The sequence below is a fragment of the Haliotis rubra genome, unplaced genomic scaffold (genome assembly GCF_003918875.1).
Source record: "Haliotis rubra isolate DU_JTF1 unplaced genomic scaffold, ASM391887v1 Scf25, whole genome shotgun sequence".
Lineage (NCBI taxonomy): Eukaryota > Metazoa > Mollusca > Gastropoda > Lepetellida > Haliotidae > Haliotis > Haliotis rubra.
The window spans coordinates 55,492-177,387 of record NW_025766558.1 but is presented as its reverse complement, the minus strand read 5'-3'; the positions used below and the strand labels follow the sequence as shown (position 1 = coordinate 177,387).

Here is a 121,896-nt window from a genome sequence, read left to right as displayed (position 1 = left end):
CTGTACAGGGAGGGAAGATGTGGAGATGGGACCTGGAGGTGATGACTGCTGTACAGGGAGGGAAGATGTGGAGATGGGACCTGGAGGTGATGACTGCTGTACAGGGAAGGAAGATGTGGAGATGGGACCTGGAGGTGATGACTGCTGTACAGGAGAAGTAAGATGTGGAGATGGGACCTGGAGGTGATGACTGCTGTACAGGGAAGGGAAGATGTGGAGATGGGACCTGGAGGTGATGACTGCTGTACAGGGAGGGAAGATGTGGAGATGGGACCTGGAGGTGATGACTGCTGTACAGGGAGGGAAGATGTGGAGATGGGACCTGGAGGTGTTGACGTGGAGATGGGACCTGGAGGTGATGACTGCTGTACAGGGAGGGAAGATGTGGAGATGGGACCTAGAGGTGATGACTGCTGTACAGGAAGGGAAGATGTGGAGATGGGACCTGGAGGTGATGACTGCTGTACAGGGAGGGAAGATGTGGAGATGGGACCTGGAGGTGATGACTGCTGTACAGGGAGGGAAGATGTGGAGATGGGACCTGGAGGTGATGACTGCTGTACAGGGAGGGATGGGATGGGACCTGGAGGTGATGACTGCTGTACAGGGAGGGAAGATGTGGAGATGGGACCTGGAGGTGATGACTGCTGTACAGGAGGGAAGATGTGGAGATGGGACCTGGAGGTGATGACTGCTGTACAGGGGGAGAAGATGTGGAGATGGGACCTGGAGGTGATGACTGCTGTACAGGAGGGAAGGAAGATGTGGAGATGGGACCCAGAGGAGGTGCTGTACAGGGAGGGAAGATGGAGAGATGGGACCTGGAGGTGATGACTGCTGTACAGGGAGGGAAGATGTGGAGATGGGACCTGGAGGTGATGACTGCTGTACAGGGAGGGAAGATGTGGAGATGGGACCTGGAGGTGATTGCTGCTGTACAGGGAAGGAAGATGTGGAGATGGGACCTGGAGGTGATGACTGCTGTACAGGGAGGGAAGATGTGGAGATGGGACCTGGAGGTGATGACTGCTGTACAGGGTAGATGTGTAGTGACTTAATGAATCTCCTTTTTGGAACGCGAAGTCAATACATAGAGAAACATAATGATGAGTATTCACCTCACAATGACTTTCTGCAAATGGATCAATACTGAATTTAACGAGCTGATACCTTTTGAACATCTAGAATATCTTACCATTGTGTGTGTTTGTCCTTCTTGCTGCCTTAGTTCAGTGCCAGTCACATACAATAGGTCAAGTTCCCCCCATCTGAATGTGTGTGGATGTACTCTCAAGGCAACACTACACTGTACAACACTGGGTCCACACCTCACCACACATCCCACCCAACACCTATTATCCACAGCTAGCACTTCTTAAATACTATTTCAATAGCATTTCAATATCCATAAAGCCATATAATGATTCTTTCAATAGTCTGTGCCTAAGTGGTGTTTAATACCTGTATTCATGCTATATATTGATTATCTGATTGTTGTGTTTTCATTAATCCTGTGCACACACAATCCAAGAGGAGGAAACTGCATGTGCGTTGTCCCCCATCTCACACAGAACTGAATACCCAAGCATTAATATCACGTTCTGCCAATTGGTTTGAAACAGTTTATCTTGACTGCACACAGCCAGGCAACGACAGACTAATTATTGACCTGTAAGTTCTCTGAAAGATTTGCCACTATTTCGTGTTGACTGCAGACTGGCAACAACACAGTAATGACTGTGTCAAAACACCTAGATGTCATGTTGTTCACAGCGAGACTGACAGGTCATGTCATCAGTGATGTTTTGGTTGCCTGGTGGATGTCCGGCTTTTGTCACAATGGAGAGCCACCTAGACATACTATGACAACCAGGTCCACAACGTCTGCTTCAATACATATAAGGCTGTTTTCTCAAAGAGGTTGCTTTCCAAATTTGAAAACATTTTGACAAATACTTTTCAAGTAATTGATTAAACAAACTTTTCCAAAGAGTTTCAAAGAGAGAATATATCAACTCTCCCAACAGACAGATGGAACTGAAATACTTCCCAGTGTAAGCAAACCCAACTCCTCACCCCAACAGTTGAGGAAGTGGTTCCTGTAATGTGATGACTGCTGCTGGCATGTCATGGAGGTACAGTCACACATGTACCTCAACACACGTCAGACACAAGCCCATCACAGGTCTTAGGCACCATCCTTACGCTCTACTCAAGGACATCCTTACACTCTACTCCAGGACATCCTTACACTCTACTCCAGGACATCCTTACACTCTACTCCAGGACATCACCAAAATGTCACACAGACAAAGTTTTAAAGTACATCTTTTCATCAAGTTGCATACGTTAACATTACAACAAACATAATCTGCAGGATACAACTTCCATATTTTGTCTTCTAAATTTTAAATACTTTTTCTGGTTTCAGCTCTACCCCATGTTAACATATACCACTGGTTATATATTATTGAAGGGGGAGGTAACTGTATTACTAGACCAGACTTTACAAACATGTGACAAAATAACCAGGACTGAATCATAGAGGCCCATGGACAAATACCCGAACAAAATATTTTATAAGTTTTGTTAACTTATGCCAATATTCGGAGATATTTCAATTTGGACAGTAGGATTCAACCTCTTTCATGAAAATTAGAAATAGGATGATTTGTTGAAAGACCCCTGGGACAGGAAGATACATGGTGATTGTAGGGTGGCATGTTACGTGTATAAACACCCTCCCTGTAAAGCTGTACAGGACGATATGTGGTGAGGTGATAGCTGAGTTGGCCGTAGCTGTTACTAACTATATCTCCTGGCAGAGCACACCTCACACACTTGTCTAATTCTCTCTCTGAGTAGGGGTTACTGTTTATCAGTACAAACTTACTGATGTGCCTGAGGAAAATGCTGGCAAAAGTTGAGGTAAGTAATCAACTTCAGGGACATCAAAATTGTCTCAAACTATCAGAATAGTGTTACTAAAATGTCTTGAAGTTGGTTGTCCTCTCCATGCAGTTTCTTGCATAGTGGAGGAAGGCATATTCATGTATTTTCTTCTTATTGTCCAACAAGTCTTACAGCCTTGCTGTGGGCCACCTTCATGGTGCATCTCTTCTGAGATACTAGATTCAAATGGCATAAAGATCACTCCACAATATTCTGTTACCATGGCTACTATACACCTATGTTGACATGCACACAATGCTTCCATGCAGAAACAGAAGAAACACAAGGTTTGATATTCAGCATTTATTTGGGATAAAATACCCCACACGGGCACTGTGTAGATGTATAATAATACTTGGTGGTACAGTGCAGCCCCCGCACAGATACAATCGGTACAAGAAATATACCAGGTTCACAACAAGCACATAATTAACAATGGAAATAAATAAATATTATCACAGACTTTTTGACTTGCTCCCCTATCACAAGATACATGAGGACGGAAAGGATTGTCACTTGATTACTGGTGACAGGCACAGAGCATCAGCACTTACATCACAACTCATTTATCTGGACGGGATATGATAAAAAAGATAATATAAAGTTATGTGTAAAAAATACTTGATAAATAGAGACTGCGTGAATGTTCGATGATTCAATGTGACATAGTTTAAGTGAGCAGAAGCAGTCACATAACTTGAGCAGAAATGTTAAAGTTACAGTTATTCCCATCCTTCAGAACAATGTTCTACACCAGCTTCCAGGGCTGGAGACTCTACACTTCAGGCATGAACCTACACTGAGTAATAACGTAGACTAGCAGTTAAATATCTATTGACACTAAGGGCAACTACACCCTGCCATCCTCTACACTATGCATATGTCAACACTAGCAAGTGGCACGAGGCCAGCCCTGCAGACCCCAGTGACAACCAGGGACCAGGCCTGGCCGACAGCTAGACACAGACTTGCACTTCACACAGTAAAGCAGAAAAAACACACTATTAAGGAGCAAAGCAAACCATTAATAAAATCGAAACTTTACATATGGTGAGTAATGTGACATGTTTGCCATCTGCAAAATAAAATAAACAAAAATTTATGAAAAATATACCTTGAATGTAAATGGAGAAATTTTGATGAAAAAAAATATGATACAATGATAGTTTTTGAATCCCAACTTGAATATTCCTCTGAAATGCAAGACCATGTCTCTCTGTCTTGAAACACTACCATTAAATCTCGGCACAGTAACATGCGTGACACGTTACCATGACTTTGGTAACATGCAAGGCCCAGACACCGGCTGCATCACCTCGGCAGTCTGGGTCGCCATGACATTGTCACCATGATACTGGTCATTATGACCTAGGTCAACATGTCCTAGACCAGATGACATGCACAAGTTCCTTCTCCTCTACCCTCAACACATGTTAGGCGATGTTAGTCAGTATATATTTGGGTATATATGTAGGAATTCACATCAGGCATTCAACACATCTCAGGCATGCTTGGCACATAGTCCACTTGAAACACAACAATACTGTTCCCATGGCGATTGTACTACTTCTGGCAAGCAAGAAGAGGCCGGTTGAATGCGGCCCGGAGAGAAGTGATGAAGGGACATAACTCTAGTACCAGTACAGGTCTATGTGATCCAGGATCATCTGCGAGGGACAAAAAGCATCAGTGAGGAGAGCAGCAGCATGCAGCACACGCACATCACGGCTTAGATTCTCAACATTTCCTTCCTAAATTTTCTACTTTCAAAATTTCTTTGTAAAAGCCCAAATTGATGCCAAATTGTGATGCCAAATGGCGATGCCAAAAGCCCAATGTGCCGTCCTTTGTCTTGTGAAAGTTTAGTTGTCCCCAATAGAACTGTTTGCTTGATATTCATTCCCGCCCCCGCCATCTCCCCGATAACTCCACACTGCTGTATGGGCCAGCGGGTGGCTGTCGCCATGGTTACTGTGCTCTAGACATAAAAGAGTCCCAAATGACAAGTTACATCAAACAACACATAGGCTCCCCTCCCATCAGACTGTTCTGACCCTACTGTCATCTAGTCCATGATCACCAGCTACACTGGCAAGTATTTCCTTGCCCCACATGTCACACCTTTTCCAGCACAACCCAACTACACTCTCATCCCATAATACCATCCCCATTCAAATGTTATAATGCATAGAAGCTCCCATACTGTTATCTCCATTCAAATGTTATAATGCATAGAATCTCCCATACTGCTATCCCCATTCAAATGTTATAATGCATAGACTCTCCCATACTGCTATCCCCATTCAAATGTTTTAATGCACTTACTATCCTATAATGCCATCAAGAACTGCCATGACACAAGCATTCCCCAACAATCCTACTCCTAATCCCAATGACACAAATTCCCCAATAATCCTTATTGAATTCCCACAAAATGCTGCTCCATCCTCACATTATGCTGCCAATGTGGCTTTGAGCTGTATAACATGTCTCGAGACATAATGAATATTGTGACCTTGACTGATGACACAGGAAATCCCGCTCCTCTCATTAGTTGGTGATCTTACTTCAGTAAACCCTCTCCTCAAACATGGCTTGTTATAGCTTGTCATTGGGCTACCGAGTGGTGAACAGTGTTCAAGATACTGGAGTTAGTGTGCACTCAGGAGACGAACAGACAGGAAGGTTGAAGACTTTCAAGAAGTGAAAACCAGGCAGCAAGCTTATAGCAGACAGAGAACAAGCATTGCACAGCAATCTCACAGCACAGAGAAGATCTCACAGCACAGAGAAGATGTCACAGCACACAGAGAAGATCTCACAGCACACACAAGTTCTCGCAGCACACAGAGAAGATCTCACAGCACACACAAGATCTCACAGCACACACGAGATCTCGCAGCCAACTAAAGTAACTGTGTTAGCCAATCACTGCAACCTGCAACACCGGTTAGCAGACCAAACACACAAACATGAGATGTAAATGATTATAAACAGCATGCAAATCATGTCACAGACAGCCATGGCAACAGAAATGTGGAGTCATCCCTATACCTATCATCCATACATGGCACCATGGGCCGGCATCGCTATCAGAATGTGATCCACAGATGTGACCACCCGGACATGACCTCCCGTTTAGGCATGCGGTTCTTAGAGATATGACCACCCATTTAGCCAAATTGGCAACACTTACCTTGATCTGCTGGGCAGTGGACTGCAGGTTGATGTAGCTCTCCTCCAGGTTCTGGAGCTGGGACTGAACCTGCTGGGCCAGTCGTGGTTGGCGTGGTGCGGTCACCACCAGTTGCTGCCCCTTCCGGCTCACAGAGTCCAAGGTCATGCGATAGTCCTCAATCTCGCGGATCAGGGCCTGCAGGAAGGGGAGTAAATAGTGCACCAGTCTTATGGATCACTGCTCACTTGTTCCTCGAACAACTCCTGATTTTCACCACAAAGTATTTGCTGACATAAGGCACTATATGACATGCTCCCAGTGATCCAGTGATTGTAACCCAAGATGCCCAAAGATGCTACTTTTGAGTGAATTTGTGTACTGTCAGTTGTACAGCCTACAGTGCTGTCAAGCATATATCACCTAGAGAACTAGAGTGTATTGCCAAGAGTACTTCAAAGAGCACTGACAAATGTGAGGTGAGGTGAGGTGAGGTGAAATTGGGTTTTACATCGTGCTTGAAAATATTTCGCTCATATGACGACGTGCATGCGTGTGTATGTGTATGTGTGGCTGCTTGTACTAGCCCAGACTTAAGCTGGTTTTATAGTGCTAGCCCACTGAGATACCATACTGCAGTGAAGCATGAATACCCCACTCAGACACATTATACTGTCTCCGAGCCGACCAGTCCTTGTTGTACCCATTAATGCCGAGCGCCAGGCAGGGACCAACAAGTACCATATTTTAACGTCTTTTGGTATGATGCGGTCGGGGATCGAACCCGCGACCTTCCGCTCTCTGGGTGGACGCTCTAACCACTACACCACGGAGGCGGTCACTGACACCACATTGTGTGTACTGTAAAGCATATTGCTGAGTGTACTGCCAAGTATATCACCAAGTACACTGCCAAGTAACTGTGTACTCCTCTGTTGAATGTATTGGAGTGTACTGCCAGGTGTACTTGCAAGAGTGAACTGCCAGGTGTACTAATGAGTGTACTGCCAGGTGTACTAACGAGTCTACGGCCAGGTGTACTACCGAGTCTACTGCCAGGTGTACTACCGAGTCTACTGCCAGGAGTACTACCAAGTGTACTGCCAGGAGTACTACTGAGAGTACTGCCAGGTGTACTACGGAGTCTACTTCCAGGTGTACTAATGAGTCTACTGCCAAGAGTACTACCAAGCATGGCAGTATACTACCGAGTGTACTGCAAGGTGTACCACCGAGTCTACGTCCAGGTGTACTACTGAGTCTACTGCCAGGAGTACTACAAAGTCTGGCAGTATACTACCGAGTCTACTGCCAGGTGTACTACCGAGTCTACTGCCAGGAGTACTACCGAGTGTATCGCACAGAACTATCAAGTGTATTACTGAATGTACTCACCCTATGTTTGTCAATCTGTCTCTGAGTGAGTTCAAGGGAGCTGACATTGAGAGAGTTGTGAGACATGAGTCGATATGATGTCTGCAGCAGCCACTTCTCACAATCCTGCTGTGCTTCATGGAAGCCAAAGTGGTCATCATAGATCGCCTGAAGTTCCGACACCAACACCTGCCAACACAAACCAACTGTTTCAGTCACAGGTGGTAACCTTGATTACAACCAGAATCAATAAATTTCCAAATTCATGGTAGAACTGTATGTAAGATAACATGTTTTCATTTAGAAACCAAATTTTGAAGTCTTCCAGTCCACAAGGCAAGTTAAAGGGTGACATGCCAGTTCTGGAGACATACCCCGGCCCTGTTGCGGACACCATCATAGCGAGCCTGGACATCGCTGAGGGAATCGGCAACGTCGGGGTTGTTGCACAGTGCCTCCAGGTTAGCCACACGGTCAGCAAGCTCATTCACAAGTCGCTGACGATTGTCAATGTCAGTCAGGATCATCTGCAGAAGCAGCAACAACACAGGCATTATTACTTCACTGACATCAAAGACTTCACAACTCATGAATAGTTCACTTCAAATCTAAAATGTTTTGTGTTTGAACATTTGACACTTTGTAAAGGTATTCACATTATATTTTGAAATATATTCAAATTAAATACAATTAAATCTCATTCAAAACTATTACTCTGATGCCACCTGTTACCACTACCAGCGGGTTCACAAAAGTGTGTCCACACTTTTCAAAGTTACTCCTCAGTTTATTAGTGTTATTTCTGATTTTCACTACTGACATTGCACTTCTCCAGGATCAAATCAAATGCAATACTGTTATATCTGCCCTGACAAGCCTGGCTACTGACCTTGTACTTGTCTAGAATGGTCTTCTTCTCTGCCAGCTGCGCCCGCGGCTCAGGATCCAGCTCCAGCTGACTCTCGACCTCTGCCAGCCACTTGACGATCATACCATAGTACTCCTCATACTCATGCCACCGCTGCTGGACCCCCTCCAACATGGTCGTGCAGTCATTGATGGATGCATTTAGTTTTTCCCACTCATTGGTCATCTGGGTCACCTGACTTTCAATTGTCCTCTTGCCATCTGTGGAGGTGACTGGTAGAATTTTCTCAGCCATATCACAGACATAGTTGACCTTCTGTAGACCTCGTCCATACTGGCAGTCACATCCTGTACAGAAACAAGAACACTATCTTACTGAATTTGCCTGTTCTTTCTCAAACTAGATATTACAAACTTCTAAATAATTGAACTGGAGCCTCATTTATGATATGAAGCTCTATTAAGTTCTTTTTCCAGACACAGTATTTCAAATTAACCTGATCTTACTCAGAACAAAATTGGGGCAATAGTGAACCAAACATTCGGATAATCTCAACAACATATGAGAGTTTATTTTTGTCACCTTGATGTCTGCGATCCTGTCCTGTATGGCCGTCCAGTCCCCGGCGGTGTCACTACACGCCTGCACACGCTCACACATCATGGCCAGCCACTTGTTGGCAGACTCCAGGGCATCGTCGTACACACGGTGGTCATGGACGTTGTCCTTCAGCTTCTGTAGTGTGCTCTGTCAAAGAAGAGGCAGACTGATAGTAACATATGGAGAAGGTTTGGTTTATGTTGAGACTGATAGTGTGCTATCTTTATCAGGGCCAGGTCTATCACCTGTGTATACAGTGGCATTTGTACCTACCCTGGCAAGCGAACAGAGAGCCTGGAACTTGGTGGACAGCTGCATCATGCTGTTAGAGAGTCGAGGGTCACTGCTCCGCTGGGCAATTGTCTCCCCTTTCTCTCGAATCTTGTCCAGAGCCGCCTTCTTTCCTCCAATCTCATCATGCACATCCTGGATAACAACTCCAAACTATCATACACATCCTGGATAACAACTCCAAACTATCATGCAAGTACAAAATAACATTGCAGAAAGGCTGACTAACATAGTTATCCTTGATGTCAGATTTACTTCCCTTTCTTGTCACAAGAAATGTAAGACAGCTCTCCCCTTCTTTACACTGGTGCTATGAGACTTACCTCCCCTTCTTGGTACTGGTGCTGTTTGCGGCTGAGGTTGGGTTTGGGCTCCATCAGTCCTCGAACGCGGGCATCCATTTTGTCTATCCAGTTCATTATGGTGACATGGTCATCGTCCAGCTCTACCCAGTTGGCGATACAGGACTCCAGGTTTGTCTCCACATCAGAGACTGCCATGGAGAAGACAGACCAGTCCTCGCGCAGGCCTTCCATTTCACGCTGGATTACAGACCGACCTTGAGGTGAGGTGCTCTCACAAACACGCTCTCCCAGGGCTGCAGCCCGGTTCACCATCTCCTGCCCTTGGCGCAAGTCGGCCTTGAACTCCTTCAGCTGCTGCAGTCTGTCCTGTAGTGTGCGCTTGTCGCCGCTGTAGTCGCTCATTCTCTGCAGCCGATGTTTGGTGTTAGCCAGCCAGTCCAGACAAGCAATGTATGCTTTTCGATAGTCCTCATGACCTTTGACCTGCTCCTCAGCCTTGACAAAGGCATCCTGGTGGAAGAATTGACATGGTTTTACCAAAAGGGGATTCAAAACTGAATGTGAATTTTCAGTGTGAGTGTGTGTGCCACTGGACAATCCACCACACTGGAGCAGTACAACACACAATGGGGCAAGCCACACAGATGGTCCAGTAACCTCAATCATACCAACCACCACACTGGAGCAGTACACCACACAATGGGGCAAGCCACATAGATGGTCCAGTAACCTCGATCATACCGACCACCACACTGGAGCAGTACACCACACAATGGGGCAAGCCACACAGATGGTCCAGTAACCTCAATCATACCACGACCACCACACTGGAGCAGTACACCACACAATGGGGCAGTAGCCACATAGATGGTCCAGTAACCTCGATCATACCGACCACCACACTGGAGCAGTACAACACACAATGGGGCAAGCCACACAGATGGTCCAGTAACCTCGATCATACCGACCACCACACTGGAGCAGTACAACACACAATGGGGGGGCAAGCCACATAGATGGTCCAGTAACCTCAATCATACCGACCACCACACTGGAGCAGTACATCATACACACAAATGGGGCAAGCCACACAGATGGTCCAGTAACCTCAATCATACCGACCACCACACTGGAGCAGTACACCACACAATGGGGCAAGCCACATAGATGGTCCAGTAACCTCAATCATACCGACCACCACACTGGAGCAGTACAACACACAATGGGGCAAGCCACATAGATGGTCCAGTAACCTCGATCATACCGACCACCACACTGGAGCAGTACAACACACAATGGGGCAAGCCACACAGATGGTCCAGTAACCTCGATCATACCGACCACCACACTGGAGCAGTACAACACACAATGGGGCAAGCCACATAGATGGTCCAGTAACCTCAATCATACCGACCACCACACTGGAGCAGTACAACACACAATGGGGCAAGCCACATAGATGGTCCAGTAACCTCAATCATACCGACCACCACACTGGAGCAGTACAACACACAATGGGGCAAGCCACACAGATGGTCCAGTAACCTCGAATCATACCCACCACCACTGGAGCAGTACCACACAATGGGGCAAGCACATAGATGGTCCAGTAACCTCACACCACCACACTGGAGCAGTACAAGCCACAATGGGGGCAAGCCACAGATGGTCCAGTAACCTCGATCATACCGACCACCACTACACCACATAGATGGTAGTAACACCACACTGGAGCAGTACAACACACAATGGGGCAAGCCACATAGATGGTCCAGTAACCTCAATCATACCGACCACCACACTGGAGCAGTACAACACACAATGGGGCAAGCCACATAGATGGTCCAGTAACCTCAATCATACCGACCACCACACTGGAGCAGTACAACACACAATGGGGCAAGCCACACACTGATGGTCCAGTAACCTCAATCATACCGACCACCACACTGGAGCAGTACAACACACAATGGGGCAAGCCACACAGATGGTCCAGTAACCTCGATCATACCGACCACCACACTGGAGCAGTACAACACACAATGGGGCAAGCCACATAGATGGTCCAGTAACCTCGATCATACCGACCACCACACTGGAGCAGTACAACACACAATGGGGCAAGCCACATAGATGGTCCAGTAACCTCAATCATACCGACCACCACACTGGAGCAGTACACACACACAATGGGGCAAGCCACATAGATGGTCCAGTAACCTCAATCATACCGACCACCACCACACTGGAGCAGTACAACACACAATGGGGCAAAGCCACATAGATGGTCCAGTAACCTCGATCATACCATACCACCACCACACTGGAGCAGTACAACACACAATGGGGCAAGCCACATAGATGGTCCAGTAACCTCAATCATACCACCACACTGGAGCAGTACAGCACACAATGGGGCAAGCCACATAGATGGTCCAGTAACCTCAATCATACCGGAGCAGTACAACCACCACACTCAATCATACCGACCACAGTAATACACACACAATGGGGCAAGCCACATAGATGGTCCAGTAACCTCAATCATACCCGACCACCACACTGGAGCAGTACAACACACAATGGGGCAAGCCACACAGATGGTCCAGTAACCTCAATCATACCGACCACCACACTGGAGTAGTACAACACACAATGGGGCAAGCCACATAGATGGTCCAGTAACCTCAATCATACCGACCACCACACTGGAGCAGTACAACACACAATGGGGCAAGCCACATAGATGGTCCAGTAACCTCAATCATACCGACTGTGCTGACCAGCATGCAGCATTGGAACTCAGATTTTGATTTATTAAATCTACCACTTTTGACCTGACAACAGGTCTGGGCTCTAAGATGTTGTGAAGCACATCATCCACTTACCCTGCTCTCTGTGATGACAGCCTGGTACCTGGCCGTGAGTCCGGACACATGACCCCGGGGACCAGAGTCCTTCACCTGTCCTGCCTTCTGCTCCAGCTTAGCCAGCATGTCCTTGTGGGCAGCAATGTCTGCCTGGAGGGCCTGGGGAGAACATGCACAATATTTAATGAGCTGTTTCTAGAAATACAGTAAAATGCAAATCACTGTTAATCTAAGAGGTTGTATCACCTTGAATTTCTCCATGTTTGACCTTTTTTCAGGGAGGTCAGTCTTGTACTCTGAGTCTGACCTAAGCTTGTTCTCCACATCAGTGAGCCAAATGTTCAGCTGCTCATACAGCCGATCAAAGTCTCCCCACTGGGACAAGGCTGTCTCCAGACTGCGCTTGGCCTGGGACATTTCTGTCAGCAGGTTCTCGTACTCTGTCTTGGCGGTCTCGGTGTCCTGCCGCAGTGTCTGGCAGCCCTTGTTGCTGGTAGACGGCAGAGTCTTCTCACAGCTGTCCAGTAGACACCGCAGCAAGCTGTGTCCTTGATCCATGGCACCCTGGATCTCCTACAGCAACAAACAGCAGCACTTTATTGGGGAAGGAGGACATGTCAATGAAATGTGTACTATTCAGACTGAGGTGTAAAATTGATGCCCATCAATAAATCAGATAATTGACAAAATACTATTCAGATGATGACATATTTAAATCCCATCAGCGGTATTCCTTTTTGAAAGTGGATAATATGTATTATTAGGTTCAGATAACAGTGAGTGAGTGAGCATGGTTGAACTTTACTTTGGACAGTATTCCATTCATGTCATGTCTGCTTAATGTGGGAGGCAAGTCCATGATCTTATATGTTTCCCACGATGGTGAATTCAACACACATAAGTATGGTGCTGACAAACCTAAAAACATAGTCCTGGGGATCTGGGATTGAAACCTACTGACAGCTTCCTGTGGTGTCCAAGGGGAGTTAACCCTGTACAGTGAACACCAGTGGGTGACAAGCACCTGCCAAGGACAGGGCCACCAGTGGAAGAGGTGAGAGGATCAGTGGACTTTGAAGGAGTCGTGAAGCTGTCCTCCTTGGACAGTGCATTATAATGATACATGATTCTACATTTAGAAGAAGTTTATGTTGAACAAGTTAAGACAGCTGCATGACATGCACCTGACTGCTGTCCACAGTGTAACCAGACATCCCTTGCTGCAGAGCTATGTCTACAGACAACAGACAACATGCCCAGACGAGGAGCTATGTCTACACACAACAGACAACAACAGACAACATGCTCAGACGAGGAGCTATGTCTACAGACAACAGACAACATGCCCAGACGAGGAGCTATGTCTACACACAACAGACAACAACAGACAACATGCCCAGACGAGGAGCTATGTCTACACACAACAGACAACAAACAGACAACATGCTCAGACAAGGAGCTATGTCTTCACAAAACGAACAACATGCCTAGATGAGAAACAAAGTTTACAGGAAAACTATCAGGTGAAACTATCAGGTGCAGACTGGCATGCACATGTAAACTAGAGATACAGGACATGAAGACATTCAGATGAAGTGTGGCAAGAGAGAACACTATTTAACAACTGGTTTCTTTTTCTGTTGCATATTTAACAATTGTTCACTGCTTCTTCTGATCGTAATTAGTGACCGTTTACTGTTTCTGTGACCGTGTTAAGTTTTCTCATCCCTGTTTACAGTTTTTATTGCCTTTTTACTGTGCCAACTGATTGTCACTTTTCCTGTTGATTGTTCACCGTTCCTATTAATTGTTCACTGTTCCTATAGGCAGCCTACACATATAAGTTGATTTCATCCAGCAGTGTTTTCTGAAGTGATTAGAGTGAGTGAGTGAGCATGGTTTTAAGCCACTTGTAGCAATATTCCAGCTTTCACCTGACTAGAAGCTTTCACCTGACTAGAAGCTTTCACCTAACAACCTGCTTTCACCTGACAACATACTTTCACCTGACAACATACTTTCACCTAACAAGCTGCTTTCACCTGACAACCTGCTTTCATCTGACAACATGCTTTCACCTGACAACATACTTTCACCTGACATGCTTTCACCTTACAACCTGCTTTCACCTGACAACATGCTTTTTCACCTGACAACAAGCTTTCACCTGACAACCTGTGTTCACCTGACAACCTGCTTTCACCTGACAACAACATGTCCGAATAAGAGCATGCTACAACACCACTACATGATAAGACATCAAGAGGCTAGAGGTAGGACAAGCATGCTCACCAGATAAAAGTTGCCCTGCAATACAACAGTAACATTATGATTATATGCCAGATATGCTGTGGTGGAATACATGATGAATGATTGTCACAGGGTGATTAGTGTGGTCCATAAGGCTGCACTGTTACACAGGTAAACATGCCAGTATGAACAACACCATACCACAGTGCTGCTCCACGTCACATGCAGACTCACCTCGGCATGTTCCAGTCGGGCCGTGACTTTGTCCCGTGACCCCTGGTCATCCTCCAGGGACCGAATCCGTTGTCGTGTTTCCCTCAGCCACGCTTGAAACTGCTGTAGGCTCTGTTTGTAATCCATGTGGTTGGTGAAGTAGAACTCCAAGTTACAGACAATGTCCTGTGAACAAACAGACATTTGAGACATCCAAGGAGCTGTCATATTCTATATTTTCTCTGACAAATATACATTTCTTTAATGCTGAATACATAACAGTAGCTCTGTCCTGCCACAGTGCTGTGTACACACCTTGCAGTGGGCGATGACAGACTGGTATCGGGTGGTGATTTGCGTAATGGCGTGCGATGTCTTGGCATCAGCGTTGGTCTGCAGCAAGGCCTGAGCCCTCTCACTGACACGGTCCAGAGCTGACTGGTGGGAGATGATCTCTTCCAGGTGGCGCTGCAAAATGGGAGAGTAATCGATAAAGACTGGTGCTAAAAACATATACAGTATGACAGTACAATGAATGATCGCTATGCATATAGCCTGACAAGTCAATCCATCTCACCTGGTACAACTCCCACTGTAGTTTCTTTTCTTCCACGGTCGTCTTCAAGTCCAGCTCAGACCGCACCTGATTCTCAGTCTCCTTAAGCCACTGACCGAATGTCTGGAAGCTCTCCTCAAACTCCTCCCACCGAGTGAGACACACTTCTAGGTCGGACTGCGCCTGCACCAGCTGACCCCGGAACTCCTCAAAGTCTTTGTGCATGGCCTGCAGCTCCTGGCGCATCCTTGTCTGCCCCTGTGGTGATGTGCTGGGCAGAGTAGCTTCCCCTGCCTTGGTTGCATGAGACAGTCTCTGGGTGCCCTCCGAGAGGTTGTGCAGCAGTGACTGGAAAAAGAAAACACTGGGGTTACAACATTGATTTCAGTTCATAGATAACTTATTACCGATATCACTTGAACATGACTAACAGCAGGCATTCCACAGGTTCTTGCCTTCATCACAGTGGATAAGGAGTAGGGCCCTATCTCCAGGGACATGGCAATAAGCCTAGCACTAATGGGATCCAGATCTGGAACATTGGAGTTCAGTCCATTGGAACAAATCTCATCCTGTGCATAGCTGCCTGGACAGGAGTCATATGTCACAATAATGTCAGAAGTCAGATGTGAAGATGTTCCAGACCTGTCCAAGGACCAAGTATGTGTTCTAGAACATCCATATGTTTGGGAGACAGTTGTCTGGGTGACCTCCTCCTCCCCACCCTCTTCCCCAGCCACGACCACAGTGTCAATACCCAAGGTCATGTCGTGGGTACTGTGGTGCACCTCCTTCATTGCAAGTCACTGGTACTAGTAGTACTCCTGTTTAATGAGACGTTTCATCTGTCCTCCACTGAGGCTTCACACCATCTCACACCATGTTGGCCTGGAGAGTGTGGCCAGGCTGTATGCTGACGTTGACATGATTCAACTGCTCCAATGTTTCAAGACACAAGAGCTCATTTCCACATGGATAATCCCAGTCCAGAATGTGTCAACTCTGACATCCAGCTGTGTTAATCCTCACTGCAATACCCCAAGCAGAATATAATCCTATAATCAACCAGTAATCTGCATGCATGACTGCCAGTCAATACAGGCCTTGGCTCAGGCTCAACAAACACCACTGTTTCATTGGACTGCCATGTCCTTGGGCAACCCCTATGTGATCCTTGTCTAAGCGAGTCTACTTGCAAGACATTAAATCCTCACACCCTCTTTAGAGGGGTATGAGAAGGTCATAGGTCACTACAACAAGTTGTGCAAGACAGAATTAATCTAAGCATGTGGAGAATCATGTGGCCAACTTGTGGAGAAATGTAGACTGAATGAGACAAACCAGCCATTGATGGAGTGGGCAATGCTACATGACACTGTGTTAGTGAAACATTGTAACCAGAAGAGATTAGTCTGGCTGATGATGGTGTTTACTCATATTTTTATTGTTGCACGATCAGCAACCAGAGACAACGGAGGTAGAGGATCAAACATTTATTTCAACTGGTCACATCAAGCCACTGTTGATGTTTACCAGTAACTCTGAACATGTCAGAATCACTGTTCCAACAACTATGAGCTAATTTGACATATAATCTTCCATTTGCAGACAATTCCTCGTTCATACTAAACACATTCTGCATAATTGCAGACAGGTTCCTATTACAATTTAGGGATTTTGTATGCTTACATGATGTGCTTTGTTTAGGGTTGTGTTATGGACAGGGCATATAAACTAGCACTAGTACAGTAGGTTACATGGGACCTAATCTGACCCATCATCCAAGGGGGCAATAAGTTGCAGCTCTGTACCAAAACACAAGATGATGACACCTGTACATTACTGACCTGCACTCTCTCTATTTTCCCCTCGATGACAGATCTCTCGCCAAATGTGTCTGAGCATGTTGCCAGCTTCTCAATGGCAGTGCGCAGCCAGGATACGAAGTTGCTACATGCGTCGATGTAGTCCTGGTGGTTGGCTACATACTGCTCATTGCGGGCGAGCAGGTCCTGAGCCTGTTCCTTCACAGTGGCATAGCGTGATGCAATCTGTGAGGTGTCGGTGGATGACTGACTAGCTGAACTCTTCTCAGCCAAACCATGGGCCTTACTGGACACAGATTCCACCATCTGCTCGTAGGAGACGATGTCCTGGTACAGCACCTGCAACAACGATACACAGCATGAGCAAAGCAACTTCACCAAGTGTGCAGACAGACATCATAATAACAAGGAACATCTGAACATTTAACAAATTCCAGTCCAGTTCTGACATTCACAAAATATTCACAAGCACTTACAATAAAGTCTTCCTTCCCGAAGGGTGATCAGCATCACTGAACACTTCCTGATGCATCAAACTGATAGTAAAGTTTTCACACATCAGATACTCCACAGTCTCACCTTGACTCTCTGAAGCTCAGCTCGCTTTTCACCAATGTCAGCTTTGGGTTGTGCTTCCCTTAGTTTCTTCTCCATGTCCTTCAGCCAGCGCAGCACCTGGTCATTGCTGTCACTGAACTCCGTCCAGCGTAGCAGACATGCCTCCAGCAGCACCTTCGTGTCAGACACCTCACTCAGCAGGTTGGCCCAGTCGGTCTGCAGTTGACCAAGGTCTTGCCGGATCATCTCCCGCCCAGTCACCGATGTGTTGGCCATGGTCTTCTCCCCCCAGGTGTGTGCTGTATGCAGCAAGGCCTGACCCTCCTCCTTCAGCACCGTGAACTCCTACAACATCCACACATCATCAAACTACCCACCTGAACTATCCCCAGGTTCATCTCAAACATCCACACATCATCAAACTGCCCATCTGATCTATCCCCAGGTTCATCTCAAACATCCACACATCATCAAACTGCCCATCTGATCTATCCCCAGGTTCATCTCAAACATCCACACATCATCAAACTGCCCATCTGATCTATCCCCAGGTTCATCTCAAACATCCACACATCATCAAACTGCCCATCTGATCTATCCCCAGGTTCATCTCAAACATCCACACATCATCAAACTGCCCATCTGATCTATCCCCAGGTTCATCTCAAACATCCACACATCATCAAACTGCCCATCTGATCTATCCCCAGGTTCATCTCAAACATCCACACACATCATCAAACTGCCCATCTGATCTATCCCTAGGTTCATCTCAAACATCCACACATCATCAAACTACCCACCTGAACTATCCCCAGGTTCATCTCAAACATCCACACATCATCAAACTGCCCATCTGATCTATCCCCAGGTTCATCTCAAACATCCACACATCATCAAACTGCCCATCTGATCTATCCCCAGGTTCATCTCAAACATCCACACATCATCAAACTGCCCATCTGATCTATCCCCAGGTTCATCTCAAACATCCACACATCATCAAACTGCCCATCTGATCTATCCCCAGGTTCATCTCAAACATCCACACATCATCAAACTGCCCATCTGATCTATCCCCAGGTTCATCTCAAACATCCACACATCATCAAACTGCCCATCTGAACTATCCCTAGGTTCATCTCAAACATCCACACATCATCAAACTGCCCATCTGATCTATCCCTAGGTTCATCTCAAACATCCACACATCATCAAACTGCCCATCTGAACTATCCCTAGGTTCATCTCAAACATCCACACATCATCCAACTACCTTCATGAATTTCTGAGGCTGATTACAATCTTTGCAATATTATCACCGGAAGCCTGAACAAAAGAAATGAGTAAATCTTTCGTCTGGACACTAGCATGTCAACTGTTTACAGCCCAGCTGTCCAGATTATTGAGTCGGTTGCCTAGGTACCCTTGTAAACTACTGAGGGTGGAGTCCTGATCCATGTCCTGATTCCTCACCTGCAGTTTCTCCAGCTGGGCCTGTATGGTGTATCGGTCACCTGAAGTGTCGGCACACACTGAGAGTCTGTCCCGTGTTGACTGGAGCCAGGAGATGGCATCATTGTAAACATCTGCATACTGCTCATGGTCCTGAACGTGCTGCTCATAGCGCTTCATCAGGTCCTTGGAGAGTGTAATGAGTGCGGAGTACCTGGAGCTCATCTGCGTGAGCTGGGTGGACACACGGCTGTCCTTGGAGGACTGCATGAGGATCTGGGCCTGCTCTGCCAGACCATCAAACGCAGTCTGATGGTGGAGGATCTCCTCATGCACAGCCTGCAGCAAGTAACACTTTATTGTGAAATCATATATATACGTCAAGCTGAACAAACTGTCATAGAGACAGACACCATCAGTTCAAAACTTGACAAGCACCTAACTGCTCCACATTTCTACTACTCTAGACTGGCAGTGATATGTACCAATTAAGCAGTTTACACAATCCGAGCCAGCATGAATTTTCCCTGCTTTATCTCCCCTTGATGACCATACATCCTTCTTATATACCTTCTGTTTGTCCATCTGGATACCCTTATCCTCCAGTGTGGCCTTCTGTTCTGAGTCGGCTTTCATGTCAGCCTCTGTGTCTTTGATCCAGTGACTTAAGTCATCGTAGTATTCCTCGTAACGGTGCCACTGGTCTCGCAGGTTCTCTGAAGAAAACAACAGCAGTGACAAAAGTCAAATACTTGGATAAATCAAACTTTTGCAACAATAACCTGTAATAATATAATGGGTTCTGTTCCAGTGTTATTTCTGTGGAACAGGGCTAGCACACCTTGTATAAGCCTGCCCAGTGTATTCCAAGACTCACCCAGGAGGTTGAGGAGGTCCTGCAGGTCCGTGTCCAGCACCTTGAACTCCCCAGACAACATGTCCAGCTCCTGTTTGACCAGCTCCTGCCCCTGCATGGATGTCTCTGGCAGCACCTTGTTGCCCTTCTCCAAGACGGCGCTCAGCTTCTTGTGTCCAGCCTCCACTGAGTTGCAGATCTCCTGCACTTTGTGGAGCTGGGCCTCGATGGCATGGCGGTCTCCGCGCACATCACTGCACAGGTTCAGGCGGTCCTTGGTGGCACTCAGCCAGTCAGTGGCCTCCATGTAGGAGTCCCGGTACAGCTGGTGGTCTCGAAGGTTGGTCTCACACTTCTGTAGAAGGTCCTGTTTGACAAAATAACAGTGTCAGTTTCCTTCAATCAAACTGTGTCTGGGTGATTGAACATTCAATGAACACATATATGTAGTAATATTACAGCACATTACCTTGGCTTTAATCTTCAGTGTTTCATAACGAGCCACAATTTGGTGGATCTGGTTGCTGAGATTCACGTCCTTGCTGGTTTGTCTCAGTGTGTTGGCCTTGTCGTTCATGTTGTCTATAGTGCTCTGTTGGGAACTGATGTTCAGCTGTAACACCTGTACACAACATAACAGTAAACTCAGTACATTGTTTCACACACTTAAAAAGCTAAATCTCTGCTAACAGTTAACCAGATATCTATATTTAATCAAAGTGACTGACCTTGACCCTATCCAGCTGTAGTTTCTTCTCCTGCAGCGTGTTCTGCAGCTGGGAATCTGCCTCCACCTGGTTCTCAAGGTCGCAAAGCCACCGTTGCAGTTGGTCAAAACTGTCATCGTACACAGTCCACTGAGCTAGACATCCCTCCAAGTTGGTCCTTGTTTCGTTCAGGTCACCAGCAACGGAGTCAAACTCCTGCTGTAGGGACTGCATGTCCCTTCGCATGTTGTCCCGGCCGGTCACGGACGTGTTTGGCAGCACAACCTGCAGGTTGTCCAGAGCTATCTGCAGCATGTGCAGACCTTCTTCTTTCTCAGAGATCAGATTCTGAAGAAAAGCATCACACTCATGACAACAAATACAACCTCTGCTGGAAGACTGGAGTTAAAAATGGTCTTCAAAAATGGCAAGTATAGGATTTGCTTCACTGATTTGATTGATGAAAGTCATTGTATCCCATCTACACAGATTGATTCTCTTGATGCCAGTCACTAGATTCAACTTATTTGGTATACAGATATAATATTACATGGGGTTGAAATAAACTTTGCACACCAAAAACAGGACCACAAGATACTTAATATTTTTAAAAATCTCTCTAGTATACAAAGAGACTTCCAACATGTTGGTTTGCATCCCATGTGAGTAAATATTCTCATAGACTTGTATTGCATGTGTGCAATTAATGTGTTAAACAGCATGGTGTCCCAACCTGGATGTCCTTGATCTTGTCCTGCACGGTCATCTTGTCACCTGTCACGTCGCCAGCACCGGCAACCTTCACCTTCATCTGACCTATCCAGTTCTTGCACTGCTGGAAGGACTGGGTGTAAGCCTGATGGTCCACGACATACTGTTCCCAGCGCCGACACAGTTCCTGTAACACGCCAACCTCGTGTTCATGTGCTGCTTTCAGATACACAGATTTCTGCTACACATATATAAGAATGAGTTACTTCCCTACCTTTCATATGATAGTTATGGATACACATTCAACTATAAGCATCTACCTGTAGCATTTCTAAATAGAAATCCATGGAATGCATTATGGTTTCAAAGTATCAAAGTATCATCTGTATCACTTGGAAGGATCTGGTGTATTCTCACCTTGACGTTGACAGTGAGTGAGTGGTACTTGGTGGCCAGCTGAGAGGCCTGGGACACAACTCGGGTGTCGGAGCTCAGTCTCACCAGGTCCTGGGCAGAGTCACTGAGAGAGTCCAGGTCCGACTGGTGCTCGGCAACGTCTGCCTGAAGAGCCTGTAGCACAAACGGAAGATCAGTTTTCCTCAGTGGGGATTTGTGTATGACAGAAATGCATGGGATGCAAAGTAATGGATAACATGAGACACATATGATGACATTTATAGTCTGACCTTGAGTTTCTCCAGCTGAGCCTGTTTGTCTTGAAGTGTGGCCTTGAGGTCAGCATCACGGAGTCGGCTCTCAGAGTCTTTGATCCAGGTTGCACAGCGATCATGCCAATTCTCAAACTCTTTCCATTGGTCCATGCAAGTCTCCAGGTCAGTCTTGGTCTGTGGGATACAACACAGTGGGTATAGGCATATCAGCATGGGCTATGCTGGAATCCCTTACTATCAAACCTAATATTGACATTCCTGATATCCTTCCTTCATTTGGGCCCTATTATTTAGAAACTAGGATTTGCATGTACAGTCAGTGTCACTCACAGTCAAACACTTTCCATCCCAATGTAACACAATATGGATCCCTGTATCACGATATATTGCAACACAATTTATTTGCCAATGGAAAGCCGTAGCTATGATACAGCAAGTGCCACAGTTAGTCGATAAAACTGACATGATCAATAACAGACACATAAAGAATAGATCTGCATGATACTAAACCTGGATGAAGTCATAATAATGCTACTTCTTAATCCAGTTATCTCTCAGTGAATATAACATTGTCTTGTGGTGTTCCATAAGTCTGTGCCTTGAACTCAGACGTTAGACCAGTCCGTACCTTGGCAAGGGCTGTGATGAATGCCTCCCAGTCGTCCTTCAAGGCCTCTGTCTCCCTGCGGATGATGTCCTTTCCCTGTGGGGCTGTGTTTGGCAGCACCTTCTCGGCAAGCTGAGTCACATTCTTCACACGGGGCTCTCCCTCCATCTTGGTGGCCAGTATGTCCTAACAGACAAGAAGACAAGTTGAAGCTCACACAGTGAACCCAGTCTACTGCCCCTTGGATACAGTGGAAACATACACTTAATTCATGCTCTTTAACCACTTTACAAGCTTGTCAATATATTCATTAGTGAAGCTGGTTGCATTTAATGTTTGATATTGTAAACATGCAGTTTGATAAATATTCCCTCCACACAACCTTCAAATACCCTCTAGGCAGATCTAAAGTCAAACAAGCATGGGGGCAATCTGAGAAGGCCAAAGCAGCCACACACAAAGCAAACATGACTAGCAGTTACCTCATGGCTATGTCTGCTAGACACTACTTGTTAGTAACTTGTACCCAACGCAGAGACTTGTGAAGGGCTGCATCAAGCATGAGGCACACTGCTACAGTGCATCACTCATAGCATAACAGACAGCTGATGTTGAAACTAATCACTTGGAGGCTTGATGCAGCCCAGACCATAAACCATGCAGTTACAGTCAGTATCTTATTAGTTCTCATGCATGTTATTGTTGGATATAATATACATAGCTAGTTATTAGTTGGCATGCATCAGACTGTTTCTACATGCATATGGGAAGTGTTTCATGCATGCTGCTCACTTTTAGAGCTATCTTTGCACCTGCAGTGTTTTGAGGTATGAATGTGAGCTGGGAAATACTATACTATCACAGTTTTGTCACTGGCCCCTAGTTAGTTGTCTTTGATGACAAGCATGGAGTCCGTTGGTCTGAAACGTTCACACCAGCAGTACAAGCTAGCAACTGCCTGCCATTTAGGTCCACACAACAACCAGCAGCAGCAACAGGACAAGCATGGAGTCCGCTGCTCTGGGAGTCCACACCAGCAACAGGACAAGCATAAGGTCCACTGCTCTGGAGAGTCCACACCAGCAACAGGACAAGCATAAGGTCCACTGCTCTGGAGAGTCCACACCAGCAACAGGACAAGCATGGGGTCCACTGCTCTGGAGAGTCCACACCAGCAACAGGACAAGCATAAGGTCCACTGCTCTGGAGAGTCCACACCAGCAACAGGACAAGCATGGAGTCCACTGCTCTGGAGAGTCCACACCAGCAACAGGACAAGCATAAGGTCCACTGCTCTGGAGAGTCCACTGCTCTGGACAAGATAAGGTCCCCTGCTCTGGAGAGTCCACAGCAGCAACAGGACAAGCATGAGGTCCACTGCTCTGGAGAGTCCACACCAGCAGCAGGACAAGCATGGAGTCCGCTGCTCTGGAGAGTCCACACCAGCAACAGGACAAGCATGGAGTCCGCTGCTCTGGAGAGTCCACACCAGCAACAGGACAAGCATAAGGTCCCCTGCTCTGGAGAGTCCACAGCAGCAACAGGACAAGCATGAGGTCCACTGCTCTGGAGAGTCCACACCAGCAACAGGACAAGCATGGAGTCCTGCTCTGGAGAGTCCACACCAGCAACAGGACAAGCATGGAGTCCGCTGCTCTGGAGAGTCCACACCAGCAACAGGACAAGCATAAGGTCCCCTGCTCTGGAGAGTCCACAGCAGCAACAGGACAAGCATGAGGTCCACTGCTCTGGAGAGTCCACACCAGCAACAGGACAAGCACGAGGTCCACTGCTCTGGAGAGTCCACACCAGCAACAGGACAAGCATGGAGTCAACTGCCCTGGAGAGTCCACACCAGCAACAGGACAAGCATAAGGTCCACTGCTCTGGAGAGTCCACACCAGCAACAGGACAAGCATGAGGTCCACTGCTCTGGAGAGTCCACACCAGCAACAGGACAAGCATAAGGTCCACTGCTCTGGAGAGTCTGTACAACCACCAGCAACAGGACAAGCATGGAGTCAACTGCTCTGGAGAGTCCACACCAGCAACAGGACAAGCATGGAGTCAACTGCTCTGGAGAGTCTGTACAACCACCAGCAACAGGACAAGCATGGAGTCCGCTGCTCTGGAGAGTCTGTACAACCACCAGCAACAGGACAAGCATGAGGTCCACTGCTCTGGAGAGTCTGTACAACCACCAGCAACAGGACAAGCATGGAGTCTGCTGCTCTGGAGAGTCTGTACAACCACCAGCAACAGGACAAGCAAGAGGTTCACTGCTCTGGAGAGTCTGTACAACCACCAGCAACAGGACAAGCAAGAGGTCCACTGCTCTGGAGAGTCTGTACAACCACCACCACCACCACCAGCAGCAGCAGAATATGAGGTGTGGAGAAAGAGGTTTGAATGTCGTGTCCAAGATGACACCTGCACACAGATGTGCCTGAACATATGTATGTGTGGCTGCTTGTCTGCAGTAGTAATGACAGTTTTATAGTGTTTGCACACTGAATACCTTGTCCCAGTTTAACATGTGTACCCCACTCAGACACAATACACTGACTGAGCCGACCAGTCCTTGTTTCATCCCCTACATGCTGGAAGACAGGCAGGGTAACAACATGCTCCATCGTTTAACATCTCAGCTCAGCTGGGGATTGAACACCAACATTCTGGTCACTGGGCAGCAGCTCTATCCACCCAACCACCAGAGGCCATGCCCCCTCCAGCAAAATGTGGGACAACACCCATACAGCCTTGAAACTCCCACAAGGAAATGGCAGATATGTCATTTACCAAAGTCATTTACTGTGTGATATCCCTGTGTTTACATTTCTTATTGCACAAATACAGCTGTGACACTGTGTTTAAACTATAAGTATTATTCAATCCAGGTATATTCATTATGTCTAAGTTAGTTTCTGACATCTAGAACTAGAACTACAAAATTGCGTAGCTCACCAGGGGAGGTAACTGCTACACAGTGGTATGGACATCTTGAGGCAAGTGCATGAGCCAGAGAATGAATCAGATATATAATGCTAGCAAACTTAGGATGTATCACAGCTTTATGTCTGAATTTCAGGACAAAAATGACTGTAGATGGAAATGATAAGTGTTTCAAATATACCATAAGTGATTCAAAGCATTTGATTGGTTGGCCAAACAATTTGTATGGCATTATTCTTTTCCTCCATACATATATAAATGCAAAACATACTGATGTCCAGTTGTAAAGTCATGTGTTCCGTGTGATGCTGTAAGTGATGCAGCATGAGGTCATTAAACTTTCAGAAATAGTCTAGCCATTACACCATAGGCAACACCCAATACAGGCCTTGTTTCCACAGCGTCCACTGAATCTCAAGTGACAAGGCGGTCTGTAGTCTACAGATTTAGTTCTGTGACAGCCTATCCTTCTAGGTTACGAGGACTACCTCCTCAGTTAGCAGAAATAATCTAAAGAATCTCAACTATGTTGCATTCCTGGATTTCATTAGATGAGGGCCGCGATGACGTTAATGCTGGGGTACAATGAGATGATGGGTGGCGATAAGATGCTGCCTAGCCAAGAAACTAGAGAGAAAACCACGCAGTTAACCACTTACACATCGTCTCTGTCGGGAGAGAGAGGAATCATGGGATAGATTAGTCAAACTGCCAACAAGTCACACGCAAACATCAACACAAAGTACAAGATTAACACCCAGATGGAAGCAGTTGGTCAGCACCAGTTAATGTTTAATTCAGCAGCTCAAAAGTAATAATGAGGACAGTGTGTCTGAGGCAACAAATAGTCTTACTGGCATCTCCCAGTATAGCCCTAAGTGTCCCGATGAAGGCTATCAACAAAATAGACATACGCAGCTTTCATCTCTCTCAGTAGCATAAGAAACAAAACATATTTGTTTGTAAAGTAACAACTATTTCATGTTGACAATAATTCCTCTCTTCAAACATAGTAATAAATATATTTCACTTATGTACTACATCTTTCAACATCTTCTAACATTTTCTACATCTTCCAACATTTTCTACATCTTCCAACATCTATGTCATCTTTCCAAATCTATGAGATCTTTCAATGGTATTTCCCCCCTGGTATCTGTGGGACCTACCTGTATCTTGTCCAGTCTGCTCTGGATGGCATGGCGATCCCCGGACACATCTGAGCACACGGACAGTTTCTCTCGGATACTGTTGAGCCACTCCACACAGGCATTGTAGGCGTCGTTGTACAGCTGGTGGTCAGTCACAAAGGTGTCGTACTGCTGCACACGTTCCTGCAACCAAGGCAACAGTCTCATAGCAGCTCAAATAAACAATGCCAACATGAGATCATAGGGTGGAACATTTGGCATGTCTTGGAGTATTTTCTGTCTGATTACCTTGGCGGCAGTGCAGAGTTTCTTGTAGCGAGTGCTGGTCTGAGAGATGAATGCCGCCAGCTGGGGATCACTGCTGCTCTGTGCTAGAGACTGCGCCTTGTCTGTGATGCTATCCATCACACGCTGGTAGGACAGCACATCCTGGTGGAGGGCCTGAAACACAAGCAGAGATGACTGTGTAACAAGGGGAAAATACCTGTAACACGAAGAAGGTCAATCTGTAACATGGGGAAGTAACTATGTTATAGTAATTTGACAATATCTGACGACACACCCACCCGCATAGGAGGAATATAAGCCAGAAGATGGACCAGACATGTTGCTTTAAGAAATCATCTACATCAAGAAAATTCACCAAAGCCCCAGGTTCCCCAACACACCTTGTAGTTGAGCAGCTGTGACTTCTTCTCCTCCAGCGTGGCCCGGAAGACAATAGGCCCCTCCAGCTGCAGCTCCATTTCGCGCAGCCAGTTGCCCACCTGGCTGTAGCTGTCATCAAAGGACGTCCACTGCACCAAGGCTACCTCCAGTTTGCGCTGAACGGCAGAGAGGTCATCAAACAGAGACTCCCAGTCCATCTTGAGTCGCCTCAGGTCCTGTCGGATGCTCTCTCTGCCGTCCGGCGCAGTCGTGGGGTACAGCCTCTCACCACATTCGATCACTGCACTCAGCTTGCCAAAACCAGCATCCCGCTCTCGCAACAGGTCCTACAACAAAACACAACTTTAGAACATATTCAGCATTCAGCATGTATTTTCAATACTTGCATCTACAAAGACATCATTCATTCCACTTTCCATACAAAGACTCCATTCCTCACCTGAGCTCTCTCAAGCCTTGTCTCCAGCTCAGCTCGGGACCCGCCCGAGTCGGAACACTCGGCAAACTTGGCCTTTGCTTTGGCAAGCCACTGAGCACAGTCTGTGTACTTGTCCCGGAACTGTTTGTGGTCGTCCACATTCTGGCCCGGACTTCTTGATCAGGTCCTGTAAACAAGCAGGCATACCAGGGCTTCATACTTTGCTTAGTCATCCAAAATTACTTTCAGAATCTGTTTTAATGTCGAGGCAGTTAATGACTGAGTCTCAGTCGGCTTGTCATAGGATTAATAGACGACTGATGACTACAAACTGAAACATGCATAAGGTGTCACTACATATCAGACATGCAGCCTTCATTACCTTTGTGTTTGTGAGCAGAGTCTGGTATCTGTTTGACAGCTGCGACACAAAGTTCCCGACGCGTGTCTCCCCGGTTAGCTGCTGAAGAGTCTGTGCGTCATCTGAGAACTTGTCGATGTCACGCTGCTTACCTCTGATCTCTTGCATTAGCTCCTGGTAATGCCATAAAAAATGATAGTATTATAAACAGACAATAAATATAATCCAATAAAGTTACATGTGATGGTGTCAACGCTCCTTTAGAAATATGTAGGTCACGTCATACAACTTTTATGAACAACACAAATGAAGGCAGAAAACACTTAAATTTCTCAAGAGTAAAGCTTTATCTATTGGTAGACAAATGAACCCGAAGAGGCCGGAATATGGAACATGCAAATTCATGCTGTGAGCTGCTTCAGTTGGACAGGAAGTCAGCAATGTCCTTCCAGTGGCCAAAATATCACCTGTGAGATCACTGTGTATGATGGAGAACAGTTGTGAGATTGAGAGCAGAAAGGTTGATGTTTAGGATGATAAAATGAAACGTTCGTTGTCCTTATGAACTGTAAATAAGCACATGTGAGTGATAGCAGAATTTACTGACCATGAACTGTATACAAACATGGCTCAATCTTCACACATGATACTGATGCTATGATGATTAGTTGATGGTGATTAGTAAAACAGTTTTGATGCGGACTTGATATATTACTTGTTATGCCACTGCTCTACACTGTTCCATGCCACCTTGACATAGGACTACTCCTCTCCTGGTCCCCCAGAGGAGGCTACCAGCTTCTACACTACGGCTAGCACATGACAGATGACAAACAGAGCAGCCGCAGCAGACGTTAGCATGAGATAAAGCAGTGTCTGTTCCGGAGGACAGAAGAATGAAGTAAAATTTGTTATGAGCCATGTATGAATAACTCAAGCCTCTCCATCCATGCTTTAGAAGATGAGAACCATCTGCATCATAAACAACCTTGTAATCATGCACAAATATAGAGTAACTTGATAAAGCATCCAGCACTGCCAATCTGGTGCTGATAGCCATGCATACTGAAACCCACAGCCTTGACTCCTTGGGTTGTTGGAACCAAATGATGGGGACCTAGAAGGAAAGTGAAGGACAGGCAGGTGTGAGGACCAAATGATGGGGACAGGTACAGGCAGGTGAGGACCAAATGATGGGGACCTAGAAGGAAAGGGGAGTACAGGCAGGTGTGAGGACCAAATGATGGGGACCTAGAAGGAAAGGGGAGTACAGGCAGGTGTGAGGACAGGTGTACAGGTGTGAGGACCAAATGATGGGGACCTAGAAGGAAAGGGGAGTACAGGCAGGTGTGAGGACCAAATGATGGGGACCTAGAAGGAAAGGGGAGTACAGGCAGGTGTGAGGACCAAATGATGGGGACCTAGAAGGAAAGGGGAGTACAGGCAGGTGTGAGGACCAAATGATGGGGACCTAGAAGGAAAGGGGAGTACAGGCAGGTGAAGGAAAGGGGAGTACAGAGGACCAAATGATGGGGACCTAGGGGAAAGGGAGTACAGGCAGGTGCGAGGACAGGGGACCTAGAAGGAAAGGGGAGATACAGAAGGAGGTCACAGGTGCTTGACAAAATGAGGACCAAATGATGGGGAACCCTAGAAGGAAAGGGGAGTACAGGCAGGTGCGAGGACCAAATGATGGGGACCTAGAAGGAAAGGGGAGTACAGACAGGTGCGAGGACCAATGGTCTGGCAATGAGGATGAGTATGGGGACCAGTGGTTTGAGTGAGTGAGTTTTATGCTGCTTTAAGCAATCTTCCAGCAATATCACAGTGGGGGACACCAGAAATGGGCTTCACACATTGCACCTATGTTGGGAATCGAACCTGGGTCTTCTGCATAGCGAGCGAATGCTTTAGCCACTGGGCTACCCCACTGCCCCAGTGACTAGAGGATGGCACTTGGAGACTGATATGGGTTGCAGAGGATGGGTATAGGTACATGAGAATGGGACGGAATATGGGCGAGGGAGCTGAAGGATGGGATGGAATATGGGCGAGGGAGCTGAAGGATGGGATGGAATATGGGCGAGGGAGCTGAAGGATGGGATGGAATATGGCTGAGGGAGCTGAAGGATGGGGAGGACGGAATATAGGAATATGGGATGGGAATATGGGAGCTGAAGGATGGGATGGAATATGGGCGAGGAGCTGAAGGATGGGATGGAATATGGGCTGAGGAGCTGAAGGATGGGATGGAATATGGGGCGAGGAGCTGAAGGATGGGACAAGAATGAAGGAGGAGCTGAAGGATGGGAAATATGGGCGAGGGAGCTGAAGGATGGGAGAATATGGAATATATGGGCAAAGGGAGCTGAAGGATGGGATGGAATATGGGCGAGGGAGCTGAAGGATGGAGAAGGGGCTGAGGGGAGCTGAAGGATGGGATGGAATATGGGCGAGGGAGCTGAAGGATGGGACGGAATATGGGCGAGGGAGCTGAAGGATGGGACGGAATATGGACGAGGGAGCTGAAGGATGGGACGGAATATGGGCGAGGGAGCTGAAGGATGGGATGGAATATGGGCGAGGGAGCTGAAGGATGGGACGGAATATGGGCGAGGGAGCTGAAGGATGGGATGGAATATGGGCGAGGGAGCTGAAGGATGGGACTAAGTGTTGGGATGGTACTAAGACTGGTGGACTGGTGATTGGTAGTCAGATTAAATGTGAGAACAGTGACATTGGAACCAGAGTCAAAGGGACTTAGGGACATGGAAGTCATTGGTCAAGTGAGTCATACTAATTATATCAAGGGTTATCAATCAAAAGCTGTGCTGCTAGTCTGCCATGAAACATTCCCAAAGACAACAACAGTTTAACCATTCCACTGAGAATATGATTTTTCAAATGATAATTCATAATTGAGTACATAAGCACAGCTTTCCAGTTATAGCCCTTGAGCATGCCAGCTGGCAATAGAGACAACAGCGACAAGAAGCAGAATGAGCAAATGAGGTGTTTGTGACATTTCCCATCCCACATGCCAAGCTGGACTATGTCAAAGGGAGCCTGGCTTACAATGTCCCGCTGGTCGGCTGCTGCGACTACATCAACCTCATGGGAGATTGTCTCCATCATGTCCTGGTGGTGGCAACAACAACAATCAGCAACATCAACACCTACACCAACCCCAACAGCCAGTGTATGGCATCAACATACAGACGTCTAGTACTGATATCTCCACACTTTACAGACTTGGTGAGCATTCCAAATGAAAATACAACATTAAGGCAAACTATAAAATATTTTCAAGAATCTCTCAATATGTCAAGTACTTGACTTTGGCAATGAAATTTAAGCTGAAACAAATAAGCTAATGGTCACAGCCAATTGTCAAACAATAATAATGCGTACATAAAACGAGAATCAAACTTAGATTAAAGAAAAGCAGACACATCTGCCCCCTCCATGATGTCACTTCCTGTGACGTAACCCAGCATACCTGGCAGACAGAGTGTTGCTCCTGTTTCTCTTCGATTGTGGATCTCAGCGGCACTTCCTTGACCTGCTTCTCCATGTCCTTGACCCAGGACGTGACCTTGTCATATTTCTCCTCATAGATGACCCAGTAGTGGAGGGCTCTCTCCAGATTCTCTTTGAGAGAGGACAGCTTGGAAGTATAGTCCCCCCAGTCGAGTCGCAGGACATCCAGCTCCTGCTGGATTGTCTGACGACCCTTCATGGCAGTTGTGTCCATTGTCAACTCGGCATTCTGCTCGCACTCCTTGACCTTTGTCACCCCATCTGGTACTGTTGTCACCAGCTCCTGTATAAGAAATTAGGAATATGAAAAATGCTACTGGTTACTTTAGTTCATGCCAAGAGTATAAAGATGACCGTGAACAGATTATAATCTCACCATTGCAGACAATTTGTTTCACAATCAATTTGTTTCAGGATTAACACTTTTCAGTCACATGTAATTCAAACCTGATTACTTATTTATAAACTTGACACGTCAAATGTTTTTCCATAGAGAAGTCAGTTAGCATGATGTACTGGGCCCATGTTCTTGTAGACATTGTCACACATACACCACATTACCATAGTTTGATGTCAGTCTTATTTGTATTGAGGAAAGAAAGGAAGAGTTCACAACCATGTTTTCTATATTACAGGTAAATACTAGGTTGCTTCAGGCCCACTAACACCTGGACAAGCATATGGAGTGTACTGACATGCAGCCGGTCCAGCTTGGTCTGGATGGTGAGGCGGTCCCCGGAAGTGTCGGCACAGATGCTCTGCTTGTCCTTAGCCTGAGTCAGCCAGTCCAGCACAGACTGCAGGGAGTCATGGTAGTTCTGGTGGTGCACGACGTTCTGCTCCGACTTGCCGATCAGCATCTGGAGTCACAGGAGAAACATGAACATGGGCAGACTGACATCATCAAGTCTGACAGAGGCACATTTAAAGACTGTCCACAATCACAGGCAAAATACCGAAGTACTGGTAGCTAGAATTGAATATTCTCTCTGAACCTTCAACTTCCTGCCAGCTAAGTGCCAAGTTTTACATTTAAAGACATACATGTTGTGACAACTACGCAGACAATATATAGGACTGACAATGAACCTTCTACTGAGAATGATGTCTGCCTCCTAAGTGTTTTAAATCAAACTGACTAAGAACTGGATAAGAACTTCATTATCAAAGTCAATCAGGCACTATGTAACTGACCTTTGCATCTGTAGCCAGTTTCTCGTATCTAGAGGTGATGGTGGTGATGAAGGTGGCGACATCTGAGTTAGATGTGCTGTGGAGGACACCCTGGGCCTTCTCCACAACTGAGTCCACAAGACGCTGGTGGGAAGTGATGTCTTGCAGCAATGACTGAAAAACACAGCACGTTACAATCTAGGCCTTGAACACACAGCACATTACAATCTAGGCCTTGAACACACAGCACATTATAATCTAGGCCTTAAACACACAGCACATCACAATCCGGGCCGTGTACACAGCACATCTCTCAATGTGGGCCTTGTACACAGCACATCTCACAATGTGGGCCCTGGACACAGCACATCTCACAATGTGGGCCCTGGACACAGCACATCTCACAATGTGGGCCCTGGACACAGCACATCTCACAATGTGGGCCCTGGACACAGCACATCTCACAATGTGGGCCCTGTACACAGCACATCTCACAATGTGGGCCCTGTACACAGCACATCTCACAATGTGGGCCCTGTACAATGTGGGCCCTGGACACAGCATCTCACAAATGTGGGCCCTGTACACAGCACATCTCACAATGTGGGCCCTGTACACAGCACATCTCACAATGTGGGCCTTGTACACAGCACATCTCACAATGTGGGCCCTGTGGACCGCACACAGCACATCTCACAATGTGGGCCCTGTACACAGCACATCTCACAATGTGGGCACATCTCACAATGTGGGCCCTGTACACAGCACACATCTCATGTGGGCTCACAAATGTGGGCCCTGTACACAGCACATCTCACAATGTGGGCCCTGTACACAGCACATCTCACAATGTGGGCCCTGTACACAGCACATCTCACAATGTGGGCCCTGTACACAGCACATCTCACAATGTGGGCCTGTACACAGCACATCTCACAATGCACATCTCACAATGTGGGCCCTGTACACAGCACATCTCACAATGTGGGCCCTGTACACAGCATCTCACAATGTGGGCCCTGGCACATCTCACAATGTGGGCACATCTCACAATGTGGGCCCTGTACACAGCACATCTCACAATGTGGGCCCTGTACACAGCACATCTCACACAGCACATCTGTGGGCCCTGTACACAGCACATCTCACAGTCCGGGCCGTGTACACAGCACATCTCACAATGTGGGCCCTGTACACAGCACATCTCACAATGTGGGCCCTGGACACAGCACACTTCACAATCCGGGCCTTCCTCCCAATGTATGTACTCACCCTGTGGTTCTGTAGCTGCAGTCTCTTCTCCTGCAGGGTGTTCTTCACATCCATGTCTGCCCTCAGCGACGCCTCTGTCTCCATCAACCAGCGCATCAGCTGCTCCTGGCCATCAGCATATGATGACCACTGCATCAGGAAGGTGTCCACCTTACGCTGAGCATCATTCAAACCACTGAAGAGTTTCTCCCAATCCTCCTTGGCAGTCCTCAAGTCTTGCCGCACCTTGTCTCGCCCTTGTGATGCAGTATCAGGGAACAACTTTTCACCAGCTTCGATGGCTAGGTTCAGCTTCTGTAGGCCATGCTCCTTCTCAGAGAACAGGATCTGAAACAAACAACAAAACAAAGTGTTAGTTACATGCCTCAAATACATTCAATTCCTACCAAACTAACTCACATGCCCCTTTCTTCTCACTCACACTAACTAAACTTCAATTGCCTACCGATCCCAAGTCTTCATGGTCATCTATCTCCCAACCCCATCCACAGACCTCCCTACCCAACCTACATCATCGTCATCTATCTCCCAACCTCATCCACAGACCTCCCTACCCAACCTACATTATCCTCTCTCCAACTACTCTCATACACCCATCTGACACACACATCCTCCCCCACCTCACAAACACCTAGCTCACCACTGCATCTCCCACATGTCTGACTCATCACACCATCCACCTACCAGACTCGCCACCCCATCCATCCACCAGACTCGCCATCCCATCCACCCACCAGACTTGCCCCGCCACCCCATCCGCCGGCCGGACTCGCCACCCCATCCACCCACTAGACTTCGCCACCCCATCTGCCCACCAGACTCGGCCACCCCATCCACCCACCAGACTCACCACCCCATCCACCCACCAGACTCACAACCCCTTCATCCACCTATTGCACCCCCCATAACTAGCCCACCAGACTACCCACCCCAGACTCTCACTCACCCCATCTGCCCACCAGACTCACAATCCATCTGCCCACCAGACTTCGCCATCCCATCCACCCACCAGACTCAAGCCACCCCATCCACCCACCAGACTTCAAGCCACCCCACCCCATCAGCCTCCACCAGACTCCCATCTCCACCCCACCCACATCTCCCCACCAGACTTCACCCCATCTGCCCACCAGACTTCACCCCATCCACCCACCAGACTCACCACCCCATCCACCCACAAGACTCTCACACCCCATCCATCCACACCAGACTTTCATCCACCCATCACCCCAAATGACTTCGCCATCCCCATTCACCCACCAGACTTCGCCACCCCATCTGCCCACCAGACTCACCACCCAATCTGCCCACCAGACTTCGCCACCCCATCCATCCACCAGACTCACCATCCCATCCATCCCCCCAGCTGACCATGCCATCCCATTCACCCACCAGACTCATCCCATCCACCCACCAGACTCCATCCCATCCACCCACAAGACTCACCACCCCATCCATCCACCAGACTCACCATCCCATCCACCCACCAGACTCACCATCCCATCCACCCACCAGACTCACCACCCCATCCACCCACAGACTTCGCCATCCCATCCATCACCCATCCACCCACCAGACTCACAACTTTATCCATCACCAGACTCACCATCCCGCCATCCATCAGACTCACCACTCCATCCACCCACCAGACTCTCGCCACCCCATCCACCCACCAGACTCGCCATCCCATCCACCCACCAGACTCACTTCTTCATCCATCCATCCACCAGACTCACCATCCCATCCATCCACCAGACTAAGCACTCCATGCCCACCAGACTCGGCCACCCTATCCACCCACCAGACTCGCCACCCCATCCATCCACCAGACTCGCCACCCCATCCATCCACCAGACTCACAACTTCATCCATCCATCACCCCAACTGACTCACCACCCCATCTGCCCACCAGACTTGCCACTCCAACTGAGCACCAGACTCGCCTGCCCTTCCACCCACCAGACTCGCCTGCCCCACCCCTCGCCGCCCCATCCACCCACCAGACTCACATCTCCATCTCCAAGCCCCACTCACCTGTATCACAGCTCTCTTCTCTTCCATGGTCTCCTGGTCTCCTACAGGCTGCTGACATCCAGACAGTCTCTGGTTGGCCATGTTGAGCCACTGCCGCAGCTCTGTGAGGCGACTGTCATAGGTTTGGTGTTCATGAACATACTTCTCCCATTTGTTGATGAGGTCTTTGATGAGTGAGAGCAGCCCATGATAGCGATTTGTCAACTGTGATACCTGGGTGCTCAGCCTCACATCTGAACTTGTGTGCATTAGGTTCTGAGCCTCATCAGTGAATCTGTCAATTTCTGACTGATGAGACTGGATCTCTTCACGTTGTTTCTGACACAGACAAAACAGTGGTTTGTTTTCAACAGAAACTGACAGCACAGAATGTTTAAATCATTGTCCATACCTTAATCATAGTCACACCCAACATAAACAAGTTCGACTGGTTTATCACTTACCTTGAACTTGTCCACCTGCATCAGCTTCTCATTGAGCGTGGACTTGAGTTCGTGGTTCTTGACGGCCTGTTCCATCTGCTTCAGCCAGTCGGCACATGACTGGAACTTGGTCTCGAAGTCTCCCCACTGCACCATGGCCTGGTCCAGAGAGGAGCCCACCTGCCTCATCAGACTCACATAGTCGTCCCACTCACGTTGCAGGTGCTCGATCTCCCGCCGCAAGACATCACAGCCTTGAGGAGAGGTGTGCTTAGCCGTCATCTCACAGAGCTCTCTGGTCTTGTTCAACTTCCTCTCTCCATCTGGAACACTGGCTTCGAACTCCTGACAATAGTAAAGTGAGTGATTGAATTAACTATTGCTCAACACCGCAGCAGCAATCTTTCAGCAACACCGCAGCAGCAATCTTTCAGCAACACCGCAGCAGCAGCAATCTTTCAGCAACACCGCAGCAGCAATCTTTCAGCAACACCGCAGCAGCAATCTTTCAGCAACACCACCAAGCAGCAGCAATCTTTCAGCAACACCGCAGTATTTCCATTCTTTCCTCGCAACAGTTGTATCTCCATTTTCCTCGAAATTCATCCAGAAAAAAACACTCAAAAACCAATACAAGGCCAGGCAGGCATGTTCATCTCAACTGGGAAAGATGAAAATGCCTCATCCTTACAGAAAACAGAAATTAACAGCGACCAGTATATAGCAAGTCCCACCTTCAGTCTCTCCCGTTTGCTCTGCAAGGACAGTCTGTCCCCGGAGCGGTCAGCACAGGAGTCCAGCTTCTCTCGGGAGAGGTTGAGCCAGTCCTGAAGATCGTGGTAGGCATCCTGGTATTGCTGATGGTACTTGACTCCTTCCTCCAGGCTCCCAAGCACCCCCCGGGACTTGTCACACAGCCCAGCATACTTCTTCTGTAGCTCACCCACAAACTTATTGACCTTGGCTGAGGGTGAGGACTGCGTGAGACTGTGAGCTTTCTCCGTGAGGTTGGACATGATGTGTTGACGGGACAGGATGTCTTGGTGAAGAACCTGCACAAGGAAGAAGGCCTCTGTACTGAAACCCTTAATCACTTTTTACAACATCTTACTTTATTTCCTTCATTTAAGTACCTCTTGGCTATCCTCAGTACCTTGAGTTCTTAATTTATGGGCCTTTCGGAAGTGGCAGTCACCATAGTTTTGATAGTACAGATATCTAATGGTCATAATGCAACATCCCACACTACACCAATTAGGGTGCTGGGACTTGAGGTTTTGTAGCTGGGTCAGCAGATCCACCCCAACACTCCAATATCCCTGCAGGAGTTCCTACCTTGTGGTTCTGTAGATGGGTCTACATCCCAACCCCAACACCACTACTCTCCAATGACCATGTAGTGTGGCCTTCATCTCATCCCCACCCCAACACCACTCCTCTCAATGTGTGGAGCCTCCTTGTGGTTCTGCAGTGGGCCTCCAGCAGTGTGGCCTTCACTTCCTCCTCCTTCACTACTCTTGACCTCAGTGTCCTTGCTGCTCAAAGTTGTCATCATATGCGGACCACTCCAGCAGACTGCACTCCAGCTTCCTCTGGGTTGCTGCCACCTCATCACATAGCGAGTCCCAATTCTCCCGCAGGTTCCTGATGTCCTGACGGATCACCTCTCTGCCTTCAGAAGCAGTGGTGGGATACAGTTTCTCCCCTGCATCTATGGTCTGCATTATGCGGTGGCGGCCACTGTCCTTCTCAGCAGCCAGTTGCTGTACAAGTAAAAGACAACCATGAACAATGAGAGGAAGTGTAAAGGGCTGTATCACTTCAGATAATGTTGTATTCATCACAGAAATATCACCATGAATAACTCACTTAGAAAAGACACGAATTGATTCAGAGTTACAACTATAATAAACATTACAACAACCATCTGCATGACTACTACTGTCAACATGAGAACAAATAAACTAGATAACTAACCTGCAGTTTGGTCAGCCTGTCCTCCACATCATGTCTGTCGCCGGCCAGGTCACCGCACACCTCCAGCCTCCTCCTCAGCGTGGACATCCAGTCCTCACACTGTGCCAGGTTGTTCTCGTATGACTGCTGCTCATCCACGCTGTCCTGCCCCTTGTGGATTGCATCCTGGACAGGCAGACAAGTGACACAATCAGCTTAAATGACCTGCCTCAAACCATCGTCATAGTTCTTACAAAAAGAAATGTATGTGTAACATCGGGTTAAACTATTGGACACAGATGGCCTCCTACCTTGATGCCAGCCTTCAGAGTCTCGGACTTGGAGGCCAGTTGGGTGCTGTAGCCGATTTGTCGGGCATCAGCTCCCTGGACTTGAGAGGCCATGGACTGTAGATTGACAAACTCGACCTGCTTGTCCTCGATCTCCCGTTGTAGAGCCTGACAAAGACAGTCAGGTGTGAGTGTTATGATTCAAGACTCACAAATAACAAAAAGTAACAGTATGTGATACTTGAATTCAATCTCCCATTGTACTGCCTAACAAAGATATGCACTAGTTTTCTGTAAATGATAAGCTGGGACAAACAGAACTAAAACACAATAAACAAAATTATGAACATGAAACAAGAACGCCCCACCATCATCATTAACAAAGTTACAGAACTGGGGGAGAAGACAAGATTATGTCCAATTTATATTAGAACTCTCCGAAGACTTAGGACGTTTGCAAAGTTGACTGTATGACTGTATACTTTCAGCTGACAACATTACTATATACCTTCAGATCATCAACATGTCTCTGTTTTTCTTCTAATGTTGACTTCAAATCTGTGTCCTTGATCTTGATGTCGGCATCCCGAAGCCAATGTCCGAGTTCCTCACATGACCCGTCATAGTTCTTCAGAGCTTCAAGTGCCTGGACCAGACCTTGCTGTATATCAGCCATCTTGCCCTCCAACCCTTGCCAGTCCTGGTCCAGTGTCTCCATCTCACGCTGGATGTTCCTCTGACCTTGGGCACCGGTCTGCGGCAAGGTCTTCTCACCATGCTGGTGTGTGCTGTGTAGCTTGGACTTGCCCTCACTCAGACTGGACTGTAGGTCCTGTGGATGGCAGCATACCGTAGAATGAAGAACAGAGTACCAGATGTCCTACACGGTCTTTTCATGTAAACATTTGGTAACGTAGAGTACAGAGTAGACTTGTGGGTGGTTGCAAGGTCAGGAAGAGAGTGTGTGAGTGAGCTCAGTTTTACGCCGCACTCAGTAATATTCCAGCTATATGGTGGCAGTCTGTAAATAATCGAATCTGGACCAGACAATCCAGTGATCAACAGCATGAGCATCAGTCTACGGAATTGGGATATGATGACATGTGTCAACCAAGTCAGAGAGCCTGACCACCTGATCCTGTTAGTGGCCTTTTATGACTAGCATGGGTTACTGAAGATCAATTCTAACCCGCATCTTCACAGGTGTCAGGAAGAGAAATAGAGTACCCAAACTGTGATAGGGAGTTGTATTGTAACCATTTACAACTGCATAACACATAGTGAACTCATGGTAGAAAGATCAAGAACAGCAATAGAGCAGACAGACGGTACACTTTACCTTCACTCTGTCCAGTCTGTTCTGTAGAGCTTGTCTGTCCCCGCTGACCTCAGAGCAGACAGCAAGCTTGTCCTTGGAGGAGGTCATCCAGTCCCGGCACTGTTGGTGATTGTCCTGATACAGCTGGTGTTGGTCAACATGCTCCTCCGACTGCCGCAGTTGAGTCTGTCACAGAGTGAGAGAGTGAGTGATGTGTTTACACTGTGATAACAAAGAATGTCTGCAGCATTATGTTGGCAGAAACCCCATTGGGTTACAGGTGCTTCGTGAGCTCAGGAATTGTGTTGACAAGCATGTTATTAGGGCAAATCTCAGACCCATGATTATCAGACACTGGCCCACCTACCCAGTGCATCGGATCACCAGAACATCGCAATATATGCCTCAAGAAACTGCATACTCACAGAACTATAGTCAGTGTAAATCCAACATATACATCAAGGCAACTTGACAATACAAAAGTTGATATGTCACTTGTATACAGATCAACACTGAAAGGATCAGCACTCATTACATGGAAGAGTTGCATCTATGACGGAAGAGTTGCATCTATGACGGAGGAGTTGCATCTATGACGGAAGGCTGCTCACTGAGACTACTAACCTGGGCTTGAGAGCGGAGCTGACTGTATTTCTGGTTGAGCTGCGTGAGTCTGTTCTGTACTTGACTGGAGGCGAGTGCTCTCCCCTTGTCTGTGATGCTGTCCACCATGGTCTGGTGAGACAGGATGTCCTGGTGTCGTGTCTACCAGGAGAAGGGAACACAAAACCAAGTCAGTTGCATGTCTACCATCACAATGTTTCAAACAAGTGACACAGGAAACACATCATTTTGGGCATTACACTATGCTACAGACAACAGTGCAGGTTGTCGAAATGGGAATACTTAATAAATCATGGCCAGTGGAACCAGATGACCACAGGTAAAAAGGGTCACATTTCAGAATTATACCCATTGATGACCACTTTCACACAGACAAAGCAATTGGGTCCACTGAAGTTCCTAGATTCTGTGGCCTGTTCTTCTGTGGCCTGTTTTACCTGCCCTGTCCCACATGTTCCACCCACCTTGTACTGCTGCAGCAGAGCCTTCTTCTCTTGTAGCGAGTTCTTCAGCTCCGGTTCAGCACTGACATGCCTCTCGGTATCACTGATCCACTTGTTGAGCTGATCAAAGTTTTCATCAAAGGAGGACCACTGCATGCGTGAGGTCTCCAGGTTGCGTTGTGTGTTGTTTAACTTGTCCTGGAACATCTCCCATTTGTCCCTCAAGGCACGCAGGTCACGCCGGATGTTCTCACGGCCCTGGTTTGATGTATTAGGGAACAGCTTCTCCCCATGCTCCAGTGCTGCATTAAACCTGGCAAGTCCATCCTCCTTGTTGCCCAGAAGATCCTAAAGACCAAACCAACTTTCTTACTGCTACCGTGGTGTAAACATATCACCAGAACTGAGGAAGCGTATGGGCCCAGGGGATGGGACCTAGGATGGGTGCAAGGACCCAGGTATGGGACCTAGGATGGGTGCAAGGACCCAGGGATGGAACCTAGGATGGGTGCAAGGACCAGGGAATGGGACCTAGGCTTGGTGCAAGGACCAGGGGATGGGACCTAGGATTGGTGCAAGGGCCAGGGGATATGACCTAGGATTGGTGCAAGGGCCAGGGGATGGGACCTAGGATGGGTGCAAGGACCAGGGGATGGGACCTAGCATGTGTGCAAGGACTAGGGGATGAGACCTAGGATGGTTGCAAGGACCCAGGGATGGGACCTAGGATGGGTGCAAGGGCCAGGGGATGGGACCTAGGATGGGTGCAAGGACCCAGAGATGGGACCTAGGATGGGTGCAAGGACCAGGGGATGGGACCTAGGATGGTTGCAAGGACCAGGGAATGGGACCAGTGACTTCAGTGAGTGAGTGAGGTTAGCCTTACATCGCTTTTAGCAATATTCCAGCAATATCATGGCAGGGGACACCAGAAATGGGCTTCACACATTGTACCCATGTGGGGATTAGAACCTGGGTCTTCAGAGTGACGAGCGAACACTTTAACCAATAGGCTACCCCACCGCCCAACACCAGAACTGACTAACGTTAATCAAGTTTTATCAAGTAGATCAGTAAAATCATACCATTACCTCAGTTACACCAGGCAAAGTGTTGCGATTTGATAAGGAAATATTTCCTGAGTTGAAACAGATGCTATTCCAGATCAGTAAAAAGCTAAGGATACTTTGCAATACATATGAGACAGCAATACTGGTATCATATCATGATGGATCCAGTATCCAGTTCCAGTGGCAAGAAACTGTTTGTACCTGTAGTTTGGCCAGTTTGAGTTGCAGAGCCTCCTCATCTCCGACCCCAGACTCACAGTCCTCTAACTGCTGCTGTGCATGTTCCAGCCATCCCATCACATCCTTCATGTTCTCAGAGAATGTTTCATGGTCGGCAATGTTGCTGTCACTCTTCTCACTCTGGTCCTGGAAGCAAGCAGTCAGTGACCACATGTCATATCTATGCTGCAGTGTTTTTACTGTGTTTATGTTTAGTAGATATTCTCTGATCAAGAGAAGTATTGTAGAACTATTACTTACCTTGACAGACTCTCCCAGAGTCTGGAACCTGTTTAGCAGTTGTGCTGCATGGGACGCTGTGCGGTTGTCTCCAGTGGAGCGGGAGATCTGACCAGCATTATCCTGGAGTTCCTCAAACTCTCTCCTTTAGCTGCAATCTCTGCCTGCAGTTCCTGTCATACAAAATACCCAAATAAATCAAGTTATCAACACTATACTACAAGTGGTTCAGTTAAAGGCCCCATCTTCAAACTACTAGTAAGTCATCCTGGCTGTATTGTGACTGATAACTGCACAGGTTACATATGAAAAATATACTGAGATATACCGGATGTTGTGGTCTTCCACCGGTTGAAATAAGGGGAGAAGGTACAAAGATTCCATCTAAAGCAAAGATTACAGATCTAACTTCAAGGATATAAACTCAGCGAGGAAAGCATCAACTAAACACCACGTTTTGTCTAATTACAGAAGAAGAAAAAGCCCTGTGAAGACAAACCCTGGTCAAGATGAACTGGTTCTATCTTTGTTTACGTCTTGACCTTTCACTGACCTTGAACTTGCTGCTGTTCATGTTTGCCATCCAGGTCTGATCTCAATGATGATTCGTTCCTCATCCGGGCCTCAGCATCCTTCAGCCACTGGCTCAGTTCCTCATACCGGCTGTCATGGTCTGTCCACTGCTCGATAGATGTCTCCAGCTTATTCCTGAACAGACAACTCACTTTAAACATCCCTGCATAATCTAAGGACCAGAACAGTGCAAATTGAAAGAAGCCTGAAAAGGTCTGACAGATAATCTAAAATTAAGGGCTGCAGAGAAATGAGCATTGTGCCTTTGTTGACAACATATCATTATAAATAACAGTCATCTTAACTTAATTTCCAACCAGTCAACATGAAACAGTATTTTGTAATCAATCTAAGGATGAAAAGAAAGGTTCTTGCTGTTCCCACAACATTAGAGCATGGTACTTACTGAGTCTGCCCAATCTGTCCTGCCAGGGTGTTCCACTCTCTGTCGACAGCCTTCTGCTGGGCCTCCAGCTCCTTCTGTTTGGACTTGGGAAGGACAGCCTTGATCTTCTCCAGCTGTGCCGCTGCAGCGGCCCTCTTCTCCTCCCCTTCCTCCAGTCCAGTCATCAGGTCCTTGATGGTGGAGAGTTTTGCCTCCACGCTGTAGCGGTCTCCTCCGATGTCGTCACACCATGAAACCTTCTCCTTGGCCTGGTTGAGCCACCGTGCCTGTTGCTGCTGGGCCTCCTGGCAGTGTTGTTCCAAAGTCCCTTGGAGAGAGTCCTCGATCCGCTCAGCTCGGCCCGCCAAAGCATCAAACTTCTTGGACATTACGTTGGCATCCTTGGCTAGGTTCGACATTTCTGAGGATGGGTATTTGGCTTGAAGTGACCGTGTCTTGGCTTGTATATCAGCCATTCTCTGTTTGTGCTGTGCAAATTCCTCTTGCAGTTCCTGAAACCAAACATGCATTCGAATGGAAGTTACCAAAATTAATAGAGAATATTACTGCTGTCTCTGTAATCAATGACTAAAGATACTCCAGCTGTAATTCCACCTTCCTCTATGAATCAGTAAGTGAATCATTGCTTACCTTTGATTCCATGAATCTGGCAATGATGTCATCATCACTGCCAGTCACGTCATCACATTTGGCGAGCCTCTCCTTCATCTTGTTCATCCACGCAGTTTCAGCATCAATCTCTTCCTGTAGCTGCTTTTGCTCATCAGAGAAATTGGACATGACAGACTCCAACTGACCGGCTGTTTCAGATGCATGTTCGAACTTTGCCGCGATATCCCGCATCTCCTGCTCCATGGCCGGAAGGTCATGACCTCCATTCAACTCACGAAGATCATTCATCTTCTGGCTGACCTCCTTGAGGACCTCTTGGAAGTAGGGAGCTTCTTCCTGCAGAGGGATGACAAGTGGGATAGGCAAGTGAGTGAGGGAGATTATTGCAGCATTAACTTTCCAGATATAGTTTAAGGTCAGGAATGTCATCTTAATTTCCTCCATGTTTCAGTATTAAGGTAGACTTGTCCATGTCTAATAATTGGGCTAATAGTGTATCACGATGTAACAACATACCTTGAACTTCAATAGCCTGCTCTCAACGCTGACGGCATCATCAAAGTTTTTGAGACTGTCATCCAGCTTGTTTCCCATTGAGTTGACCCAAGCTGCCACCTCATCCTTGCCGGACTGAAGCTGATCCCAGCACACCAGCTGGGCCTCCAGGTTCTCTCGGTGATCATCAATGATGGTCTGATACACAAGGAGGAATGCCATGATGATTGCATGTTTTATTAACAAAACTTTAATGATTCTGCATCTGTGTAAAAAATATTGGGACATATATATAAGTCAGTAACTTCTCACTTGAATACAACTTTATGGAGTAGATTACAGTTACCTTCCTTGTTTTTGCTGTACTCCATGGTAAAACATATAATGAAAGGCATGTAACTAGTTTCCCGCAACCCACCTTGTTGGCCATCTCCCACTTATGGTTGACCTCATCCAGATCGGCCTCAACAGGCTCACACTGGAAGCCAGGGACCTTGGCCAGCTCCTCGAGGAGCTGCAACCCCTTTGTGTTCATGTGGTCCAGCTGGGTCTGGTTGGCGTGCAGCTCAAACTCGGCATTCTGTAACACAGGACAACCTAAGTTACCATGAATAACAGATAAATAAATATATTTGCTTGTTTTGCAAGTATAATTCAATGGTACTGTTTGTTGGCATACAAAGAAAATATTACTGAGTACCACATGTAACTGTGAAACAGTCAATATCATCACAGTCCCCTATGTAGTTGTTTATAGATTCTAGCTGACTGTACCTTGTGCTGGTCAAGACTCTTCTTTACATCTGCTGGGTTGGAGAAAGCGATCTGTTGATTGACAAGTGGATCGACATCATCCAACACTCGGACCACACCTGTCTTGGCCTCGTTGTACTGCTGCCACAGATTGCCCACAGAGTTGAGGTACTGGTGTTTGTCAGCAATGGCGGCCTGGACGCCCTCCCACACCTGGTTCACCTCACTCAGCTGGGTCTGAAGGGCTGAGGCTTTGCTGGGGTCAGACTGCATGATCTGCCGACCTAGCTCACGCAGTTGTTCATACTCAGGATTGTTTGCGTACATGTCATCTCGAATATCCTGGAACAATGAAGATCAATGATCCACTAAGAATTACAACAACATAAATACATCAGTCAATGATAGTTTTCTGATGAATGTACCACAGTATCTCTGTTCACCCAACATTAAATAAGAACCATAAGGATGACATGGCTGTGGGACACTTCTTGCACCTCACCCGCACCTTTAGTTGAATACTTCCTTGGGGAAGAGAATGAAAGAGTGCACACCAACCACTAACCAGGGTAATACTACACAGCTCTGACAATGATATATATAGGAAATTTATTATTTTCATTAACATAGAATCTAGCACCTACCTCCACTTCTCTGATGAGTTCTTTCAGCCCCTGAAGGCTGGACTTGTCCACAGCAGCCGAGGCTATTCTATCCTGGATCTCCTGGAGCTTGAGGACCAGCTGATCCTTCTTCACCACAAAGTCATCACTGAGCTGTGCCAGTTCCCCGAGATGGTTCTCCTTCTGCTGGGCTGCCTCTGACACTGTGTCACACAGATGTTCCAGACTCTGCAGCTCCGAGTTGAAGTGAAGTGTTCGCTGAGTGGCTCGGTCTTTGATGATCATCTGGGAAGCCCCCATCAAATCATCCAGCCCATCTGCCTGTTTGTTCCAGCCATTCATGCTTGCCTTCAGCTCTGCGATCTCCCTCTTGATTTGGTTGACTTCTGCCTCTGTGAGGTCTGGAGACTGTAGGCGAGCCTGAAGGGACTTCAGCTTGGCCTGGGCTTCTTTGTGATCACCATTATACTTCGTCCAGCTGTCACACAGGTTTTCTCGGTTCTGAATTAGGTCCTCAATCTTAGTGTAACCTTCCATGATACGATCAAACCGGTCGCTGAGCACAGCTGCCTCATCCTTGGAGCAGTTCTGCATCATCTCCTTGAACTCCTGCTGCAGGGCTTGGAAGACAGGATCATGCTGACCGCACTCTCCCCGCAGTCCCTGAAACACAAGACACAACACTAAACATAATCATTCATCTTCATCGCAAATTGCATTTATCGTGCACTTCATGCCAGACTGTTATATTACTTCACAACACAAAAGGTGTGCAACACTAACCTGCAACTTGACAAGTTCATCAGCAACCTCATCAGAGTATATTTCACTCCCAGTGTCAAGTTTCCGCTGAATTTTCTTCACCCATTTCTCAAAGTCCTGCATACGACCATAAAAGTCGCGACGATGTTGTACAGCTGTAGTCAGCATCTTCTGCCGTTCCAGCACCCCAGTGTTGATGTCGTTCCAGATCTGTTTGACATCATCCTGCTTCTGCTTGAGCTTGTTGAGGCCATCTGGGCTGGCATATGGCTGCACCTGCTCAAACCGCCGCTGCAGTGCGTTCATCTGTGGCTGCTGACCCCGGACCTCATCCTGGAGGGCCTGCAGAAAGAACACACACACTGCTGTACTGTAGGACACACATGCACACGCACACACACACACACACACACACACACACACACACACACACACACACACACACAAGCATGCATGCATGCACACGCCACACACACAGAGAGTGATATAGCAACACACACATACTCCGCTGTAGGAACACACATACACTTCTGTAGCACCCAGTGTAAACAGGGCTGCAGTCGATAAGTAAACACTCTCAGTAAACAGCTCTGTAGTATACACTTTCAGTAAACAGCCCTTTAGTAATCATGCCCAGTAAACAGCCCTGCAGTAATCATGTCCAGTAAACAGCCCTGTAGTAACATGCCCAGTAAACAGCCCTGTAGTAATCATGCCCAGTAAACAGCCCTGTAGTAATCATGCCCAGTAAACAGCCCTGTAGTAATACTTCCCAGTAAACAGCCCTGTAGTAATCAAGCCCAGTAAACAGCCCTGTAGTAATCATGCCTAGTAAACAGCCCTGTAGTAATCATGCCCAGTAAACAGCCCTGTAGTAATCAGCCCTGTAGTAATCATGCCCAGAAAACTGCCCTGTAGTAATCATGCCCAGTAAACAGCCATTTAGTAATCAGCCCCAGTAAACAGCCCTGTAGTAATCATGACCAGTAAACAGCCCTTTAGTAATCAGCCCCAGTAAACAGCCCTGTAGTAATCAAACCAAGTAAACAGTCCTGTAGTAATCAGCCCCAGTAAACAGTCCTGTAGTAATCATGCCCAGTAAACAGCCTTGTAGCAATCACTCAGTAAACAGCCCTGTAAGCAAACACCATTAAAGTAAACATCACCTTATAGAACACACCTGCACTGTAGTAACTGTAGCTGACTGTAGTCATCTGCTTACCTTGGCCAGAGCCAGCTCGTGCTCCAGCACCTGGATGTCAGTGGTAGATGTGTTGGGATCCTGGGCAAGTCGGTTCTGAAACTTCTGAAGTGTCTCCATAAAGGTGTCTTGTTCTTCATCAAAGGCTGTCCATGCCCCGAACATCTTGTCCATACGATGTGTGCGTTCCTCTGAGGCTGTGAGGATGTTCCCCCATCTCCCCTGGATGACCTCCAACTCTCGGGGCATGTCTGGTTGCTCCATGAGGTAACCAGCCTCTGTGCTCATCTTCTCAAACAGAGGCAAGTGCTCCTCTGCTTCTTGAAGGAAACTCTGGTTATGAAAAAGAGACGACAAGGGATTTCACAAACTTGTATATAATTTGTCTTCTGTCAGTCCCAACTTTCACTTGACAAAACTGATGGAATCCTCAAACTTCAACTTACTTGTTCATAGATATATAATTACCAAACCTGATAATTGGTAGAAAATCAATAAATCTGACCTGATGGACATCGTACAGCTGGCGTGCCTCCTCCAGAGACCCACATTTAGGTGGCTCGGTGGCACAGTACTTCTCTGCCTTGACAATCCAGGGCAGCAGCTGCTCTTGCAGACGCTGGTACTCCTGCCAGTGGACGACATTCCCAGACAGGGCGGTGCTGCGGTCCTTGGCCCGGGCACAAAGACTCTCCCACTGCCTTCGCAGGGTTGTTAGCTTTGACTTCAGTGCTGCCGTCTCCCGGGACCGGAAGTTGTTGGATAGTCCACGCGCATCCTTCTCCAGGGTATCCAAGGTGATGTGGTTCTCGTACACCTCCGACGCGATAGCCTGGCATAAAGTGATAATTAAATCAATGTAAGAAACCCAAAAGTAAGTAACACAAAAGTAAGTACCCATCTTAATGCAAGAAACCAATGTAATGCAAGTAACTTACATAATGTAAGTCATCTAATTTAGGAATCCAACGTAATGTTATCAATGTAATATAATAAACCATTGAAAGGTTGGAAACTATCCCCATGAAATTAACTGACATGAAGTAAGTTAGTATCCTAAGTAACCATTCTAATGTAAGTAGCCATCCCAGAACAAGAAACAATCCTCATGTAAGTAACCATCTATGGATGCACGTCTGCTCGTTCATACCTCGGCCTTGGTGAGCTGCTGTTCTGGCAAGTCTCGCTTATTCTCGTATACTTCATTTAGTCTGGTCTCTTTCACATTCAGCCAATCACAGAAGTTGTTGAGTCTCTTGTAGTACTCGGACCACTTTGCAATAGTTGCCTCAAGGTCTGCCAGTTTAGCATTGAGACGCACCGACACATTCTCCAAGCGTTTGTCAATATCAGACATCTCAGTTTTGAGTGGTCCGCGACGTTCTCGACTTGCTCCCTCTGCCAGGGCAGCGTTCAGCTTCTGCATCTCCGATATGCTACCCTTCAGCTTGTTGAGGGTCGAGTGCAGCTCCTGGAGAAACATCCCACGACATGAGACACAGGGTGACATACTTCACACAAAATGCACAAGCAGTCAATCAGTAAACACAATGCAACATTCGGGAAGTACTGAAGAATTCCATTTTCCATCATATCTGAATGCACCTTAAACAGTTATATTGAATTATTAAACCATGAATTATCTACAACAATACATGTCATCTACATTATGTAACAGCCAGTCGAGTTCTCTGAATGACCATCAGTTCATGCATGTGCTGAAACACCTACCTTCTTGGCCTGGAGGTCCTTCTGAGCCATGTCCTGGCCGGTGGCAATCGAAGGCTTCTCCAGCTCCGACTCGGCCTTCTTCAGGTACTGCAGCAGTTGGCCCTTCTCACCCTCATACTGCTCCCAGCTCCGCACCGTTTGCTGCGGCCAAAACAACATATATACAGCAAACAACACTGGTTAAAACAGCAGCTGCTAGTTCAGCCATTGCCAGGCATCAACAACTGACAATCTCAGGAAAACACTCCATTGTCTTTTTGTCCTCGTATGTGGCACAACTAAGGAATGGAATGATACAACTGTAACAAGAGAGTCATAGGATATAACAGTCTATATATATAGATATATCCAGATCCAGCAAATGTCCTGACAGGTCTAACATGGCCTGATGTGACCTTCCAAGGTTATTGCCAGGGTGTCACACCATCAGCAAGTCAGCTTTTTCTCATGGGCACAATTGCACTGTGGGATAACTTCACACCATTCTGGTATCTGCCTTAACCCTCAGCATCATTCTGCCTGTTATAGACAATAACATTGCAGACATCATTTACTGGAAGTCGGCTTTGTGAATTGGGCCCTGATCTGCTTATACTACTTGAACACCTCAACTCCTTGCAAGGGAGATAAGCACTGCCAATCAAGATTGTTGGTGATCATAGCCAATCAATAACTTTACCTGTAGCACAGATGGAGGGGGAGATGATGGGGGACTGGTAACGAGTCAGGATCATTGAGGCTGGACTTAAGGAATGGGACCTATGTATATAGTTCTGCTTTCATTACCTGCAGTTTTGTTAGCTTGGCTCTTGCTAGTTCATTTGTGTCTTTCCATTTGCGTGAGAGGTCCTCCACAGTCTTGCTGACGAAGGAAGGTGCATTGCGTTCCCTCTGCAGTCTCTTCCCAGCTTCAATGTCGGCATTGATGTTGGGAGCCTCGGCTTCAAGCCTACTCATGATGGACTGAAACAGACAACCCAGGTGAGAGTACCACTTTCACATGCAGGCAGCACTACCACCTTGTCTACAACATCGACTACATCATCTACAACATCACTACATACAGCACGAAACAACATGCAGCTAGGAAGTGGAACTAAACTACAGGCATTTATCTTACAAAATTACAACAAACAGCATATTATGAAAATTAAATGATAAATGTCTAGTAATGTATCTTTATGACTGGATTTAACCAAACCCGTCTGCTAGGCCATGTATTTATGAAGTGAGCAGTCTGGCAGGACACCTAAACATGGTGCCTGGCCTGTACCGCCTGGAGGACTGGTGTTATCTTGGGGTTCCTTGTGTATTATTATATCAGTAACGACCTTAGTGAAGTCAGTGTATCATCTAAACAATGAAGATATGAAATGTAGAACGAAACTTAAATCCTTACAAGAATGGCAATGCCTATGAAACATTAATATCATAAAATGTGAAGTTTGATGGCAGGTGACATATTTCTTATTTCAAAGTGACTGCGGGTCTTTCCTTGATGTCAAAATACAAGGCGTGGACAGGAGAGCACCTCCATAATGAACACATCCACGAAACTGGAAAACAGCTGCTAAACTGTCTAAATTGTAGAGTGACTTTAACATATGAATTACTGGACACTTAGAATGCTACTCTTGTCGTAACATGCTGTGTTGTCCCTCTATACTTCTTTACAATGCTAGTGTATAAAACGAAGGTGAATAAATGTCTCGGGCCAGTGAATCCATGTCAAACCACATCTGACTTCAGTCAGTCAAATGAAACATTTGAAATTACCTATCTAAGAGAGTTACAGAATTACAAATGAGAATACAGACACCATTGATGTGGTGGGGGCAATGTGCCTCACTGTGACGGCCATGTGCCATGTGGACAATGTGATGGCTGCATCAGTGACTGTCCCAAGTCTCATGTACTATTGATCACGATGGTGAATATGATTGAATTAAGATTAATGAACAAGCAACTGCAGACATCACAGGAGTTATTCCCAGTCATACCCCCACGCTAACACGAGATGCCAGACAGCCATACCACGGCCCTGGACGGCCAAGCAAAATAAGAAGGAATAAGTAAAGGTTGACGGCTCACATGGTTACAGTAACGCACTCAGGTTAAGTAGCCGACACTTACCAGGATGTACGCCCAAGGTGTGTTGATGGCATTGAGATGTACAGTGTACCCTGGGGGTAGAGAAGCAGATTCATAATTGGTGGTATGGGAGTAGGTGCGCGACATGGGACATGTCTAGGATTATTCGCCATAGTGTGAGTGTGTAATGCGTGATGATGCGTTGGTGATCAAGGTGTGTTGATGGCATTGAGATGTACAGTGTACAGGGTGTGTTGAGTGGGGATACTGTTGGGGTGGGGATGCTGTTGGGGTGGGGATGTTGTTGGGGTGGGGGATGGTGTTGGTGTGGGGATGGTGTTGTGTTGGGGATGGTGTTGGTGTGGGGATGATTTGATTTAAACATATTTCTTCAAGAGAATGGACTGGGTACAAGTTATGCCAACTTAGTGAAACCCTCTCCTATTTACAGTGCTTACATGCAAAAGTGAAACAAACTTAACCAAACCTGAAGAGGTTTTCAATTCTTCGAAGAGAGTCGTCCTTGGGGTACATATTATGCATTTTCCACGCTGAAAATGTCCTGTGACAGTTGTATCAATGTTTTTGAATAAAAAGATTGTACAATAAATAAACTTTTTTATTTATTATACGGCCCCCACCTCGTGGAGTTACCTCCCGTTGCGCATGCGCACCAACTGGGTAATCACCTAGGCCCGTATCATCATTCCTTCTGCTGAATAAATCAGTGAACAGAATTGCGGGAGGCGGAGGCCCTACCCAAGGATCTACTCTCTTCAAGAATTGAAAACCTCTTCAGGTTTGGTTAATTCTTCTTCATAGAGATCGTCCTTGGGGTACATATTATGCATAAACACAGACTCCCAAAGACCGGAGGCCAGGGAGGAGGGAATTCTGTCCAAGCACATACAAATAGCTATCGTCAATTGAATAATGTAACAGACGCCATAACACTCACCTGTCACATGTCCCAGTTTTCGCTTCCGCGAGAGGCATTGTGGGAGGAGAACTGACAGGGAGGATTGCACTCAAAGACGACCTCAGAGGTTCGCATAGTAATTCGCATATGGTGCGAAATGTAAACAAAGCCCCACCCACCTTGTGTCGATTAGTGAGCACCGTAGGGGGGAATGTCAAAACGCTCACAACCGACCTAAATACTCCGTAGAGGATCGAAATGAGGTTATTTAGCTCCCAGAAGCGGACATGTCAATTAAACTCAGTATTGACCAGCAGCGTCAACAAAAACCAATGAACCAAGACTCACTCGGTCAGGGTGGCAGGACACTGTCCACTGGAGAGAACAGAACGGCCAAAGCTCGCACGATTACGGGAATGTGTATCGAGCTGATAATGCCGAATAAACGTGCTAGGCCGGCTCCAAATAGCGGCAGAGCAGATCTCTTCAATGGGGAGTGCCGATGCAAAAGCTTTTGATGCGGCTACTGCCCTGACCGAGTGAGCCTTCAACCCCTCAGGGGGAGGCTTGCCCTTAGCCTGATAAGCGGCACAAATACACGAACTAGCCAGCGAGACAAAGTCTGCTTGTTCACCGGCACACCAGCCTTCCCGCCACCGTAACAACAGAACAGCTGGGTACCCGAACAGATTCCCTGCGTTCGTTTGATATAGACCTTGAGTGTCTTACGGACATCCAACGGGTGAGTGCTCGTTGCAGAGGTCCCCGATGTGGAAGGCTGGGTAAGAGTGGGAAGTTCGATAGGAGCTGTCACATGGAAAGCGTGATCGACCTTCGGTCGGTACGTATCCGGGAGGCGAATACTGACACGATCACTGTGAAACACAGTCAGCGCCGGGTCGGACGACATAGCATGTAAATCGCCGACCCTACGCCCAGATGTTACCGCCACCAGAAAAACAGCCTTCCAAGTTAACAACTGAATGGAAATAGCCGATAGGTGTGAGAAAGTGGGACCGGACAGCCAATCGAGCACAATTGACAAATCCCAAGGTGGACTGGTTCGCCTGACAGCAGATTGAACCCGATCCGCGCCAGCTAAAAAGCGCTGTACGAGAGGGTGCGGCCCCAGAAGAGCACCATCGACAGGGGTGTGAAAAGTGGAAATAGCAGTGGAGTAGCCACGAATGGTCGAAGCCGCCAGGCCTTCTTCCAAATGGGCTTGCAAAAACTCCAAAACTCGGACTAAATCCGCAGAAAAGGGATCTGCAATCCCCCTATCTGAACACCAGCGCGCATAGCGGGACCACCTATCCTCATACTGAACGTTTGTCGAATCCCGCCTTGAAGCCAGAATTGTGTCTGCAACTGCTGCAGGAATTCCGCGTGCCTCGAGGCTAGACCTGACAGAGGCCAAGCCACCCACTGAATCCTTGGATTGGGGTGGGGCGCTCTGTTCTGAGTGAGAATGTCCGGTCGTAAAGGTAATAGAACAGGAGGCTGAGCCAGAAACCTGAGAATTACCGGAAACCAGCTCTGTGATGGCCAAAGCGGTGCCAGTAGCACAAGCAGCCGAGCTGGCTGGGTGGACAGCTGTGAAAGGACACGGGGAATGAGTGGTAACGGCGGGAACGCCCAGAGCACTTTGCCCGTCCAATCCAGCAGGAAGGTGTCGGCAGCCAACGCCCTCAGGTCAGGTATTTCGAGAGCAGGACACGGGTGTCTGATTCGTCCCGCCGGACGCAAACAGATCCACCTGGAACGACCCGTACAACTGGGAGATAACTCTGAATATCTGCCTGTCGAGCATCCACTCGTGCGGGGCCAGGATCCGGCCAGAGAGAGCGTCTGCTCGCACGTTCTCCTGCCCCTGGAGATAAACAGGGAGTACCTGAGGAGAAAGTCCCATGTCTCCCGGAGGAGCGCTCAGGACACCGTGCCGCCTTGCTTCAGGATGTACGACATGGACGTCTGGTTGTCCAACTGAAGACGAACCACCTGGCCCTGGACATGCTCTCGGAAGCGCTCGAAAACCAACCGCACAGCTCTCAGTTCCAACACGTTGATGTGAAGGTGGGCTTCGACTTCGGACCAGAGTCCGGACACCGACAGGCTGCCCAGAATACCCCCCCAGCCCGTGAGGGACGCATCGGTCTGAACTGTAAGAGCTGGCGTCGGGATTTCCAAGGGGATCCCCCTGGTGAGATTCCCGACATTGGTCCACCACTGAAGGTGAGGTGTCAACCACCCGGGGACTGTGAGACTCCGCTCCAGGTCCTCCGAGTGAGCCCACAGACTCGCCAAAGCTTGCTGTATAGGGCGCATCCTCAACCGCGCCCGCCACACTACAGAGATCGTCGCCGCCATATGGCCCAGTAGACGGAGCCAAGTCCGTGCTGGTGCCTGGGGCTGGGAGAGGAACGAAGACACCATCTCCCGTACTCTGGTGACCCGGTCGGGCGACAAGGAAACGAGATCCTTGTGTGTTTGGAACCTCGCCCCGAGAAAAACCAAGTCCTGGTTGGGTACCAGGTCGGATTTCTTGAGGTTGATGATCCACCCCAGTCGAACTAGAATGTCTATCACCGTGTGAGTAGCATCTAGGCTCGCTGGCTGTGTTAGTGCGCCGAGCAACCAGTCGTCGAGGTAAGGGTAACAACGCCTTCCTTGCTGAAGCCGAGGGTAGCCGGACTAACATGAGCTTGGTGAACACCCTTGGGGCAGTGGATATGCCAAGGGGAGCACCGTGGAATTGGTAACACATCCCGCCGTGAAGAGAACCGAAGGTACTGCTTGAACGATGGATGTATGGGCACATGCAGATACGCATCCTTGAGGTCGATTGACGTGAGCCAATCGCCGGGCTGAACAGAGGAGATCACCGAGCGCAGTGTCTCCATCTTGAAGGATGGAACTTCGAGCATGCGATTCAACCCCTTGAGGTTGAGAATGGGACGGAACCCGCCGTCTTTCTTCGGGACGAGGAAGTACGTGGAGTAAAATCCCGCCTGTTCCTCGCCCGGGGGTATGCGCTCGATTGCGGACTTGTCCAGCAAAGCCTGAACTTCGTCGCGCAATATGTCCGCCCTTGCCTGACATGACGGCACCGGAGTGCGGCGTATGCCGGTGAAGTCGGGCGGACCTCGCTTCCACAATGGTAAATGGCCGACACTGACGGTGGACAGCACCCAAGTGTTGTTTGTAGCCTTCTCCCACTCCGGCAGGAATAGAGAGAGGTGGCCTCCCACTGGGACGTTGGGTAAGAGCGCGTGCGTGGTCCCGAGTAGCGGAGCTGACTGGGAACTACACACGGCTGGGTCTACAGCCTGATGGGTTAACGGGAGGTCGGGGCAGACCTCCCGCGCCCGCGAAAAGGCTGGGAGCTAGTCGAAGAGGACTGCTCTTTGCCCTTACCCTTGGCGGACCGGTTCCTCCGCCTACCCCTGCCAAGCGGCCGAAGCCAGCCAGCAGACTCGGGTGTAGGCTGCACCCCGGCGGAGGAAGGTGGAACGGGAGCGCAGGGGCGAGAAGCCTGCGGGTGCTCCAACAAGGCCTTAGAGTCCTTGAAGGAGGTAGCTGCAGCGGCAGCCTCCCGTATGACCTGCTGGGCCCCAGGAAACAACGTCGCTCCCAGACGGTAGGGAAGGGCCAGCAAGGTCTGCTGTGTAGCTGCCGAGTACCGAGACGTCGACAGCCACAGCTTGCGCATCCCCATGACTGCGCACATCACCGTCGACGCAGCTGACCGTGAGGAGTCGCGCGCGAGGTGTGCCTGAACTTCGGATAACTGACGGAGTAGCACGACATGCGGAGAAACGTCTCCAGCATGCCCCTCCGCCTCCAGGGCCGACCTCTGTATCGAGGAGAGATAGGCCTCATGGACCACGACCCGCACTGCTGCATGGCGTTCCGGTAGACCTCCTCGTAGGTCCGCTACGCATGCCGCAGGGGGGCGCCCGCGACGGCAAGCGGTGGTGTTAACCGCCCTTGCCGAGCAGCCGGAGCTGCTCCGAGGAAGCCGAGCCTCCCCACAAGGCGACCGGAGTAAACATGCACTCATCCACCACTGAAACAGCGAACAGGGAATCCTCCCCCAGCTGGTACCTCCGGACAAGCTCAGGCAAGTCGAAACGGAGGCGAGACACAGACAGGAGGGGATCAACCACGTCCTGGACCAACGATGGTAGAATACGGAGCAGCGTCTGCGTAGGCTGGCGAGGGGCAAACGCCTCGCCTGGCAGGCGGAACTCAGACGAGTCTGTGCGGCTGGCAGGCACCGCGGCCTGGGGTAGGAACTCGGCAATGCGTTGCCGGACCTCCCGCAAAGCCGACGAAAAACGGAAGGCACCCTCCTGCTCCCCTACCTCCCCAGTATCCATGGACTCGGCGCCCGAGTCCGAGTCCGAGGCTGGGTCTCCTCACGAAGAGGACCCGAACCCCGACCCGGTGGGCGGCCTAGCACCAGGCACAGAAGAGAGGGAGGAGCAGACAGAGCGGCCCGCGTCAGTGCCTGCCATCTCGCACGGACCCCGGTCCCGAGACGCTGGAGGCAGACCAGGCAGAACTGGTGCCTCCGCTCTCATGGGGCGGGACGGCGCAGGGACCAGAACCTCAGGAATCCTCAACGGACCCTGCGCCAACTCCGAGAGGGGGACTGGGAGCGAAGCCTCCCCCTCCGGGGCAGCCGAGGCGTCCGGACCTGAAGCTCGGCGATCCCACCCCCAGACTCTCCGCCCCACGCTCAGAGTGGGCGAGGAACTCCTGCCGGAGCCCTCCAACCGACTCATGAACGAGGGACCTCATCGAGTCCGCGTGCTGCTGGAACATCTGCGTAATTAACGACATGTCAAAAACGCTACTAGGAGCGTGAGAAGGCGACTGGCTGCGTGACTTTTTGCCTTGCCTACGAGGCTTTTTGGCTTTGGACGGGGGGACCTGGGTCAGTTCCCCTCCCGCCTCTCGCATCTCTCTATAAAAGAGAAAATCCGCCGCCCTTCTCTTCTGGGCCCGGGGGGAAAACCCCATGCATATCTCACATGTTTCTGAGATATGGTCCGTTTTTTCCAGACACACAATGCATTTGTCATGGCGGTCAGCCCTGGGAATGCTCTGCCCACAGACCGAACAGGAGGAAAACGCCTAAAAGCAAACACGCAAGCATGTAGCTAACAGCGGACCAGCAGCTAATAGACACGTATAAAACATTGAAAAATATGTGAAGACTACCACGGGAAGAAATAGTTGGTTCAATACGCAATATTACAACGACGTGGCACGCTAAACTTCCCGCCATGGCAGAGCAACATGTGCGTAAACCACGGGGAAAGTTAGCGTAAAATAATACAAAGTCACAATTATGAAACAACCGACCGCAAAGCTTTACTGCTCCTTAGCAAGGACAAGATAAAGACCATACATACAGGTGGTGTCTCAGACATAATTCTCTTGAGTTCCGAAGAGTATAGCACTGCTCTACACATACGTCCTCACACGTTAGTGACAGCAGAAGGAATGATGATACGGGCCTAGGTGATTACCCAGTTGGTGCGCATGTGCAACGGGAGGTAACTCCACGAGGTGGGGGCCGTATAATAAATAAAAAAGTTTATTTATTGTACAATCTTTTTATTCAAAAACATTTATACAACTGTCACAGGACATTTTCAGCGTGGAAAATGCATAATATGTACCCCAAGACGATCTCTATGAAGAAGAATATATGTACAGGGATAGAAAGATATATACAAAAGGATATATACAATACAATTAATACATGAATTATTTAGATCATAAACATTATATCCAATTACTGAACCTTTTGGAGTTTGATCTATATTTTTGAACTTCTTTAAAAATTTGAATATTGTCACTGTACGGAAGATCTGCACTGCCATTTAACAGTACATCTAGGTTTGTTGTGATCTAATGTTACAAATTCTGCTAATATTTTCAAACATTTCCTGTCTGATATTAGAATACAAAGAACATTCCATAAAATAATGATGAGAATTTTCACAGGTAAATTTACAATTACATTCGGGGTGTGGGGATGGTGTTGGGGTGGGGACGGTGAGTGAGTGAGTGAGTGAGTGTCTTTAGCTCCTCCAAACTTGGAGATTTACAATTGAGCAGTAGAGAAGAGTTAGTTAAGTGTTACGACAAATGAATCCACTGGAGAGGAAGAATAGTCCCACAGGGGGTAGCAGTTTAAGATCCTCGATATCGAAGGAGTGTCCCCCAAGCAGAGTTCTTGTTTGTTGGGGTGGGGATGGTGTTGGGGTGTGGATGGTGTTGGGGTGGGGATGGTGTTGAGGGTGGGGGGGATGCTATTGGGGTGGGAATGATGTTGGAATGGGGATGGTGTTGGGGTGGGGATGGTGTTGGTGTGGGGATGGTGTTGGGGTGGGGATGGTATTGGGGTGTGGATGCTGTTGTGGGTGTGGATGCTGTTGTGGCTGCTGCTGGAGGTGGGGGTGCTGGGGATACTGTTGGGGTGGGGTGCTGTTGTGGTTGCAGGGGCTGCTGTTAGGGGTGGGGTGCTGGGGCTGCTGTTGTGGTTGCAGGGGCTGCTGTTGGGGGTGGGATGCTGTTGTGGTTGCAGGGGCTGCTGTTGTGGGTGGGGATGCTGTTGTGGCTGCAGGGGATGCTGTTGGGGTGGGGATGCTGTTGTGGCTGCAGGGGATGCTGTTGGGGCTGCAGGGGATGCTGTTGGGGGTGGGGATGCTGTTGTGGTTGCAGGGGATGCTGTTTGGGGTGGGGATCCTGCTGGGGATAGGGAAAGCACACAGGGTCTGGACAGATAACATGGTGGGGGGTGAGATGTCATTGAGGCACATTTAGGTTTTTTGTATTTATGTAGTTCTTAATTCAGCGTATCTTAGGGTATTTACGAGCAGCAAGTCGAATGGCTGATGATATGTTACCTTGGTAACAAGTGTAACATGGGTATATCGATCATGGAGCTGATGAAAAGAATTGTAGGTTGTCATGGTGACAGACCACAGATAAGCCATGCTGTTACAGGGACTATCACACAGTGTGTGAGTCAGCAACACATGCACTACACACAACACCCATCTCACCTCGTGTTCTTGCAGGTATGCTCGAGCATCATCCAGACTGTCTATAGCTGGATGCTCCATCACCTGCTTCTGTGTCTCGTCAAGCCAGTTTGAACGGCGCTCCAAGTTGTCCCTGTACTCAAAGCTCTTGGTGAACACAGAGGACTTCTCAGACGTGTTTTTCATGCCGGAATCAAGCTTCCCAAACTTGTCCATGATGTCCCTCAGTCGACTCTTCTCCTTGTTGCCGTCAGCACCAGGCTCATCTCTCAAGAGCTCATCCAGGTTCTCGGACAGCCACTTCGCATCATCCATGTACTTGCTCTTGTTCCGCATCGCTTTCTGCAGAACAAGCAGCCACACATGATGAACATGACACAACACAGCTCTAGTGTAATCTGGACTTGACATATACCAACATCTGAGTAGTCTGGACATGACATATATCTGTGTAATCTGGACTTGACATGTATCTGTGTAATCTGGACATGACATATACCAGCATCTGTGTAATCTGGACATTACTTATACCCCCATCTGTGTAATCTGGACATGACATATACCAACAGCTGTGTAATCTGGACATGACATATCTGTGTAATCTGGACTTGACATGTATCTGCATAATCTGGACATGACATATACCAACATCTGTGTAATCTGGACATGACATATACCACCATCTGTGTAATCTGAACATGACATATACCAACAACTGTGTAATCTGGACATGACGTATATCAGTGAAATCTGGACATGACATGTATCTGCATAATCTGGACATGACATATACCAACATCTGTGTAATCTGGACATGACATATACCAACATCTGTGTAATCTGGACATGACATATACCAACATCTGTGTAATCTGGACAGGACATATACCACCATCTGTGTAATCTGAACATGACATATACCACCATCTGTGTAATCTGAACATGACATATACGAACATCTGTGTAATCTGGACGGGACATATGATGACATAATGCATGACAAAACTTGTGAAACTGACTGAGTATGGTTTTACGCTGTTTTTAGCAATATTCCAGCAACATCTAGGCGGGGGACACCAGAAATGGGCTTCACAAATTGTACCCATGTGGGGAATCGAAACCGGGCCTTCGGCGTGATGAGCGAACACTTTAACCACTAGGCCACCCCACTGCCCCAAAACTTGTGCAAACTGGACATGACATCATTATAAGGTCCAATGAGGACTATAGGATGTTGTGAACAGACCTTGATATGTATCTAGTCATGAAATCTTTAACTACATTAAATAAGTACTCATGGGTATTCTATTTGTGCTCTAGAATAAGGAAAATTCTAAAGGGGAGAATGGGAGTCAACGAGGTGTGGAGAGAGGCTTCAGGTAGGGGAGGGGATGACTGGTTTGAGGAAGGGGAGGGGATGACTCCCTTGAGGTAGGGGATGACAGGCTTGAGGTAGGGGAGGGGATGACAGGCTTGAGGTTGGGGAGGGGATGACAGGCTTGTAGGAGAGGGGATGACTAACTTGAGGCGAACAGAGAGAAATGAATGTTGGGGAAAATAGTTATGGGCTTGGAAAGAAGACATGAGAATTCTGTAGGCATGATTCACTAGAAGGGGGAAGAAGTTAAAAAGGGGTAAATGAGTGGAGGTGTTACTGCTTCAACTGTCACATTAGAAAGTGTAAAATGACACTGTATATCTTAATGAAGTAAGAATGTTAAGGATTCGGAGGAGGTGGTTTCTATGTCTATGTCTACTCTACCCATGCATTACCTTGAACTATTCCCAGGTTGCGTAAGACAACACATTGTACTGTTATATAACACAGCTCATGAGACTCATTAACAACAGGTAGGTAAAACAGGTTTTCACAATACAGTTTCAAAAACTGGTGCAATGTTACTGTGGAGGAATATATATAATTTCAACAATACTTCGAACTTCCGGAAATCCCATCCTCAACAATGGCAACCAAACACTCTGCGCATCACTCTGCCATGTTCTTTTATCCCCATGCATCCACCCATAATTCCACGTGCTACCCATACAATACAATACATCCACCCTAATTATCCCCCCCACTATCCCGTACATCCACCCTAAATATCCCACACATCCACCCCCACTATCCCGTACATCCACCCTAAATATCCCACACATCCACCCCACTATCCAGTACATCCACCCAAACTATCCCACACATCCCCACTATCCCAGCATCCACCCTAACTATCCCACACATCCCCCACTATCCCAGTGCACATCCACCCTAACTATCCCATACATCCACCCTAACTATCCCATATATCCACCCCCACTATCCCATACATCCACCCAAACTATCCCATATATCCATCCCCACTATCCCGTACATCCACCCTAAATATCCCACACATCCACCCCCACTATCCCACACATCCACCCAAACTATCCCACACATCCACCCCCACTAACTATCCAGCTCATCCACCCCCACTATCCCACACATCCACTGATTTCCCCATACACGTACCTGGAACTGGGCAAGCATCTCCTTGTACTCATCACTGGTGAGGTCCTCCTTCTGCATCTCCTTCATAAGTCCTTCCACATCCATGATCCAGCGACTCACTTCACCCAACCTGTCACAGCCAAGCAAGCAGTGTGTGTTAGGCAACATTTACCTTCCAATGTATGTTACACATGTACGCTCCACATGTATCCACCCAGAGACACCACATTAGAGGTAACCCTAACTCTCCCTCTACCAATCACACTCACTTTGTGTTGTAGTCCTTCCATCGTTGAGGGAGCTGCTTCAGCTGCTCGTGGGTGTTGTCTGAGATGGAGTGGAGACGTTTCCACCGCTGAAGGTGGTCATCGTACCGGTTCCTCAAGCTGCGTTCGTCCTGGGACAGCTCCAGCAGGTGTTTAGATATGGAGTCCATGCTGCCTAGGCACTTCTCACAGGTGGGGACTAGGTCACTCTCGTGGAACAGTTGCTGCACACAATAGAAACAGGCATCACTTACTGTACACAATAGACACAGGCATCACTAACTGCACACAATAGACACAGGCATCACTAACTGCACACAATAGACACAGGCATCACTAACTGCACACAATAGACACAGGCATCACTAACTGCACACAATAACACACACACACAGGCATCACTAACTGCACACATCACTAACTGCACACAATAGACACAGGCATCACTAACTGCACACAATAGACACAGGCATCACTAACTGCACAGGCATCACTAGACACAGGCATCACTTACTGCACACAATAGACACAGGCATCACTTACTGCACACAATAGACACAGGCATCACTAACTGCACACAATAGACACAGGCATCACTAACTGCACACAATAGACACAGGCATCACTTACTGCACACAATAGACACAGGCATCACTAACTGCACACAATAGACACAGGCATCACTAACTGCACACAATAGACACAGGCATCACTAACTGCACACAATAGACACAGGCATCACTTACTGCACACAATAGACACAGGCATCACTAACTGTACACAACAGACACAGGCATCACTTACTCTGTGTTTAAGCAAAGCGGCCTTGACATCCTGATTTCGAGCCAGCTGTTCCTGGTGTTGTTTGATGGATTTCTCTGCCGATGTCAACCTCTGGAGAAATTTGTCCTCTGGAACTGCAAACTCCAGCTTGAGCAGTTTAATTGGTGCATGGTAGTGTATATTCTGAAACACAAGGAAAAGGTATCTATATGTTTTGGTTTCATATTATTAACCATATGTCAGAACTGGTCTAGACTTGGTGGACTGGCCTCTTGATCAATGACAAGGTACTTCCATACAAAAAGTAGATATGTACCTAGTTGAGTACAAGCACAGTTACAGGGACCTGTACAGGGCAGAACAACACAAGGAAGGTTTTCCAACAGAGCCTACACTGTCGATCTCTGTTCCTTTATCCTCACACACCATTCCCGTCTCTCTTCGCAACGACATTCCTTCCTCCACCCAAGGCACCACCATATAGCTGTGGCATAAAACCAAACTCACTCACTAACTCACTCCACCTGTCCCTTACCTTCCACCGGTTCTCTATTGCTGTCATCTCTATTCTCAGCCCGGGCCTTGTCCTGCTCCTCCAGCTGTACAAGAATCTCCTCCCCGACACTCAGGTAGTCCTGCAGCATTCGCTGGTTTACTCTGTCAAAGAACAGTTTATGTTTGCGAATGAGGCTCTCCGGGTCATCCTCCTTATCTTCCAACACAGTCTCTGCATTGTCCATCCACTCAGACAAGGCATTCTGCTTCTGCTGAAGCAAGCGCCACAATCGTGCAAGATTCTCAAGACGCTTCTCCCAATTTTTAGCAGATGTGACACAGTTCTGGAATCTCATATTTACTGATTTCATAAGTTCATCTGCTGGAGTGAAGTCCACCGACTTCAGTTTACTCTTGGCATTGTTCACTTTGTTATATACTTTGTTCTTGCTTTCAAGAATAGATTTTTGGTAGGTGATCTCTGAGAAATATGCCTTGTGCTTCTCTAGCCTGGCTTCAGTAGCCTCTCCTGACCCGTCCAGTCTGTGAGTCTGCAGAAGTTGTTCTCCCTGCTCCAGCCAGCAGTTCAGATCAGTGATGCCAGTCTCCAGAGACTCCACATTGGGCAGGATGGCCTTGAGTGCCTTGCTCCGGTCAGGGAGCTCCTTCCTCAGCTTCAGAATGATTTCCTTTTGATCGTTGAGTGTCTTCAACATGTCATTGACTACATCCGAGGAGCTGTCCTTTACCAAGGATTGTGCCATCTTTGTTGTTGTCTTGAACACAGCCTCAATCTCCGCCACTTGGGAGCCAAGCACCTGCAAAACAAAGTCCAATAATCCATGAGGGAGATATTGAACAGCTTACTGCTGCAGGAGAAACTGAAATCATCTTCTCAGAATAAATGAGAAGACAACTTTCTGATAGTTTGAATCAATTTGGTTTTTATTTTAGTCAAACATATACCCTATTCTTGGAATGAAGAAGAAAGTGTTAACCACATCATGTCTATGAGGGTCATGACAGTTCGAGAGTCTGTGAGTCAGCTGCTAAGGACAGCCTGTCAGTTCTACCTCTGCATGTTAGTTACCTGTGGGAGGGAAGAGGGGTAGGGGTTTGTGAAACGAGTAACTTACATCAAGCTGCTGCAAGTGTTCCTTCAGGGCAGCGTGTACACATGGAATCTGTGGCCCCACTATTTCATCTGTATTCTGTAGCCAGCCCTTGATCTGGTGGATGCCCTCTGAGTACTCATTGCGAGCCCTGCCAATCACCTCCACCTGCTGGAAGTTGGTGAAGCTATCGGTGAGCTCTGTCTGGCGCCGGTTCAGCAGGGCCAGCGTCTGCCTCACCTCCTCCGCCACCTCAGGCCGGGTTGTTTCCATCAGGAAGTTTCCACTCTGGTTCAGTGACTGGTGCCTTTGCTCGTACTCAGCCATGTCCTCAAAGTAAAGCTGTTGGATAGTCATGAAATGGATGAATCTCACCAAGATGCTAGTAACGATTAGCAATGATATTAGTAATTGTGCTTGTTTAACGCAATTATCAGCAATATTATATATACATGATAGTAGTCTGTACATAATTCAGTCTGGACCATATAATCCAGTGATTGATGTCAAGAACATTGGATTAACACCCTAATCCACTGTCTAACAGCTGGCTGTCTATCTAATGGCTGTTTAACAACAGGCTGTTTAACTAATGGCTGTCTAACTAATGGGAGATAACCACCCACACAACTGGCTGTCTAACTAATGGGAGATAACCATCCACACAACTGGCTGTCTAACTAATGGGAGATAACCATCCAAAGAACTGAGCTGCAATGACATACAGTCCATTAAGTGAGCCTGATCCCCTAATCTAATTAGTTACTTCATACTAGGGTGCTATAGTCCCAGCAGGAATCCCCAATCTTCCTGTCACTGTGTGGATGCTGTTATGCACTGCAGTAGGAATATTCCATTGTATGACGGAAGCATGGTAAAAACAATATAATCTGCTCTAGACATGCAGTAATGGTGATAGAATCAAGACATCATGCACCCTGACCTGCTTCTCCTCAGGCGACCTCTGCATGATCTTCTCGCCTTCCGTCAGCCACACGGTCAGCACCTCTGCGCAGCTGTTGAACATCTTCCATGCATCCTGGACTTCCTCAAGACTCTTCCCTACACTGCGGATCTCCCCTGATGTCTTCTGCCACCGTTCGGTCACATTGCCAAGGAATTTTGTCAAGTCATTGACTTCAATTTGATCTGGAAAGAGATGAACATGCAGTGTTTAACTTGAACAATGGAACAGTAGATAAAATAGTGAGTGAGTGAGTTTAGTTTTACACCGCACTGAGCATATATTCCAGCTATGTGGCGGTGGTCAGTAAATAATCAAGTCTGGACCAGACAATCCAGGGATCAACAGCATCAGCATCAATCTACGCAATTGGGATACAATGACATGTGTCAAACCAGTCAGTGAGCCTGACCACCCAATCCCGTTGGTCACCTCTTACGACAATCATGGGTTACTGAAGACAAATTCTAGATGAAATAAGAAACCCATGAGGTATAGAAGCATGAATCAGCATCAGGCTGTGGTTACATCCAGGTCCAACCAATCCTCAGCAACTCACCTCCGCCATTGTTCTTGTAAGCGTCTGCCTTCTTCTTGGTGTCATCATGGGTCTTCTTGTAGTTGTCAAACAGCTGCCCATTCACAACAAAATCCTGCAAAGGAAAAGATTTGTCTGAATCATACAATCATGATCATTCATAAACTTTGTTAGAACAACCCAATAATCTTTCCTTTCATCACTGACCTAACCTGATGTTCAAGGAATACCACACTCCCTTTCACTGACCTGGTAATCTTCTGACATGGCTTCCACCTCCTCCAGCCGCCCATATTTTACTGTCCACAGTGCTGCCTTTTCTTCAGCTGCCAGTAAGTATGCCAGTAGGAGATACCGCACTTCCAAGTACTCCAAGCGGCGCTGTCTTCTCGGGGCACATTTCTCCACATTCACCATCCGCTTATGAAGTAAGTCCATATGAGGCGGGTGTAGAGACTCACCCTCATAGCGTCCTGCTTTCTTAATTTGTTGGAAGAACTGTTTCTGTGATTCTAAGTCTTTAAAAAATACTTTGTGTTCGCCTAACAAGTTGCCCATCTGCACAGCCATCTCCTCTGCTTCATCCACCTGCTGTTCCCTCTTCTCCAGCAGACGCTCGGCGTTGTACAGCCACTGACCAAACTGACCAAGGCGGCCAGGCAAACTGAGGTCCAGCTTCAGCAGCCAGCTGGGTCAAGTCCTCTGCCTCGCGCCACTTTGTGTCCAGCTTCTGCCAGTCAGACATGTTCAGCTTAGCAGCTTTCCCTGACAAAACTTTCTCGCCAATCTTCTTGTAAACTGGTTCTCGCTTGTCCATCTCAGATTTGAAAAGCAAATATTCCTGAAACAATAAAAGAAAACAAAAATTCAGATACTTGGTTCCTCTCAAGGCCCAGTCAGCTCCCTAACTTGTGTCAATGCCAGTCAGTGTCACCTCCAATAAACTTTCCTCTGTGTTTAACACAGAGCATGTTATTCAGGTGTTTACACTGTTACAAACTTTTGTGGGTTGCCAACTGATGGACATCTTGTCAATTGTTTTGGAACCTGAGGTCAACAAAAAGCTGTAGCGCGGTACCTTGAGTTCTGCCTGTCTGTCAGAGACAGGCTGCTGGGCTGCTCTGTCCAGGACGTCCTTGGCGTCCTGGTTCAGCCAGTTCATCAGGGCGCTGTATGCCTGCATCTCCTGGTCAGCTGTGTCCAGCTTTAGACTCGGGACGCCCTGGAACTGGAACATAAAGCAAGCAGGCTCATGAGGAGGACACTATCTGATTCTTGCCACACATATCTCCATCAATATGCAAAGTAACATGTTATCTGTGAGAATCGTGACAAAAATGTGACAGCGTGACGTGTGTGGATGAGAACCATGACAGCTAGTTTGTGTGGATGAGAACCATGACAGCTAGTTTGTGTGGATGAGAACCATGACAGCTAGTTTGTGTGAATGAGAACCATGACAGCTAGTTTTTGTAGATGAGAACCATGACAGCTAGTTTGTGTGGATGAGAACCATGACAGCTAGTTTGTGTTGACGACAACTGTGACAACAAGCTGCCATGTCACTTTAATGTGTCTTCTTGAAGAAACTTTCTTTTCTCATAACTTCCTACAGTAGTATATAGTTTGTATATCTGTACATTTGTGGTGAACAAGGTATGGTATTGTAGACAGCTACTCACATTGGCATCTCCAGCCTCAGGGTAAGCCTTCAGGATGGTGGCCACATACGTCATCAGAGATTTCTCATCGGGCTTCTCCACATCAACATCTGGAACCGCAAATAATGGACAAATACATCACTGCAATAACTTTCAGCAAATCTCAGTGAGATTAATCAGACTAAAATGCAGAGAATAACCTACAAATCAGAATTAATGATTGAAATTATCTGAAAATCCCATCATAACATGCAATGTCTTGTGGCACTACAAGTGTCCTGTGATGTGACAAGTGTCTGACCTTCAGGGTCAAGCAGTCGCGGAATGCCCAGCTCATTCTCAGCTGTGGAGAAGGCGTGCTCCAGGTTGATGCGGGCATTTTGCTTGCGAATTTCCTCCATATCCACCAGGTCAGGGCGGATATTGTGGATCATTGCATTGAAGGCCACTCCATCTCTCCAGCTCTTCCCAAAGTCTGTGACCTTCAGACCATATTTCCTGCAATGAATACACAGACATAAATCTCGTCACCACTCCCACTTCACAACGACATTCACCACCAACATTCCACCAAACATGATGTAGAATACCTGTCAGAAGTTCTTAGTTGCCTACCCATCAAGTCAATATATGCTGTGAACATTATTTCTGTAACAGCAACTCCCATCAATGACAGTAGATGCTTTATCATCAATATGATGTACTCAATAAGACGTCACCTAAATGTTGCCATTTCCATCTGATCACAACCGTGATCATCATTGTCGTTATGATTCTGCTGTTTACAGCTGTATGTGCAGGTGTGTCTGCAGGTGTGATGTCTGCAGGAGTGATGTCTGCAGGTGTGATGTCTGCAGGAGTGTCTGCCAGTGTGATGTCTGCAGGTGTGTCTGCCAGCGTGATGTCTGCAGGTGTGTCTGCCAGTGTGATGTCTGCAGGTGTCTGCCAGTGTGATGTCTGCCAGTGTGATGTCTGCAGGTGTGTCTGCCAGTGTGATGTCTGCAGGTGTGATGTCTGCAGGTGATGTCTGCCAGTGTGATGTCTGCAGGTGTGTCTGCCAGTGTGATGTCTGCAGGTGTGTCTGCCAGTGTGATGTCTGCAGGTGTGTCTGCCAGTGTGATGTCTGCAGGTGTAGTGTCTGCCAGTGTGATGTCTGCAGGAGTGTCTGCCAGTGTGATGTCTGCAGGTGTGTCTGCCAGTGTGATGTCTGCAGGTGTCTGCCAGTGTGATGTCTGCAGGTGTGTCTGCCAGTGTGATGTCTGCAGGTGTGTCTGCCAGTGTGATGTCTGCAGGAGTGTCTGTCAGCGTGATGTCTGCCAGTGTGATGTCTGCAGGAGTGTCTGCCAGTGTGATGTCTGCAGGAGTGTCTGCCAGTGTGATGTCTGCAGGAGTGCCTGCCAGTGTGATGTCTGCAGGAGAGACTGCCAGTGTGATGTCTGCAGGTGTGTCTGCCAGTGTGATGTCTGCAGGAGCGTCTGCCAGTGTGATGTCTGCAGGTGTGTCTGCCAGTGTGATGTCTGCAGGAGTGTCTGCCAGTGTGATGTCTGCAGGTGTGTCTGCCAGTGTGATGTCTGCAGGAGAGTCTGCCAGTGTGATGTCTGCAGGAGTGTCTGCCAGTGTGATGTCTGCAGGTGTGTCTGCCAGTGTGATGTCTGCAGGAGTGTCTGCCAGTGTGATGTCTGCAGGTGTGTCTGCCAGTGTGATGTCTGCAGGAGTGTCTGCCAGTGTGATGTCTGCAGGTGTGTCTGCCAGTGTGATGTCTGCAGGTGTGTCTGCCAGTGTGATGTCTGCCAGTGTGATGTCTGCAGGTGTGTCTGCCAGTGTGATGTCTGCAGGTGTGTCTGCCAGTGTGATGTCTGCAGGTGTGTCTGCCAGTGTGATGTCTGCAGGTGTGTCTGCCAGTGTGATGTCTGCAGGAGTGTCTGCCAGTGTGATGTCTGCAGGAGTGTCTGCCAGTGTGATGTCTGCAGGTGTGTCTGCCAGTGTGATGTCTGCAGGTGTGTCTGCCAGTGTGATGTCTGCAGGAGTGTCTGCCAGTGTGATGTCTGCAGGTGTGTCTGCCAGTGTGATGTCTGCAGGAGTGTCCGCCAGTGTGATGTCTGCAGGTGTGTCTGCCAGTGTGATGTCTGCCAGTGAGGTGTCTGCAGGTGTGTCTGCCAGTGTGATGTCTGCAGGAGTGTCTGCCAGTGTGATGTCTGCAGGTGTGTCTGCCAGTGTGATGTCTGCAGGTGTGTCTGCCAGTGTGATGTCTGCAGGTGTGTCTGCCAGGGGGCATCCACTTACTTGGCTAGTACGCTGTCTGCCCAAGCCAGTAGGCTCTGTTTCGGCAGTGTAGGTTTCTTCTTTTTGGACGGCCCATCACCGTCCATGTCTCCCATAGTTGGCACATTGGACATTGTCTCTTCAATCTGCACAGACATGAACATGTGATCAGCGGAATAACATTCAACACCACCCTCGAACCCTTCAGCATCCAACCTAACAAAGGAGTTATTCAACATCTTTGTCAGTGCCCCTAACCAGAGAGTCAGGAAAATTTCAAAATATTACCAAAAGCCAGCAGCCATTTCCAGTAGCACTTCTGGGTCACAGTGTCTATAATTACCATGGTTACACACCTAGTGGGGGGACTGTAGGGTTGCTGGGAATATTCCAGCCATATGACAACAGCCTCTAAATAATCAAGTCTGGACCAAACAATCCAATGACTGTGAGCAATGATGCATGTCATTGGCGTACAATAATATGCAGTCAACATGTCACCATATTTGGTCACTTGTCACCACCAGCACAGGTCACGGGAGACCTACTCTAACCTGAAATCTCCACAACAAACCTGGAAGTACAGGATGATGGTCCAGATGAGACCCAGGACAATGGAAGGCTTCCCATCTGCGATGTCAGTGGAGTTGATATTAACCATTTTGATCTGAAGACAGATAAATACAAGCCAGGTGACATTGTGACATTCTTTCACTCACACCGAGGTAGAAGATGTAGCTAATTAAGACACTGTAATGTTTAATCAAGGTGAGGTACAAAACAGGCAGATATATTGTCATGGCAACAGCAACTCACATTTTTCTTCGTGAGGAATGATAATGCTGTGGAAATGTTGCTGAGATGATGTGGTCGCTTGAGACGGGGACCTTTCTCCATTGGCTGGAACAGAAGCAGACACATGTACAGGGCACTGGTTGCCATGGATACATCACACATATCATACACTGGTTGCCATGGATACATCTTACATACAGGGCACTGGGGGGCATAGATACATCTTACACACAAGACACTGGTTGCCATAGATACATCTTACATACAGGACACTGGTGGCCATAGATACATCACACATATAATACACTGGTTGCCATAGATACATCACACATATAATACACTGGTTGCCATAGATACATCTTACATACAGGACCCTGGTGGCCATAGATACATCTTACATACTGGACACTGGTGGCCATAGATACATCTTACATACAGCACACTGGTGGCCATAGATACATCACACATATGGGGTACTGGCTGCCATAGATACATGAATACATAGATCGCATGTGCAGGTCAAAGGTTGCTATGGATACATGACACATACAGGACACTGGTTTCTGTAGATACATCACAAATATACATATCTGGTTACAAGATGGTTGACAAATGTGTTCAGAATGAATTTAAGTGTTCCTTCCAAACTAGTAGGAAAGTAGGGGAGTATTCAGCAGTAATCTCTTTGTGCTTTTCTATCCACTATTTTGCATCTTTCATCTTGATACACTGTTCATGATGTAGCCTAGTTATTCTACAATTTTCACAATTCTATTTTAAGTGATTATTATTATTTTCCAGTGACACAAAAGAAGGAAGTTCTAATATGGGCGAAGTATGACATTCTGTGACTCATTGTGCCCTGGCCCACTGTATTGTCCTATATATAACCTGGCATAATGATGGGTGGAGCAGATGCTCTGGCCCTTCACTTAAGAGTAGTCCTGAGGACTAATGAAACAAATTAGGAGCAGTTACAGCAACGATGCCAGTGGAGTACTACTTATCATCATCTCAATCAGACTTTGGTCAATCCTGAATACTGCTTCAATGTCTTCTAAATGAATAAGACCATTAGCATTATGTCGCGCTATTGTTATTGCATTTGATTCCAAGACAGAAACTGATTTAAACAAGTAAAGCTGAAGCAGATGTACGCCATTATAAGATCAATCATAAAGAAAGTTTTGGCTGCAACAAATACACCAAGAGGCAAATATGAGGTTTGTGATTATATAGTAACAATACGAACATTTATTCATGAATACTTTATGTTCAAAGGAATGAAAATAACAAATATGTCATGTAGTTGCTTGGTTGAAATATTTCAATGACATTTTCTGCAAAACATGAAGTTCTATACTGCAAACAATGCCACTTAGGCCTACTGACACTGCTGTAAGGGGCCTTGGCAAAATGAAACAAGTTATGCTACTGACACTGCTGTAAGGGGCCTTGGCAAAATGAAACAAGTTATGCTACTGACACTGCTGTAAGGGGCCTTGGCAAAATGAAACAAGTTATGCTACTGACACTGCTGTAAGGGGCCTTGGCAAAATGAAACAAGTTATGCTACTGACACTGCTGTAAGGGGCCTTGGCAAAATGAAACAAGTTATGCTACTGACACTGCTGTAAAGGGCCTTGTCAAAAAGTGAAACAAGTTATTGCTGAAACAAGCTACTACTCGACACTGCTGTAAGGGGCCTTGGCAAAATGAAACAAGTTATGCTACTGACACTGCTGCTAAGGGCCCTTGGCAAAATGAAACAAGTTATGCTACTGACACTGCTGTAAACAAGGGACACTTTGTAGCAAAATGAAACAAGTTATGCTACTGACACCGCTGTAAGGGCCTTGTCAAAATGAAACAAGTTATGCTACTGACACTGCTGCTTCTGTGAAGTTATGGACACTCGCCTTGGCAAAATGAAACAAGTTATGCTACTGACACTGCTGTAAGGGGCCTTATAAGCAAAATGAAACAAGTTATGCTACTGACACTGTAAGGGGCCTTGGCAAAATGCTGTAAGGGGCTTTGTCAAAATGAAACAAGTTATGCTTACTGACACTGCTGCTGTAACGCTTGGCAAAATGAAACAAGCTAAGGGTAAGGGCCTTGTCAAAATGAAACAAGTTATGCTACTGACACTGCTGTAAACAAGTTATGCTACTGACACTGCTGTAAGCCTTGGCAAAATGAAACAAGTTATGCTACTGACAGTGCTGTAAATGGGCTACTGACAGTGCTGTAAGGGGCCAAAATGAAACAAGTTATGCTACTGACAGTGCTGTAAGGCGCCTTGTCAAAATGAAACAAGTTATGCTATTGACACCGCCGGCAAATGAAACAAGTTATGCTACTGACATGCTGGCAAAAAATGAAACAAGTTATGCCACTGACACTGCTGTAAGGGGCCTTGTCAAAATGAAACAAGTTATGCTACCGACACTGCTGTAAGGGGCCAAGTTATGCTACTTGACAAAATGAAACAAGTTATGCTACTGACACTGCTGTAAACAAGGGCCTTGTCAAAATGAAACAAGTTATGCGCTGACACTGCTGTAAGGGGCCTTTGGCAAAATGAAACAAGTTATGCTTACTGACACTGCTGTAAAGGGCTTCATCAAAATGAAACAAGTCATGCTACTGACACTGCTGCTAAGGGGCCTTGGCAAAATGAAACAAGTTATGCTACTGACACAAAATGCTGTAAGGGCCTTGGTCAAAATGAAACAAGTTATGCTACTGACACCGCTGTGGCTGTTATGGGGCCTTGGCAAAATGAAACAAGTTATGCTACTGACACTGCTGTAAGGGGCCTTGGCAAAATGAAACAAGGTTATGCTACACTGACAGTGCTGTAAGGGGCCCTTTGTCAAAATGAAACAAGTTATGCTACTGACACTGCTGTAAGGGGCCTTGGCAAAATGAAACAAGTTATGCTACTGACACTGCTGTAAGGGGCCTTGGCAAAATGAAACAAGTTATGCTACTGACACTGCTGTAAGGGGCCTTGGCAAAATGAAACAAGTTATGCTACTGACACTGCTGTAAGGGGCCTTGGCAAAATGAAACAAGTTATGCTACTGACACTGCTGTAAGGGGCCTTGGCAAAATGAAACAAGTTATGCTACTGACACTGCTGTAAGGGGCCTTGGTCAAAATGAAACAAGGTATGCTACTGACAGCTGCTGTAAGGGGCCTTGGCCAAGTTATGCTCAAAATGAAACAAGTTATGCTACTGACACTGCTGTAAGGGGCCTTGGCAAAATGAAACAAGTTATGCTACTGACACTGCTGTAAGGGGCCTTGGCAAAATGAAACAAGTTATGCTACTGACACTGCTGTAAGGGGCCTTGGCAAAATGAAACAAAATGAAACAAGGAAACAAGTTATGCTACTGACACTGCTGTAAGGGGCCTTGGCAAAATGAAACAAGTTATGCTACTGACACTGCTGTAAGGGGCCTTGGCAAAATGAAACAAGTTATGCTACTGACACTGCTGTGGGCGCCAGCCTTGCTCAAAATGAAAAACAAGTTATGCTACTGACAGTGCTGTAAGGGGCCTTGGCAAAATGAAACAAGTTATGCTACTGACAGTGCTGTAAGGGGCCTTGGCAAAATGAAACAAGTTATGCTACTGACAGTGCTGTAAGGGGCCTTGGCAAAATGAAACAAGTTATGCTACTGACAGTGCTGTAAGGGGCCTTGGCAAAATGAAACAAGTTATGCTACTGACAGTGCTGTAAGGGGCCTTGGCAAAATGAAACAAGTTATGCTACTGTATTTTGCACAACTCATTAAGATAAACAAGAGTCATCAGAAGATGACATATGCCCCCGGCCCCCACATATTTTAAAAAACAAATCATCTGACAGTTACTTAAAGTCCAGCTTGACTTTTTTCTAAACTATGTCCAAATCGTTTCCATGGAAATCATGAGAAATATAAATGCCAAATATCTGTAAATAGCAAAAAAGGCACCATTTCAAAATTTGCCTAATATATCTGCCAAGTTCTGTTAAAAGATACTGAACGCTTTTCGAGTTGTGCACCGGAAATGAAGCCCACCCCTCCCTTTTGGGGCTAAGTCCTAATCGTTTCCATGGAAACCGGGAAAAATAAAAATGCCAAAAATCTGCAAATAGCAAAAGGCACCACTTAAGGTTCTGTTTGATATATCTACCAAGTTTTGTTGAAAAAATATTGCACGGTTTTTGAGTTATGCTCTGAAACAAAATGATTGATTGGACGGACGGACGAGGGGACTATATCCCTCCGCATTAGATGCCGGGGATAAAACAAACTAGTCCCAAGTAAAAACAATTTCTCTTTAAAAATACTCTTAAATATTTGATTCTAGTGACCATGATTAAAGACTTGAATTCAATGGGTTGCGGTGTACGCCATACTTCGATTTGATTCACCAAATATGCATGTGAATCGCAACATGTCTACCAAAAAATCAAACATAATTAAAACACAGTTATCACTTCTTCATGACATATAATATGCATTGCTGATTATGAAAAACATATTAACAAAATTATAAGCCGCGATAATCGCAAATCAAAAAGTGCAATATTTTGTACTTGGGTTTACCTCCCTCAAACGGCTTGCAGCCGGGATACCAACCCAGTCAGAGCTGGTGGGTGTGCACTCAAGTGTAACGGCTGGTTCATTAGCAGATGCTGCCTTCACGCTCATTGTGTGTGTATATAGAGATGTTGGGTTTTGTAAATACATGCTCATTTTTGTGTATAACATTTTGCAATCAACAGACATCATAACATGTCATGTGTTCAAGTATCACACCTGCCTGTCTGTGTAATTACATAATGTGACAGAGACTCTAACTTCGTGGGCCATAAATCAATGGCGCGCTTTGTTTATGGTGTATAGCCTGATTGGTGTTAAGTTCAAATTGCATGTGGTCAGTGATCGCAGTTGTGTATTGAATATTGTCATTAGCAGACAGGCAGGCAGTGACACACAGGTGTCAATAAACAAGACATTGAGTTTTATTCAGACAGCTATTGATATCTATATCACAGTTAGAAATTGTGTCAACGCTAAATAATGACATTGCTTTGGCATCTAACTGAGAAAGTGATTCGCAAGAAGAACGTGGTGGTGAAATAGACAAATGAAATTATATAAACAGTTTATTTACTGTCATAACATATAAAAAGCTCTCGTGCCTGTGAGATATCAACAAAACATTATGAAAATAGCTCAAACTAAAGCCTTCTCCGAAAGTATTCACTTGTGACAGCCCGCCCAAGTTGCGCTTTAACCCATTTCACTCGCGCGATCGCATAGCGAGCCGAGCCCAGCTGTTGAAACCCGTATTCCCCAGAAAAGTCGGGCTTAAAAAATTAGTGAAACGCTTGAACTCCGATTTCGCATGCTTTTTTTCATCGCTATTTTTCAACTTTATAAGTTGAATTTGCATTTTATGACGCTTTGTTTCGTAAGTCCATACCGAAGGTATCAGAATCTGCAAAGTTGTGGTTTTACGTTGCATGTGACCTTTAATAAAACAAATCAGGACAGATTCTCAGGACTTTTTCATTACATAATAACCTAGGCATGGTTTATCTGAACTCCAGCTAGAAGACCACCATCAACAGGTCCATGTATTCCTGTGTATGTGCTCAAGGCAAGGTCATATACCTACACAAGAATATCCAACACATACATATACACATAAAACCATGGCAACAACATTTGAGATAGCATATACTGAAAATCATGTCCGCTGTAAAATATAACTTGCAACTTGGAACCAACTCAGTAAGAGACCTGGCCATGTTTGACCTTGAGGTGCATATCACTGGAGAGATTAGTCAACGCTAACCTTGTGGTACTGCCATTACTTCTACACTGTGTCCTTGAAACTAAACTACACACAAGTGTTTCTATGGATTCTATTATCAAACAATCTAACAACTCATAAGTCACGAAAAGAAAGCATGTAATTCTAATAGAGTAAGAAACACATTGGACTGATTTAACAAGTTATATCTGCATCTCCCAAGGTTATAATACACACAAGGTGAATGGTTTATTGAACACAAGTTATAGTACACACAAGGTGGATGGTTTGTTGAACACAAGTTATAGTACACACAAGGTGGATGGTTTATTGAACATAAGGTAGATGGTGTACTGAACACAATATATATTACACATAAAAGGTAGACAGTTTACTGAACACAGAATGGGGTTATCAGAACAATCATTAATCCCCCTTAAGTCGGTCATTTGGTTGGAATGGGCAGGTGGGGGTATGTGATTAAACCTGAGCGGGACGAGGTGGTGGGGGAGCTGGAATGAAGTGAAGTGAGTCGTGATTTGTCACAATCAATAGCCATGGACCTGATATCAGAGATCAAGTTTCTCTACGTGATTATGTACCCCTCTCAATCTGGCCTCTGGCAACGTGCCAACCCACTCCATGCACACTAAATCTCAGTGATTTCATGCCACACAAAACAATGTCTGCTATCTGGTTTCCAGTTGTCTGCAGGAGAGTGGTGGAAATCCAGGTATGTGGCCCGGGTGCTGTAGACTATCTGACAGATCGCCCCACACCACGTACCCAGCCGCCACAGCAGTGACGAGATAAGACCTGTCTTCTCCAGGGCGGGAAACCATCTCTGGGACATTTAATAATTAAATGACTGAAGGAGACTGTGTCCCTTCATTGATTAATCTGCTTGTCTGCTAATGTCTCCCCACATCAGTAATTACTGTAACTAGGTGACACTTACAGTCCTGGAACACTCAATCATTCCACCATCTTCCAGGCATCATGCGGAGGACAAGTCTTATTGACTACCAAATACCTGATTAAAATATCACTACATCTAATTTGCCAGCCAAAGTTTCTGTAAGTAGGAACAGACAGGTATCTGCCTGTTTCAAGCAGCAAAATAACTGCACACTGACACTGAAAAATGTGTGCATGTGTTTGTGAGCATATGCTTGTTGTATGCATACCTGTGTAAGTGGTTTTGGTTTGTCTACCAGCACAATGAAATTCATGCTCACCCATTAATTCATTATGTCCATGAAGCATTTTGAGTCTGGGCTGGGAAACCCAGTAACTAGGAGGTAGATCGGACACCCAAACCTGATCAATTCTTATAATAAGTATGAGTCCCATATCCGTGAAACACACTGACATCAATAACCTGAGTTTAATCCTTCAGTTACACAGCAGGGCCTGTACATGTAGTATGGAGGCTACTTTGTCAATACATGTCAGTATCTTCATAACTCTAATCCATTTGTCAGTTGACTCTCTCTTACATAAAACCAACAGTTCACTCAGGCATACAAGCCTCTCTTTGTTGCGGCATACACTAACAATAAACATGCCTTTACCCTGTTTACATGCCTAACCAGTTACAGTAATCCTCTGCTACGTGTCATGAACGGTCATTATTGCACTGGTCTCCCACTAGCAGACACTGGGACACATCTTGTCAGATGTATTACGGGACACTGAGACACATCTTGTCAGATGTATTATGGGACACTGAGACACATCTAGTCAGATGTATTATGGGACACTGAGACACATCTTGTCAGATGTATTACGGGACACTGAGACACATCTAGTCAGATGTATTATGGGACACTGAGACACATCTAGTCAGATGTATTATGGGACACTGAGACACATCTAGTCAGATGTATTATGGGACACTGAGACACATCTAGTAAGATGTATTATGGGACATCTAGTCAGATATCTGCAAAATAAGGTTCAGTCTGGATTTGAAGTGGAACACAATTTGAAGGTTTAATGATTACAAGCATGCTTAGCTGCTAAGCGACTGACGTACTGGAGTTTTGAGACACATCTAGTATTCCAGCAATATCAGTTATGGGACATCTAGTCAGATCTGCAAAACATACAGTGTCAGTCTGGGGAATTTGAAGTGGTCTTCAATGTTGAAGGTTTAATGATTACAACCATGCCCAGCTGCTAAGCGAGGTATTTGAGACACATCTTGTGCTTTGTTATGTTTCCTAAGTGTTTCAGTTACCACAGTGTCACATGGCTCAGGCATACATTGTTGGAGGGTTGGAGACAAGATGGCACACTCAATACACACCAGTTTCTCCCCTGATAGCACCTCCAGTAGACACAGAAGCGCCACTCCATCTTTAATCTCTTCAAACAAGTTGTCAACTTTCAATGGTTGGTCCCTCTGCAACAAACACAGTTTCACAATTTTAGCATAACAAGTGAACAGGAAGACACACCACGTGTAAAGTCTACAGCATCCACTTGTAACGTAAACAAGACATTGACCCTCAGATGAGGAGCTGTACTTGCCTAAATGACCAGGGCCCCGTTCCTCAAAGCGATCGTAGCGCTAAGATGATCGTAACTCCCATACTCTAACATAGACTTACGACAGACTGAGCGCTACGATCGCTTTTGAGGAACGGGCCCTGACTGTAAGCAACTGTAGACTATATGCCCCTACAGCAACTGAAGACCCCAAACAGCCATAACGAAACCTAGGGACCTCAAAAAGCTGTAACAGTGAATGGAGGCACTGTACAGACATTACACTGAGCGAGTGAGTGTGGGTATGTGCCGCATTTAGCAATATTCCAGCAATATCATGACAGGGACACCAGTCCCCCAATTACAGTGACTGGAGTGAGTGAGTGAGCTCAGTTTTACGCCGCACTCAGCAATATTCCAGCTATATGGTGGCGGTCTGTAAATAATCGAGTCTGGACCAGACAATTCAGTGATCACCAACATGAGCATCGATCTGCCCAATTGGGAACCGATGACATGTGTCAACCAAGTCAGCGAGCCTGACAACTCGATCCCGTTAGTCGCCTCTTACGACAAGCATGGGTTATTGAAGATCAATATTCTAACCCGGACCTACATGGGTCACAGTGACTGGAGACCCAGTATAGCCATTACAGTGACTGGAGACCCTACATAGCCATTACAGTGACTGGACGCTTCATATACCCATTACAGTGACTGGAGACCTTACATAGCCATTACAGTGACTGGAGACCCTGAATGGCCCCTGGAGACCTACAATAGACATGACAGTGCCTGGAGACCCTACATAGCCATTACCAGTGACTGGAGACTCCATATAGCAACAATGGCCCTTGGAGACCTACAATGGACAGAGACCTCCTATATAGCCACAATAGACATTACAGTGCCTGAAGACCTCATATAGCCACAATGGCCCCTGGAGACCTACAATAGACATTACAGTGCCTGGAGACCTCATATAGCCACAATAGCCCCTGGAGACCTACAATAGACATTACAGTGCCTGGAGACCTCATATAGCCACAATAGCCCCTGGAGACCTACAATAGACATTACAGTGCCTGGAGACCTCATATAGCCACAATAGCCCTAGAGACCTACAATAGACATTACAGTGCCTGAGACCTCATATAGCCACAATAGCCCTGGAGACCTACAATGCCTGCATTACAGTGCCCCTGAAGGTTATGGTTCCACAATAGCCCCCTACAATAGACATCCTCATAGCGCCATACCAAAATGACATTACAGTGCCTGGTACTTGTTGGTCCACTGCCTGGAGACCGGCATTAATGTTACAGCCTGGAGATCAAGGACTGGTCGGAGACGAGTCAGTATAATGTGTCTGTGCCTGGAGACTTCATTCCATGCCTTCAATAGCATTACAGTGCCTGGTATCCTCAGTGGGCTAGCACTATAAAACCAGTGCCTGACCTCTGGGCTAGTAGCCCAAGCATAGACATTACAGTGCCTGGAGACCTCATATACCACAATAGCCCCTAGCACGCCATAGCCATTGCATGGAGACCTCCTATATTCTCAAACACGACAGTGCCTAAACCCAATTCCACCACCACCACCATCATATAGCCACAATAGCCCCTGGAGACCTACAATAGACATTACAGTGCCAGGAGACCTCATATAGCCACAATAGCCCCTAGAGACCTACAATAGACATTACAGTGCCAGGAGACCTCATAGAGCCACAATAGCCCATAGGGACCTACAATAGACATTACAGTGCCTGGAGACCTCATATACCCACAATAGCCCCTGGAGACCTACAATAGACATTACAGTGCCTGGAGACCTCATATAGCCACAATAGCCCCTGGAGACCTACAATAGACATTACAGTGCCTGGAGACCTCATATATATAGCCACAATAGCCCCTAGAGACCTACAATAGACATTACAGTGCCTGGAGACCTCATATAGCCACAATAGCCCCTAGAGACCTACAATAGACATTACAGTGCCTGGCCCCCAGACCTCATATAGCCACAATAGCCCCTAGAGACCTACAATAGACATTACAGTGCCAGGAGACCTCATATAGCCACAATAGCCCCTAGAGACCTACAATAGACATTACAGTGCCTGGAGACCTCATATAGCCACAATAGCCCCTGGAAACCTACAATAGACATTACAGTGCCTGGAGACTTCATACAGCAATCACTGTGATAAGAGGCCCCATACAGCTTCGACATCACCATAAACCCATGAAAATGCAGGATTGGGAAAGTGTGAAAGGTACAGGTGTCCGCCCCCCCCTGGATACTTCTATGACAATGATTGAGTGATGAGAGGAATAATAGACCAGTACCTGATTGATGACTGTAGGTAATTGTACCATTGATTTATTCAGAACACATCCATACCAACATCTACTCTCTGTCAAAGAGGCTTCCTTTCAGTCCAACATCAATAAATACCTGGCCTCGTTCTCCAACAGAACTGTTCAGCGCTGAATCATTGACAATCAATACTGTAATCCCGGACTGCTAATTACAGTAGACGGCCCCCTGAACACTGGCAATCCTACACCAGGTATCACAGGACATGGAAACTACTTCACATATTCTACCTGAACTGAGGACTTCCTAACACCATCGGTTTACAACTGATCCTAATCATTAGTGTCGCCATTAGGAAAGCTGACAATTAGTCCCATAGCAAAAAGCATATGACTGACAAATCAGGAACACTGTAGGCAGGTATTTCATTGCAGGTAGTTGCAGGAATCAATAAGTCATTCACACAGGATCAGATACTCCTACACTGGGGTGTGAACCTCTCCTGAGGCAACATTATCATGCAAAACAATTATATATGTTTTTTATGTTGATGTCTTTAAATATCTATAAAAGTTTTACCATAACAAATCGAACATGTGAAAATGTACACTTCCAGTGAACATCAACGGTGCTCAACTATGAAGGATTCTGTGAGTGTTTTGTCAATGCTACTCACCTGTCGGAGGTATGTGTTCATCCAGTTGGTGAAGGTTTTCTTCTGTACCCTCTCCTGCTCATCTGAAACAAAGGAGAGCAGCATGACAATATGATCAAACACCATGTCATCAACAGTATGACAATATGATCAAACACCATGTCATCAACAGCATGACAATATCATCAAACACCATCTCATCAACAGCATGACAATATGATCAAACACCATGTCATCAACAGCATGACAATATCATCAAACACCATCTCATCAACAGCATGACAATATCATCAAACACCATGTCATCAACAGCATGACAATATGATCAAACACCATGTCATCAACAGTATGACAATATGATCAAACACCATCTCATCAACAGCATGACAATATCATCAAACACCATGTCATCAACAGTATGACAATATGATCAAACACCATCTCATCAACAGCATGACAATATGATCAAACACCATCTCATCAACAGCATGACAATATGATAAAATACCATGTCATCAACAGCATGACAATATCATCAAACACCATGTCATCAACAGCATGACAATATCATCAAACACCATGTCATCAACAGCATGACAATGTCATCAAACACCATGTCATCAACAGCATGACAATATCATCAAACACCATGTCATCAACAGTATGACAATATCATCAAACACCATGTCATCAACAGCATGACAATATCATCAAACACCATGTCATCAACAGTATGACAATATGATCAAACACCATCTAATCAACAGCATGACAATATGATCAAACACCATGTCATCAACAGCATGACGATATGATCAAACACCATCTCAACAGCATGACAATATGATCAAACACCATGTCATCAACAGCATGACAATATCATCAAACACCATGTCATCAACAGCATGACAATATGATCAAACACCATCTCATCAACAGCATGACAATATCATCAAACACCATGTCATCAACAGCATGACAATATCATCAAACACCATCTCATCAACAGCATGACAATATTATCAAACACCATCTCATCAACAGCATGACAATATTATCAAACACCATCTCATCAACAGCATGACAATACTATCAAAACACCATCTCATCAACAGCATGACAATATCATCAAACACCATCTCATCAACAGCATGACAATATCATCAAACACCATCTCATCAACAGCATGACAATATTATCAAACACCATCTCATCAACAGCATGACAATACTATCAAAACATCATCTCATCAACAGAATGACAATATTATCAAACACCATCTCATCAACAGCAGTCCAACTTTCCCTTGTTACACTAGCAGGTCCCAATGCAAACATCCCTACAAAGTATTATGTATGTTGAAATCAAAGGTTTTTAACTTTCACAATTTGCCACTAAATGTTTTATTTCATATTGTTGTTTGGTACAGAAATTTGGGGATTCCACCCTGCACTTAATATTAAACAAGTTCATGATACATTTTGCATAGAATGTATGCACCTTGGTAGGTTTGTGCCAAGTATTATAGCCAGAGGTGAAATTGGAAGGCATCACCCTTGACATCAGTCCCCAATACAAGCATCACCCTTGACATCAGTCCCCAATACAAGCATCACCCTTGACATCAGTCCCCAATACAGACATCACCCTTGACATCAGTCCCCAATACAAGCATCACCCTTGACATCAGTCCCCAATACAAGCATCACCCTTGACATCAGTCCCCAATACAGAGCATCACCCTTGACATCAGTCCCCAATACAGACATCACCCTTGACATCAGTCCCCAATACAGACATCACCCTTGACATCAGTCCCCAATACAAGCATCACCCTTGACATCAGTCCCCAATACAAGCATCACCCTTGACATCAGTCCCCCCAATACACAAGCATCACCCTTGACATCAGTCCCCAATACAGACATCACCCTTGACATCAGTCCCCAATACATCAGACATCACCCCAATACAAGCATCACCCTTGACATCAGTCCCCAATACAGGCAGACATCACCCTTCACCCCTTGACATCAGTCCCCAATACAAGCATCACCCTTGACATCAGTCCCCAATACAGACATCACCCTTGACATCAGTCCCCAATACAAGCATCACCCTTGACATCAGTCCCAATACAGACATCACCCTTGACATCAGTCCCCAATACAAGCATCACCCTTGACATCAGTCCCCAATACAAGCATCACCCTTGACATCAGTCCCCAATACAGACATCACCCTTGACATCAGTCCCCAATACAGACATCACCCTTGACATCAGTCCCCAATACAGACATCACCCTTGACATCAGTCCCCAATACAGACATCACCCTTGACATCAGTCCCCAATACAGACATCACCCTTGACATCAGTCCCCAATACAAGCATCACCCTTGACATCAGTCCCCAATACAAGCATCACCCTTGACATCAGTCCCCAATACAGGCATCACCCTTGACATCAGTCCCCAATACAAGCATCACCCTTGACATCAGTCCCCAAAACAAGCATCACCCTTGACATCAGTCCCCAATACAGGCATCACCCTTGACATCAGTCCCCAATACAAGCATCACCCTTGACATCAGTCCCCAATACAAGACATCACCCTTGACATCAGTCCCAATACAGACATCACCCTTGACATCAGTCCCAATACAGACATCAGTCCCCAATACACATCACCCTTGACATCAGTCCCAATACAAGCATCACCCTTGACATCAGTCCCCAATACAAGCATCACCCTTGACATCAGTCCCCAATACAAGCATCACCCTTGACATCAGTCCCCAATACAAGCATCACCCTTGACATCAGTCCCAATACAGACATCACCCTTGACATCAGTCCCCAATTGACATCAGTCCCCAATACAAAGCATCACCCTTGACATCAGTCCCCAATACAGACATCACCCTTGACATCAGTCCCAATACAACATCAGTATACAAGCATCACCCTTGACATCAGTCCCAAGCATCAATACAAGCATCACCCTTGACATCAGTCCCCAATACAGACATCACCCTTGACATCAGTCCCCAATACAAGCATCACCCTTGACATCAGTCCCCAATACAAGCATCACCCTTGACATCAGTCCCCAATACAAGCATCACCCTTGACATCAGTCCCCAATACAGGCATCACCCTTGACATCAGTCCCAATATACAGACATCACCCTTGACATCAGTCCCAATACAGACATCACCCTTGACATCAGTCCCCAATACAGACATCACCCTTGACATCAGTCCCCAATACAGACATCACCCTTGACATCAGTCCCCAATACAAGCATCACCCTTGACATCAGTCCCCAATACAGACATCACCCTTGACATCAGTCCCCAATACAAGCATCACCCTTGACATCAGTCCCCAATACAATATCACCCTTGACATCAGTCCCCATCACCATCACCCTTGACATCAGTCCCCAATACAAGCATCACCCTTGACATCAGTCCCCAATACAAGCATCACCCTTGACATCAGTCCCTTGCATCACCCTTGACATCAGTCCCCAATACAAGCATCACCCTTGACATCAGTCCCCAATACAAGCATCACCCTTGACATCAGTCCCCAATACAAGCATCACCCTTGACATCAGTCCCCAATACAAGCATCACCCTTGACATCAGTCCCCAATACAAGCATCACCCTTGACATCAGTCCCCAATACAAGCATCACCCTTGACATCAGTCCCCAATACAGACATCACCCTTGACATCAGTCCCCAATACAAGCATCACCCTTGACATCAGTCCCCAATCACCCTTGACATCAGTCCCCAATACATCACCCTTGACATCAGTCCCCAATACAAGCATCACCCTTGACATCAGTCCCCAATAATACAGACATCACCCTTCACCCTTGACATCAGTCCCCAATACATCACCCTTGTCAGTCCCAATACAGACATCACCCTTGACATCAGTCCCCAATACAAGCATCACCCTTGACATCAGTCCCCAATACAGACATCACCCTTGACATCAGTCCCCAATACAGACATCACCCTTGACATCAGTCCCCAATACAGACATCACCCTTGACATCAGTCCCCAATACAGACATCACCCTTGACATCATATTAATATTCAGCAGCCAACCTGACCACTCAATCCCCATCATTACAAAGGCTTACTATAGTGACACAATTTAAAAACCTATTTGTCAGAATGACCACAAAAAATTAAATAAATTGTTCTAGGTATTAAGAGATGAGGTGAGCAAAGACAATAATATATTTATTTCAAAACATACTATAAAACTATTGTCTTGTCATTATTTTCAGTTCATTGTGCATTTTGTTGTTGTATTATGTGTTTCAGTATACATTCACATTGACAACGGATCACAATGACCCAACTGCTGACGACAGGTCACGATGACCTTACAACTGATAACAGGTCATGATGACCAAACTACTTCAATCACTGGATGCTACTGTGATGATGGGAGGATAACATCTTGTAACACCTTTCAGTATGAGGTGATCAGGATAACAGATGCGCCCAATACAGGCACACTATCTACTGGACCGCAGCGGCGGCAAGTGACAACAGAGGCGGCAAGTGACAACAGTGGCGGCAAGTGACAACAGAGGCGGCAATGACCCAGCTACTGGAAACAGGGAAGCAATGACCCAGATACTAACAGAAAATGCAGTGACTGGCAATGACTACCCATAACACTGGCACACGGCAACAAAGTATGTTTGCAGTATGTATACAGTAGCGTTTTCTGTGTGGAAACAACTGAGTTATCTGCAACAACAGGCAGTGATGTGTCAATATACTTCACATACACTTCCAAATGGGTCAAAGAAATCTGAATCTTTAAATCCATGGAACTATAAGGATTCACACAATCAGAGTTGGTGGCATGAATCATGGATTGACTTTTCAGCCAACAATGGTGGATGTTCCATCCACTCGACCCTGCCCAACCTGCTCACCACCTGGTCCCCACCTGACCCTGCTGCTGTTACCTGGGGCCGATGTAGCTATCATTGTACTAACACAAGGTGCTCTACAACCCACCTGAATCTGTGAGGATGGTGTGAGGCTGGAGTTGGGGTACAGACTCCATCACGTCAATGTAGAAGCTATATGTGTTTCCTCTGCCTCCACAAATGTCAGTGGGTATATGTTTACATGTGGCTATAGATAGACCAGCTCCGGATGCCAACGAGGGGTGGAGAGACACAGCTTCAATACAACAGGTTCCCCCCAATGCTAGTCACAACCTGATGCAAACCTCTAAATGAAAGACCAAACAAAACCTGTATGATGCTCCATCCAGGAGTGTTTACTCCACAAACATTACATGAATCTGTGAGCAGGTCTGCATCATAGAGGCCTGGGATAGTGATGGAGAAAGAGGTCCTACAGATGGCTTACAGACCACCAGGACCAGGGACTTCACACAACTGGTTTACAACACACTTACAGGTAATCTCTTAACTTAATCATCAAGAACATTGTGTGATTCAGTTATAGAAGCTCAGTAACAACTGTTCCCTGAACATTAAATGTGAACTAGAAAATACTCATTGAACAGATGAGGCAAACTGTTTTATTACTATCCTGGTCCCTCCATGGGTGATGTCGCAATAGACGTTAGAGGTCAGCTGAGGGTGGGGTAATGCTGATGTTGAACAACAGGGCAGATATGTGAGCATCTAACCCAAGAGGAAAAGTGAAATGTGGAGGCAGGAGGGCTTTTTCATCAGCAATTAATCATCCACTGCAGTTAAAGGGGCATCACATTTCCCATGTGAGGGTGAGCCTGGTGCTGCAGGCAGGTCTCAGAACACAACCCTGTCTAACAATAGCAACAATGGACGCAGCTACTTTCTGACACATGTGCTAAGCAGTTGCAGATAAAACTCCACCCTGCTCTGAATGTTGAATGTCAGGAATCATGCACCAGGGTTTCAGGCAAACTCTTCTCCAATGAAGCCAGTCTAATGTCCTCATGTTCCACTGCATCACCCACCTCACTGCGGCTCATGGCTAATGTAATGGAGAGTTTTTGCTTTATTTCTATTAGTGATATATTTCCAGACAGTAAACATTAAGTAGAGTGACAACTGTAAACATGACTTCTTTGAGAGACATCTAGAAGTTGGAGCAGTAAGGAAGGATAACAATATATGGATGAACAGTAAACATGGCATGTGACATGTCAGCTATGTACAACACATGTGACATGTGAGCGATGTACAACACAAGTAAACAGGGCATGTGACATGTCAGCTATGTACAACACAAGTAAACAGGACATGTGACATGTGAGCATGTGTACAACACAAGTAAACATGGCAGGTGACATGTGAGCAGTGTACAACACAAGTAAACAGGGCATGTGACATGTGAGCTATGTACAACACAAGTAAACAGGGCATGTGACAAGTAAACATGGCATGTGACATGTCAGCGATGTACAACACAAGTAAACATGGCATGTGACATGTGACAGTGTACAACACAAGTAAACATGGCAGGTGACATGTGAGCAGTGTACAACACAAGTAAACATGGCATGTGACATGTCAGCTATGTACATCACAAGTAAACATGGCATGTGACATGTCAGCTATGTACAACACATGTGACATGTCAGCTATGTACAACACAAGTAAACATGGCATGTGACATGTCAGCTATGTACAACACAAGTAAACATGGCATGTGACATGTCAGCTATGTACATCACAAGTAAACATGGCATGTGACATGTGAGTGGTGTACAACACAAGTAAACATGGTATGTGACATGTCAGTGGTGTACATATCAACATGATTTCTATGAGGACAAGCAAGTCAATCATCACTGATAATGGCCATGAAAGCAGGCTTGTGATGCCCATAAAAGGCCAATCTCGCCGCTGATCAATCCACACCTACAAAGCCTGCGTCTAAGATAATTAATCTATTAATGGGACTCTAGCCTGGCTGTCTTCACAGACAATGCGGGGGATATTGATTCACAGACAAAGCAGAATCCCAACTTGGGACACTTTAGAGCAACTTGGCTGTTAGAGACTTTCCACTTCTGCCTGAAAGCTAAATGATTAACAACTTCTGAAATGCTCCAACAATCAGATGCTCCTGAGTATATGCCTGTTCTATATAATGATATAAAACCAATCACATTCTCAAATACTGTCATCACAAATGTTGTGGAACTAATTGAAATATTTTATCAGTTATCACTGAGCTGATGTCCAAAGCTGGTGTATGTATGAGTTTTCAATGCATGGATGTCCACTACCTTGTAAAGCCAGTGTATATATCAGTTATCACTGAGCTGATGTCCACAGCTGGTGTATGTATGAGTTTTCACTGCATGGATGTCCACAGTCTACCAAAGCCAGTGTATATATCAGTAATCACTGAGCTGATGTCTACAGCTGGTGTATGTATGAGTTTTCACTGCATGGATGTCCACTACCTTGTAAAGCCAGTGTATATATCAGTTATCACTGAGCTGATGTCCACAGCTGGTGTATGTATGAGTTTTCACTGCATGGATGTCCACAGTCTACCAAAGCCAGTGTATATATTGGTTATCACTGAGCTGATGTCCACAGCTGGTGTATGTATGAGTTTTCACTGCATGGATGTCCACAGTCTACCAAAGCCAGTGTATATATCAGTAATCACTGAGCTGATGTCCACAGCTGGTGTATGTATGAGTTTTCACTGCATGGATGTCCACAGTCTACCAAAGCCAGTGTATATATCAGTAATCACTGAGCTGATGTCTACAGCTGGTGTATGTATGAGTTTTCACTGCATAAATGTCCACTACCTTGTAAAGCCAGTGTATATATCAGTTATCACTGAGCTGATGTCCACAGCTGGTGTATGTTCGGTGGGTTTTTTTTACTGCATGGATGTCCACAGTCTACCAAAGCCAGTGTATATATCAGTAATCACTGAGCTGATGTCCACAGCTGGTGTATGTATGAGTTTTCACTGCATGGATGTCCACAGTCTACCAAAGCCAGTGTATATATCAGTAATCACTGAGCTGATGTCCACAGCTGGTGTATGTATGAGTTTTCACTGCATGGATGTCCACAGTCTACCAAAGCCAGTGTATATATCAGTAATCACTGAGCTGATGTCCACAGCTGGTGTATGTATGAGTTTTCACTGCATGGATGTCCACAGTCTACCAAAGCCAGTGTATATATCAGTAATCACTGAGCTGATGTCCACAGCTGGTGTATGTATGAGTTTTCACTGCATGGATGTCCACAGTCTACCAAAGCCAGTGTATATATCAGTAATCACTGAGCTGATGTCTACAGCTGGTGTATGTATGAGTTTTCACTGCATGGATGTCCACTACCTTGTAAAGCCAGTGTATATATCAGTTATCACTGAGCTGATGTCCACAGCTGGTGTATGTATGAGTTTTCACTGCATGGATGTCCACAGTCTACCAAAGCCAGTGTATATATCAGTAATCACTGAGCTGATGTCCACAGCTGGTGTATGTATGAGTTTTCACTGCTCGTGGATGTCCACAGTCTACCAAAGCCAGTGTATATATCAGTAATCACTGAGCTGATGTTCACAGCTGGTGTATGTATGAGTTTTCACTGCATGAATGTCCAAAGTCCACTAAAGCCAGGGTATATATCAGTTATCACTGCATGCTAGGAGACAGCCTCCTTAAGCATTTTTGTTGCTATTTACAAAGTGATTTGTTCCACTGGGTAACACAGTAATTATACTTTAGCAGCGTTCGGCCCAATGATCATTGTGTATGAGTTGTGAGAACACACTTTTGCTACAAACACTAAAGGCAAAGATAAATTATTATTTGTCAATATTTATGATTTCCTTGATGTAACATACATACAGTTTCTGTTGAAAGTATCTACACAAACCTCTTAGCTCAGGCTAATAAAATATGAATGACTGGATCAACAGATGCGTTTAAGGGGATAAGAAACACGACTATCACAGGCTGATCTGCTCATGCATGGCAGCATCAGTTGCCTGCCTCCTCAACATCGACCCACGCAGGTCGCTGGTGTGCATCCAGGCAGAACCACCCTCAACTCTCTGGCACGCACTCAGCATTGAGGAAAAACATCAATCGTCACCATGACAACATAGTGGCCTATAGAGCATGTCTCTATAGTAACCATATATAGTTCTAAAACATTTTACAAATTCTGGGGATAATGGACACAACAGATAAACTAAATGTTACAGCTCAGTGCTCTCAAACTAAACTGAATGTTAAAGGAAAGTAATGCTTTATGGCTGAAATCTCCACCTATGACCTTGATTCATGTAAACAGTAGACAAATATGTTCTAAATAGCCAGAAGGGGCAATGCAGTCAATGGCTATAGTCCGTTTGGCTCAAAAGCGGACCGATGAATTGCAATCTAACTCGAAAACTAATAAACATAACATACTCAATGAAACGCTGATCATAATCAAAACATCATACCAACTCTGTGAGGTTTTCGCAGAATGTTTGTCCTAAAATTAAAAAAGTTGTTTAACAATCTATCATTAAAATATTGACAAAGTTCACTGTTTGGTACGAGGGAGTGCAGAGAAAGGGACAGCCAGGTGTTCGAGAATGGATGGAGACGGCACAGCACAGATTAATGAATAAATAACTTTGTCTGTGAACGTGCTTCTCGAACACCTGGCTGTCCCTTTCTCTGCACTCCTCCCTCGTACCAAACAGTGAACTGTGTCAATATTTTAATGATAGTTTGTTAAACAACTTTTTAATTTTTGGGACAAAAATTCTGCAAAAACCTCACAGAGTTGGTATGATATTTTGATTATGATCAGCATTTCATTGAGTATGTTATGTTTATTAGTTTTCGAGTTAGATTGCAATTCATCGGTCCACTTTTGAGCCAAACGGACTATAGAAGGTGGTTGGCCTTGCCATTCCATGGCAGGATAGGCTCCCAGCGTCATTAGATAATTACCTGCTGCAACAAACAATTACCTGCTACAACCAACAATTACTTTAGATGCTTGATTGGCATTTTAGAAGATGATATTTGATGAACATAGAGATTTTTTCTGGGTTAAGCATCTTCTTTTAAAAAAGAATAAAAAAGAAGATGTAACCCAGAAAAAATCTCTATGTTCAACAATTACTTGTTACAACCAAAATAATTACCTGCTACAACCAAAACAATTTACTCTTAGTAGTGTTACAACCAAAACAATTACCTGCTACAACCAACAATAACCTGTTACAACCAACAATTACCTGTTACAACCAAAACAATTACCTGCTACAACCAACAATTACCTGCTACAACCAACAATTACCTGTTACAACCAAAACAATTACCTGCTACAACTAACGATTACCTGCTACAACCAAAACATATTTGGTACATCAAGCAATGATCACCAAGAAGAACTTCACGGAGTTTTACTATGTGGTGAAGTAAATGCTTTCTAGGAATACTCATCGTATACCTGCACTGTAGCTATTGGTGTAAGGTGGCAATCAAGTGACTGGTATGAATTGTGTTAATTACAGTGTGTAACTGTGGCAAACTCCCAGCTACAACCCAGACAAAAGGTGGCATAACACTTTCATTACCTGTACAAATATTAGTCAAGCATCCAATAATGATTATGAATGTTTGATTCTCTGCACCCCATTCAAGTCATACTCAAGAGCTCATTAATGTTGGCTGTTGTTGACATAAATCCCCTGTTTACACACTGAGTATAATACAGCCTATTCATCAGCTCTCAACTTGCAGGTAATCCTCCCACTAGGCATCAGTGATGATGAAATACCTGCCATCAATAATCATGTAAGGGGGAGGTATAGCTGATTATATTTCACCTCTGTCAATCACCACAAACAAGGTGATCACCGCAATGAATGATTACTGCTTTAGCAACAGCAGCACTTGTTCCGGTGATCATCATTGGAAGGTCACCGAGTATACTCATAGTACAACCAGTGGTGGTGTATCACACTGACCTTGCAGATTCTAAAATGATGGCTTGTGTTCAGCATAAAGTTATCTTTCCGAAGTTAATGACATGTTTTATTCATGGGATAATTGAGACAACAACGGATGTTCATGAGTGTCTGAAAACCAATAACACAAGGATGTGTCTCCTTGGGAACACACAATAAACATCAGATTGTTTATGATTCAGCAAATGGAAAATCCTATGTCTATCACAGATTAAAGCTAGGGAATTCTAGAACAGTAAACCATGTGTGTCAGTATAAGACCCATCACGATCAAGTGTACAAGGTATGAACACTATAAACACCTGGTATGTGATAGGTGAGATGCCTCCTCAATGGAGCCTGGCCGGATAATTACCTCAGCTCACAAATGAGGAAATGTACAGCTTTCACTTCCTACTTCCTGCAGTCCAAAGTTACATGACACACAGTGACACAGAGTATCATGCACTGACACACACGGTCAGGAACTCTGGAGACACTTGACATGGTCGGGCAGAACAAGGCAACACTTGAGCAACTCTGCCCAGAGGAAACCACACATTTTTAATTGCCACTACATGAAAGAAGTTTCTTAGTGGGATGAAAGTAGTTCTGCTTCTATCAGCTTAACTTCTGTTAGTTAACTGTATTGAACCGAACGAACAAGTGTCGGAGGTAGTGGTTGAGCGAGGAAGGCACTGGCATATTCACAATGTCAGTGTACCACATGGCCAATAACATTGATGAACATATATGCCTGATTGCTGCCAATATCCTGATTACCTGGAATGGTGAGTGAAGCTAAGCCCACCCCTCCCTGTGTGGAAGGCAGATGCCAACAGAGGCGAGCCAGGAAGCCTTAGGTCGGCAGCCCCAACGATCTCTGTGTATCCTGCAGACTCTCCATGTCAGAATATTCATATGTATCTCGGGAAATATGTAGAATTGCTATGCAGCACATGGACTTTCACTAGGGGGTAAGACAAGAGTGGTGATGAGGATTCCGTCAGTACCATGCAGTATCACCATTTCAATGAGCCGAGCCTCTTGGGACCATTTTCCTTCATGACATCAGTCACAGGTCACAGGTCAGTCTTAGAAGAAGATGTAGATAATACCACAGTTCACCTCATAGGACGAGGCAACTGAAGGCTTACGTTATTTTAGAGTCAGGCTACAGGGCCATGGTAACACAATTATAATTGACTAATTAGTCATGAGCAGATAATTACTCAGAACATTTATCATTATAGAAGAAGAAATCTGGCCTCTATGTTCAGGAGTATTAGACAGTCGCTGGTGAATGTGAACATGTATTGTCTATACAACCAGAGACTAACAACCCACTGGTTGGGGATTTATTGCTTGCTGCCAGTATACCAACAACTGAAGAGTGTCCCCAAGTCATAAAGTTTGGGTAATATCATGTTGTGGTCCACCGCTGACTACCCAGAGACACAGCACGACCCCCTGTACTGTCTACCATGACAACGAGATCGGTTACCAGCTGGTTACACAAACAAACCACAGGCTGTGATAGTGGCAGTTCAGAATTAACAAATTTTGATTGATGCACTTACACTAAATCACTTCTGCATATTTCCCCACCTTCATTCAATCAGCAGTGACACCGTGTGGCCCTTGTGGCCCTCTATAGTATACAGTGTATACAGGGTCTGTCCAGCACAACACACATTGAGACATGTCATCAACACTGCTCATCACCAACCCTGAAAATGATGCATGGCCTACCTTTGAGACAGTGAAGCCTGTGATAGAAGGCTTTTGCTTTAAACTCTTCCGACTGAAAGCCAGATCTGTAGCCCGCCATCCCAGGCTGTCAACAGAACCACCTCATATTCTTGTCACAGTAAATATCCTCCAGGGAGTGTCACTGCACCATGCCAGTCCTTGAAGCATCTACATAGTACAGCTGTACACCAGTGTCCAGTGTGTGGACGCAGCCCGCGTAATGTCGACTATCTACCACGGCTGCTGCACCACTGCTTCAGGGTACACCAGTCAACCATGAAGTGTTCGTTGTCGTCTGCCAGATCTGGCCAGGATCAATACTTGGTCTTCCCGCGTGGAGAGGCTTGGCTGAGACAGAGGGAGGGCCTGCTGTGGAGGGAATCCACTTGATTGGCCCTGTGTCACAAGGGTCACACTGCACCTCCACTCCCTCAGCCTGTACAGTGTTACTGTAGTCAGACAGGTGGACAAGTCCAGCTTGTTATTGTCCATCTACATTTCAGCAACAACACCACCTGTTGCTTCGGTCATCAAGTCAGTCTCATGGACATAGGAGGCCAATGTGTTATCATTACAACCAATACTGACAGGATTCACTACAAGGGTTGTCTTCCTTTAATCTTCAACTTCAAGTGTTGTCAGTCTTCATTAACATGTCTGCTTATTAGGATAATATATGCAGTGTTCATGCTTCGCTAGTCATGGGAAACAAGGACCGATTACCAAGTCACGTGGGATGATAACATCATAAGTCCCCCTACAACCCCACTGAGACAGGCTACAGGTACACAGGGGAGTTCATCAAACAGAGGTTGTTCTCCGACATCAACATGGACACACCAAGAAGACAGTAAGTCTGTTACTCTAATAGATGCAGGTCACGTCTAGCCAGACATCATGTCACTCTCCTCCAGGGTGTCTGTACAGACACTGTTAGTCTGTCACACACGAGATATTCACCATTAGGCATAATGGGTACAAAATGTCACAACCTTGACTTTGAACTTTAAACATGTGACATTTCTAACTTCAGCGATCCCAGTTGATTCCTCGTACTCTGATCCCTGAACACAAAGAGTATCATTTGATTGTTGAATAATTGATGTCACTTTTAATCATTCATGATTCACTAACATACTAACACTGGCAGCAGGTAATGATGGGCTGCACACACATGGTCAGAAGTACCCTAGTAAGGACTTCAACATCTGTGGGCTTCAGTCAGTAAGGGTGGCAGAGATATCACTTCTGGTGTGGGCTGCACACACATGGTCAGAAGTACCCTAGTAAGGACTTCAACATCCGTGGGCTTCAGTCAGTAAGGGTGGCAGAGATATCACTTCTGGTGTGGGCTGCACACACATGGTCAGAAGTACCCTAGTAAGGACTTCAACATCCGTGGGCTTCAGTCAGTAAGGGTGGCAGAGATATCACTTCTGGTGTGGGCTGCACACACATGGTCAGAAGTAACCTAGTAAGGACTTCACATCCGGTCAGTCAGTAAGTACCCTGCACACACATGGTCAGAAGTAACCTAGTAAGGACTTCAACATCCGTGGGCTTCAGTCAGTAAGGGTGGCAGAGATATCACTTCTGGCGTAGCTGTTGGTCTTTGTTCCAAGTATTATTATTATAATTATCATAATCTATTTATATAGCACCGAGTTCCAGCTAGGCTGCTCACAGGTGCTTTGTTTTTCCCTAGATTATTGGATGTCAATCTCAACGTCACATCGTATTATCCATCTCAACTCCCTGGGGATCATACAACTCTCGCAGCCACTAGGCGCACCGAATTGTGACTTTTCTATCCTTCCGAGCTACCCACACAGCTGGGACACATAGTCATAGTACTGTGTCCAAGTTTACTGCACGTTGCTGTGACCAACAACTAGGTGTTTGCTCGTAATCACTATCTGTAGCCTTCATTTACTAGCAGACTGACCAGTGCAGTGAGGGGAGGGCTGAAGAGGGGAGGTATAGCCTGCTACTAAGGCTAGTGAGTCTTCCACTTAATGACTGACTGGGTTTGGTTTTACGCCGCTTTTAGCAATATTCCAGCAATATCACGGCAGGGGACACCAGAAAATGGGCTTCACACATTGTACCCATGTGGGGAATCGAACCTGTGTCTTCAGCATGACAAGCGAACACTGTAACCATTAGGCTACCCCACGGCCCCTCTTCCACTTAATGCACAGAAAGAATATCAAAAGCATCATGAATTAGGCTCAGTTATTGTGATTCAGGGCAATGTCAATCACTCAGAATACTGTAAATCGACAAAGTTCCCCGTTGTGAATGTTTTGTGTGATCAACAATCCAGCCAATTCTACGTCATGTTTGTTTTGCAAGTCCTCCTCTTGTAAAACAAGTCGAATTGTTGACAATACATAGTATCGCTTTGCGTGAACGAACATACAGAGAAGACCAAAGACGTCAAATTTGTAATTAAACATCTCAAGAAAAGATTAATTTATTTACCTATTCAGTTCTAATTTGTTTTTGCTAGGCATTGTCTTATATGCAGGGATTAAGATTACCATATGTAATTTTGTCATACACAGCGCTGGAAATAGCAATCAGCTGTGCAGTGCACACGTTCCCCTACCGGCGAGTTAGTTAAAACATACCCGATAATATTCCAAGATGATTTCTGATGCAGTGATCTTAAAAAAGATAGTATGTCGAACTATTGTTTTATAAAGAGAAATATATTCTAGTATTGTGTCATTTTCATTGCAGGCTCTGCTCTATAAATGTAAAATATTTATAATCATAACTAAGGTTATGCGACAGCTTTTTAGTGAATTGCTGGCTAGTTTTTATGCATGGAACAATTTAACCTGTCACCGATGAGGTTTTGCGCGATCTCGCTATTTCCACTGCAAAAGCAGTTTGTTGACATGTGATCGTCCAGCTACACTAATTATGACTTTTGGCGAAACAAAATATGTATGCGAATCCATTTACTGTCAACTACACTTCATTTCGAGACGTGAGTAGACGCAGTATGTTAGTGATTGCTGTGAAGTAAGTACATTGTGTTGAGGAATTACCGGTAGGCGAACATCTGGACTTCTTGACATTGTTTGATCACGTAATTTACATGGACCGGGAATAATTGCTTAAGAAAATAAGAGACGTCATTACGCCTGGAAAGTTTTGCACCTGGAGATCATTCGCAATACTAGCAAAACTTTCCTGCCCGCAAAACTTTGTGGATTTCCAGTATATCACAGGACTTACTGAAGGTTTGTTTTCTGTAGGATATGTAAAGGTTTTATTAACTTACCCTATTCACAAAGTTTGGTCAAGGCTATGTTTGTACACACGTGAAGCTTAAACTGCCATCAAACAACCACTTCATAAAAAATAGGATCAGAAAGTTTTTTCATGAATTTCAAATCATCTCAGTCAATGTGTCAGTGATCACCACCCTACATACTGAGCTCCCCAAACCCTATTGTGGACGTAATCCCTCACACAGGAAGGCCGACTGGGAACCCTGTGTAGCCCCCCTGATAATCCTGCACCTAGATCACACCTCCCTGCTGTGTGTGGCAACATGGTAATGTCCTGACCTGACACCAGGTGGCGTGGCTCGGTTGTATGTATAAAGTAGATTACTGATGGAAACATCAACACATTCACTGAACATCATTAGCCTGCCGTGAAACCAGGACAACAGCAGCCACACTTGACCTCCACCAGGAAGCAGTGTTCATTCAGTAAAACACAGCGTGTCAGCTGGTCACTGACAAGGACCAAGTGTTATGTTTGTCAGAGTATTACCTTACTACAACTTGGTGTTCAAGATCAGTGATCACAATGAGAGGAGGGTTGGGGGGTGGAATTCCAGGAATGACCAGTTAATTTGCTATCTGCATACCAATGTGTGGAACATGAACCTCCCACATGTATTCAAGAGTCTGTTTTCAATAACACCTGAGATGTCATAAACCCTATTTAAAAAGCTTTCATATGATATTGTCAACAGAGTAAATAAAACCACTTACAACCCTTGTCAAGACACCTACCCTTGTCAAGACACCTACCCCAGTCAACACACCCACCCGAGTCAACACGCCTACCCAAGTCAACAGGCCTGCCCCAGCCAACACGCCTACCTGAGTCAACACACCTACCCGAGTCAACACGCCTATAACAATCAATATGACAACCCCAAACAAAGCAACTACCAGCTCTGGAATGGCGACCGTCCAGAAGGCACTTACACAATTACATGATGGAGATAATTCTGTGATTCAGCTTGCAAGAGTTACCCTTCTTTGCTTCTTTACATGGCCATTTCCCCATAAGTATCCCCACAGTCACCATCCCTCAGATGTATGTAGGGTATCCCCCTAGCCAGCACCCCAGATGTATGTAAGGTATCCCCAGCCAGCAACCCTCAGATGTATGTAAGGTATCCCCCTAGCCAGCACCCCAGATGTATGTAAGGTATCCCCACAGTCACCATCCCTCAGATGTATGTAAGGTATCCCCCTAGCCAGCATCCCTTATGTATGTAAGGTATTACCTGACTTCACCCACTGCAGAGCTGATGCCATGGGGACATACATGGCATCGTGAAAAGACACAAGGTACCCTCGTCTCTACCAATTGTCCAGGCTCCTCGAACACAAGGTACACTCGTCTCTACCAATTGTCCAGGTTGCTCGAACACAAGGTGCACTTGTCTCTACCAATTGTGCAGGCTGCTTGAACACAAGGTACACTCGTCTCTACCAATTGTCCAGGCTGCTCGAACACAAGGTATACTCGTCTCTGCCAATTGTCCAGGCTGCTCGAACACAAGGTATACTCGTCTCTGCCAATTGTCCAGGCTGCTTGAACACAAGGTACCCTCGTCTCTACCAACTGTCCAGGCTGCTCGAACACAAGGTACACTCGTCTCTACCAAATGTCCAGGGTGCTCGAACACAATGTACACCAAGTATCTACTGTCTGGCCAGACAGAACGTACACCACGTACCTTCTGATTATCCAGGTACACCACATTTCAATGTTCAACTGTTCAAGTGAAGAGACTTGCTCCATCCTGCTTGCCCCGACCACCACACCAGGCTGTGTTTGTCAGTTCCCATAGATCCCGCACACAAGAATGTCATGTACATGGAGGTGACAAAGAAAACAGTGCTTGTCAAACACTGCCACCAAAATCAATGTGCCATCAATATCTCCAACCACACACACCCCTTAACACACAACATTTACCAGGCTATTTACAGCACGTGTCTGTATTAACTCAACTGATGGATCATAGATCTATTTCAGTGAGGTAATATGCAGTGAACTGTGTGGTGTCACACTGACATGGCGAGCTGACAGACACCCCAGCAAGACCCTGGTCCTCAACCTAGTGTGTGCTGGTGAATACTTAGATGAGACACACAGCCGTACATGTTTACATTTGATCTCTACTTCCTGGCATAAACACATCTACAGTGTATGGGAGATGAGAAAATAATGGAACCAGACAATAACAAACATTCCCAGCATCAGCTCTCATTACTCCAGGGCTGACCGATATCTCAAACATGGATTCTGTACTGACCAGTCAAGTGTAATGTCTGTCTCACCATCATACTGATACCAGAATAATAATCACCACCTCACACTGTCACAATGAACACCCCTCCAGCATGTCACCATGAACACCCACCACCCTGGCAAATTGAACACCCCACCACACTGGCACACTGAACACCCCTCCACCCCGACACACTGAACACCCCTCCATCCTGGCACACTGAACACCCCTCCACCCTGGCACACTGATGACACCTCCACCCTGTCACACTGAACACCCTTCCACCATGTCACATTGAACACCCACCACCTGGCACATTGAACACCCCTCCATCCTGGCGCACTGAGCACCCCTCCACCCTGTCACACTGAACACACCACCACCCTGGCACATTGAACACCCCTCCACCCTGTCACACTGAACACCCCCACCCTGGCACCCCATCCTGGCACACTGTCACACTGAACACCCCCTCCACCCTGTCACACTGAACACCCTTCCACCATGTCACACTGAACACCCACCACCCTGGCACATTGAACACCCCTCCATCCTGGCACACTGAACACCCTTCCACCCTGTCACACTGAACACCCTTCCACCATGTCACATTGAACACCCACCACCCTGGCACATTGAACACCCCTCCATCCTGGCGCACTGAACACCCCTCCACCCTGGCGCATTGAACACCCACCACCCTGACACACTGAACACCCCTCCACCATGTCACACTGAACACCCCACCACCCTGGCACATTGAACACCCACCACCCTGTCACACTGAACACCCTCCACCCTGTCACACTGAACACCCACCACCACCCTGGCACATTGAACCCACTCCCTGGCACATCCTCCATCCATGGCACACTGAACACCCTCACCACCACCCCATCCACATTGAACACCCCACCACCCTGCCCTCCATCCTGGCACACTGAACACCCCTCCACCCTGTCACACTGAACACCCTTTCACCATGTCACATTGAACACCCACCACCCTGGCACATTGAACACCCCTCCATCCTGGCACACTGAACACCCCACCACCCTGCCACATTGAACACCCCACCATCCTGCCACACTAGACACCCCTCCATCCTGGCACATTGAACACCCCTCAATCCTGTCACACTGGACACCCACCACCGTGGCACATTGAACACCCCTCCACTATGTCACACTGGACACCCGCCACCCTGGCACCCCTCCATCCTGGCACATCGAACACCCCTCCACCATGTCACACTGGACACCCCACCACCCTGGCACCCCTCCATCCTGGCACATTGAACACCCCTCCACCATGTCACACTGGACACCCCTCCATCCTGGCACATTGAACACCCCTCCATCCTGTCACATTGAACACCCACCACCCTGGCACACTGAACACCCCTCCATCCTGTCACACTGAACACCTTTCCATCCTGTCACACTGAACACCCCTCCATCCTGGCACATTGAACACCCCTCCACCCTGTCACACGGAACACCCACCACCCTGTCACACGGAACACCCTCCACCCTGGCACATTGAACACCCACCATCCTGGCGCACTGAACACCCCTCCACCATGTCACACTGAACACACCACCACCCTGGCACATTGAACACCCCTCCACCCTGTCACACTGAACACCCCTCCACCCTGTCACACTGAACACCCCTCCACCCTGTCACACTGAACACCCTTCCACCATGTCACACTGAACACCCACCACCCTGTCACACTGAACACCCCTCCACCCTGTCACACTGAACACCTTCCACCTGTCACACTGAACACCCACCACCCTGGCACACTGAACACCTCCACCATGTCACACTGAACACCCCACCATCCTGTCACACTGAACACCCTCCACCCTGTCACACTGAACACCCTTCCACCATGTCACACTGAACACCCCACCACCCTGGGCACACCCATCCTGTCACATTGAACACCCTTCCACCCTGTCACACTGAACACCCTTCCACCCTGTCACACTGAACACCCTCTCCACCCTGTCACATTGAACACCCTCCATCCTGTCACATTGAACACCCCTCCACCCTGGTGCATTGAACACCCTGTCACACTGAACACCCACCACCATGTCACACTGAACACCCACCACCCTGGCACATTGAACACCCACCACACACTGGCACCCCACCACCCTTCACCCTCCACCCTGGCACATTGAACCTCCGTCTGTCACTGGTTCCGTCTGGTCTCCGTTCGGTTGGTGTCCTGGGATTCCCTCCTTATTCTCCTGTCCATGTTTCTGGGTGTGTCCTTTCCTGTGGTTTCCATCTGGTGTGTCGTTCCTCCATGTGGTTTCCTGGGTCCTGTTGGTTTCCTTGTCTCCGTCCTGGGTTTCCTCCGTTGGTTTCCTCCATGTCCTGGTTCCATGTTCGTTGGTCCATGGGTTCCATGCTGTCGTTGGTTTCCGTCCTGTTGGTTTCCTTCCTCCGTGGGTTCCTCCATGTGTTCCTCCTGTCCGTTGTGGGTGTCTCCGTGCATGTTGTTGAACCTGTCTGCGTTGGGTTCCTGGTTTGTTCGTTCCTGTGTGGGTTCCATTCCTGGCGTGGTTTCCTGTGTTCTGTTGTTCCGTCCTTGTGTTGGGGTCGGTGTGTGGTTGATCCATTGGGATTCTGTCCGTTGTTCAGCTCCTGTCCAGGTGTGTCTCCATATTTGCACACTATGTCCACCATTTCTCCTCATCATTTCAGTGTGGCCAGCAAGGGAATCTGACATCCACCACACTTCACAATGGCTGACCACAGGTACCTCCCACACTAGTCCTCCACTACTCCACCACACAATGTATGACACACATTAAATATACATGTGCCAGAGTAGATACACACAAGAACAAATCTGTTCGTATTGTCAGTGCTGATGAGCGTAATGGTTGCGTAGCTGTGTGGGGTGGGGGCTGGAGCCGTCATCAGGCTGGCAGGGTAAGGCTGCCTCCACAGGGGCAGTGTTTGCACAGTCCAGGTGAATATCAAACATGCACCAGACATATGTTGAGTTCACTAGGGATCCCAGACCTATCTTCCTCACACAACAGCCTCAGCCATAGCCTTCCGTATCTGAATAATTAATGCAAGGTGATATCTAAGATGTCGACCTGCTTCGCTTTGTGACACACTGTGGCAACTGTTGCTTGTCTCCAGGGTAAAATAACCAGTGTCATGCACAAACATTAAGGGGTGAAGTCAGGCTGCCATACTATATGACTATCCAGAGATAATGGTGATGCAGCACAAGTAACACTGATGTATGTGTTACTTAATCAGAAGCTGGCCAGGCCGGTGTCTACCACCACTGCCAGTACCTGTGGACAAGTTTCTATGTCATAACAAATAAAAACGTGGCACAGCGGGTAGGTGTCAGGTCTGGTGGCTCAGACGGTGGGTGTCAGGTCTGGTGGCTCAGCCGGTGGGTGTCACGTCCGCAGGTACAGCGGGTGGGTGTCAGGTCCGGTGGCACTGCGGGTGGGTGTCAGACCAGTGGCACTGCGGGTGGTGTCAGAGTGGTGAGGTCAAGTCTGGTGGCACTGAGGGTGGATGTTAAACCTTGTAGCATGAACACAGTTACGTTTCCACACAAGACTGGTCTATCGTATGTCATGAGAGCGCCACCGTCCAGATCAGCATGAGCAGGTAGGATTCCTGTAATCTGCAGCCAGTGTCACTTCCACTATCTCTGTCTCAAGCTTCTCCGACCACCACAGCAAGTCTCACTTCCTTCCCTGAAGGTTCATCGGACAACTTCATTATCCATGAATCTGACTGTAGACGTGTTCACCATCTGTGAAAAATGGACAGTGATGCCTGGTCTTGTCAGTGCCTACATGCCTTTGAGAGTCAAATCATGTTGCACAAAGTCATGTCTCATACTCGTACAGTTGTACTGAGATTTGGTCCAATAAACCAGGACAAGAGTTCTCCACACACTTACAATATCTGCTAGTGGACAGTGAGTCACGATCGCCACCTGGAGACTCTTGGTCAAGCTGGTCAGTGAGTGGCCACCTAATGAAACTTACATTAGATATGGAAGGTAAACAAATCGGTCTTATATTGACAGAGCTAAACTTGATTGTAGCCGATAGTTACCCTGGAGGTCAGGGAGGTCGGGACAGACAATATGGTTCTGACAAGGCTCACACCTGACAATGTGGCATATCTCCTGATTGTTCCGCACCTGACTTCATTCTCATTGGAACACACAAAGTTGATCTGTTGTCTATTTGGTGCTAGAACAGTGTCACGAAGCTGTAATGCCACCACCACCTGCAGTCTTCCCAGTGAGGTTCACACCACGGCACTACAACACTGGGGATAGCTGGAGACTGCAGCATAAGACACAGCCAGGTAGCATGTTGTAAAACATAAGCAGTCACGCTCGGGATTGTGTGGTTGCATGCTGCCATCTACAATCAATAATCTCAATGCCACATCTGTGCCAATATGGTTTCACAAGGAGCAAATAATGATGAATTATAGGCTACTAAGGAGTAGTTTGAAAACTGAAAGCACTGCTCCCAGTCAATTCCTTACAATACATCCTTGTTCCTTAACACAATCTTAGTGCTAAGACAACCACATCTCCCTTAATCTGACAGAACTACTGCTGTGGACAATCATTGGTCATGTGTACCCATGTGTTCCAGATGGAAACAAGTTACCTGCCAAGAAGTAAAGAATGTATATCACATTTCACACTTCAGCTGCTGAAGTAATTTCAATTTGGAAAAAAAATAATTTTTTTTTGAAAGAGCCAAATATGAATGTTATGAGCCTTTGCAGCTGTTGAATGCAGGTGATATAGTGTAATGTTTACTACCTCAGTGTTGCCGACAGACCCCACAGAAACATCCTCACACAAATACATTCTGTTATTTCAGGCTGTCCATGGTGAGTCAAAGAGGACCGGACCACATCCAAACGCTGGAGTCTCAGAAAGGCATAGAAGGGGAATATAGGCACAGAGGGGGAATATAGGCCTAGAAGGGGAATATAGGCATAGAAAGGGAATATAGGCATAGGGAATATAGACACAGGGGATATAGGCACAGGAGGGGAATATAGAGAACACAGAGGGAGGGAGGCCTAGGGGAATATAGGCCAGAGGGGGAATATAGGCCTAGAAGAATATAGGCCTAGAGAGGGGGAATATAGGCCTAGAGGGGAATATAGGCACACAGAGGGGGAATATAGGCCTAGGGGGGAATAGAGGCACAGAGGGGGGGGAATATAGGCCTAGAAGGGGAATATAGGCACAGGGGGGAATATAGGCAGAAGAGGGGGAAGGGGAATATAGGCACTAGAAGGGAATATAGGCACAGAGGGGAATATAGGCATAGACTGACTGAGGACTGACTGAGTTTGGTTTCATGCCTCTTTTAGCAATATTCCAGCAACATCACGACAGGGGACACCAGAAATAGGCTTCACACAATGTGGGGATTGAACCGGGTCTTGGTGAGAGGCCAATAGCAGCTTTAACCATTAGGCTACCCCACAGCCCCCTATATAGGCATAGAAGGGGGAATATGGGCCAAGGTGTGTGTGTTTGGGGGAGAGGGGAATATAGGCAGAGAATATAGGCCCAGAGGGGGAATAAGGCACAGAAGGCCTAGAAGGGGAATATAGGCATAGAGAGGGAATATATAGGCACTGAGGGGGGAATATAGGCCTAGAGAGGGGAATATAGGCACACAGAGGGGAATATAGGCCTAGAAGGGGAATATAGGCACAGAGGGGGAATATAGGCCTAGAAGGAAGAATATAGGCACAGAGGGGAATATAGGCCTAAGGGGGAATATAGGGCTAGGCACAGAGAGGGGAATATAGGCACAGAGGGGGAATATAGGCCTAGAAGGGGAATATAGGCACAGAGGGGGAATATAGGCACAGAGGGGAATATAGGCATAGAAGGGGAATATAGGCCTAGAAGGGGAATATAGGCACAGAGGGGGAATATAGGCCTAGGGTGGAATATAGGCACAGAGGGGGAATATAGGCCTAGAAAGGGAATATAGACACAGAAGGGGAATATAGGCCTAGAAGGGGAATATAGGCCTAGAAGGGGAATATAGGCACAGAAGGGGAATATAGGCACAGAGGGGGAATATAAGCACAGAGGGGGAATATAGGCATGGAGAGGGAATATAGGCATAGAATGGGAATGTAGGCATAGAAGATGAATATAGGCATAGAGAGGGAATATAGGCATAGACTGACTGAGTTTAGTTTTATGCCGCTTTTAGCAATATTCCAGCAATATCACGGCGGGGGACACCAGAAATGGGCTTCACACATTGTGCCCATGTGAGGAATCGAACCTGGGTCTTCTGCGTGACGAGCCAACGCTTTAACCACTAGGCTACCCCACCGCCCATATAGGCATAGAGAGTGAATATAGGCATAGAAGGGGAATGTAGGCATAAAGGATGAATATAGGCATAGAGAGGGAATATAGGCATAGAAAGGGAATATAGGCCTAGAGGGAAATATAGGCCTAGAAGGGAAATATAGGCACAGAGGGGAATATGGGCATAGAAGGGAAATATAGGCACAGACGATGATTTAGGCATAGAAGGGGAATATAGGTACCGAGGGGAATATGGGCATAGAAGGAGAATATTGGCACAGTGGGGGTTCACAGGCATATAGGGGAGCTTAGCCATAGATGCAGATGCTGGGCAAAGAGTCGGATCTTAGGCATAAAGGGGATTTCAAGCATAGAGGACGGTTAGGCATAGTGGGGATCCTAGGCAAAAAGAGGCTAATTCTACTTATAGAGGCGAATCCTACTCATAGAGGCAGATCTTGGGCATAGAGGCAGATCCTGGGCATAGAGGGGAGCTCAGGCTTACAACAGGATCCTATACATACAGGGGACCCATGGCATAGGTGTGTGAATGAGTACACCAGAAATGGGCTCCACACATTGTATCCATGTGGGGAATCGAACCCAAGTCTTGGGCATGACAAGTGAACACATTAACAACTGGGCAACCCCACCCTTGAGTGGCACAGAGGGATCCTTGGCATGACGAAGCGTCTCAGTGGCCAGTCTCTGGAGCATCCATCGTCAAAATGTTCAGATGAACCAGCACAAGGTAAATACAGCTGAAGGTAAACACAGCACATACTGAGCTGTCCATCAAATTCCATTTATCTTGCCAATTTAAAACATGTCTAATGAGCAAAAGGATAGCTTGACATATCAGTATATTCAATCTTGCTAATGAAAGCACAGAAAAGAGACTGACTGACTATAACTTATCATGATATGACTTGAATTCAGCCCAGACATTTATTGAGAATGTGAAGTAAAAATTCAACACTTGATTTAATGCTTGTCAGTAGGTATTATTTCTTTCACAGATCAACAATTGTAAGTTTCTGAAAGAGGCAACAGGGGAGTAAGTAGTGCGGCCACTTACAGGAATGTATTCACAATAATATCTCAATCATAAACCTCTCGTCATTTACAGATCAAGCATTGTATAAACACTTGGCACCATGCCAAGGTCTATACAATACCACCAAATAAGGTTGTTGAACACAGGTCACATGACCAGCTGGCAGTGATCAATCTCCCGTGTCACATCTTGCTTGTACACGCTTACCGCAGGTGCCCTCCACCCTGTAATCTCTTCATGTGACCCCAGTGCCGGCTCTCGTAACTCATGTTTATTTAGAATGATTCAAATCGTCCAAAACAGCCATAAATCTCTACATGACAACACATGCCAAAGACAGCTTGGGGAAGAATATTTACTTGCATAGATCAGCTAGATATTTAAACAGTTGAGAAGAACTCAGGTATGATAGTTAACCCTGACATACAGAGGATCAGTTGACCTGCAGAGCAGGGAATCACACCATGATCACATAAACCAGCCACAAATCTACCAGCATGTCACAGACAAGCTACAATACTACAACAGACTCCACCTGAACCTGGGCTTCCAACATGACAAAAAAGAACTTCAACCACTCGACCACCCTACGCCCCTTAAAGGAAAGATGCCATGTCTCATGAAATGATTCTGTTATTGACAGGACACATAAAATAGTGATTCTGTTACTGACAGGACACATAAAATAGTGATTCTGTTACCTGACAGGACACATAAAATAGTGATTCTGTTACCTGACAGGACACATAAAATAGTGATTCTGTTACCTGACAGGACACATAAAATAGTGATTCTGTTACCTGACAGGACACATAAAATAGTGATTCTGTTACCTGACAGGACACATACAATAGTGATTCTGTTACCTGACATGACACATAAAATAGTGATTCTGTTACTGACATGACACATAAAATAGTGATTCTGTTACTGACAGGACACATAAATAGTGATTCTGTTACTGACAGAACACATAAAATAGTGATTCTGTCACTGACATGACCTCCCTAGATGACAAAACATGCAAGTAGAACCCTGGAACGGGTCCTCATGAACAACACTGACGTAAGCCTACTCATACCCTTGCTGGGGATTCAGCAGTGGGTTGGGAAACCATATTCCTGCAGATCTATACATTCTGCTGATATTAAGCAATATTTAGTTGATATTCTTTAAAGCCTGTATGAATGCATCTCAGTGCCCATCATCAAGTTGCACCTGGTAAAACATATTGCTCATGTCTCTGTCTCTATGTCACTGTCAGTATGAAAACAATCTTGTTCATTTTGTTTTACAAGTTCATAAAGAAAATGTTGTCAGGACTCGAGATTCATAACATCACATGGGCTACATAAAAACAACAGGAGCCCACCCAAGACGGTTCTTGCACTCTATACATGCCTAATGATTCTAGACTTGAGTTGGGCTCCTTTCTAAATCTATTCTCTAGGGTCTGGAGACTGTCGGGTGGATAGAGTTCTTGGCACACTTGAAAGACAAGGCAAGCAGAGTTGCCTCCCTTCCAGCATGCCCACCTCTGACATACACTACAGTCAGTCAGTGACTGAATCAAGTATAGTATAGAGTCACACTCCTTGCACTATATCTGACATACACTACAGTCAGTCAGTGACTGAATCAAGTATAGTATAGAGTCACACTCCTTGCACTATATCTGACATACACTACAGTCAGTCAGTGACTGAATCAAGTATAGTATAGAGTCACACTCCTTGCACTATATCTGACATACACTACAGTCAGTCAGTGACTGAATCAAGTATAGTATAGAGTCACACTCCTTGCACTATATCTGACATACACTACAGTCAGTCAGTGACTGAATCAAATATAGTATAGAGTCACACTCCTTGCACTATATCTGACATACACTACAGTCAGTCAGTGACTGAATCAAGTATAGTATAGAGTCACACTCCTTGCACTATATCACATACACTACAGTATCAGTGACTGAATCAAGTATAGTATAGAGTCACACTCCTTGCACTATATCCGGTCATTTGAAAGCATGGAGCAATCCGAAAATATATTTCCTTGTTCAGGAAGTTGACAATCACGCCTTGCTTTATGATGAGTCAAACCACTGGTTCACTTTAAGTAAGCCTGCACACACTGTGACATGCATGGTTCATATTTCTTTGGGGGTGGGTGGGATTTGTACCAATTAAATTGAACACAGGGATGCATCCAGCTTTCCACAAAACTAGCCCAATTGATTTCAGAAAGTAGACCAAAACCTATCTGAACAATGGCCAACTTGTTTTATGATTTTTAGCAAGTTCATGATCTTAGTAATTCTTACTGATAACGCACACCAGGAAAAGTTTGCCACGTGATTATGATCATTCATGAATTCCAAGAAAGCAATCAGAACATCTGACTTGACCATAGATACCTCAGGATATTATGATTGACACTGATAATTGCTATTTGTTCAAGACACATGATTGACATGGTAATTACTAAAGTGTTGTTCATGTTGTCATGTTGACTGAATCTTGCACTAGGTTTTTCAATTTCCGGAAGCTGCATGACACAGCTGTATATATGATGCAGTCCAGCGTCCTAGATGCCTCCCTGTGGACCCCACTGAAGCACACTGACTGATATATGATTACACTCCAACTTCAGCTGTATAGTTCCACTCTTTGTACCAGTATTACAAGCATAAAATGTCCCGCGAGGTGACATACACAGCAAAACATCTCATAAACTGTTTGACACACATGATTGAATTTGAAATAGATCCTCATAAAAGAAAACATTATGTTCCTGTTAGACACAGAACTGTGAAACCACTAAAACAGTATTCAGTTTCACTTTCAGAACCAGTGAAACTCACAGGCCTCTGTACAATGCATGTATATCATCCTGAGTCAGAGCTCAACGCGGACATTGTACAATATATCATCCTGAGTCAGAGCTCAACACAGGACATTGTACAATATATCAACAGGTAAGTACTATATGCAGTGTGTTCATTAAAGTGCTCATGACTAAACACTTGGACTGTCCTGTCAGCATCATCATGGTTCTGTTTTCATGCAGAGGGATATTCTATTGTGTTACAGTCTCATCAAAAAAGGCAACTCATAATTTATGGGTATTGAGATGGGGTATGTAATGCTTGCCCTTTATGACAAAAGTGTTTGAGTAAGTAGTATATGACCTGTAATGAGTGAGTAAGTGCTGGGTTTTACACCACTTTTATGTCTTGAAATGACAATCTTCAGGTAAGTAGTACATCAGTGTATGAAATAAGGCCCATCGCCCTGCCCGAGACTGGCTAGATTTCTGACGGACGGTCAAAATTTACAGCAAGCCAGCCCGATGGTCTGGTAAAATGTTTTACAGTCCTTTTGAGACAAAATGATACCGATGAATTGCAATCTAACACAAAAACAAATAGACATAAAAGAATCAAACCAACGCGGACTGCAAAAAAAAAACCAGACCAACTCTAGAAAAAAATTGCAGAATTTGTGTCCCAAAAATAAAAAAGTTGTTTAAGAAACTGTCATCATTTATTTGTGCATTTTCCCAGTTTGTTACAAGGGCGCATTGGCAACTAAAGGAACAGTGCGAAAAGTGAGATGCACGTGCGTTAGTGACATCAGAGACATGTGATTACTGCTGACTGACGAAGTGAGAGAAAATGAAAGTCTATACCGGTAATTTACAAAGTCTATGATTTCTTCAAGGATGAAAATGACAGGGGGTGACCCAAGTATGCCGTTACTAAGTACATACAGCACACTGCCTGTGCAGCTGGGGTACGTGTCATCTCGCCAGCTCAACAATTTGTTGAGAACAACGCACGTGCATCTCACTTTTCGCGCTGTTCCTTTAGTTGCCAATGCGCCCTTGTAACAAACTGGGATAACACACAAATAAATGATGACGGTTTCTTAAACAACTTTTTTATTCTTGTGACACAAATTATGCAATTTTTTTCTAGAGTTGGTCTGTTGTTTTTATTGCAGTTGACGTTGGTTTGATTCTTTTATGTCTATTTGTTTTTGTGCAAGATTGCAATTCATCGGTATCATTTTGTCTCAAACGGACTGTAGATGTCCCATACATCTGAGTAAATTCACCATACCTAGGTGTCTGGTCTGGTTAAATTCCATTTGGGCTGGTATTGAAGTTACCAGCCCTGATGTCTGGATGGGTATCTGGCTTAGTTCATACACTGAGTACATGTTTCAACAACGAAGGTACTCACGCTGCAAGTTCTGTATGGCCATCTGTATCCCTTTCCCTGGCATGCCACGCCCATCCAATGGAAGACTGGACCCCAGGCGGCCTGGGGCTGGGGACTGGCCCCCTCGGGGACATCCCAGGGCTGGGGCTGCCACTGCGGGGGCTGAAGTTGCCGGTGAGGGAAGAGTAAGAGCTAGCAGGGCTCATGCCACGCCCCCTTTTCTCCGCCATGTTGTTGTCAGTGAGAGTAGTGGAAATATGTACACATGGTAGTCCTGCCTGGTGCTACTCTACACGGCTGAAACAGACAGGCTCACGTCACAACGAGCTACAACCACTCACATGTCTCTCGGGGGGTTGGGATATATACTACCCATCAAAAGGTTAGACTCACTAGTGTAAATGTAGCCACCAACTTCAGTCAACTGTTCCAAACTAGATTTTGCAACATATTCCACACTGTTTAAAGGTACTGTTTACACATGAACTCATGTATTGTAAAACAAACTGTAACGTAGGAAAGATTATTGTCATGAGTTCAATAAATGATGAAACTCAGTGAAAATCGGCGAATTCTTAACAAAACTTTACACCAAAATGCAGCTGTTCACATGCACATGCTTTTCAGCAATTGGATGCATCATCCTCGTGCAGTTCATCTGCATAAGGCTTGCAGTTGGTTCCCCCAAGTTAGTGGAGAAATTCATCTTCGATGTAACCTAATATATACATAACATATAGTGAGTGCTTTAAGTGAGTCTAAACTTTTGATGGGTAGTATATAAAACTGTTTAAGTCATCTTGTCTAGTTTCAATAGCCACAATTTTATTGTATGTCTGTTTTAACAAGATTATTGTGCTTATGTGCATTATGCTGATCAGTATTTCATCTAAATCCTCAAGCCAAAACAGCCAAAAAGCATCATACGGTACAAAATGGATGTTTTAAATATAGATCTCATTTCGTCAATTCAGAGGAATCTATTACATACAGTATGTCAAATTTAGACTCGGCTACTGCTGTGTTTGAATACTATTATTTTTATAAGTGTTATTCTCAATGAACCAACAGTTGCTCCACTTGAAATAACTCCCTGAAACTAACGACATGCATGTAATGGTGAGAATGTTTAGTTCTATACTGTGATCATACCAGCTTGACATAAGTCGGGTCACATTACACTGTCATTATTCCTATGTTATTGTACAGAAGAGCCGTAGCAATGTGTGTCCCACCTATAGTTTTTCATCTTATTCAAGTTAACCTCCTGTCATCAATAAAACAAAGATATTGACTAAATGATGTTTTCTTCTTATTGCATAAACACCATCTGTCATGACAGGTGTCAACATTCTTGTAATCGGAGTCCAGCATTTCCATGTCACCCTTGTAACTTGTAACAACTGACAATTAACAATGACGAGGAAGTTGAAGAGAGCAACAAAGTCACACATGGAAGTAAAAGCCATTTTAAAAACCCTTGCTTTGACTAAATTTTAATGGTCATTCATCATGGAAGCGAGAGACAACATTTACTTCAGCTATTTGATTACCTTCCATACATGGATAGGCAGTACTTCGTGGCCAGACTCAGGATTTTTTTTTTTAATCTAAGTTATGTAGCCAGTCACTTGTTCACTGGGCATGTTATGACAGTTTCACAAAGTAGTTTCTTATGAAGTAGCTAACAATATTATCTAACTCTGTATCAAATATAAAAGTCAGTTTAGTTATACCTAAATGTATATTTGGGCCATAAACAAATACAAATAGTACAACAAATTATACTGGTACACCATAGTGGTGATCATGATTCATCTACTCCTTTGCACACATACAAAGTTGCTACCCACTTAACAATGTTCCAATCTTTCTGGTGTATACTGTCTCGTATGCCCATTGGACCGATCTTAGTGAGGTAAGTCCCATACACACAACTTTCTAACTTTGTGAACTTAGTCCAAACCTAAGATTATCGTTGTGACTGACGTTTGTTGAAGCTGTTAGTACTTCAGTGTAAAGTCCCTGCGCAAGTCACTCGGCGGATGCCCCTGTGTAAGTAGTAAATACTTTCTGAATGGCTGGCATTTGACAACAAGTACCGGCACGCTCGACAATTGCCCCTCCAAATCTACCCGTCAACACTCTTGTTGCCGTCTCACTTTGGCAATGTCAGACGGGAACTCGGGGATTGACTATGAAGTGTAAGACTGATCCCAATCAGCTGCAACTCCACAGACAGTACATATGTGCCCACATATCCCCAACAGGTCCGATCTGCAGGGCCAGACCCACTTGTCACTTAGTACAAACCCGCAACATATATGCACAGGCAGGCGTTGCACAGTAGTATATGCACCTCACAAACGTGGCTCGGCTGGACGGCGTTACAGGAATATTGAATTAAATGAAATTGCCATGAACTACATTAATATCTAGGTAAACCTGAGTGTTCAATTTAATCCACGAAGAAACTCACCTTATCGCCATCTCACTGTCGCTAGCAACTGTAAATAACTCAATGTGCGCGCTCAGCCGAACAGCGAGCCTCTGTGTGGACACGCCATCTAGCGGCGACAGCGCGCGAGGGAGTTCCCCTATATAGTATTAAGTTCAATATATGACACTTGCTATAAACTATTGCACACATCATATGGTCAACACTTCACATTGTATCATCGGTCTGTCCAGCTGGTGTGTTGTCCAGCACTAAATAACGCTGGCAGTCTACAGTATATCGGCTCTGTAGGGATGTGAAATAAAAAATGCGATTGACAGAAAGTGCGTCAATATCGGTTGATATGAAACCATTCAGTCTCAGATACAGTCCTGTCAATGGCAGTCAATAACGTGCACGAGAAGGCTTTCAACTACACTGTGCTTGGTCCCTGACATGAATGCACCAAGATGGCTACGTGCTGTGTATTCTTTAAGAGCGATAGTTGAAAAAGAAATGCCAACATTCTTCACAACAGAAAATTTCTTTACATGACGGACTAAAAGTCTCTTTCAGTGAAAATGTTCAATGTTTTCCTAGTTTTCTAAACGCTTGTATCACGTCATCACAACAAGCACCTGGTATGCCACACAGTACCTTGCATGAACAAGGGTACAGATCATACACCGGGAGAGCGGGTGGTGTGTGGAGGGTGGTTAAAGAGGTCGAGCTATATACACAGTTGGTATATCGATGTGTGACTACGTAGATAGCCACCCAGGGAAGCTATGTGTGGACGATGCTCACACTGTTAACCATCGGTTGGCCTTGTCTGAATGTGAGTGAGTGAGTTTTGTTTTATGCCACACTCAGTAACAGTCCAGCTATATGGTGGTGGTCTGTAAATAATCGAACCTGGACCAGGCAATCCAGTGATCAACAGCATGAGCATCGATCCACGCAGTTGGGATACGATGACATGTGTCAACCAAGTCAGCGAGCCTAACCACCCGATCCCGTTAGTCGCCTCTTACGACAAGCATGGGTTGCTGAAGATCAATTCTAACCCGGATCTTCACGTTTATTGTCAAAACCTGATCCAGGTACATCCTCGTAATAGTGAGTGAGTATGGTTTTACGCCGCTTTTAGCAATATTCCAACAATATCACGGCGTGGGACACCAGAAATGGGCTTCACACATTGTACCCAGGAGGGGAATCGAACCCGGGCCTTCGGCGTGACGAGCGAACGCTTTAACCACTAGACTACCTCACCGACCCCCTCGTGACATAGTTATGGTGATGGTATCAGCAGTTGTCATGGTGATGCAATATGTTCATAGGAGACAACGGGCAGTGGTGCCAATGGTTCAGAGCTGTGGGCCAGATATCGGTGGGGCGGTTTGTTTGATGTATAGTCTGCTGCTGCTACCACCTCTGTCACAGCCTTCTGGCACGGGATGCTGCTTGCAGTAAACACCGTGTATCGATGCATTAGTTGCAGGAAACCAGCTTGGTGCCAGATCGGCACGCCCGCCACAGTGGCTGGCTTTGATGTCTCCCTGTCACAGAGTGCCACCGATATGGTTCAAATACCGACCACCTTGGTCAACAAACCAGCAGGCACAGCAGTGGGTGATTACCAAATCAATGGGTTGGACAATAGTTACTCAGTATCTCTGGCATACTGATACTGGCAATTATGTAGATCCACGTAATGATATACAACGATAGCATTATATACCGTTATATACCAGGGACGAAATGATATACAACGATAGCATTATATACCGTTATATACCAAGGACATACTGATATACAATGATAGCATTGTACCGTTATATACCAGGGACGTAATGCTATACAACGATAGCATTATATACCGTTATATACCAGGGACGTAATGATATACAACGATAGCATTATATACCTTTATATACCAGGGACGTAGCATTATATACCGATATACCAGGACATACGATAGCATTATATACCGTTATATACCAGGGACGTAATGATATACAACGATAGCATTATATACCGTTATATACCAGGGACGTAATGATATACAACGATAGCATTATATACCGTTATATACCAGGGACGTAATGATATACAACGATAGCATTATATACCGTTATATACCAAGGACATACTGATATACAATGATAGCATTATACCGTTATATATACCAGGGACGTTCCGCATGATATTCCGCTATAATCATCATCAGTATCCAGCCGTCTCAGCACAAATAACAATTGAAGAACATGGCGTTTTGTGACTGTCTGTTGAATTAACAAGATACTGCAGAGATGGCCATTGGCCGGAGTAGTCGGGATGTCATCACAGACGACTGGTCTATATTCTCAGTTCAAGTTCTACACTGCGCCCGAGTTTCACATGTTCACATATTTTCATATTCGTCGTGTTGGAGGTAAAGCAGTCACGTGATGTCAGTTCAACAGAAATTCAGGTCCGCCATCATGTGTCTGGTGTAAGGAACAGCGGCGTAAAAGGACATTACCTCCATGTTGTTTGACCCCCCAACCCCTGGTGTCAGAAACGCCACACCTGCTGTCTGCCGTGACCCCCTCACACCAGCAGCTGTGTTGGGATGCGTGGGAGGGGGATGCATGCCTGCAGGGCGGGTCACAACCGTCACAGGACGGACTGACACACACACAGAGCTCAGCAGGAGTCAGACCGTGCACGGGGCCAAACTATGCCACTTGGCTTTCGTCTCCAACTTCCATGCTCGGGTTATGTGTATATCATTATAGCGTATCCCACCCAAAAACCTTCATTAATCATGTTACTATAAGATAGGTAACAGTGTGATACATACGTGGTTGTCACAAAACGTATTCCGGACATAACTGTATTCATCAGGCGATATAAACTATATTTCACCGCTCTACTGCTGATAGATCCAAGATAGGTGTCTGCAACACATTATGACGTCACAGGGCGGATTCAGTCAGCCATGCACGTTCCTCATCTCGCACATCGCCAGGGAAGGGGGGTCGGTGGATGGCGGGTGTAAGGAAAACGAGACCGGGACGGCTGAAATATACTATCAAAGTCTCTTACAGACCATACACCGGATATATTGCCAATATTTTGTTATCCATTCCACTCTCAGCCCTTCTCTTCTCATCTCAAGAGACTGTATGGACGAGGACAGCTTTCCTGCAATATTCCAGCTATTTCTTTCAGCTGTGGCACGAGCGGCCTGGCGGTCTGCAATATCCCAGCTGTGTAACGGCGGCCTGCAATATCCCAGCTGTGTAACGGCGGCCTGCAATATCCCAGCTGTGTAACGGCGGCCTGCAATATCCCAGCTGTGTAACGGCGACCTGCAATATCCCAGCTGTGTAACGGCGGCCTGTAATATCGACCTGCAATATCCCAATATCCCAGCTGTGTAACGGCGACCTGCAATATCCCAGCTGTGTAACGGCGACCTGCAATATCCCAGCTGTGTAACGGCGGTCTGCAATATCCCAGCTGTGTAACGGCGGTCTGCAATATCCCAGCTGTGTAACGGCGGCCTGCAATATCCCAGCTGTGTAACGGCGACCTGCAATATCCCAGCTGTGTAACGGCGACCTGCAATATCCCAGCTGTGTAACGGCGACCTGCAATATCCCAGCTGTGTAACGGCGACCTGCAATATCGCAGCTGTGTAACGGCGACCTGCAATATCGCAGTTGTGTAACGGCGACCTGCAATATCCCAGCTGTGTAACGGCAACCTGGAACAAACCAGTGCTTTAGCTATCAGTGTTCAGGGCAAAGGCAATATCGAAGTGTATTTCAGCAGCTGTGTAACGGCGACCTGCAATATCCCAGCTGTGTAAAAGCGGCGACGAAGTGTATTTCTGCAATATCCCAGCTGTCGTAACGGCGAACTGGCTGCAATATCCCAGCTGTGATAACAGAGTTGAGTAGTCAAGCGACATTCCACAATTGCATTGTGGGAATGTAAACATTACGAACGTTACCGTGTCGCTGAAAACTTGTGAGTCGAAATGACACATTTTAACCGTCGTAAAACATAAACGTAATGTTTCCACCAGTGATGTTAGCTGCGTGAAGCAACAGCAAACCAAGAAACTGGATGCAACGGTGTACTTTACTGTAGGAGGCCGTACGAGGCGATGACAACTGACATGCATCGTGACGTCGCTTACATTGTGACGTAATGTAAAATGGTTCGATTACGAGGGGGCACACTAGAATGGCGCAGTGACGGGATAACGTCATTCAATTGTTACGTCATCAAAAAACTATACCTTTATTGTCTGATAATGTATTTTTTTTTCGATTGTTCTAACCGCTAGGCATCTTAGAAATTGTATTCAATTGTCTATCTAAAGCCCATGCATATGAATTGTACATGAATTGATGCTCTTGTACCACCGAAGGTGGTTTTTTGAGTAATAAAATAGTCAATAGATAATGTTAGCCACGCCCGTTATAAACCCATACACCGAGACTGGTCGCTAGATAGACGGGTAAGCCTGTACACAATCACTGAGACTGATCGCTAGATAGACGGGTAAGCCTGTACACAATAACTGAGACTGACCGCTAGATAGACGGGTAAGCCTGTACACAATCACCGAGACTGATCGCTAGATAGACGGGTAAGCCTGTACACAATCACCGAGACTTGTCGCTAGATAGACGGGTAAGCCTGTACACAATCACCGAGACTTGTCGCTAGATAGACGGGAAAGCCTGTACACAATCACCGAGACTGATCGCTAGATAGGCGGGAAAGCCTGTACACAATCACTGAGACTTGTCGCTAGATAGGCGGGTAAGCCTGTACACAATCACTGAGACTTGTCGCTAGATAGGCGGGAAAGCCTGTACACAATCACGGAGACTGATCGCTAGATAGGCGGGTAAGCCTGTACACAATCACCGAGACTTGTCGCTAGATAGGCGGGAAAGCCTGTACACAATCACCGAAACTGGTCGCTAGATAGGCGGGAAAGCCTGTACACAATCACGGAGACTGATCGCTAGATAGGCGGGGAAACCTGTACACAATCACCGAGACTGGTCGCTAGATAGACGGGTAAGCCTGTACACAATCACTGAGACTGATCGCTAGATAGGCGGGTAAGCCTGTACACAATCACCGAGACTGATCGCTAGATAGGCGGGTAAGCCTGTACACAATCAGCGAGACTTGTCGCTAGATAGACGGGTAAGCCTGTACACAATCACCGAGACTGATCGCTAGATAGGCGGGTAAGCCTGTACACAATCACCGAGACTGATCGCTAGATAGGCGGGTAAGACTGTACACAATCAGTGAGACTGATCGCTGGGGTAAACGAGTTTGATGTACTTTTATCATTTTGAATCTTTGAAACACGATTATGGTGTTGTAGATATTTATTTAGTGAAGTACCTGGGTATACCTGTTATGGCTGGATCGCCGTGTACCTGGGTATATCTGCTATAGCTGGATCGCCGTGTACCTGGGTATACCTGTTATGGCTGGATCGCCGTGTACCTGGGTATACCTGTTATGGCTGGATCGCCGTGTACCTGGGTATACCTGCTATGGCTGGATTGCCGTGTACCTGGGTATACCTGGTATTGCAGGCCTGGTCTAGCTGCTCCCAGCCGTAGTCAGGTATGTTTGCAATGTCAGGTAAACACAACCCCGTGCGCGAGTACAAGAAATCTGTTGACTTTTCTTGAGATAAAATCTTAATGCCTTATTTTGTATTCATGACGTCCAACCTCGGCCCAGTTTGTATGGGGTGCAGACTTATATACGCTTGTCCTTTCTTCTTCGGTGGTGTCACTTGTTGACAAAAGCAATAACCATACCAGCGGCCAGTTAACCAGCATTGTGTCATGCGTCTACAGCCCGTAATCACATATTGATTTCAAGTGCGGGGTGGATGTCAGGTAAGCCGTAGAAGGTGTTCACTCCTACACACAGACTGTCCAACCTTCATCTGTATCTCAGTCGTAATTGATTTACAGGTATGATGAGGAAAGGCATCGAGAAGAGGGACAACGGCGGGACAATTGGAGACGACTGGCGTGAGCATAGTGTGTCACAAGTAACGTCGTCGGTCACCACGTAACGTTAGACTATGTTGAGGTACCCGGGGGTAAGACACGAGTTCGATTGCCCACATGGGTACGTTGCGTGAAGCCCATTTCTGATGTGCCCCGCTGTGATATAACTGAAATATTGCTAAAAGCGGCGTAAAACCATACTCACTACTTTACTATTCTGTAGCGTGTGAAATCCCCAGGGTAACCGTACGTCACTATATTCTGTGTCGTGTGACGTCCCCGGGGTAACCTTACGTCACTTTATTCTGTGGCGTGTGACGTCCCCGGGGTAACCTTACGTCACTTTATACTGTGACGTGTGACGTCCCCGGGGTAACCTTACGTCACTTTATTCTGTGTCGTGTGACGTCGTACGTCACTTTATACTGTGACGTGTGATGTCCCCGGGGTAACCTTACGTCACTTTATACTGTGACGAGTGACGTCCCCGGGGTAACCTTACGTCACTTTATTCTGTGACGAGTGACGTT

General features: G+C 46.3%; 2 protein-coding genes across 2 annotated transcripts; one reads left to right on the top strand and one right to left on the bottom strand.

Moving 5' to 3' along the window:
* Nucleotides 1-3,240: 3,240 nt before the first annotated feature.
* Nucleotides 3,241-96,379, bottom strand: LOC124279302 (nesprin-1-like). The gene is given in 82 exon segments (XM_046715114.1): nt 3,241-4,619; nt 6,149-6,325; nt 7,523-7,690; nt 7,876-8,028; nt 8,391-8,695; nt 8,698-8,716; nt 8,952-9,116; nt 9,243-9,395; nt 9,584-10,075; nt 12,454-12,594; nt 12,682-13,008; nt 14,920-15,084; nt 15,214-15,366; nt 15,476-15,802; nt 17,302-17,619; nt 17,860-18,183; nt 19,315-19,632; nt 19,864-20,009; nt 20,171-20,516; nt 20,619-20,771; nt 20,878-21,204; nt 21,590-21,754; nt 21,985-22,137; nt 22,254-22,412; nt 22,867-23,031; nt 26,967-27,131; nt 27,237-27,389; nt 27,617-27,943; nt 28,057-28,203; nt 28,205-28,222; nt 28,418-28,570; nt 31,472-31,534; nt 31,896-32,219; nt 32,632-32,796; nt 33,131-33,283; nt 34,382-34,708; nt 36,416-36,733; nt 36,859-37,182; nt 37,572-37,889; nt 38,294-38,370; nt 38,372-38,600; nt 38,815-38,979; nt 39,105-39,251; nt 39,592-39,915; nt 40,423-40,587; nt 41,026-41,166; nt 41,490-41,816; nt 42,740-42,904; nt 43,019-43,142; nt 43,547-43,705; nt 43,977-44,467; nt 44,607-44,924; nt 45,105-45,281; nt 45,502-45,663; nt 45,858-46,178; nt 46,481-47,122; nt 47,243-47,563; nt 48,444-48,755; nt 48,928-49,254; nt 49,573-49,893; nt 50,154-50,294; nt 50,940-51,116; nt 60,246-60,566; nt 62,737-62,845; nt 62,985-63,205; nt 63,786-63,947; nt 64,300-64,338; nt 64,340-65,077; nt 65,396-65,713; nt 66,315-66,520; nt 66,895-66,988; nt 67,123-67,561; nt 67,563-67,714; nt 67,952-68,101; nt 68,556-68,644; nt 68,836-69,032; nt 70,818-70,942; nt 71,371-71,463; nt 71,613-71,696; nt 79,725-79,820; nt 82,911-82,972; nt 95,650-96,379. Coding segments are annotated over 82 exon segments (17,817 nt in total). The 5' UTR covers nt 95,729-96,379; the 3' UTR covers nt 3,241-4,583.
* Nucleotides 96,380-107,063: 10,684 nt separating this feature from the next.
* LOC124279326 lies at nt 107,064-113,341 on the top strand. Its single transcript, XM_046715139.1, has 3 exons — nt 107,064-108,339; nt 111,496-111,625; nt 112,887-113,341. Exons 1-3 carry the CDS (start codon nt 108,270-108,272, stop codon nt 113,143-113,145), a joined length of 459 nt encoding a protein of 152 aa, XP_046571095.1. The 5' UTR covers nt 107,064-108,269; the 3' UTR covers nt 113,146-113,341.
* The last annotated feature ends 8,555 nt before the right edge of the window (nt 113,342-121,896 follow it).

What these genes read in the sequence shown, in the direction of transcription:
- LOC124279326 (XM_046715139.1), top strand. Translation starts at nt 108,270, where the DNA reads ATGACGAAGCGTCTCAGTGGCCAGTCTCTGGAGCATCCATCGTCAAAA. An exon ending in TTCAGATGAACCAGCACAAG is followed by an intron (nt 108,340 to 111,495) that starts GTAAATACAGCT and finishes TTTCACTTTCAG; the next exon opens with AACCAGTGAAACTCACAGGC. An exon ending in ATTGTACAATATATCAACAG is followed by an intron (nt 111,626 to 112,886) that starts GTAAGTACTATA and finishes TCAACAACGAAG; the next exon opens with GTACTCACGCTGCAAGTTCT.